Here is a 144,179-nt window from a genome sequence, read left to right as displayed (position 1 = left end):
AATACAAGAGATGGAAGAGAGAATCTCAGGTGCAGAAGACTCCATAGAGAATATCGGCACAACAATCAAGGAAAATGTAAAATGCAAAAAGATCCTAACTCAAAACATCCAAGAAATACAGGACATAATGAGAAGACCAAACCTACGGATAATAGGAGTGGATGAGAATGAAGATTTTCAACTCAAAGGACCAGCAAACATCTTCAACAAAATTATAGAAGAAAACTTCCCAAATCTAAAGAAAGAGATGCCCATGAACATACAAGAAGCCTATAGAACTCCAAATAGACTGGACCAGAAAAGAAATACCTCCCGACACATAATAATCAGAGCAACAAATGCTCTAAATAAAGATAGAATACTAAAAGCAGTAAGAGAAAAAGGCCAAGTAACATATAAAGGCAAGCCTATCAGAATTACACCAGACTTTTCACCAGAGACTATGAAAGCCAGAAGATCCTGGACGGATGTTATACAGACACTAAAAGAACACAAATTCCAGCCCAGGCTACTATACCCAGCCAAACTCTCAATTAACATAGATGGAGAAACCAAAGTATTCCACGACAAAACCAAATTCACACATTATCTCTCCACGAATCCAGCCCTTCAAAGGATAATAACAGAAAAAAACCAATACAAGGACAGGAACCACGCCCTAGAAACAACAAGAAGGTAATCCCTCAACAAACCTAAAAGAAGACAGCCACAAGAACAGAATGCCAACTTTAACATCAAAAATAACAGGAAACAACAATTACTTTTCCTTAATATCTCTTAATATCAATGGACTCAACTCCCCGATAAAAAGACATAGACTAACAAACTGGCTACACAAACAAGACCCAACATTTTGCTGCTTACAGGAAACTCATCTCAGAGAAAAGGATAGACACTACCTCAGAATGAAAGGCTGGAAAACAATTTTCCAAGCAAATGGCATGAAGAAACAAGCTGGAGTAGCCATTCTAATATCTGATAAGATTGACTTCCAACCCAAAGTCATTAAAAAAGACAGGGAGGGACACTTCATACTCATCAAAGGTAAAATCCTCCAAGAGGAACTATCAATCCTGAATATCTATGCTCCAAATACAAAGGCAGCCACATTCATTAAAGAAACTTTAGTAAAGCTCAAAGCACACATTGCACCTCATACAATAATAGTGGGAGACTTCAACACACCACTTTCACCAATGGACAGATCATGGAAACAGAAACTAAACAGGGACACAGTGAAACTAACAGAAATTATGAATCAAATGGATCTGGCCAATATCTACAGAACATTCTATCCTAAAACAAAAGGATATACCTTCTTCTCAGCACCTCATGGTACCTTCTCCAAAATTGACCACATAATTGGTCACAAAACAGGCCTCAACAGATATAAAAATATTGAAATTGTCCCATGCATCCTATCAGATCACCATGGACTAAGGCTGATCTTCAATAACAAAATAAATAATAGAAAGCCAACCTTCACGTGGAAACTGAACAACACTCTTCTCAATGATACCTTGGTCAAGGAAGGAATAAAGAAAGAAATTAAGGACTTTTTAGAGTTCAATGAAAATGAAGCCACAACATACCCAAACTTATGGGACGCAATGAAAGCATTTTTAAGAGGAAAACTCATAGCTCTGAGTGCCTCCAAAAGGAAACTAGAGAGAGCACACATTAGCAGCTTGACAACACACCTAAAAGCACTAGAACAAAAGGAAGCAAATTCACCCAAGAGGAGTAGACGGCAGGAAATAATCAAACTCAGGGGTGAAATCAACCAAGTGGAAACAAGAAAAACTATTCAAAGAATCAACCAATCAAGGAGCTGGTTCTTTGAGAAAATCAACAAGATAGATAAACCCTTAGCCAGACTCACTAGAGGGCACAGGGAAAGCATCCTAATTAACAAAATCAGAAATGAAAAAGGAGACATAACAACAGATCCTGAAGACATCCAAAACACCATCAGATCCTTCTACCAAAGGCTATACTCAACAAAACTGGAGAACCTGGATGAAATGGACAAGTTCCTAGACAGATACCAGGTACCAAAGCTGAATCAAGATCAGGTTAATGATCTAAACAGCCCTATATCCCCCAAAGAAATAGAAGCAGTCATTAATAGTCTCCCAACTAAAAAAAGCCCAGGACCGGATGGGTTTAGTGCAGAGTTCTATCAGACCTTCAAAGAAGATCTAATCCCAGTTCTTCACAAACTATTCCACAAAATAGAAACAGAAGGTACTCTACCCAACTCATTCTATGAAGCCACAATTACTCTGATACCTAAACCACAAAAAGACCCAACAAAGATAGAAAACTTCAGACCAATATCCCTTATGAATATTGATGCAAAAATCCTCAATAAAGTTCTTGCTAACCGAATCCAAGAACACATCAAAACAATCATCCATCCTGACCAAGTAGGTTTCATCCCAGGGATGCAGGGATGGTTCAATATACGGAAATCCATCAACGTAATCCAGTATATAAACAAACTCAAAGACAAAAACCACATGGTCATCTCGTTAGATGCGGAAAAAGCATTTGACAGGATCCAACACCCATTCATGATAAAAGTCTTGGAAAGATCAGGAATTCAAGGCCCATACCTAAACATGATAAAAGCAATCTACAGCAAACCAGTAGCCAACATCAAAGTAAATGGTGAGAAGCTTGAAGCAATCCCTCTAAAATCAGGGACTAGACAAGGCTGTCCACTTTCTCCATACCTATTCAACATTGTACTTGAAGTCCTAGCCAGAGCAATTCGACAACAAAAGGAGATCAAAGGGATACAAATTGGAAAAGATGAAGTCAAAATATCACTTTTTGCAGATGATATGATAGTATATATAAGTGACCCTAAAAATTCCACCAGAGAACTCCTAAGCCTGATAAACAGCTTCGGTGAAGTAGCTGGATATAAAATTAACTCAAACAAATCAATGGCCTTTCTCTACACAAAGAATAAACAGGCTGAGAAAGAAATTAGGGAAACAACACCCTTCTCAATAGTCACAAATAATATAAAATATCTTGGCGTGACTCTAACTAAGGAAGTGAAAGATCTGTATAATAAAAACTTCAAGTCTCTGAAGAAAGAAATTATAGAAGATCTCAGAAGATGGAAAGATCTCCCATGCTCATGGATTGGCAGGATCAACATTGTAAAAATGGCTATCTTGCCAAAAGCAATCTACAGATTCAATGCAATCCCCATCAAAATTCCAAATCAATTCTTCAACGAATTAGAAAGTGCAATCTGCAAATTCATCTGGAATAACAAAAAACCTAGGATAGCAAAAACTCTTCTCAAGGATAAAAGAACCTCTGGTGGAATCACCATGCCGGACCTAAAGCTCTACTACAGAGCAATTGTGATAAAAACTGCATGGTACTGGTATAGTGACAGACAAATAGACCAATGGAATAGAATTGAAGACCCAGAAATGAATCCACACACCTATGGTCACTTGATCTTCGACAAGGGAGCTAAAAACATCCAGTGGAAGAAAGACAGCATTTTCAACAAATGGTGCTGGCACAACTGGTTGTTAACATGTAGAAGAATGCGAATCGATCCATTCCTATCTCCTTGTACTAAGGTCAAGTCTAAGTGGATCAAGGAACTTCACATAAAACCAGAGACACTGAAACTTATAGAGGAGAAAGTGGGGAAAAGCCTTGAAGATATGGGCACAGGGGAAAAATTCCTGAATCGAACAGTAATGGCTTGTGCTGTAAGATCGAGAATTGACAAGTGGGACCTCATGAAACTACAAAGCTTCTGCAAGGCTAAAGACACCATCAATAAGACAAAAAAACCACCAACAGATTGGGAAAGGATCTTCACCTATCCTAAATCAGATAAGGGACTAATATCCAATATATATAAAGAACTCAAGAAGGTGGACTCCAGAAAGTCAAATAACCCCATTAAAAAATGGGGCTCAGAACTGAACAAAGAATTCTCACCTGAGGAATACCGAATGGCAGAGAAGCACCTGAAAAAATGTTCAACATCCTTAATCATCAGGGAAATGCAAATCAAAACAACCCTGAGATTCCACCTCACACCAGTCAGAATGGCTAAGATCAAAAATTCAGGTGACAGCAGATGCTGGCGAGGATGTGGAGAAAGTGGAACACTCCTCCATTGTTGGTGGGATTGCAAGCTTGTACAACCACTCTGGAAATCAGTCTGGCGGTTCCTCAGAAAATTGGACATAGTACTACCGGAGGATCCAGCAATACCTCTCCTGGGCATATATCCAGAAGATGTCCCAACCGGTAAAAAGGACACATGCTCCACTATGTTCATAGCAGCCCTATTTATAATAGCCAGAAGCTGGAAAGAACCCAGATGTCCCTCAACAGAGGAATGGATACAGAAATTATGGTACATTTACACAATGGAGTACTACTCAGCTATTAAAAAGAATGAATTTATGAAATTCCTAGCCAAATGGATGGACCTGGAGGGCATCATCTTGAGTGAAGTAACACAATCACAAAAGATCTCTCACAATATGTATTCATTGATAAGTGGATATTAGCCCAAAACTTAGGATACCCAAGATATAAGATACAATTTGATAAACGCATGAAACTCAAGAAGAATGAAGACCAAAGTGTGGACATTGTGCACCTTCTTAGAATTGGGAACAAAACACCCAGGGAAGGAGTTACAGAGACAAAGTTCGTAGCTGTGATGAAAGGATGGACCATTTAGAGACTGCTGTATCCAGGGATCCGTCCCATAATCAGCTTCTAAACGCTGACACCATTGCATACACTAGTAAGATCTTGCTGAAAGGACCCAAATATAGCTGTCTCTTGTGAGACGATGCCGGGGCCTAGCAAACACAGGAGTGGATGTTCACAGTCAGCTATTGGATGTATCACAGGGCTCCCAATGGAGAAGCTAGAGAAAGTAACCAAGGAGCTAAAGGGATCTGCAACCCTATTGTTGGAACAACATGATGTACTAACCAGAACCCTGGAGCTCTTGTCTCTAGCTGCATATGTATCGAAAGATGGCCTAGTCGGCCATCAATGGAAAGAGAGGCCCATTGGACTTGCAAACTTTATATGCCCCAATATAGGGGAATGCCAGGGCCAAAAGAATGGGAATGGGTGGGTAGGGAAGTGGGGGGCGCTATGGGGGACTTTTGGGATAGTATTGGAAATGTAATTGAGGAAAATATGTAATAAAAATATTAAAAAAAAAAAAAGAAAAAAGAAAAAAAAATATAAAAAAAAAATTAAAATACAGAGGAAAAGAAACAAGAGGGAATTTCCTAAAACAAACAAACAAAAAGTATATAAAAGGCAGGAAAGAAACACAGAGCTATGTAAGGGAATGCACATCTGAAATCTTATAACCTGGGATATAGAGGTGGGATGATCAGAAGTTTCAAAGTCATCCTTGGCTACACAGTGAATTTGAGATTAGCCTGGTCTGTAAGAGACCTGTTTCATCAACAAAATGAATGAATGAGTTAATTAATGAGGATAGAGAAAAGAGAAAGAAGACCAGGAAAAACATTTTAAACAGAACACATGACTATACACAGATTTGAGTTTATGCCTTATCTTTGTTTTAAGTGAGTCCATTGACATAACAAAAACATCCATTCTTTTTCTCTGGTACAGACAGCATAGAACCCCACATGGAAATTTAATTCATAGATATAAATTTCTTTTACACATAGATGAATTTTCAGAGCTACTCCTATGCATAATTTCTCAAAATAAATGATATGGCTAAGAAGGTACATTGAAGTACTCATATACTGGCCTCTTGTGGTTATACTTGGGATAGTGTGTAGTGAGTCTTATCACCACACACATAACCTAATGTGAACCCTCTGTCTGCTTTCAATTAGGACCTTCATGCTATCTTCAGAGGGAGCAGAGACCAGCAGTCAGGGATATAGCTACTACCTCTTGTGACCCTGAGCCAACCATATCTTATTTCTAGCCCAAACTGAACATTTCTTAAATGATAGGAAAGGGAATATCAAATGCTGGAATGACTCCTTGTGTAACACTTTGCCCATTTTATCCTGGGCAGTTGAATCAGAAAATTCTAGAATAGTTTCTGGTCCATATACAGTGATGAAAATTTGTTTTTGAGCCTGAGTGTCAAGGCCTTAATGAGTTATGGTGGAGACTGTAGTAGGAGAAATGTGGAGAAAAATTCAGAGTCTGTGAAGATACCAGCTAAACTAGAGTGAAAGATGTACAGGGAACAAAATCACTGGCCGGCACCAGCTTATAAGAATTATAAGAACAATTGAAAAAACAATTATTAAACAGCGTTTGAAGTTCTTTTTTCAAAAAAAATCAATAATTCATAATTTAATCAGTTTAATCTATAGAGTAACATACTATAGTCTCATTCCATGAGACTCTTTCAAACAAAATCCTCAGCTGCCAATTATTAAAGTCTAGCCACTGTAGTTAGGCAAAGAGAAAAAGAATACTGTTAAAAGTGCTACTGTTGGGCTGGAGAAATGGCTCAGCAGTTAAGAGCACTGATTGCTCTTCCAGAGGTCCTGAGTTCAATTCCCAGCAACCACATGGTGGCTCACAACCATCTATAATGGGATCTGATGCCCTCGTCTGGTGTGTCTGAAGACTGTGAAAGTATATGTATATATATACATACATATATATATATATATATATATATATATAACATTTTTTTTAAAAAGTGCTACCGTCCTGATGCTCACAGCCAACCATTGGATGGCTGGGTCCGGATGGAGGAGTTGAAGAAGAGACTTAAGATGCAGCCCCATAGAGGGAGCATCAGTGTCAACTGGCCAGACCCCCCCCCCCCCGAGAGCTACCGGGGACTGGACCACCAACCAAAGAATGCACATGGAGGAATCCATGGCTCCGGCTGTATATGTGGCAGAGGATGGCCTTGTTGGACATCAGTGGGAAGAGAGTTGGACATCTGAGGGTGTTCGATGACCCAGTGTAGGGGAATGCCAGGGAGAGAAGACTTGAGTGGGTGGTTGGGGGAGCACCCTCATAGAGGCAGGAGGAGGTGGGATGAGATAGAGGGTTTCTGAAGGGGAGACCTGGAAAGGGGAAAACATTTGAAATGTAACTAAAGAACCCCCCCCCCAAAAAAAAGCAAAAAAAAAAAAAAGTGTTGCCATCGCCAGGTAATTCTGGGTGTCCCTAAGCTGTGTCTCTCACACAGGAGTTTGAAAGCTTTGAGGATATGAGAATATACATCATTTTAAAACAAACCAGCCAACTGCTGAATAAACAAACCCCGGATAGAAGAGATAAATATCTCAGAATAGTTGCATATAGTTTCTGCATCCTTTTGCTTCTGATAAAAACTTAGATATTGGAGTGCAGAAGGACTGGAGGAAGCAAGCAAGATAAACTGCCCATAAGAATGACCAGAAAAAGGCCTCAAAGTAGCCATTCTAAATATGTTTACTGATAGGACACGAGTTGCTAGGACAACGAGTCAAGGCTAAGGCTCTGGAGAATTGAATTACAAAGTTGGCAGTTCCCCAGGACCCCAGCCCTGGTTGGCATAACTCTTTAGTGCCAACTTGGGGAAAAAGAAGACCAAAGTGGTTCCTCCAGGGAGTATACATGCAAGCTCTGATGGCAAGCACTTCACATTCGCAATACTCAACTTAGCTGGACACTCTCTCCTCCACATTCCTCCCCCCACCCCCACTGCCATCCTCTGCCAAATGGGTTGCCAGCTCATGCTCTCAGGTGCTACTAATTAGAGTACTATGGTATTGAATTAGCTCAGGGTACATAAAGTGGAGGCTAGAGAAGACCAGACAGATGGAGATAATTGAGTTGAAGACAGAGATAGCCAAGTTGAAGCCACTGCTGCCAAGAGATACGTGGAAGAGCTGCAGCAACACCAGAAGCAAGGATTGCAAGAGAATATTCCAGAATTCAAACATGTCCACAGTGACAAGTGTGGTCAGGTCTACCACCATAGAAAACAGTGTGAGACTCTGAAGTGGAATAGAAAGAAAATGCAAGGGAAGCTTATCATGCTTTTTGTAGATAGAGTGCCAAGTCTATACTAGGAAGGAAGAGCTACCCAGAATAAAGGCCTCAATGACATATCAATATATAGCAAGATACAAATGACTGGCCTCTGTTTCAGTGACATTTCTTCACATTGTATTAAGGTGTGTCTCTGTATTTTCAATTGTTAATTTTGTGTCTGCATAGAGCTAAATTCTGGCAGGATTTTGGTATTGTCGGTTCTATGGCCCATTATTATTATTATTGGGTTTTTCATTTGTAAATGCTTGTCCTTCCACACCTGCTCATAGAATGAAAGCCAGGCAGCCCTCATTGCCTAAACACAATCCTATGAGATGGATCAGGTGTTGTCTTACTGCTCATTTGTTATAATAAAGAGCAGAGGCAGGAGAATCAGAGAGAGAGAGAGGGAGGGGGAGAGGAGAGAGGGAGAGGAGAGAGGGAGAGGAGGAACTGGAAGAGGAGCTGGGAGATAAAGAGCTAGCCACTTGGCGGGGACATAGACCAGGAAGTCAGGTTAAGTTAGAAGCTAGCTGAGTCTGCCCCAGCATAAGGCCAAAAGCTTTATAAACTGTATAGAAGTCTCATGTCTTATTTAAACCACAAGCAGGGTCCATGAAAGTCTTGCACTAGGCTCCTGTGACCAAGGCCAACATATGCTAACTGGAGACCAAGAAAGCTGGTAATGAAGTCCAAAGACCCAGAGAAGTGTCCCTTCAGTGCTCAAACACTGGAGAAGATGAATATTCTGAGAGAATGAATTCACTCTTTCTCCTTTCAGATTGGTGCTGTGCATGTATTAAACAATTAATGTTCTTGGAACTGTAAATGTGAGTTTGAAATCATATGAGCATTTGGGAAACTTGCCCAAGTTTCCAGATCTTCAAAGGCTCAAACTGTTTTACCAGTTCTTTCAGCCCCAAAGCTGAAATGCAGTGGTTCTGAGTGACCTCATCTCCACTCAGTAGCTGCTTTTTTTAATGGTGCACTGTTCCTTTGAAACACTTTGGTAGTTAGAAAAAAAAAGAAAGAGAGAGAGAGAAAGGGAGAGAGAGAGAGAAAGAGAGAGAAAGAATGAAAGAAAAGAAAGAAAGAAAGAAAGGATGAAAGAAAGAAAGAGAGAGAGAGAGAAGAGGCCATGAGTTTGAAGATCAGGGAAGGGCATATAGGATGGTTTGGAGGGAGGAAAGGGAAGGGGGAACTGTAGTTAAACTTTAATCTCAAGCGCGCACACACACACACACACACTAAAGATGGTGCTGGAGAGATAGCTCAGTGGTTAAGAGCACTGACTGCTCTTCCGAAGGTCCTGAGTTCAAATGCCAGCAACCATGTGGTGGCTCGCAACCATCTGTAATGAAATCTGACTCCCTCTTCTGGTGTGTCTGAAGACAGCTACAGTGTACTTACATATAATTAATAAATAAATAAATCTTTTTTCTTTTTAAAAAGACAACACTTGGATGGCTTCCAGGTGGACAAGGTTGCTTTACATCTCAAATAGAATATGTGATTTAAAATTTAATAATGTTTCCAAAACTGGTAATTTTATATTAAACTAATTAGTCACTTATCCTATAAAATATAAATTTTTTCCAAGGTAGTTACTATTTTAGCCTCTTCATATAAAATCGAATGCATATGTAAGAGCCACAATTTCCACCAGTGAGTCCTTATAATTTCATATTGTTAAAAATCTTATATCTAGAAATTTTAATCTTCACTTTTATTCAGTAATTTGGTCCAGTGCTCAGTCATAACCAGTAAATAGCCTAATTATAGTGACAGTTCTCCTAGGTGCACAGAACTGTATCTGAGAAAATGGAGACAGGTTTAAAGATTCTTGTAAAGAACATTCTGACGTTTGTGTGTGTGTGTGTGTTGCCCTCTGTGAAGCTGAAGCGCATGATTACTTCCTGTGACCTTTCCTTGACATGGGAAAAATATCCCTCTGAATTCCACATATAACTTCTACAAGACTTCAGGCTGTGGATGCCTCAATTTTAAAAAGTGTTATAGTGATTATTTCTTTAAAATATTATTTAGTCCAATGTCAGGAATGGATGAGTTCAGTCTGAGCACCAGGCTTCCCGTAGAGCATAGTAAACCATGCTGCCTCGGAATGGGATCTGAAAACTCATAAAAGCAGACTTCCATTAAAAGTAACGTTGTCCCCATCATTCGTCTTCTAGAATATCTGCAAGAATCAGCATGATCTAGGATCTACAGTCAGAATCCACATGTAACATGCACCCTGCATTTATGAAGAAAAAGGTCTATTTCTATAAAATGTCTGAGACATCTTACAGCTTGAAAGTCATTACCAGTGATTTGCATTCAGTGCTGTCAAATATAATTTTGTTTGAAAATTGAATTTTATACTTACTTGCATCTGTAAAATTAACTGTCCTGTTACTTTCATGTTTTAAATCACAAAACTGAAATAAAAAAATCTTTAAATACATACATCAATTATAATACAATTCTGCAGAGCCAAGCATTGCATCCATTATAATATTTCAAATAGATAAATATAGACATGCCAATTTAAAAATGTAAAATAGTAGATTGTCATTTTAGATGCTGTTAGAGTATTTGGCTCATTTTTTTATGATTTTGCACCTTGAAGAGACTGAACAGAAATATAAGTTGTCTTATTAGATGTTGTAATCTTAATTATTTGGGACAGACACCCCTCAAAGATGGTTTACATTACAGGTAACTGATTAACCATGGACGTAGTTGTTACTGGGTGCTTGCCTAACATGGTCAGAGTACTGGGTTTGATCCCTGTACCACAAAACTATTGGATCATGCAGACTTTATTTTCTTCAATGGATTATCCCATTGATTAGTTCATAGCCTAAATGATTATTTTGTGGTAGAGCCTCATTAGACAGTCAGGGCTAAGGGTGGCATGATGTCACTTTGAAGATTATATTTTGTCCCTGATCCTTGGTCTTTGTTTCTCTGCTTCTGAGCTGCTGTGAAATATGCAGCTTTCCTGAACCATGTCCTGTGGCCTCCACACTGTGCCTCATCAAAGGCTTAAGAGTAATAACTAAAGCCTTTGAAGCTGAGTCCATAAACATCCACTTTCCAATTTGCTTTTCCTTTTTATTTAATTTAAAATAAGTGTGTGCAGGTGGGCTTTACCAAAGAATAAATACCTGTGAAAGTTAGAGGACAGCTTTCTCTCTTCAACTGTGGGATCAGATCTGGGGTCAAACTTAAGTCATCAGATTTGTATGAGGACAGCTTTAACCTACTGAGGGATCTTGCCAGCACAAGCTGTTTTCTTACTTTTTTAAATATACTTATTTGATTTTTAGTTGTATGTATGTAGGGGTAGGTAGGGGTCTTGTGTAAGCACGTGCATGTGATTGCAGGTGCCCCTAGAGACCAGCAGGAAGCAGTGGACCCCCTGGAGCTGGAGTTGCCAGTGGTTGTGAGCCCCTCAGTGTCCCTGCTAGGAATGAACTAAGGTTGTCTGCAAGAACAGTAAGCATTCTTAATTATGAGCCCATATTTCCACATCTCAAGCTTTTTTTCCTCAGATTTTTTTTTCTTCTTCACACTAATGGGAAGTTAACAACAAAATTGCAAATTCTGATTCAAGAAATCAGAAGAGTTAAAATTAAAATATTTTCAAGTGACAGATGATAAAAACGTGTGCCAAAGCTAGTGAAAGTTAATAAAGGTTAGGGAGAAATATGTATCTCTGTTAGCACAGAAAATGACTTTCTGAACATGATGCAGATTGTGCAGGTATGAAGACCAAAAATTGATAAATAGGACCTTATGAAGTTAAGAACCTTCTGTACAGCAAAGGATGACATCATTTGATCAAATAGATCCTGCAGAATGAAAAAAATCTTTAGTAATTATAATCTAACAAGGGGTTAGTATCTAGAATATATAAATATATATTTTTTAAAAACTGGCCAGACAAATCAATTAAAATGGTATATAAAACTAAACAGGAAATTCTGAAAATATGAAAGCAAATGGCTGAAAAACACATTAAAATGTTCGATATCCTTAATTATCATGGAAATGCAAATTAAAGCTACTTTAAGATTTCATCTTATCCAAGTTAGAATGACTAATATTATTAAAAACAAATAAGAACAAATACTAGCAATAATGTAGGGAAAGAAGAATACTGTACTGGCTGGTTTTGGGTGTCAACTTGACACAGACAGGAGTTATCACAGAGAAAGGAGCTTCAGTTGAGGAAATGCCTCCATTAGATCCAACTGTGAGGCATTTTCTCAATTAGTGATCAAGGGGGAAAGGCCCCTTGTGGGTGGGACCATCTCTGGGCTGGTAGTCTTGGGTTCAATAAGGGAGCAGGCTGAGCAAGCCAGTAAAGAACATCCCTCCATGGCTTCTGCATCAGCTCCTGCTTCTGACCTGCTTGAGTTCCAGTCCTGACTTTCTTTGGTGATGAACAGCAATGTGGAAGAGTAAGCTGAATAAACCCTTTTCTCCCCAACTTGCTTCTTGGTCATGATGTTTGTGCAGGAATAGAAACCCTGACTAAGACAAATGCTTATTCATCACTGGTGAAAGTGCAAATTAAACACTATGGAAATCAGTGTGGAGGGTCCTCACAAAGCTGATAATAGATCTACCACAAGATCTGCTATACCCAAATGACTCTACACCTTACTGCAGAGATATTTGCTCATCTGGTCCATTGCTGCTTTATTCATAATAGCCAGAAATTGCTAACATCCTAGATGTCCATCAACTAATGAGTAGGTAATAAAATTGTAGTGAAATTTCACAATGAAAGATTATAATAATGAAATGACACAATGAAATATTATTCAACTGTTAAGAGAAATTAAATTAGGGGCTGGTGAAATGGCTCAGCGGTTAAGAGAACCGACTGCTATTCCAAAGGTCCTGAGTTCAAATCCCAGCTAACCACATGGTAACTCACAACCATCCGTCACAAGATTTGATACTCTCTTCTGGGTAAAGATTATTCTTCTAATAAAGATTATTAGAGCTAAAGGATCAGGGAGTTTCATGTGAGATTGTGTCTCCTAGTAATAGCATAATCTCAGAAAGCTATACACATAAACTATCACCAACATGACCATCAAAATACAAGCTAAACAGGTCATCAATAGACATGCCAAAATGAAGGAGAAAAGTTCATGAGGTCTCAACCCTACATAAATGAGTGAATCTGGGAGTGGAAGAGGTGACCTCCCACATCATGGGAGAGCATACCAATTGATTATCTAGTGCCAAGGGATTATCCCTGGAAACATACATCCAAACAATATTATATGAACTCAACAAATATTTAGGAATATATATGTGTGTGTAAATAAATATATGCATGCAATAAGACTTGATAAAAAAAAAGACCATTAATTTGAAGAGAGTGGGGATGGGTATATGGGAGTGTTTAGCAGAGAGGAAAGGGAAGGGGGAATTGTTGAAATTAAAATATAATCTCAAAAAATCATTAGGGGGTATTTTGAAAATACATTTATTCATATGTAGAAGAAATGGACCAATTTCCAGAAACATACAACTTACCCAAATTGAGATAAGAAAAACCAAAGCATGTAAATAGATCAATAACTAAGGATAATATTGAAATATTAATAAAATTTTTAAAATATACCACAAAGAAAAGAGCCCAAGACCACACAGATTAGCAGGTAAATTCTACCAGAACATTAAAAGAATTAATACCAATGCTTTGCAGCCTATTCCATAAGAGAGAAAGGGAAGGAAAACTTCCAAGTTCTTTATACAAAACCAATACCACCCTGATAACAAAACTAAGTAAAAGACATTATAAACAGAAGCTACTATAAATACATTTCCTTGATAAGCATAGATGTCAAAATCCTAAATGAAAGTACTCGTACTTCACAATTTAACAATACATTTAAAGGCCATGATCAAATGGATTCATCCAGGAATGTAAAGATGGTTCTACATACACAAACTGACAATACATCATATAAACAGAATTGAGGGCAACATAATCAGCCCCAAAGAAGCACCATGTTTTGCCATAAGAGGAAATTAGATGTAATTTGAGATGTATCACATGGAACAATCCAGCTCCACAAATATCCCTGTTTTCTGTAATATTTGGTATCAATGGGCAAGGCAGGGGATTCATTAGAAATATAAAAGAGGTCAGGGATTAGCCAGCAGAGACTGTCTACAGAGTGAAGCACAGAGCCTGGGATTGATTAAAAATCTAGGCTTTCAGACCATTATGGTTCATTGAACCAGCTGGTAGGACAACACACCAAACAAAGCAGACTGAAGAACTCATGGAAGAGAGCAGTGCAATGACTGATGACATTATGAAACGTCTGTGGCTCAAGGATAATGAAAAACTTCCAAAACAATCATCCTCCGGGGAGATGCTCCCTAGCAAACCAGACCTCAATATTGTAGCCATGGGCTACAGTCCCAAGGACATTAGAGACTCTTTACATGAAAAAATAATAATATAATGTCAACTTACCAAATATTAAAACATCAACCATTCTTGGTCAACAGTATTTATCATCAAATTAAACCTGTACAATCAGGTGTTGCCATGACACTTTCATTTCTTCCAATGGCCCACTTCTCCCTGAAGAGCACAGGAGTGATCCTGCTCTTCTTACCCATACCTTTCTAGCAAAACACCAGTTTCACAACAATGACAAGACTGCAGTAAAGAAGAACAGAAATTCAGCATGCCTGACATCTTGTGGTATCAACACAATAGGACCTTCCCTCCTGAAGCAGCTCCTGAATGTGGTTCTGTAGCTGCTCATCTCATGAGAAGATGCTTTCAGAAGAGATGCATGCCCTTCATGGTTGTGTCCTTAGGCAGCATACCCTCAAAGAGTGTTTTTTTCTAAAAACCAGATATTCTAAATTACACCTCAGAGTGAAGAACATGAAGAACAGCTTACTCCCCTAGAACACACCATATATAATGAACTTTAAGGAGACAGGGTGCCCATCATGGGCACTCATCACAAGGAAAAGAGTTCTCTCCTTCAGGGGACATCTTAGCCAAGCTTCACCAGTGCCCAACCCCAGAGTGTGACCACAGCTTCTTCCTACACATAAGACAGGGATGGGAAAATGATGAATTCGTTCTGAAGACTATGTTGGTACCTGCTTCCCTAAAGGAGAAATCATACTTCCTAGAAGAAAGAGACTCCAATAGAAAGGGAGGAGAGTCGAGTCACATAAAACCAGATAGGTGGTGAACCAAAATACGCTTCTATTTTTAATCCATGCATTTTCTAAGGGTCTTTGCAACTTACTTAAAATAATTATACCCATTTATGTGATTTGGAACTTACACTCCAGAAGGACAAAGTGACAGCTTCCTTATTATCTGGAACCTGAGAAAGTTGACCTGGACAACAGAGAGTGGTCACCATTGGCTGCAGAGGTATTGGGGAAGGGTTGATTAAAAGAAGCAAAGGTCCAGAAGGGAGGAATCAGGTAGGGAGCTATGACACAGCAGGTTCAGAAGTTAACAATAAGTACTATATAGCCTAGTTTCCAAAAGAGTTCCTACATGTGTCTTCCTACTTTTAAGTGATGAGACTGCATCAGCACCAAGGCATGGAGTTGGAAATCTACCTGAGGTAGATTGACACAACCTCAGCATGAGCCAGACAAGAAATCCAGGTGGCAATGTGCCTGCATGCCCAGCACAGAGGTTCTGTCTTGCACAAGAGTAGGTAAACAAACACAGTTTTTCCACAGAAAATCCCAGTCACCAGGAAATCTGAATCAAAACTAGTCTTCCATTTTATCCTTCTCAGAGTATGAACATGAGTAAAAGGATGCCCAAACCTGCCTTCTAGCCCTGTCCTACTTACTTTCTACTGCTGTGCTAAGACAGCATTGTCAAGGCAACTTCTAGAAGAGTTTTTAGTGGGAGCTACAATTTCAGAAGACTAGAATCCATGATCATCATAGCAGGGAACATGGCAGCCGACAAGCAGGCACAGCTGTAGGGAGTTGGTTCTGATGCTAAGGTCCTGTTCTCCAATCGGTTCTTCATCGATCAATAAAGATGCCAGGGACCAATTGCTGGGTGGAAGGAAAGAGATGGAACTTCTGGGTTCCTGCAGGCAGACTAAGAGATGCAGGAGAAGAAGGGAGGTTGTTTTGTTTTGTTTTGTTTTGTTTTGTTTTGTTTTGTTTTGTTTTGTTTTGTTTTTTTGCCATGCTTCAGAGGGTGAAAAGGACCAGCCATGAGAGATTTCAGGCTGAGCAGCTATAGGCCCCAGGAGATTAGAAACAAAACTAAGTGGAGGGCAGTTTTGGGTTGCTGAACAAGAAGGTAATGGAGCAACTAAAGTTGAGGGCAGATTTATTAAGGAGCTGCATATTGGGATGGGCACACTAGCTGCAGAAGATCAATATCACCCAGTAATTGTGCCAATAAGGCAGGTTGAAAATTGAGAAGTGTGTCTGTCTGTCTGTATATGTCTATGTCTGTGTTTTTCATCCATGGATCTGAGGAAACCTGGGGGACTGGTAGCACAGTCTTCCTGGAGCATAAAACAGGGTAAAACTACAGCAAAAACTACATGCAACACGTGGCCCTGGAGCAGAAACTGAAAGGTTACATCTTGATCCACAAGCATGCAGTAAAAAGAGTTAACTGAGGCTGGAGTAGATTTTTGAAACCTCACAGCCCACCCTCGGTGACACAAGTCCTCCAACAAGGCTATACGATAGTTCTATCAACTGGGGACCAAGTTATAAAACATAAGAGCCTATGCGGGTCTTAGCCTCATCTTTAGGAGAGCATCAACTGTTTGATGGACACTGACTCTACTATATTTCCCTTCAGATTTCTGGGCCAGAGCTTGAGTGGGGGAAGGAGGTCCCACAGGAGAAAAGAGTTCTTCCACCAAAGACACTATCACAGCCTACCTACGTATCCCAGGGCAGGTTAATTAGATTGAGAACACAGTCCCCAAGTAGCCTATGCTCCAAGATGATGATGTTCAGTAAAGGAGTATACTACAACCACCAAGGCCAGGTCCACAGTGCCACAATAGCTCAGGTGAAGATAGTAACATGGGAAGGGCAGTATGAGCAACCTTTGTATGAGGTTCAGTGACCATCAACAGGCTCAAGCCAGGTTATAAAATGAAACACACAAGCCCCTCAAAACTGTGAGGATGTATGTGTTCTAGGCACATCCTTGTAGGAGCAGGCAGCATGAATCCACACTCTGTACCCTCAGATAGATACAGAGAGACAGGCTGCTGAAGGGCTCACACTGCTCACACACCAGGAGAGCAGACACAACAGAAGTTTTTAAATCAGCATCTGTGATTTTTATCCTTTCACCTTCAGTATCTGGCTACTGAATTCCAGCCAGAGAGATTAAAGGTGTACCAAGGCCGAGCAACACCACAACTAAAATCAGCTTCTTTTTCAATAAATAACACAATCTTGGTATTCACAGTGTGATCAAATATCCTGCAACAATCACTTAGGAGATAGACTAGCATTTATTAAACTATTTAACTCCTCCCACAGAGGCAAATAGCCTCACTACCCTTTTCTAAACATAAACTAACAGGCTTATATTGTTACATGGGAAATGTGAGGAGTCATGAGCCCTTTGGCCAGATCATCAGATCATCAGATGTATCAATAGTAGGCTCACGGTGCAGAGGATATATATGTGTGTGTGTGTGTGTGTACATATATATGCAGGAGATCATATATATATATATATATATATATATATATATATATACATACATATATATATGCACATATATATGAATTTTTATAAATAGCCGTATATTCTTAGTTTATGATTAGAAAAAGACAGTGAATATATTCACTCAGGGGATCATCTTGACCAGTGGTGAAGAGTAAAAGGTCAGATTCTTCCCAAGGATGACATCTGTGGAGCACAAATCTCTGCTTCACGGAACTAGCCTGGTTTGTCCTTAAAATGTTATCTGCAACATGCTTGGCACCTTGAGCTTCTCAGGATAGCAGGCTATATTTTCTTCCTACCAGAAAGCTTCTAAATAATCAGTGCCCACAGCCACACTAACCAATTCTCTATATCCTATTTCACTGTCCCAACAAGGCATACAAATAAGCTGAAGTCTCTGCGGCATGTTTTAAGTTAATGTTGGGAGCTCACAGTCCACCTACATTATGCAATGCACTCAGGATCGATGTGCCTTTCAGATGTATTGTACATCTCATTTTCAAATTGGGAGCTAAGGGTCAGTAAAGTTCAACACAAGGTCACAAAGCAAGGAAAAACCAGAGTTGGGTAGGAGTTGGCGATTCCTGTTACTGGTAAATCTTGCACAGTTCTGAAATCTACCCTCATTTCTAATCCCAGTCAGTCTTAAGATACTGCCCTCTGCTATATATACACATAGGTCCATAAATCAAATGAAACTCCAGGAAGCTGGAATCCATGTCAGAAGAGTTTGGGCCAGCTTCCTTAGCACATCAGTGCCCAGAACTTAAAGGAGAAAGATCTTGTAATAGGTGAGCTAGCCCATGCCCAGTATTAATTGTGAAAAGCATTTTTCTGGCCCATTGTTGATTATATCACTAAAAAAGTTACCCTTCCTATAAAGCCTGCTTAAATGCTTTAGGAACCAAAGAAAAATTTTTTTCCTGCAACTTAATTCCTACTGCCAGAACAGGATCTGAGAAAACCAGATGACTTGAGAATTCTACTTCCTTATGAAATTGTAGTTTGAGTGTCCTTCCCCTTTCTTGTACCATTTGCCCCTTGGTTAGGGTGGGTCATAAATGTTTTCATTATATTTATAATTAATTCACCACACATGACCAGATACAAAATATGCAGCTCTTGTATTATCTGTCATGTTTGAAACTATGAAGCATACTCCCTAACCCTTCATTTTGCTCCCAAAGTTTAGTAAAGGAGCTATCTAGAATTGACCTTTCTACTTCCTGAGTCTGTATATTTCCCAGTCTACTAGACTCTTCACCCTCTTCCTTTCACTGAATCTCCTCTGGGCAGGACCAAGTAGATTGGTGAATCTACTTAATCCTAACACACCATCTTGTTCTCATGGATTGGACCTATATGATGCATCTGGTATTTTCTTTGATATCCTTTGTCATTTAGCTTTCAAAAGGTGTCTTTCCAATTGTCATTGTCCATGGGCCTTGCTCTGCTCACTCTGTGAATGTGACATTTCCTTGCCATATTGAATCTTGGACTTGCAGGGCAGGTTTCTATTTGTGTGTGGTGAATATTAGTAAAGACCTGGGAAATGAGCAAAGCAGGTTTAACATTCCATCTGTTTCCACTCTTGTTTGAAGTATATATTTTCCTCACGAGCAGGAAAGAGCTGGACATTAAAAGCTGAGGATGTCTGAGAATCAAAACGTTTGTAGAACATTACCAGAGCCACAAGACCAAGCTTCATCCAGTTTAAGGAAGAAAGGTTGACATCTTCTATTAATGCTAGAGTCCAGGGTCATAATCTCAGTAACTACACAGGTCTGGGAACCTTCTCAAGCTAACTTCTTAGCACTTATAAAGAGGTCTCACTGAGGGCATATCCACAGGTAGTCAGGCACTGATTGTCCTCACATGGTAGGCTCAGTCGGAGCTTCCAGAGGTTGTGGTTACTTAACTCTGGTCAAAGAAATGGGTAAACGTGGTGGTTGTCGTGTTCATTAATACTCTTCAGAGTTTCGAAAAGTATTCTGGCTTAGAGCCCCACATGTTAGATATGGGCAATGTAGAGTCAGTGCTATGCTTGGGGAAAATGTAGTATGGTATGCAAGCATGAGTGGAGAAGAACATTCTGAATCTCTCTGGGTGCAGTAATAAGTATCTTTGTAATTGGAGAATAATTTTCACCCCCTTGGAATAACCTTTGTGAGCAAAAGATATGTCTGTGTTTCTCTACTTCCATTGGCTCCACTGAAAGCATGTGTTACAGTAGGTCACAAAATATTAAGTGAATATTTTTGTACATTATCCATGAAAAGTGGCATATAGAGTATGAGCATTTTTATTGCTCTGTAAGAACTTAGGTGACTTTTGGGCTTTTTTATTCTATACAGATTTGGGGATCCTTTGTCAAGCACATTGAGATAATTTGTTGTTTTTTATGGTTTATTCATTAATGTTCTTAGAATTTTGCTTAGGTTGATTGTTCTCTTGTGTAACATGTTAAATCTTTATAAGTATTAAGGTCTTGATTCGTGTTCTTCAACTGTTAAATTCCTTATCATATGTTTTGAATTCTTTTACTTTAATTCTAAGGGTTTTGTCTATAGTCATCTTTCAGTTCATAATGAGGTTGATATCTTAGTGTCTGAATCTGTCTCTTGATGCTTAATGAAAACTATGAAAGCAGATACCAAGGTGATTCACTCCATACTTCATTTAAAATGATTATATTCAGAATTCTCACATTGTAAGACTAAGATGTAAACATCAACCATCATTTTGAACATTTAAAAGAGCAGAAGCAAACATGTTTATTAAAAGTTCACTTTGTACCCAGCAATACATTATGAGTTTATAATGTAGCATCTGCCAAAAATATTTAAGGGTTTTTTTTTATACTCTTAATTTTTAAGAGGTAAATAAATTCAGAGACATTAACTAACTGTCTTAGTCAGGGTTTTGATTCCTGCACAAACATCATAACCAAGAAGCAAGTTGGGGAGGAAAGGGTTTATTCAGCTTACACTTCTATACTGCTGTTCATCACCAAGGAAGTCAGGACTGGGGCTCAGGAAGGTCAGGAAGCAGGAGCTGATGCAGAGGCCATGGAGGGATGTTCCTTACTGGCCTGCTTCCCCTGGCTTGCTTAGCCTGCTCTCTTATAGAACCCAAGACTCCCAGCCCAGAGATTGTCCCACCCACAAGGGGCCTTTCCCCCTTGATCACTAATTGAGAAAATGCCTTACAGCTGGATCTCATGGAGGCATTTCCTCAACTGAAACTCCTTTCTCTGTGATAACTCCAGCTGTGTCAAGTTGACACAAAACTAGCCAGTACACTAACTTTAAAGGTGCCATCTAACTGTGGAGTCAGAATTCAAACTCAGGACTGTTCTACTGATTCTAAGTTTTATTAAACTCTGCTTTATATGAATTTTTTTTGGTTTTTGTTTTTTGTTTGTTTGTTTGTTTGTTTGTTTTTGGAGACAGGGTTTCTCTGTATAGCCCTGGCTGTTCTGGAACTGACTTTGTAGACCAGGCTGGCCTCGAACTCAGAAATCTGCCTGCCTCTGCCTCTGCCTCTGCCTCTGCCTCTGCCTCTGCCTCTGCCTCTGCCTCTGCCTCTGCCTCTGCCTCTGCCTCTGCCTCTGCCTCTGCCTCTGCCTCTGCCTCTGCCTCTGCCTCTGCCTCTGCCTCTGCCTCTGCCTCTGCCTCTGCCTCTGCCTCTGCCTCTGCCTCCCAAGTGCTGGGATTAAAGGCGTGCACCACATGAGCTAAGAAAGCATGGAATTCTTTAAACTTGTAAATAGAGATAGTCATTTTAATCTCATCAAATAACTCTAGAGAGCTATACAAGTGTTGCTGGCAGGTCATTGTTACCGTGTGTTTAACAAGTATTATTAAATAATTTTTTGCATTAACATCAGCAAAGGCTGGGGCCTCGAATGGGAAGACAGAGTTGAGACTCCCCAATATCACAGAACCAGTGTGCAGTCTATGTATGATGCACCTATATCCAATCAGATACTATTACTACTAATTCTACTCCTACTACTAATAGCAATAATTTATTATTCTTTCTTACTGGGATCTATTTGGAAAAATTTTTGTCATCTTTATCTTGATTAAAATAGTATATTTCATTTTAGATTACAATTATATTATATTTAGATTATAATTTCTTTTAGATTACAATATTTACTATCCCAAATTCTGCTACAGCCTCAAATCTGTAGGCTAGTTTAAGACATTCACCCTCCTACAAAAAAAAAAAAAAAACCTGAAAACAAGAAAATTGACTTACTCAGAAAGAGAAATGAAACAAAAGAAAACCAAGAGGTAGGCTTTAGTGGATGTAGACACAATGCCAATAAGCAGAGCCTTATTAACTGGTTCTTATATCAAGACTTGATTCATGGCCCAATATTTACTCAAATCACTCAAAAAGAAGTTAAGCAGCATGAAATGGGGGCTGGCCTAATGCTTTGATTGAAGACAGCATATTCTTTGAGGTGTTGTCTATGACTGAAAATCTTCTTCTAGTTTCCATAACAGTAGCTTGACAGTTTCCCTACAGCAGATATCCTTCATTGCATGGAACTATTTGCCTTGATATACAGTCTGGGAGACTTGCTCCAGTGTGTTTATTTGAGAATATATTTTGAATATTGGTGGTTTTACATCTATACTTCTATCTATGTTACAGTTTCCCCAAGTTAAAAAAGAAAATGCCAAGTGTCCAATTTTAAGACATTACAAATCTTGTCATTAAAGAATGTTAGTAACAGAAAAGAAATAGACATATGGTCCCAACCAACACAAAAATACTGTAATGGGGGCTAGAGAGATCACTCAGTAGGTTAAAATGCTTACCACATGAGCATGCCTAGCTGAGTTCAAATCCCAGCATCCACATATAAAGCTTCAACCTAACACTGTAACTGATAGAGAAAGGAAGATAATTTGGAGCTAAGTGCCATCCTAGATCAAGGTTCAATGAGAAATCATAACTCAAAGGAATAAGAGTGGCAGAGCAAGATTCCCAACATCAATGCATGTATACACACACACACACACACACACACACACACACACAGAGGCAGACGCGGAGCCTCACTCCACCAAATATTGCCAAAGGTCTTTTAAAATTGTTGTGGAATACAAGGAATTTTAAATTTACCATTCAGCTCTAAGTTCACAGTTCCATACTAGGTATATTCCCATTGTAGTACATTGAGCTCCAAAACTTTATCATCCTACAAAACAAACTATGTTCCAGTAAACAGTTGGTCCCATTTCTTCCCTCCCAACCCTTGGCAACATGAATTGAGTTTTCAATCTTTGAGTTTTAATACAGGAATGATACAATATTTGTAGCTTTGAAACTGGTTTACTTTGTGTAATTTAATACCCTCAAGGTTTATCAAGGTTAAAACATGAGTCAGAATATTCTTAGGAGAGGGTAAGGGAATAGAAAGTCCTGAGGAGAGGGAAGAAAAGTCATTATTCACTCAGGCCAAGGGCCCGTTCCAGAGCCAAGGCCACTGGAAGAGCCCTTCTTCACACTGCCATGTCCTTAGCCAAGTGTTCAATGGCAGGAAGTGATGTATCCAAATGAAGCACATCATTAGTTTTTTTTTTTTTTTTTTTTTTTTTTTTTTTTTTTTGGTAAGATTTATTTATGTATTATATGTAAGTACACTGTAGCTGTCTTCAGACAGTCCAGAAGAGGGCGCCAGATCTCATTACAGATGGTTGTGAGCCACCATGTAGTTGCTGGGACTTGAACTTAGGACCTTTGGAAGAGCAGTCAGTGCTCTTAACCACTGAGCCATCTCTCCAGCCCCCATCATTAGGTTTTATGTCATCTCTGTAGCCAAAGCTTAACCATAATTCCCTTCCAGAGAAGCTAAGTAAATAACAAAGAGCTTTAAATCTCCACTAAAGATTTTTCTTGAGTTCAGAGATTATCCTATGAAAGTTCTCATGGTACAAGATGGAAGAGGCCAATGCATGGCATGAAACTGGCAGGAATTTCAAGCAACAAGTTTCTGATTGGTAGCCTGAGGCACAAGTAAGAAGATCCTGGAGACAGCAAAACCAAGATAAAGAGGGAGAATAGATAGATAGATAGATAGATAGATAGATAGATAGATAGATAGATAGACAGAGATACATTGTCTCTTGTCTGAAAAATTAATTTGAGATGGGATACAGTGACCATTATCATGATGTTACACAAAGATGCCCGAAGTTAGTAATATTCTTGAGTTCTAAGACTATCACAAGGCCACTGTGGCAATCTTGGTAGTAGGGGGTGGTTCTGTGGACTATGGGAAAACTGCTGGCCAAAAGGTGTTTGCAGAAATAAATGAAGGACATCCAGGGCCAAGTCTCTGATGTACCTTCTATCTCCAATACAGAGAACTCAACAATATGTCATCCAAAGATAACCATCTTGACCATTAGAAACTAATGACTGAGGGGTGCACCACCGAGGAACTAAGTATAAAGTGAAAAGAGAAGCATTGCACCATGAATGTGTACCTGTTGTTTGGTGGACCCGATTCTGGAGAAGAATATGCTTCCAGGTGACATCACCTTACTCAGGTACGTGGACTCTGCTATTGTTCCTTCCTCATGATCCTGTTCCCCTCATCCATTGTGATATTTTGATCACAAAATTACATAGCAGCTTGCTTTGAACCTACCTAGGAAATGGATGTCCATGGTCCAGGTTTAAATTTGTGTTATATTAGAACATTCAAATTCTAAGGCTATTAGTTGGGGAAACTAAGTACATAGCAAGACCAATACCTTGAGACCTTCCCTAGAACTACAGGTGAGGGTAAAGCAGAGATGAGTAGATCAGGGTGGGCATTGCCTATGAGCATGTTTAAATCACTTGAGAAATTAACAGGATGTTAGTAACAATCTCATTTTCATAATCATAAACTAGTCCCTTTATTTTTTTTTTTTTTAGAAATGCCCTTTCTTTTATTATTTGTTTCTAGCAGAATTAACCTGAAAATGAAATGTTTGGGGGCATCTAACTAATATTTTTTGGATTGCCTAAAAAAAGAATAAAAGGATAAACTTCTTCTATCAAAATCTATGCTGAGCTGAAATACTTCAATAACAAAAGGAACACTATTGGAAAGACAGAAGTAGGATAAGAAATTATCCTCAAAAACTGCCATGAGAGCAGGGAATGGTGGCACAGCACACCTGTGAGGATCAGGAGTTCAAGTTCATTCTTAGCTACAGAGTGGGTTTAGGGACATCCTTTGTCACATGAGTCCCTACCAATCAGCTAACCAACCAAAACCAAAAGTAAACATCTGCTGAGGACTTGAGTGTGGTGGTGTATATCTATAACTCCAGCCCTTGAAAAGCTGAGACAAAAGAATTGCTTAAAAGGTCAAGGACAGCCTGTGCTATATGGTGAGACCTAGATTAGCTTGGACTATAAAGTGAGACTGTGTTAAACAAAACACAAATGCCACTTGATGTGCACAAAGCTAAGGGTTAGAGACAGGCAGCAGATACAGATGTATACATACCACTATTTCCAGGTCGGAAAAAAGCTATCTGGAAATTTGGTGGAGGATGGATGTTCAGAGTTCAAAGGATGGTTGGTGAGAAGAGAAAAAAAATTGAAGGTGGACTCCAGAAAATCAAATAACCCCATTAAAAAATGGGGCTCAGAACTGAACAAAGAATTCTCACCTGAGGAATACCAAATGGCTGAGAAGCACCTGAAAAAATGTTCAACATCCTTAATCATCAGGGAAATGCAACTCAAAACAACCCTGAGATTCCACCTCACACCAGTCAGAATGGCTAAGATCAAAAATTCAGGTGACAGCAGATGCTGGTGAGGATGTAGAGAAAGAGGAACACTCCTCCATTGTTGGTGGGATTGCAAGCTTGTACAACCTCTCTGGAAATCAGTCTGGCGGTTCCTTAAAAAATTGGACATAGCACTACCAGAGGATCCAGCAATACCTCTCCTGGGCATATATCCAGAAGATGTCTCAACTGGTAAGAAGGACACATGCTCCACTATGTTCATAGCAGCCTTATTTATAATAGCCAGAAGCTGGAAAGAACCCAGATGCCCCTCAACAGAGGAATGGATACAGAAATTATGGTACATTTACACAATGGAGTACTACTCAGCTATTAAAAAGAATGAATTTATGAAATTCCTAGGCAAATGGATGGACCTGGAGGGCATCATCCTGAGTGAGGTAACCCAATCACAAAGGAACTCACACAATATGTACTCACTGATAAGTGGATATTAGCCCAAAACTTAGGGTACCCAAGATATAAGATACAATTTGCTAAACACATGAAACTCAAGAAGAATGAAGACCAAAGTGTGGACACTGTGCCTCTTCTTAGAATTGGGAACAAAACACCCATGGAAGGAGTCACAGAGACAAAGTTTGGAGCTGTGACGAAAGGATGGACCATCTAGAGACTGCCATATCCAGGGATCCATCCCATAATCAGCTTCCAAACACTGACACCATTGCATACACTAGCAAGATTTTGCTGAAAGGACCCAGATAGAGCTGTCTCTTGTGAGACTATGCCGGGGCCTAGCAAACACAGAAGTGGATGCTCACAGTCAGCTATTGGATGGATCACAGGGCCCCCAATGGAAGAGCTAGAGAAAGTACCCAAGGAGCTAAAGGGTTCTGCAACCCTATAGGTGGAACAACATTATGAACTAACCAGTACCCCGGAGCTCTTGACTCTAGCTGCATATGTATCAAAAGATGGCCTAGTCAGCCATCACTGAAAAGAGAGGCCCATTGGACTTTCAAACTTTATATGCCCCAGTACAGGGGAACGCCAGGGCCAAAAAAAATGGGAATGGGTGGGTAGGGAAGGGGGGGGAGGGTATGGGGGACTTTTGGGATAGCATTGGAAATGTAATTGAGGAAAATACGTAATAAAAAATTGAAAAGAAGTGTAGTTGTCTGTGAAATCTTGGTCTACCTAAAGCTTCAATCACTCCAGAAAAGTAAATGGAATATCCCACTAACCCAAGAGGTTTGAAGTTGTAAGTTTGTTTTGATTTGCATTTCCCTGATGATTAAGGATGTTGAACATTTTTTCAGGTGCTGCTCTGCCATTTGGTATTCTTCAGGTGAGAATTCTTTGTTCAATTCTGAGCCCCATTTTTTAATGGGGTTATTTGACTTTCTGGAGTCCACCTTCTTGAGTTCCTTATATATATTGGATATTAGACCCTTATCTGATTTAGGATAGGTAAAGATCCTTTCCCAATCTGTTGGTGGTTTTTTTTGTCTTATTGATGGTGTCTTTTGCCTTGCAGAAGCTTTGCAGTTTCATGAGGTCCCACTTGTCAATTCTCGATCTTACAGCACAAGCTATTGCTGTTCTATTCAAGAATTTTTCCCCTGTGCCCATATCTTCAAGGCTTTTCCCCACTTTCTCCTCTATAAGTTTCAGTGTCTCTGGTTTTATGTGAAGTTCCTTGATCCACTTAGACTTGACCTTAGTACAAGGAGATAGGAATGGATCAATTGGCATTCTTCTACATGATAACAACCAGTTGTGCCAGCACCATTTGTTGAAAATGCTGTCTTTCTTCCACTGGATGGTTTTAGCTCCCTTGTCGAAGATCAAGTGACCGTAGGTGTGTGGGTTCATTTCTGGGTCTTCAATTCTATTCCATTGGTCTATTTGTCTGTCACTATACCAGTACCATGCAGTTTTTATCACAATTGCTCTGTAGTAAAGCTTTAGGTCTGGCATGGTGATTCCACCAGAGGTTCTATATCCTGAGATTCCACCTCACACCAGTCAAAATGGCTAAGATCAAAAATTCAGGTGACAGCAGATGCTGGCGAGGATGTGGAGAAAGAGGAACACTCCTCCATTGTTGGTGGGATTGCAAGCTTGTACAACCACTCTGGAAATCAGTCTGGCGGTTCCTCAGAAAATTGGACATAGTACTACCGGAGGATCCAGCAATACCTCTTCTGGGCATATATCCAGAAGATGTCCCAACCGGTAAGAAGGACACATGCTCCACTATGTTCATAGCAGCCCTATTTATAATAGCCAGAAGCTGGAAAGAACCCAGATGTCCCTCAACAGAGGAATGGATACAGAAATTATGGTACATTTACACAATGGAGTACTACTCAGCTATTAAAAAGAATGAATTTATGAAATTCCTAGCCAAATGGATGGACCTGGAGGGCATCATCTTGAGTGAGGTAACACAATCACAAAGGAACTCACACAATATGTATTCACTGATAAGTGGATATTAGCCCAAAACTTAGGATACCCAAGATATAAGATACAATTTGCTAAACGCATGAAACTCAAGAAGAATGAAGACCAAAATGTGGACACTGTGCCCCTTCTTAGAATTGGGAACAAAACACCCATGGAAGGAGTTACAGAGACAAAGTTTGGAGCTGTGATGAAAGGATGGACCATCTAGAGACTGCAGTATCCAGGGATCCATCCCATAATCAGCTTCTAAACGCTGACACCATTGCATACACTAGCAAGATTTTGCTGAAAGGACCCAAAGATAGCTGTCTCTTGTGAGACTATGCAGGGGCCTAGCAAACACAGGAGTGGATGTTCACAGTCAGCTATTGGATGTATCACAGGGCTCCCAATGGAGAAGCTAGAGAAAGTACCCAAGGAGCTAAAGGGATCTGCAACCCTATAGTTGGAACTACATGATGAACTAACCAGTACCCCGGAGCTCTTGTCTCTAGCTGCATATGTATCGAAAGATGGCCTAGTCGGCCATCACTGGAAAGAGAGGCCCATTGGACTTGCAAACTTTATATGCCCCAATATAGGGGAATGCCAGGGCCAAAAGAATGGGAATGGGAGGGTAGGGAAGTGGGGGGCGGTATGGGGGACTTTTGGGATAGCATTGGAAATGTAATTGAGGAAAATATGTAATAAAAAAAAAGAAGTTGTAAGTTTGTATACACATGTTTTAGTTATGTTAGTTTTGTAATTCAGCCTGTCCTTCTGACTGAAGCAAAGTTTGCTATGGTATATTTACAAAAGTAAATGTATGAGGAAATACTTTTGTTGTATAGCTGGATTAGGAAAAAGAGCCATTCTGTAGAGAAGAAATATATCTGAGCAGTGGTTCTCAACCTTCCTAATGCTGTTACCCTTTGATACAGTTCTTGTGGTGACTCCCAACCATAAGATTATTTCATTTCTATTTCTATAACTGTACTTTTGCTACTGTTATTAATCACAATATAATTATCTGAGATGCAGAATATCTTGATATGTGACCCCTGTGAAAGGGCAATTTGATATCCAAGGGGGTCACAATCCACAACTTTGAGCCTGCTGTGTTAGAGGGAGGACATTTGTGCTGCTGAGACTATATATCTGGCCCAAAGCTAAACTTCAAGGCATCCTTTTGGACACTCTAGTCTGGAGAATTGAATGACTCCAATTCAAGAGCTGCAAACACTAAAGGGGAGTGGGTTGGCATCCAGATTACAGAGGTAACAAGAAAGTTCCCTGAGGAACATAACGTGAAATAAGGAGGGAGGGGTGGAAACAGAGCATCAGTCTCAAGCAGAAGTCAGTGAAGGAGCTTGGAGGAGGGGGAGGGAGGATCTGAGGGCTCACCCTTCTCTCTGTCCTCACAAACCCTTTATGACTCTCCCTTGCTCTGTGATGCAGACCTAGGCCTACAGTGAGGCCCATGCAACCTCAGAACTCAGATACCTCAGGCATCCATGAGACTCAGTGTATGGAGAACATCCTCTCTTTTCTAAATAGATCATGGTTGGGCTTTGGATCAGCATTCTTGGATATTGGCTCCAATTACATCTTTCTGAGTGGAGTTTGGTCTATTCTTCTATACCTGTGGTATTTGATATTGAAACCATTCTTCCCACCACCTTGGAAAAGTCAGGACATCAAAAAGGTGAGGATGTATGATGAACCCCTAAGAGATATTTTTTATTGATGTACTACAGAACTCAACGAGTACTGGATTTTGTACTGGATGCGTTTGTCTGTCTCAGAAACATGACTGATATGGGACACTGGGGAGAGAAAAGAACATTGCTGTCCTATGGCATGGGAGGAATACAGAGAGGACTAAAGTTTTCACTTAAATATTATTCAAAGGAGAATAGCTTCTCCTGATGAACACCTGAATGAGAATCCCAGGCTTAATTCTCACCCTGCATGTTGATTTACCCAACAATCAGCCAGGTTAAGCTGGTCAGAAAAGCAGTGCTGACTTCTTGGAGGCTCTGAGAAGAACCTGAAACCCAAGCTTTGTCCCACTGGACAATGCTGTCTCCAGAAAAGCACAGATGTTGCTGCTGGCCTCAACTTTCTGACTGATAACTCCAAGTATGGCTCTTACAGACAAAATCCTCCTTTGATTTCCCAAAGAAGGAAAAAGAAAACATCAGGTCACCTCCAAAAGTTAATTTAAGAAAGAACTAAATTTCATTAACTGAACAAATGTCATAATAATCTTGGTTTATGAAATCTGGGTTTCTTCAGAAGATAAACATGAGGAAAAATTCTAACACCTTGTTCATTTCTCTATGTCCACAGTACCAGGGCTCAGCTAACAAAGGAAGGAGGAAATCACTTAAAGGTAGGTATCTATCTGCTGGATCTCCTCTTCCCAGTTTACCATCCTGTCATTTCCATAAGGTCTTAGGTCTATGATCTGAGGATGTAAAGTTGACAGATAATCAACTGACAAGAAATAGTTCTCAAAGGAAAGACTCACAGGAAGGCAATGTGATAAACATACCAGAATCAGTTCCCTCTCTGCACTCCTGTGTACATGAAGCTGACATGCACTATCAGGAGCACTGGATAAGTCCAGGGAGCACTATGTGCTTGTTTGTTTGTTTGGTTGGTTGGTTGGTTGGTTGGTTGGCTGGCTGGTTGTTTTAGAGTCACACATTCCTGCCTCCTGGTATAATACACATGCTTAACATGTAGGTGCCCATACACCTCTGAGGAAACTAAGGCCTGTTTGCTTTATATGATATTTTAAGTATCATTACATGGGACAATGTAGATAAAGATTTTTTTATAGAAAGACACATAACATGGGAGCCATATTAATGACAATTTGACCTTGTCTATTTACTTTAATAGCCTAAGTATTTTCCTTAAAATGACTCCTGTTTGATATTTCCACCTTTCTTACCCACAACTAATACTTCTGCTTTCCCAGGTTGTAGAATGACCCAGAGAAAAACACAGGAACAGAGAAAGCTGCTGTCTATTGCGCAAAGGTGACTATTCTCCTTTTTCCTGGGCCTCATTTTCTTATGATCAAAGCATCACAGAGACTCAGCACAGCTTGCTCTTGTCATGGGAAGGGTATCCAAAGAGACAAGTACACAGATGAAAAGCGAGGTTATAGCCTCTCTGGAAGCCATGGGTGTCATAAAATGAATATATATATATATATATATATATATATATATATATATATATACTCACACACACACACACACACAATGGGTGTCATAAAATGAATACACATACACACACACACACAGGCTTTGGGTATCTCCATCACAGCAAGGCAGGCAGGCCCTTTTCAATTCTGGTCTTTACAACAGAATTGAAATTTCTATCTCCTGCAGCCCCCTAGGCGAAGAGTATGATGCTTCCAACTTTCGGCAACTACTGTGTCCAGATCCCTTCTGTGGTGTGTGTAATGGAGCAACTGCTAAGATCAGTCATCTGCTTTCTCAGGCCACTCACCAAGATGGTGCTGTCACTATGTCCAGTATGGACTCCACAGTTTCTATGACGGAGACATCACTGACTTTGTCCCTTCCTCTCCCAGAAAATACTATAGAATATCCAATTTCAGACACTACATATGAGCCTTCTCTACAGTCTTCCTCCATTATTTCATCTCACCAGAATGAGTACCTAGAAGACACATTCTCTCTCTCACCACTGGGTGGCTCTCTACTATCAGAGTCTATTCCTCCTGTAAATGCTAAATCCCCATTGGACCATAATTCTCTCCATCCACTTGCCTCTTTACCTCTTCCACAACAATATGCCACTCAGGAAACAGAACTGCTTCTCCAACCAACAACTGTTCTCTCTCTGGTGGACAGCCCTATGGAGCTTTTCACTAATGTCCCAATAAACAACGGCATTTGCAGTTCAAGTCATGCAGTGTCGGAATTTATCCAGCAGCAGACTGATACAGGCAACTCTTCCCAGTTAGAGTCAGCACATCCAGTTAACCAAGAGCTTCTTGACCCCTATTCTTCTGAATCCTACTTATGGGGAAACACCTCAACCTACCTCACATTGCCTGGAAACCTTCACTTTTCCAGCCTTGGTGCCGTGGCATTACTTGAGACACAAGATGGAAGGAGGGCTGACTCACTTGAAACTTGGGAGAAAACCTCGGAGTTTGATCATCAGAACTTGGCAGTTTCCCATTCTTTGGGGAGCAGTAAAGAGAGACTTCACACACCCCAGCATTTGTCTTATTCCAAGACCTCTGAAGATCAGTTAGAGGATAAACATACCCAGTCCTTCTGGGGACTCCCTTCTCTACACAGTGAGTCCATGAACTCTATTGCTACTGTGTTGACTGACAGTTCCCCGATCTCTGGGTGCTTCAACAGATTCTCAGATTCCCCAATGCTTACCCACCGCACAACTCTGCCCTTGTCTGAAAGTCAACTACATAACTTGTCCCAAAGTCTGTCCCAATCTCAGTCCCAACCTGTCCCTCAAGCCAACCTCCAGGCCCAGCTGCAACCCCCAAATCCAGTGCTGTCACCTCCTTCCCAACTTAGGATCTGTGGGGTGTATTTTCACAGCCCCCAGAATGAGGCAGAACCTCTTGAGCCATCTGCAATCCACTGCCTGGAATACAACATATTGAAAAAGGAACAGGAAAGAGTATGGGGTTTACCCACTGTGGTCAAAAATTCCCAGCAAGAATTTTGTCCCCCACCTCCTAATCCCTCATTGGTCAGTCAGCTCTCCAAGACCCATGTTCCAAAGTCCATCTCTATTGAAAACTGCCTTATCACCAGTGAGCTCCAGAAGAAATTTGAGCACCACCTTCGAAAGAGGCTCATCCTACAACACTGGGGCCTGCCCAAGAGGATCCGTGAGTCTCTGTTATGGATAAATCCTCAGGCAGAATTTCCAGAGTCACATTCATCCAAAAGCAACTATGGGCTTTCATGGATCCCCTTCTTTAAGCAACAGAGAAAGAAAGACCTACGCAACACTATTTTGAACCAACCTGGAAGCTTCCCAGCAAAGCAATTAGAGGAGAAACTGTTGAAACTGTGTTCTAAGCAAGGCCTAGAAATGGTTCAAAAACAGCAGACATGGAGTAACACTAAGAGCACTCTAGATAGTGGCCTGCAATCTGACTGTGAGACAAACCTACAATGCCACTCAGATAGTCTTTCATGCAAACCTTTAGGGACCTCAGAGGTGAGCCAATGTCAGAAAAAACTTGAAACTTCTCTAAAAGAACATTTGACCACACGTCTCAATGAAACCATTGAGGGTCAGATCACTAGCACTATGTCCAGGTCAAGATATGGTCCTTTCACTTTTACCTCTTGTGTGAACAAGAAAGAACACAAGGCCCAGAAGCCTTCTGATATCAAGGATGGGCATGTAAAGAACATATCTCCAGCGAAAAAGTCTGTCAAGCAACAGACATCCTTTGACTTAGACAACACCAGCCTGGAAGATTCAAAGGGCAATAGACACAGCTCAGATGTGCCCAAAATGTTGGCTGAGGTCTTGGATAAGAGACTAACTTCTGGCAAAACAGTCCAGCGCCCTCAAGCAACAAAGATAATTGACAAAAATGTATTTATACCCAATAAGGTTGGTAAGGGAGGGCAGCTCAGCGGCCTTCAACCATGATCTACCAAGATCTTGAATATCAGCCAGTGTAAGAGTGCTCAAGGAGCAGATGGGAAAACAAGAAAAGCACAAAATACACTGTTAGCTGGAAGGGCCTGAAGGGAAGATCAGGTCCCCAGGAGTGTCAGACATCTGACTTTAACAGTCAGGTGTCCAGGGAAGAGAAATTTAAATCAGAAAGCAGTCAGCCCATACAAGCTCTAAGGTCCCAAAATGACATGCTTCCTGTCTCAGATAAATTCACTTGCAAACCGTTATTCATTCGTGACCAGAGACCTTCCATCAGGTTCACTTGTCCACAGCAGAGTTTAATGTTGAACAGCAACAGGAGCCCTGGATGCCTCCATATATCTTAGACAATTGCCAGAACAAAAAACTTCCCTCCATCTGCCCAGAAGGCATACCCTCTAGCCTGCAAAACAGAAGAGCTTGGTGCAAGTGATGTTTTTATTGGTCCAAAAAAAAAAAAAAAAAACAATGGATAGGAGACAGTGGCAGACAGATCTGTACAGTTCCAGAAATGTGTGGCTTTACAGAAGAAGCTACTGTGTCAGAGGCAGTGCCCATCCATGCCCGCCCAGTAGCCAGAAATTCACCAAAATCTCATCTGTAGGTGTCATTTTGACCAGGCACCTTCAGTTGCTACCCTGAGTTGTACACTCTGTGTCAGAAAGTCCATCTCAATTTTACAACAGAAAATGCTTTTCCTGAATTTCTCCCAGAAAAAAATCACTCCCGTCCTCAGTATTCCATCCTTTATTGACAATACTGATTGTCCCCAATAAAGGTTCAGATAAAGTGGTTGTGCGTGTGTGTGTGTGTGTGTGTGTGTGTGTGTGCTTTTTCCATGTGACATGGCTTTCAGGTAACACGGGGCTTGTGCTCAGGAAAAAAGACAAGTCAGTTTGCTCTCACTTATTTCCTCTTTGGGCTTCTGAAAGGAACCCCAGAGGGCTGACTTGATTTTCTGAGTCTCTTTTTGAAGAATGGGTCTGATTTGTCCCTAAAAGAACTTTCACTCTCTGGTGATTTGTGGAGGCGCTCTGCTTCACACCTCTTAGCCTTACTGCCAATATAGAGCAGCTTGTATCTTCTTCCTCATTGACTTTTATACCCTTGAGAGCAAGGTCTTCTTACTAGGTTGTGTCACCTACAAAGGACAAGTACATTTGTGAGATTTTTAGGGTGATTTTGTCTTTTTTAATGTTTAGAATTTCATACCATGTACTTTGATCATTTTCACCCCGACTCCTCTTCCTAACTCCTCCCATATATCTTGTGCAGCTTTGAGGGGGAGAAGCTGTGAGGCCATAACTCAGAAAAACTTCTTAATTCTGACCCAGAAGGAGACAGCTAAAGGGGAGAGTGGCCTTATTTCTCCAGGCTTAGACATGATCTTTTTAAAACTACCAGCATCTTAAAGGGGCAAGCCTGTTAACAGCTTTTAGAATATCTGCCCTATGAACCAACAAAAAGCCCAGTAATAAGTACTGAGTATTTTTGCTTATTGCCCTACTTAGGTTGTTTATATAGCTTAACTCTTATAAATTCTTTTGTTATAGCCAAAAGCTGAAAACCACATTCAATGAAATTGTATAAAATATCATGAGTATCTTTTTTCTTCCTTATTTTCTTTTTTTTAATTTCATTTTTAATTTATTTTTTTTATTTTTATTACATATTTTCCTCAATTACATTTCCAATGCTATCCCAAAAGTCCCCCATAGCGCCCCCCACTTCCCTACCCACCCATTCCCATTCTTTTGGCCCTGGCATTCCCCTATATTGGGGCATATAAAGTTTGCAAGTCCAATGGGCCTCTCTTTCCAGTGATGGCCGACTAGGCCATCTTTCGATACATATGCAGCTAGAGACAAGAGCTCCGGGGTTCTGGTTAGTACATCATGTTGTTCCAACAATAGGGTTGCAGATCCCTTTAGCTCCTTGGGTACTTTCTCTAGCTTCTCCATTGGGAGCCCTGTGATACATCCAATAGCTGACTGTGAACATCCACTCCTGTGTTTGCTAGGCCCCGGCATCGTCTCACAAGAGACAGCTATATTTGGGTCCTTTCAGCAAAATCTTGCTAGTGTATGCAATGGTGTCAGCGTTTAGAAGCTGATTATGGGATGGATCCCTGGATACGGCAGTCTCTAAATGGTCCATCCTTTCATCACAGCTATGAACTTTGTCTCTGTAACTCCTTCCCTGGGTGTTTTGTTCCCAATTCTAAGAAGGTGCACAGTGTCCACACTTTGGTCTTCATTCTTCTTGAGTTTCATGCGTTTATCAAATTGTATCTTATATCTTGGGTATCCTAAGTTTTGGGCTAATATCCACTTATCAGTGAATACATATTGTGTGAGTTCTTTTGTGATTGTGTTATTTCACTCAAGATGATGCCCTCCAGGTCCATCCATTTGGCTAGGAATTTCATAAATTCATTCTTTTTAAAAGCTGAGTAGTACTCCATTGTGTAAATGTACCATAATTTCTGTATCCATTCCTCTGTTGAGGGACATCTGGGTTCTTTCCAGCTTCAGGCTATTATAAATAGGGCTGCTATGAACATAGTGGAGCATGTGTCCTTTTTACCGGTTGGGACATCTTCTGGATATATGCCCAGGAGAGGTATTGCTGGATCCTCCGGTAGTACTATGTCCAATTTTCTGAGGAACCGCCAGACTGATTTCCAGAGTGTTTGTACAAGCTTGCAATCCCACCAACAATGGAGGAGTGTTCCTCTTTCTCCACATCCTCGCCAGCATCTGCTGTCACCTGAATTTTTGATCTTAGCCATTGTGACTGGTGTGAGGTGGAATCTCAGGGTTGTTTTGATTTGCATTTCCCTGATGATTAAGGATGTTGAACATTTTTTCAGGTGTTTCTCTGCCATTCGGTATTCCTCAGGTGAGAATTCTTTGTTCAGTTCTGAGCCCCATTTTCTAATGGGGTTATTTGACTTTCTGGAGTCCACCTTCTTGAGTTCTTTATATATATTGGATATTAGTCCCTTATCTGATTTAGGATAGGTGAAGATCCTTTCCCAATCTGTTGGTGGTTTTTTTGTCTTATTGATGGTGTCTTTAGCCTTGCAGAAGCTTTGTAGTTTCATGAGGTCCCACTTGTCAATTCTCGATCTTACAGCACAAGCCATTACTGTTCTATTCAGGAATTTTTCTCCTGTGCCCATATCTTCAAGGCTTTTCCCCACTTTCTCCTCTATAAGTTTCAGTGTCTCTGGTTTTATGTGAAGTTCCTTGATCCACTTAGACTTGACCTTAGTACAAGGAGATAGGAATGGATCGATTCGCATTCTTCTACATGTTAACAACCAGTTGTGCCAGCACCATTTGTTGAAGATGCTGTCTTTCTTCCACTGGATGTTTTTAGCTCCCTTGTCGAAGATCAAGTGACCATAGGTGTGTGGGTTCATTTCTGGGTCTTCAATTCTATTCCATTGGTCTATTTGTCTGTCACTATACCAGTACCATGCAGTTTTTATCACAATTGCTCTGTAGTAGAGCTTTAGGTCCGGCATGGTGATTCCACCAGAGGTTCTTTTATCCTTGAGAAGAGTTTTTGCTATCCTAGGTTTTTTGTTATTCCAGATGAATTTGCAGATTGCACTTTCTAATTCGTTGAAGAATTGATTTGGAATTTTGATGGGGATTGCATTGAATCTGTAGATTGCTTTTGGCAAGATAGCCATTTTTAAAATGTTGATCCTGCCAATCCATGAGCATAGGAGATCTTTCCATCTTCTGAGATCTTCTAGAATTTCTTTCTTCAGAGACTTGAAGTTTTTATTATACAGATCTTTCACTTCCTTAGTTAGAGTCACGCCAAGATATTTTATATTATTTGTGACTATTGAGAAGGGTGTTGTTTCCCTAATTTCTTTCTCAGCCTGTTTATTCTTTGTGTAGAGAAAGGCCATTGATTTGTTTGAGTTAATTTTATGTCCAGCTACTTCACCGAAGCTGTTTATCAGGCTTAGGAGTTCTCTGGTGGAATTTTTAGGGTCACTTATATATACTATCATATCATCTGCAAAAAGTGATATTTTTACTTCATCTTTTCCAATTTGTATCCCTTTGATCTCCTTTTGTTGTCGAATTGCTCTGGCTAGGACTTCAAGTACAATGTTGAATAGGTATGGAGAAAGTGGACAGCCTTGTCTAGTCCCTGATTTTAGAGGGATTGCTTCAAGCTTCTGACCATTTACTTTGATGTTGGCTACTGGTTTGCTGTAGATTGCTTTTATCATGTTTAGGTATGGGCCTTGAATTCCTGATCTTTCCAAGACTTTTATCATGAATGGGTGTTGGATCTTGTCAAATACTTTTTCCGCATCTAACGAGATGACCATGTGGTTTTTGTCTTTGAGTTTGTTTATATACTGGATTACGTTGATGGATTTCCGTATATTGAACCATCCCTGCATCCCTGGGATGAAACCTACTTGGTCAGGATGGATGATTGTTTTGATGTGTTCTTGGATTCTGTTAGCAAGAACTTTATTGAGGATTTTTGCATCAATATTCATAAGGGATATTGGTCTGAAGTTTTCTATCTTTGTTGGGTCTTTTTGTGGTTTAGGTATCAGAGTAATTGTGGCTTCATAGAATGAGTTGGGTAGAGTACCTTCTGTTTCTCTTTTGTGGAATAGTTTGTGAAGAACTGGGATTAGATCTTCTTTGAAGGTCTGATAGAACTCTGCACTAAACCCATCTGGTCCTGGGCTTTTTTTAGTTGGGAGACTATTAATGACTGCTTCTATTTCTTTGGGGGATATAGGGCTGTTTAGATCATTAACCTGATCTTGATTCAACTTTGGTACCTGGTATCTGTCTAGGAACTTCTCCATTTCATCCAGGTTCTCCAGTTTTGTTGAGTATAGCCTTTGGTAGAAGGATCTGATGGTGTTTTGGATGTCTTCAGGATCTGTTGTTATGTCTCCTTTTTCATTTCTGATTATGTTAATTAGGATGCTTTCCCTGTGCCCTCTAGTGAGTCTGGCTAAGGGTTTATCTATCTTGTTGATTTTCTCAAAGAACCAGCTCCTTGATTGGTTGATTCTTTGAATAGTTCTTCTTGTTTCCACTTGGTTGATTTCGCCCCTGAGTTTGATTATTTCCTGCCGTCTACTCCTCTTGGGTGAATTTGCTTCCTTTTGTTCTAGTGCTTTTAGGTGTGTTGTCAAGCTGCTAATGTGTGCTCTCTCTAGTTTCCTTTTGGAGGCACTCAGAGCTATGAGTTTTCCTCTTAGAAATGCCTTCATTGCGTCCCATAAGTTTGGGTATGTTGTGGCTTCATTTTCATTGAACTCTAAAATGTCCTTAATTTCTTTCTTTATTCCTTCCTTGACCAAGGTATCATTGAGAAGAGTGTTGTTCAGTTTCCACGTGAAGGTTGGCTTTCTATTATTTATTTTGTTATTGAAGATCAGCCTTAGTCCATGGTGATCTGATAGGATGCATGGGACAATTTCAATATTTTTGTATCTGTTGAGGCCTGTTTTGTGACCAATTATGTGGTCAATTTTGGAGAAGGTACCATGAGGTGCTGAGAAGAAGGTATATCCTTTTGTTTTAGAATAGAATGTTCTGTAGATATCTGCCAGATCCATTTGATTCATAATTTCTCTTAGTTTCTCTGTGTCCCTGTTTAGTTTCTGTTTCCATGATCTGTCCATTGGTGAAAGTGGTGTGTTGGAGTCTCCCACTATTATTGTATGAGGTGCAATGTGTGCTTTGAGATTTACTAAAGTTTCTTTAATGAATGTGGCTGCCTTTGTATTTGGAGCATAGATATTCAGGATTGATAGTTCCTCTTGGAGGATTTTACCTTTGATGAGTATGAAGTTTCCCTCCCTGTCTTTTTTAATGACTTTGGGTTGGAAGTCAATCTTATCAGTTATTAGAATGGCTACTCCAGCTTGTTTCTTCATGCCATTTGCTTGGAAAATTGTTTTCCAGCCTTTCATTCTGAGGTAGTGTCTATCCTTTTCTCTGAGATGAGTTTCCTGTAAGCAGCAAAATGTTGGGTCTTGTTTGTGTAGCCAGTTTGTTAGTCTATGTCTTTTTATCGGGGAGTTGAGTCCATTGATATTAAGAGATATTAAGGAAAAGTAATTGTTGTTTCCTGTTATTTTTGTTGTTAAAGTTGGCATTTTGTTCTTGTGGCTGTCTTCTTTAGGTTTGTTGAGGGATTACCTTCTTGTTGTTTCTAGGGCGTGGTTCCTGTCCTTGTATTGGTTTTTTTTCTGTTATTATCCTTTGAAGGGCTGGATTCGTGGAGAGATAATGTGTGAAATTGGTTTTGTCGTGGAATACTTTGGTTTCTCCATCTATGTTAATTGAGAGTTTGGCTGGGTATAGTAGCCTGGGCTGGAATTTGTGTTCTTTTAGTGTCTGTATAACATCCGTCCAGGATCTTCTGGCTTTCATAGTCTCTGGTGAAAAATCTGGTGTAATTCTGATAGGCTTGCCTTTATATGTTACTTGGCCTTTTTCTCTTACTGCTTTTAGTATTCTATCTTTATTTAGAGCATTTGTTGTTCTGATTATTATGTGTCGGGAGGTATTTCTTTTCTGGTCCAGTCTATTTGGAGTTCTGTAGGCTTCTTGTATGTTCATGGGCATCTCTTTCTTTAGATTTGGGAAGTTTTCTTCTATAATTTTGTTGAAGATGTTTGCTGGTCCTTTGAGTTGAAAATCTTCATTCTCATCCACTCCTATTATCCGTAGGTTTGGTCTTCTCATTGTGTCCTGTATTTCTTGGATGTTTTGAGTTAGGATCTTTTTGCATTTTACATTTTCCTTGATTGTTGTGCCGATGTTCTCTATGGAATCTTCTGCACCTGAGATTCTCTCTTCCATCTCTTGTATTCTGTTGCTGATGCTCGTATCTATGGTTCCAGATTTCTTTCCTAGGGTTTCTATCTCCAGTGTTGCCTCCTTTTGGGTTTTCTTTATTGTGTCTACTTCCCTTTTTAGGTCTAGTATGGTTTTGTTCATTTCCATCATCTGTTTGGATGTGTTTTCCTGTTTTTCTGTAAGGACTTCTACCTGTTTGATTATGTTATCCTGTTTTTCTTTAAGGATTTGTAACTCTTTAGCAGTGTTCTCCTGCAATTCTTTAAGGGATTTTTGTGCTTCCTCTTTAGTGTCTTCTGCCTGTTTAGCATTGTTCTCCTGTATTTCTTTAAGTGTGTTATTAAAGTCCTTCTTGAAGTCCTCTACCATCATCAGGAGATATGCTTTTAGATCTGTGTCTAGCTTTTCTGGTGTGTTGGGGTGCCCTGGACTGGGCGAAGTGGGGGTGCTGGTTTCTGATGATGGTGAGTGGTCTTGGTTTCTGTTAGTAAGATTATTACCTTTACCTTTCGCCATCTGGTAATCTCTGGGGTTAGTTGTTATCGTTGTCACTGTTTAAAGATTGAAGCAGAAGCTGTGTTCCACTCACCAGCAGTCTCAAAATCCTGCGGCGGGGGTCGTGGGTAGCTGACGGTACCCCGGTGCTGGTCCAGCCGGAAGAGGCCTGTGGCCCTACTCAGGCCGGTTTCTGCTTCCCTAACTAATGCAGTCTCAGGTCCCGCGCGCAATTGGATTGGAGCAGAAGCTGTGTTCCACTCTCCAGAAGTCTTAAGATCCTGTGGCGGGTGTTGTGGGTAGCTGGCGAGTGTCAGCCGACCCTGCGCCCCAGCTGCCCCGGTGCTTTTCTGACTGGAAGAGGCTTGTGGCCCTATGTAGGCCGGATTTCTCTCTCCCCAACCAGAGCAGTCTCAGGTCCCCCGTGATTGGACTGGAGCAGAAGCTGTGTTCCACTCACCAGCAGTCCCAAAATCCTGCTGCGGGGGTCGTGGGTAGCTGGCGGGTGTCAGGCAACCCTGCGCTCCAGCTACCCTGGCGCTGCTCCGGCTGGATGAGGCCTGTGGCCCTACTCAGGCCGGTTTCTGCTTCCCTAACTAATGCAGTCTCAGGTCCCGCGTGCAATTGGATTGGAGCAGAAGCTGTGCTCCACTCACCAGCTCTTCCTTATTTTCTATCTGATCTGTTTGCTTAATTGTTTTGACCCTGATTCATAGGAACATTATATCTTTTTTTTTTTTTTTTCGAGACAGGGTTTCTCTGTGTAGCTCTGGCTGTCCTGGAACTCACTCTGTAGACCAGGCTGGCCTTGAACTCAGAAATCCGCCTGCCTCTGCCTCCCAAATGCTGGGATTACAGGCGTGCGCCACCACGCCCAGCTGGGACATTATATCTTTTAGGCTATAAATAACTTTGCTTATTTTGTTCATGATTTGTGCTATATTTAAATGCCTTAATATTTTAAGGAAACAAATATGTGTCTATTTCTTCAAGCTCTAGTGTCAAACTGCCCTGGCATAATCCTAAGGCCTGTCTTGACCTGAATCTCAAGAGTTTCATTTCTCTGACTAGAAAGGTAAAGCACATAATCTTTCTGTAAATCTATGTCATCTATCCCTGTGATTGTTTGTATGTGCTTGGCCCAGGGAGGTATAACCTTGTTGGAGTAGGTATGTCACTGTGGGTATGGGCCTTAATCCCCTTGTCCTAGCTGCCTGGAAGTCAGTCTTCTGCTAGCTGGCTTCAGAACAAGAGGTGGAACTCTCAGCTCCTCCAGCCCCACATCAGCCTGCATGCTGCCATGCTCCTGCCTTGATGATAATGGATTGCACCTCTGAACCTGTAAGTCAGCCCCAATTAAATGTCATCCTTATAAGAGTTTCCTTGGTCATGGTTTCTGTGATCCCACAAATGTCTCAGGCAGGAACTTATAAGTGACTAAGCCTTATAAGTTATAACTTACAAGTGACTAAGGTGGACATTCTTGAGAGTAGACTTATATGAATGCTGCTTCAAAATACTTTTCTTTTCAACTAAACATTTATGGTGCAAACTGAACATATTCAGAATCATTTCGGTTTACCACTTTAATCATGTATGCATTCTGAGACTTTGAACTAAATGCCCTCAAAATGAGTCTACAGTAGCTTAAGATCAGCATGCTTAAGAACTGGCCTATCCACATTTGAGTGCAAATGGCCTCCCACAGTAAAATTCCATGCTTCCTCTGTTTAAGGGGAAAACATCGTTTTGGAAACCATTCCCATTCTCTACTCACCTCACTTGCTGCAGACAATTTTGCTCTATTTTTTTTTTTTTTATATCATGGCTGTGCCTGTTTTGGCTTTGTATTCACCACGTTTTGAATTCACCAAGTCAATTGCATTTGGTTACATTCCCAGCACCATCCCTCACTGAAGTCAGCTCATTTCTTTTCACTCCAAAGTATGACCAAACTTTACTTTGGCCATATGAATAGGAACCATTGCATCATCATGGAGGGCAGGGCTAATTGTAGATCTTTCTAGTCTTCCTCTCTGGTGACACCCCCAGTATCTAGCAAGCCTAAACCCAGCCTCACTAGCACTATACTATAATATCTACCAGATATTATAGTATATCTAATGCTCATTCCAAGGATATGTCAGATTAAGCCTTTACTAGAAATATGAGGCTTGGGCAACAGGCCTGTAGGCACATCCTGTGACAAGAAAAGGTGCTCAAGCCTTCTTAAGAGGTCTCTGAGGTTGATTCCTGCTCTAATACTTACTACTAATACTCTCTCTCGTAGTTATTCAGTACTAACAGACCTCAATTTACCTTCACATGAATATGAAGAGTGAGTACTTCGTATGGTATAAAGTTAGAGATGAATCAGGCTAAGCTAGAACTGAGTTTTGTTATATTCTTTTGGGGTTACTTACATATAGGTTCAGATCCACAGTTTAGACTAAAGAAACACGGTGGTGGTTTGAATAAGAATGGCCCTGTATTTATTTTAGACAGGACAAGCTTAGGGTCAAAATATTTGTGGGTTGGCTAGTGTCCTCATCCTTCAACTGGGGGTCCTGCCTGAGTATAGGAGGTGGTCTCTTTAGGTTCCATGACCCCACTGTTAGGCATATTGGCTAAGGTCACCTCCATTGACTTCTGGGTGCCTCCTCTATCTCAAGTCTCTGGGACTTCCTAAAGATCCCTCTTCCACCAGCAACTGCAGATTTCCGTTCATTCTCCTGGCTTTCTGGGTGTCTCTTCTGTCTCTCCCCATACCTGTAACTAATTCCCATGCCCCTCCCCTCTCCCAACCACTTCCCCCTGTCCCTTTGCCTCCTATGACTACTTTGTTCCCCCTTCTAAGTGTAACTCAAGCATCCTTGCTTGAGCCTTCCTTCTTGTTTAACTTCTTTGGGTTTGTAAGGTGTATCATGGCTATTCTGTACTTTATGACTAATATCCACTTTTCAGTGAGTACATGGAGCAAAGACTGAAGGAATGGTGAACCAATAACTGGCCCCAACTTGAGACCATCCTATGGGCAAGGACCAATCTTCGACATTATTAACAACACTCTGTTATGTTTTCAGACAGGAGCCTAGCACAACTGTCCTCTGAGAGGTTTTATCCAGCTACTGGTTGAAACAGATGCAGTTACCTTACTCACAACCAAACATTGGATAGAGGTCATGGACTCTTATGGAAGAGTTTGGTGAAGGGTTGAAGGCCCTAAAAGGGGATCTGAACCCCACAGGAGGACCAACAGAGTCAACTAACCTGGGCTGGAGCTCTCAGATACGGAGCTACCAACCAAAGAAGACACATGGACTGGAATGAGGTCCCTCATACATATGTAGCAGATGTTCTGCTCAATCTCAATGTCCACCCCCCAACAACTGGAGCAGAGGCGCTCCCTAAAACTGTAACCCCCTATAGCATCTGTTCCTCAACAGGACTACCTTGTCTGGCTTAAGTGGGAGAGGATGTGCCTAATCTGGTAGAGACTTGACATGCTAGGGTTGGGGGATATAAAGGGTGGGGCACCCTTTCAGAAGAGAAGGGTAGGGAGTATGGGGAAGGGTCTCTGAGAAGGTAACTGGGTGGAGGGCAGCGTTTGGGCTATAATAAATAAATAATAAGAATGGCCCCCATAGGCTCATATATTAGCATGCTTAATCGCCTGGGAATAGAACTTTTTGAAAGGATTAGAAGGATTAGGAGGTGTGGTCTTCTTGGAGGAAGTATATCACTGGAGTTTGGCTTTAAGCATTCAAAACCCCATGCCAGGCCCAATGACACCCAGGTTTCTAGAATGTGAATAGTCTGAGGGGCTGTCATGGTAACTGTAGGACCAGTGAAGCAACTCATAATTCATATTGAGCCACCTGAGCTTCCTTGACTGAAGAATAGGTATGGAGCATACCACTGTCAGCCTGACTCCTCCCCAGACTTTAGAGCCCTCAATAAAGAGAAGAAACTACTAACTGGCATCGCAGAGTCCTAATGAATTTTGCTGCAAGACCCCATGACCAAGCTTGTCTCAGGTGAATTGTTTTGAGTTCTTAATTCCATAGATCTTGGAGCAGCAAGGTCCAATACTAATATAGTTGTACTAGTTGCTGTAGAAGTAGAGTTGAGGCCAGATGCAGGGTCTGCCACAAAAGTCTCTAGCAAAAATGAACTAAGAAGACGTGTGAGTGAGGATGCCCCCACCTCCTACCCCTACCCCACCAGACCTCTAAACTCCCTGGGGCTTCTTGAGGGTTAGGTGAATCTTCTCTGACTAAACCCAGACCCATCAGTCCTCTACTGTATATGTGTTGGGGGACTCATATCAGCTGGTGTATGCTGCCTGGCTGGTGTTCCAGTATCTGAGAGATCTCCGGGGTTCAGGTTAATTGAGACTGCTGGTCCAAGTGAGATAACTCAGACCCAAAACGACATGCATGGTATGTACTCACTAATAAGTAGCCAAAAAAAGCGCCAAATACCCAAGATACAGTCCACAGAACTCAAAAAGGTCAACAAGCAGAAGGGCCCAAGTGAAGATGCCTCAGTCCTACTTGGGAGGGAAAAGAAAGCAACCACGGTGTGTGTGTGGTACCTGGGAGGGAAAGGGGATAGGGGGCAGAGAGAGGAACATGATTGGGTATTGGGGCGGGGGGGAAGGACTGAAGCCCTGGGGGCCAGAAGAATGAAAAAGTGCAACCTTGGGGAGGGGGGGTAGGAGGTTGAGGGGACTCTCCAGAATGTACCAGAGACCTGGGAGGTGAGAGAATCTCAGGTCTTGAACTTCTAATCCTTCTGTTGCTACTTCCAAAGTCCAGGAATTTCAGGTGTTCATCATCATACCTTGTTTATGCATTTCTGGGGATCAAACTTGGGCTTTTTCATGCTAGACATGCACTTTATAGACCATCTCTTAGGGAGTATACTTTCTTGAGTGTCCACAAGATACTTTTGTGATAAAGTCCTGTTGTACAAGCATCAAAAGATTGCTGCTACTGAACACAAGTACATCTGTACTAGCAGTGAGAATCCAGGAAGTTTAGAAAACACCAGGACTAGGAAGGATTTGCACTGAACCTCATGAGTGCTGTCTGGCTCCTGTGGACCTGGGGTAAATGGGAGTTGTTCTCTTTATTGAGAATTCTAAAGGCTGGAGTGGGCAGCATTTGAGAGGCTTCTTAACTCCTGCTGGCCACATAAATACTTTGTGCTGGGTACACTTGCAGAAATAATGGACTCAGAACATCATTTGTTTGTTTGTTTGTCTGTTATTTTGTTTTAAATCTTCCTAGATTACTTAGTCCTGGTCAACTAAACAAAGGTTACATTAAGTTCTAACCATTGAAGTATGGATAGAGAAAGGAATGGCTTGTGCTTCACACATCAGGGACCAGGCTCATGGGGAGAACTGGGCCTCTAAGAGTAGGTGAGGGTGATGCTGAATATTCACTCAGAAGTAGAGATTTGAGCACTGTTGGCTTAATGCTTAGTTTTCATCCAGGCACTAGAGCCACTTCTATCTGGTTTTGATGAATGGTCTAGTTCCCCACATCATCACAGGTCATTCTATCCCTTATCCTAAAACCCTAGCCCCACAAAATCATTTAAAATAGTCCCCCAGCTTCCCTGTGCATTGGCTCTTCTTCCTTAAAATTCCAGAAGTGTTGCTGCCTTACCCCCAGAAAGAGGCCCTTGCTTCCTTGACCTTGAAGGCCAGATGTAAAGTTTTACTTTCCCTGAAGGATTTGGCATTCCCCAAGGCAGGATAGTCTACAAGGCCATCCCTATAAACTTCACTCTCTTCTCAGGATGCACCCTTACTCCCCAGTATCCCTATAGTGCATACCCCCATTTTCCTGCCTTTTCCTCAAGGAGTTTCCTTGAGATGCCCCATCTTCTCCCTTTTGAGGGCTGATTGTAACTCCATGATAAGTGTGGTCACTGAGGAATATAGGAACCCTACAAGGGCAGTACAATCAGAGCTGAAAAAAGATAAGCTTTATTGGTAGGTTTTTCTATGCTTTTGGGGGTAGTAACCGTGAATGGCCAGATATGCTGAGGAAAAGGTGCAGATGGTAAACTAAGGAGTGGAGGCTGTATCTCAGAAAAAGAAAAAAAAAAAAACCCTGAGTAAATAATGCTTAAAGGCCTGGTGCTCACTCTGGGGTCCACTTTGGAGCTTCAAGGATAAATAACATCAGGAACCAGATTTGTGCAGCCATAAGGATGTTGCAGGGTTGTGGGGAGCCAGCAGCCTTCAGAGGTGTGGGTTGAAGTTCTGTGTGAAGAGACACAGATACAGGTTCTGGAAGTGGAGTGAGTCTCTTGACTTGGCTGATCCAGTCAGTGAAGTAGGCGACCCTGGTGAAGACGCTGGGGTAAACGGGATGCCGGCAATCCAGGCCCCAGCTGGCCAGTCCTACCAGGACCCATGTACTGTTGTGGTAGCAGATGAGAGGGCCCCCAGAATCACCCTGAGGAGAGAGAGTCATTAGTGTGAGATATGTTTAGGATCAGAAATATCAATTGCCTGTCAGGACCTTGCACACCCCCATTAGGTAAAATCCAGGTGAGGGACATTAGGGTTGAACAGTAAGACACTTCTAAGTCAGTTTACCAGGTAGATGAGGATATATATCAGGATATAAACTTATGGACCTTCCCCAGCACTCCCTTTGCTTGCCATGCCTGATTCTAAAAAGCAAAATTTAGGGACTTGAAAACAAGCTATCACCTATGTGTAGCTCCTAGCTCTGTAAACCTTGATCTGCGACAACATATCCAGTTAGCTCCTCTGCTTTTGGTCACCTTAGCCTGAAATATTTCCTCAACCTATGAACTAGGAGTCTTAAAATATGTCTATCTCCTAACTTCGTGAAGACAACTCATATCACCAGGCAATAGGCAGGAGTCTTCAGAAAACTGCTAGGAGTTATTGGAGTTGTGAAATGCCTTTAGGAAAACCCCACGGGGAAAGCAGTCTATAGTGGAGACTGTGTCATCTCAGGAGGCTGAAGCCTTCAGAGGTGGAGATGGAATTGGAGTCCAAACATCTAGGCCCTGGCTGCGCCAATTCACTTCAGACTAGCCATTTTCCCTCTCTGGGATAGTTTCCAAGACAACCTTTCATGTCCAAATGTGATCTTTCATCTATACCATATAAAGAGCTGAGAAGGGCTGGTGAGATGGCTCAGTGGGTAAGAGCACCCGACTGCTCTTCCGAAGGTCCAGAGTTCAAATCCCAGCAACCACATGGTGGCTCACAACCATCTGCAACGAGATCTGGTGCCCTCTTTTGGAGTGTCTGAAGACAGCTACAGTGTACTCATGTATAATAAATAAATAAATCTTTAAAAAAAAAATAAAGAGCTGAGAAACTGACAACCCACCAACAAAATGAGAAACTTACGATTTCATAGCAGATAACAACATACAACTATGCACAGACAAAATACTTACAAAATACTTAGTAGAAAGAAAGGGAGATGGGTACCAGGAACATGCTTAGTCAGTACTAGAAACTTTACCAAACCATTTACTTACAAATTACATATATATATATATATATATATATATATGCCTCAATAAAAGGTATAGAATATTGATGTTAGGATCTTCTAAAGGGACAAGTACCCTCAAGGAGACTATTGAGGCATGAACCCAAGAAAAACAAATAGAGATAATGAAACAGGAAGGGTCTCCACAGAGGCTAGAGGTCAATAGAGCCACCCTTGGAGGAACTGAGATAAAACAGACATGGGGAGAACACACTACTGCCTTACTCACCTTACAGATGGACTTTCCTGTGGAGAGCCCCCCTGCACACAGCATTTCCTCATATACAGAGTTCCTGCTTTGGCCTGGTGTTTGCCCGTACAAGGCATTACAGAACTCATTGTCAATGATGCCCACCTCACCCTCCTGGAGTGAGAATGGTGGTAACAGTTTTGCTGTGAAAATAAGGAGGAGGTCAGTGATGGACACTGTGGTTTAGTTGGGAAAGTCCAGGCTACTCTGACTCTGTTCACCAGAGGACAGCTGAGCATTAGAATGTGTCCATCTTCTATCTAGTCCCCATGAACTTCTCTCCTTTTTCTCAGAAACTCCCACTTACCACCTTCACCTCTCTCATGGCAACAGATCACATTACTAATGTAGAAAAAGGCAAAATCCACTAACACACAATGTGTCCAATATTTTTCATCAACCTTTCACTGACAGTTTCACTTTCATGAACAGTACTATCCATTCTCTATGATCCATCTCTAACCTTTATTCTATGTCTTCATCCACCCATTAACCCACACACCTACTCATTTTTCATTCCCTTCATCAGTCTAGCCATTTACCACATGTATCCTTCCATCCATCCATTCTTTCATTAGTATCTCCATTCATCCTTCCTCTTCGTACCTACTAACATTTCTATCCACAACACCCAGGCACCCATCTTCCTTCCTCCCTCCCTTCCTTCCTTCCTTCCTTCCTTCCTTCCTTCCTTCCTTCCTTCCTTCCTTCCTTCCTCTCCCCCACTCACTAGACTCCATCTCACTCACCCATTCACTGACTATATCACCAGTCTACTTATCACTTATCTTTATGATAGGTAAAATGATACAAAGGAACATTTTTAGTAGGGAAAATCAGAGAAAATAAATTTGCCCATTAGCGTTAAAGAAATAATACAGGGAAAGGTGATCATACAGATTATTTAGCTCACAAAATTAAGTAAATTTTAAATAGGAGACTATGAAAAAAAGTAATAGATTGTGCCAAGACTAGAGGGGAGAGAAAATGATATAGAAAAGTATAGCAAGGGTCCTGCATGTAAATGACTTCAACATATTCAAGGAGTAGCAAGGAAGCTGGGTTTGGGTGTATGAGGGGAGTAACGGGGGAAGCAGAGATGGATCTGGGTGCTCTCCTCACATAAGGCCTTACACCATGACAGACTTTTAGTTTTGATTAAGAGCTCAAATGAGAAGGTAGGGGAGGGTCCTGAAAAGAGAAATGGTACGGCTATGTTTTAATATGATGATGATAGCTAACATGGAAACTCATATAGAAGCACACAAGAATAGAAGTAGGAGACCATTTTAGAGACTACAGTAAAAAATAAATTAGAATTACATATGCCAGGGTAAAGAGCAGCAGCACAGTGAAGTACCCACCAGGTACTAGACTGGTATTGTAAAACAAATGTGGGCTCTGCCTTCAGGATGTGTGTGTGTGCATGTGTGTGTGTGTGTGTGTGTGTGTGTGTGTGTGTGTGTGTGTGTGTGTGTGTGAAAGTGGAGAGAGAAAGAGAGATAGAGATAGATAGATAGATAGATAGATAGATAGATAGATAGATAGATAGATGAATTTCTTGGACAAGGACAAGGATGCTAAAACTAAGCAAAGCTCCTTAGGAAGACATGTATTTTCCCCCCTGAACACCCAAAGTCTGTTTGAGGAGAAATATGCCAAACTATGAACCTATAAAGATTTAAAAATCTACATTATTTTTTCATTTACATTATTCCATAAGTAAATTTCTCATCATTGTCCTTTAATAACTACTTCTCGGTGTGACTCTACATAGTCTCCACTTTCATTATAAAATAATAAAAACAGGTGTTTTTAGTGTTTCACTGGTAGAGCCTTTTTAAAGAATGTATAAAATACTGGGACAAATCCCCAATACCAGAAACAAACAAGCAAACAAAACAAAACAAAACAAAATTCCCCATTATGTAATTCACCTGGCAAGACTGTAAAGCTGGATGAGAACCAGCTAAGGTTAAGTGAGATGAAACACTCTGGAGCTACAATAGTTCTCAAGCATGCATTTTCAGTGTTCCCACACCACATGTGACTTTCCACTTTACCCAAGTACTTACCAAGATACATGGTAATGTCATGTATTATACTTTGGATAGAGTGTTGAGACCAATGTATTTTAGGCTTTGCCCTCAGCCTGTGACATTATTGGTCATAAAGTATTCTATTGGCAACAGGTAGACCATAGTGGAAGCAAGTTAGGCATTGGGCATGCTTATCTGTTAACAAGGTATGAGTGAATTGGCCTCTCCTCTTCCTCTTTTTGTTTCCTGACCACCATATGGTATGCATCATTGTTCTAACATACATTTCCTCGACACAATGTGCTGCATCACCACTGGCAAACCAACATGGCCAAATGATCATACATTTGAAGCTCCGAAACTATGAGCTAAAATAAACCTTTCTTTTAAAACAGATTACCTCGGGTATTTTGTTAGTGCTGGAAACCTGACTAACATGGATTGGGTTGGCTGCCACACATGACCTTTGAATTTAATCAAGTTTCCTCAGATCCATGACTGAGTAAAATCTTGGAATAAAAAGATCATTACTATTCAAGGGGCCCAGATTCTAGATGGCAAATGTCAACAGTTTCCCAACCTTTAGAACCTGAGCTTCAGGGGGGTTTGTGGCTGTGGACTCTCACACTTTCAGAGCTAGAAGGACCTTATAATGGTCTTTTCATGTCAGGCCATAGAGGTGAGGTACAGAAGGCAATATTCAGTGACTTCAAAAACCAGCCTGGATCTCTTGCCAGCTGAGTCACTCTTTCCTTCCTCCTCATCTACCTTTTGTCTTCTTCCTCTCCCTACCCTCACTCCCTCTCCAACTTCCCTTTCCCTTACTGTCTTCAGAAAGCATTCCCCAACCAGTTATCCAACAGGATGTGTGGTTGGAGAGCTGTGTGTCTTTGGATGGGAGACAGGCAGGTACAACATAGGATGTGAAGTTTATGGGCAGACGCAGCTGCAGCATTGCAATGTCACTTCCAAAAGAATGAAACTTCTCAAAGTCTGGATGACTGACGATATGGTTCACAGAAATCTTCTGAGTGTGCTTCGTTTCCTGGTACAGCTGATTATTCCCCAACAGAACCTCATAGTCCTCTGGGGCCTGGGATTTGCTGGAAGATAAAGAATTTCATCATTACCATAATCCTTGAGTGGGTGGATACCCCTGTCTTCCTGCATCCTCATGTATCACTGGTCATTCTGCCCTGATTCCATTCAGCTCGGTCTCCGCATTTCTGACAGTCAAGTGATATGGTAGTTACAATGAGGATGGCCCCCATAGGCTCATATATTTGAATGTTCCTTATTTGGTGGAACTGTTTGGGAAGGATTAGGAGGTGTGGCCTTGATGGAGGAAGTGTGTCTCAGAAGTGGTGGTAAGCTTTGAGGTTTCAAAAGCCTAAGCCATTCCCACTTACCTCTCTCTCTCTCTCTCTCTCTCTCTCTCTCTCTCTCTCTCTCTCTCTCTCTCTCTCCTTCTCTCTCTCTCTCCCTCTCCCTTCTTTGTGTCTGTGGATGAGGATGTAAGCTATCAGCTACTGCTTCAGCTGCCATGCTCCCTGTTTTAATTGTCATAGACTCTAGCCCTCTGATACTGTAAATATTTTATTTTATGCTTCCTTGGTTATAGTATTTCATCATGGCAATAGGAAAGTAACAAAGATAGGGGCCTTCTTTCTGCAGGCTGATGGATATTCCCCTCAAACCTCATGACAAAATATTCTCCCATTACATCTTAGAATTGAAGGAACAAAGAATTCCAGCACTGGAAGGGTCCTTGATAGGGCCATCAAATTACACCTTTCTTTTTTAACTTAAGAAAAACTACGACGAATCTTAGTTTTATAATTTAAATTTTAAATGTCTCCTAGGTCAATAACTAAAGGCATACTCATCAGCCTGCGGTACTACCCAGAAAGGGTGGAACATTTAGGAAGTGAGACTTAATGAAAGAAGCTATGTCATTAGAGTGTCCTTGCAAGCCTATTTCTTTTCATTATCTTTATTTCCTAGCTACCATGAGGTCAGCAGGCCCTATCCACCATCTGTTCTTGATATAATGAACTGTGTTACCATAGCTTCAAAAGAAACAGGCTAACTTTGGACTGAAACCATAAACCAAAAGAATCCTCCTTCCTTTTGTTCATTTTCTAAGTTATTTGGTCATGGAGACAGAAATCTAGCATCTTTTCCTGACCCCTTTGCAATGGACTGCTTCTCCACTTGGTAATAAGCATTCATTTGGATTTGGTAAATGCACACGAGAGCATACAAGGGAAGCTCCCCTTGTTGGTGACTAGGACTGTGTAAACAGCCTATGTTTGCAGCTTTGTTTCCACAGCTCCCACACCAGGAGACCCTTCACTTACTCCACATTCTCAGTCCCTCCTTTTGGTAGCCTTTGCAACTCCTTTGCTCTCCTCCCTTTCTGCAGCATCTTTATAGACCTATGTTCTTTGGGGTTGCCTTCTTCACACACTGTGGCATGACTTACCTGCATCATACTAATTGAAGCATGTTCCTTCTAAAGAAAAAGAAATCTTGACCTGGGATCTATTACATTTTGTTACCTAAAGGGTCTCAGGTGAAATCAGCACAGAATAGGTGCCAACAGGATTAAACTAGAATCTCAAAATCAATACGCAAAATTTCAGTGCCCTGACTTAGATTGTACAGTACCCATTCTCTCTGGGTCCCTCCATATCTTATTAGAAGCTAGACCCTCAGTCAGGTTCCAGAGACTCTTGACTGCCCATATCATTTGTTCAGGTCTAGGGGCCTGCATTTCCCTTCCATACAGCTTGATAATAGCATAAGAATGACCACAGTTTTTCTCAGGACTGAATTTTACAAAATTGGTAAGAAATCACCTGGCTGCTACTCATATGTGGTCTTTGCCTAGAACCTGGCTCACAGGAGAGTAAGGGACTGGAAATAAGCTGAGGTCTACCAGTAGAGATCAAAGCATGGCCAATCCTCTTGGAAAACGTCTGTGTTAGTGGCCACAGAAAGGGAATATAAGGATTTCTACAGGAACTGAGAATGAAAGATAATGAAGACCTGGGCAGATGAAGGAAATTCTGATTGCATATGGGTAATAATACAGGTGGAGTGGTTTGTGGGTCAAGGAAGGATCAATGTGTCTTTGGTAGAAGTAAACTACCCCAGAGAAAAGCCCAGAGGAGAATGGCATATTATCTCTAACCCTCCTCCTCACAGCCTACATCTTTCTTAACACTCAATCCCTCTCTGGGGGCTCCTGATAAAGCAAACTCACTTTCGAAAACAGTGGGCTGTAGAAGCCAGCCAGTGGGTGTCAATGAGGACAGCTCCACAGAGATGCACTCCCCGGTACAGCAGGCTGGCCTGCCATGGCCACTGGCCAGCCAATGTGTCCTGGCCACCGAATACTTTCCCAACCATCTTCGGCTTCCCACACACTGTGGAGACAATCCCATGCAGTCTGTTAGAGACACAATCCCTGAGGGGCAGAATAATACCACAAGGAGGTTGTTCGTCCACTTAGCATGGCAAAAGACAAGTGACGTGTGTAAGTGACTTCAGGCGACTCTGGTCTCTGCTTTCACTGACATGAAAAGTTCAGCTAATGGTCCTGTGGAAGCAAGAGCCCAGGAGTCCGGGAAGATGAGAGAGGGTAAATAAAAGGGTGATCACAAGAGCCCATCTTTAAGCAGTCCTGGCAAGGGCAGATGGATAGCGGGAGGCCCTGGGACTTCATTCCCTCAACAACAGAGCTCTGCACTTATTTTCAGATCAAAGAACTGGAAATCTTATGGGTTACTGGTGTTAGATGCTCAATGTCATGGCTTAATTTCCCAGATCTTGGCAGGCTGTATTCAACTGTTCCCAGGAATTGGCAGTCTAGGCTTCGGGGAGCTTTGTTCTCTTTGTCCTTACTCTTAGGAATCCCATGTTCTCTACCAGCACCACCGTGACAGCCCTGGACGCCGTTTTGGTCCCATGGGCACCACACCAGGCTCTAGGATGTAAAGTCAGTCCCTAAGTGGGAACCTAAAGTCCCTTGATTGATATTTTCTTTGGGACCGCCTGGTTCTGAGGGGAAGGCAAAAAGTGAACCACTTCCGGTGCCTTACCTGGACTTTATGGCCTCCACCCGTTCATTGCCCGCCCACTGCCTTTCAAACAGACCTGGTCTGTTCACAGGATACTGGTTCCTGCTGGCCGACGGTTCCCAGCCTTGCTGTGGCAGTGGTCTTCCCGGTGCTATCCCAGAAACCTTTGAAGCGTTGGGGATGCTAGGCTTTATGGGCAGCAGTAACAGCAGGGGCCAGAATAGGGGGCCGGGCCCACAGGGCATCCTTGCCGCCCTTGTGCCCATCCCAGATGCTAGGGCCTGTGGGGAAGTTGGTCCTGACCTGGGCCTGACCCCTGCCCTGACCCGGGCCTGACCCCTGATGAGACAGTTCTGGAGACAGGCCCCCAAGTTCTATTTGGATTCGGCCTTCCTACCTGCTTTTATGCTATCAGGACGCTTCCAAGACCACAATGACCCTGGTTCTAATTTCTGTCATTCTCAGCCTCTAACACACGTTTTAGTGTAGCCAGCAATAGTGCAGTGGTAGTAATAGTCAGCTCAGTAGTAGTAGTAGCAGTAGCAGTAGCAGTAGCAGTAGCAGTAGCAGTAGCAGTAGCAGTAGCAGCAGCAGTAGCAGTAGCAGTAGCAGTAGCAGTAGCAGTAGCAGTAGCAGTAACAGTAGTAGTAGCAGTAGCAGTAGTAGTAGAACTCAGGGATCTATCTACCTCTGCTCCTTAGTGATGGATTTAAAGGCAAGCACCACCACTACCCAGCAAGTGATAGCTTTTCTTAATCACATTATTTAAAGCAGGAAGGCACACCCTAAATTTGAGTCCATCTTCTGGTGGCAGTCCCTATAAAAGGATGTGGAAGAAGGAATCTTTGCTTTTTACCCATTTAGCCTCATTCTTTCTGGCAAGTTCATGTATCCTTTTATTGTAGTCAGAAGTATTCCAACACAGACTTAAGACCAGCAGCAGCTCTTGAAGAGTACCCCAGGACTTTAGCACCAGATTTGGACTGCTGAGATAACCAGACTTAAGGATTGAACAACTACCAGATTTTTGGCCTCTCCACCGCAGAACAGCCATTGTTGGAGCACTCAGACCACCTCTTGTAGCCAGTTTAATAAATCCCCTTCTAAGTATGTGTTCACACACACAGTAATACAGAGTCCAGTCAGGAAGGGTCAGTGCTCTGCTCAGTCGTTAGAGAAGCTTCCTCCTGCAGCAGATAGGAACAAATACAAAGACCCACAGCCAGAGAGTGGGACACCTTGGAACACTCTGCTCTAAATACAAGGTCTTCATTAAATTTCTGTCCTCAGAGATCATGGAAATCTGAAGAGGAGTAAAGACTGTAAGAGCCAGAGAGGGTGGACAACACCAAGAAGACAAGGACCTCTATATAAGCATGATTGAGCGAGCATGCAAAGGGCCTGATGGATCTGCACTAGTTGGGGTCTTAGGGCTGAAAGAAGTGATGCACAACCCCACCCTCTAACCCAGAAGCTATTTCCCATTGATGATCATTTGCAAATGAAAATTCTGTTTCCTCCAAGGGTGTCTCACTGGGAAAATCAACGACTCTTAAAGGTAGGTTGCATATCCAGCAGTAGATGGCTAGCAGAAAATGAACTCAATCCCAAGTCAACACCCCACACGTTACTGTGCATGGTGCTCTTCTGGACATCCTTTCCTTCCCTGGTGCTCCACATATACTGCTATGTATCAGTTATAGCCGATATCTTGGTATCAGGGTGTGTTGAGCATTTTTATGTCAACTTGACACAAACTAAAGTCAACAAAGAGGGTATCTCAACTGAGAAAATGCCTTCATAAGATTGGGCTGTAGGCAAACCTGTACTACATTTTTTAAATTAGTGTTGAAAGGGGAGGGCCAATACCACAGGGGGTGGTGTGGGGGTGGGCTAGCAGTCCTGAGTTCTATGCAAAGCAGGCTGAGCAAACCAGTAAGTAGCACCCTTCCATAGCCTCTGCATCCTTTTCTGCCTCCAAGACCCTGACCTGTTTAAGTTCCTGTCCTGACTCCCTTCACTGATGAACAGTGATGTGGTGCTGTAAGGCAAATAAACCCTTTCTATCAGAAGATATGTAGAAAAAATTATGGCAAGCAAGTGAGTTTTCTGGAGATGGCCCACCGTTTTGCATGACTGCAATGGATGCACTCAGAGATGCAGGGTCCTCAGAGACTTTATCCCAGGATTGCTTCTCGATGCTGATAAACCTTTCCTCACACTATTACATAGATTAATAAATTTTCTGGGCATTTGCCCACCCTACTGGATAGATATTCTGCAGAATCAACATGAAGTTATACTTTCAGGTAGTAATGCTATGTAGAGAAATTGATAATTTCAAAATCCCTGATGATTTTATAGAATACCTAAATTGATACAAGTGATTTCAAATCCCCTGTATAATAAGAGCTGCAGATAGAGCTCTGGAAAGCTTCATATGTCACAGGCTAATTGCACTAGGAAAAGAAAACAGCCTTGGAACAAATTTACAATCTAGGAAAAATCCTTCTGAATTAGGAAGGAGGCCACTATCTGGTAACTAAGGTCATAAACTGGGAATGGGCAATTTATTGTAGCTACAAGAACAGAAAATAAATTATGGACTAGTTTACTCTATACAAGACTTCAAAATAATAAGACAAAACGCAGATTATGTGTCTTTTGACAAAATCATGCTAACTACTGCTTTAAACTTACAATGAACTTATGAAGCTAGAAAATAGATGAGGAATGTTTAGTCAGGTACTAGTCTCAATGGAAAGACATGTAAACAATTCTGCTGTAACTCCTTAAGCCTTATCGACCTATGACATGAACTATTTATTTCCTTAAACTGACTATGAACTTATGGAATGTAAAAATGCTTTAAAGCCACGTGATTATCCTGAGAAGTAAAAACTAATAACAACAATAAAGTGGTGGTGTAGTTCTCGGAGTCATCTAAGAGGAACTAAAAACTAGCTTCCTGAGATGGTTTCACTGTGGACTGTAAACCCATAATGAATGAGCCCTTCTAGGTAAGGCAGAAGGAAGTATTGTATTAGTCAGGGTTCTCTAGAGTCACTTATGGGATGTCTCTCTATAGTGAGAGAATTTATTATGATGACTAATAGTCTGTAGTCCAACTAACCCAACAATGGTCCGCTGGGAATGGGAAGTCCATGTATCTAGTAGTTGTTCAGTCCCACGAGGCTAGTTGTTTCAGCTGGTCTTCTGTAGAAGTAGGTTCCAACAGATGTGCTGGCAAGTTAAGTGAAAGCAGGTGAAGAAGTGTGAATTTTCCTTCTTCCAATGCCCTTATGTAGACCTCCAACGGGTGTGGCTGAGATTAAAGGTGTGCACCACCATGCCTGGATCTGGGACTTGCTTTGTTCCAGGCTGACCTGGAACCCAGAGATCTCTTTGCCTCAGTCTCTTGGGATTAAAGGTGTGCACTACCTTGCCTGGGCCTAAGCTTTTCATAGGCACTATGTCTCAAGATCTCCATACCAAGATCCAGGTCAGAAACTTGTGTCTTCCAGCCTCAAGATCTGGATCACAGGTGAGCCCTCCAATTCTGGATTGTAGTTCATTCCAGATATAGTTAAGTTGACAACCAGGAATAGCCATTAAAAGTACATTTTAGGAAAAAATTCTTGCTATTAATAGGCATTCCAGTTATTATTATATATTATGCAATAATCACTAGGTATTAGCCCACCCTTGTGAGCAGATTTCTCTAGATCAATGAAGATGTACTGTCTTGTAGTGATGCTATATAGACATATAGATGATTTCTTAGTTCTTAACGATGATCCTAATTATTAGTCCCTTTATAATAAGACTGCTATTAAAGTTCTGATATGAAAACTGCAATGAGAACTGTCACGAGTTAATTGCTTCTGAAAAAGGCAGGCATTTATAACTTAGAACACATTTCAAGAGGTTGTAAGACAATTAACCACAGGTCATAAAAGGGAACTAACGATTCATTATAGGTGCAAAGAGAGAAGATAAAATATTGACGGGGTTTATCTATATAAAACTTCAGGATCAACTTAGATACAAAAATTATAGTTTGTTTGTTTGTTTTGGGTTTGGTTTTTTTGAGACAGGGTTTCTCTTTATAGCCCTGGCTGTCCTGGAACTCATTTTGTAGAACAGGCTGGCCTCGAACTCAGAACTTCGCCTGCCTCTGACTCCCGAGTGCTGGGATTAAAGACGTGCGCCACCATGCCCAGCAAAAATTATAGTTTTTAACTTTCCATGAACTTGTGGAGTCAGCAACAATTAATGTTTAGCCAGATAATTATTCTTAATGAAAATACATGTAAACGTCTCTGTTGTAAACTTCTGTTACTACTGTATATAAACTTCTAAGTAGAAGGCCCTACTGGGTACCCTACACTCAGGGCAATATGTATACTGCTAGATATTAGGATATTTTAGATACTCATCTACCATTACTGAGATCCCACATACACGGATTTCTAGCAGTGATTGTGTGGTACCTGGCAGGATCTGATATCTAACAGTATATGTGATGTAGCATTATAAAAGTATCCAGCATGGACTGAAAAATAGCAGTATACACTGGGCAGCAATGGAGAACATGTCTATTGGAGCTTCATAATTAATGCCTTAAGGAAAGGGGGAAGAATCCAGTACAATCTAATTTCTAGAAGTGTATGGGGGTGCTGGTCAGTTCTTCAGTGGGGTCTGTATATTGGATCAAGAGGAAGTGTTGACCAGCAGATCCTGATACTTTTCAGTTAGTGTTGGGTAGAGAGTAGAAATTCAGCAGGACTGTCTTGGGTGGTACCAGGGACCCCAGTGTTTAGGACAGCCACAGAATGGCAGTGTTACCTAGAAGTATTGAGAGTGAGGATAGAGAAGACAGTCTAGCCAAATCTGCAATCTGCCCCAGTATATAGTACTGTGAGTATCCAGAATGCTTTGAAATCCAGGAGTCTATGAAGGACAGTGGTGATAGTGTGTGTGTGTGTGTGTGTGTGTGTGTGTGTGTGTGTGTTCCAGTAAAGCCTGTTACTATGGCATGGAGAAGGGTCCAGTTTGGACCTGATATTTAAATGTAATTAGGGCTGAAGGGTAGTGCCCAACAAGATATGGATTCCTACAGATTTTTTTGGTGGGGGAGGGGAATCAAGGTAGGATGTGATAGTGCAGGACCTTGTACCTTTTATTGTATATGGGTATATATGGGTATGAAGGTATTCAGCAGGGACTGATAATATTGAGCAGCAGCAAGGGTTGTAGTTAGCATGTTCTGTTTAGAACTTTATACAGGATGGGAGCAGGGTCTCCGTTTGGTCCTGATACATAGTGCTTTATATGTTGCTGTAGCGAGAAGTGATCATATCCAGCAGAATATACCTATAAATTTATAATAAGTTGGCATCTGTGTGTTATTTAGTAGAACTTGATAAATACAGTATATGTGAGATAGGTTGCAAATGGGACTGTCCAGCAAGATCTGGTATGTAGCATTATATGTTGATTGGCAGTATTGGAGATGATGTCTAACAAATGCATATGCCTAGAAGTTTATTTGGGGCCATAAAGGGAGTACATTCAGTAAGATCTAATACATTAAAATGTAGAGGTTGGGTGACAGTTGTGCTGCCATCCAGGCCTGATAAGAAGCAATGAGTAAGACCTGTTACCTTGCAAGATTTTTGAGAGCATTGGTGGGTGGGGATGTGCAATGTTTAGCCTGATTCCTAACAATGTATGTGAGTTGGCAGCAGGGTTGGGGAAACAGGTTAGCAAAGTCTGATATAGCTATGTATATACAGGACTGACCTAAGGCTATGGTCCAGTTAGACCTGATACCTAGGATTCATATTTGGGGCAACTAGGGGTGGTGTGCATCATGGCCTGAAATCTATGTCAGGCTGTGATAGGGATGGAAGTGCATAACCAAAGCAGCCTGATACTAGCACTGTATTTGGAGATAGGGAAAGTTTTAGCAATATATATAGGGCAAGGGGTATTAAGTAGGGCCTGATAACTAGCACTACTGTGTGTGGGCATCAGCGCAGAGGGATGTCTAACAGGGTCTGAAATCTAGTTCATGTGGGGTGGAGGGATAGTAGGACATAATAGTAGTGTTTGGGGGAAGTAACAGGGACGGTGTCCAGAAGAGCCTGATTCTTCACAATAGGGCAAGTGTTGTCATGATTTGCTATCTAGAATTTTATATGGAATGGATGTTCAAAGGACCCTAATAGTTGGCAGTGCATGAACTATCTGATATTTATACTCTTATATGTGACAACAATGGGGGGGATGTTCAGTGAGGCTTGATAAATTGCAGTGTATCTCGGATGCTTTGTGTGCACTCTCACTGCACACAAAATGTGAGATGAAGTGGAGGTATCTAGGTGGAGCTGATATGCACTAGTGTGTGTGTAACAAAAGAGAATGGAGCTTGGTAACTATCACTGCAGAAGAGTTGGTTGTAGAGGTAGAATACCCAGTAAGTTCTGATAGCTATTGTGTGGGGGATAACAGCCTAGGAGGCTGGATAGAAGGCCAGATACCTAGAAGCAGAAGAGTAACAGGAGCATGTCCAACATGTCCCTATAACTAGAAGTGTATGTGGAATGGTATAGCAGGGGAGAAGGAAACTTGTGTCCAGCAGAGCCAGATTCTTAGCACTTTATGTGGAGAAAGGGGAGGGGTCTAACACAATGATTCTCAACCTTCCTAATGAGATACTTTAATACAGTTTCTCTAGGAGTGTAAGTTGGGTGGTTGTAGTCTGAGGCCTTAAGTGTATAGCTGGAAGATGTGGTTCAAAGTCCAGCAAGGCTGGATTTCTAGAAGTGTGTGTGTGTGTGTGTGGTGTATGTGGCATGCAGGGAGTGGGGGTCTGCAGAGAGCAGAGGAGGAGGACAGGTCCCCTGGAGCTGGCTGATATTGGGTGCTGGGAATTGAATTGGGTCAGATACAATCACACACACACACACAATGGATGGTCAGATACAATCAGGGCCTAATCCCTAACAGTATGTGTGATTCTAACTGGAAGTCTAGCAAGGCTTGATACCTAAGAGAATAGAGAGGCTGCTGTATGGTAGGAAGTTACATGGCCTAATCCCTAGGAGTGTGACTTGGGTGGTGGTAACCCACCCACATGCTCTTCCCCCCCCCCCCCCCAACCTTGAGCGGGCTGAATCAGACCTGTTTCTGCCACAGTTAGCTAGCCCACTCAGGGTAGAATCTTCTGACTTAGGCAAAGTCTATTGTGTGCCACATCTGCAGCTTCTTGCAAGAAGCTACCTGCTGAGCAGCTGAGCTTGCTTTCCTCATGAGATCCTGACAAAGCAAAGAGATCCTGGCAAAGTGGGGGATGGGTCCCCCCCTTTAATTCAAGACCCTACAATTAAAGATTGAGCCTTGATCAGAGAACTTTGTCTTGGCTCGTTATTTCTCTCGCCATTCTTCCCATCCATCCCCAGCTTTCCTGTCAGGAACCCAGTAACCCATGGCCGATGGTGGCTACACACCCACATACGGTGTTAGGTATTAGGCCAAGCTAGACACTTCCTCCTGCCACCAAGATAACCTGTCACTTTCACATATAAGCTTCTACATTATTAAGCCCTCATTGGACATCCCAACTCTCTTGCCATCTCACATACACCATTTTCTATTAGGACTTGCTTGAAGCCCACTTCATCCCCCCTGCATAGCCTGCCCCTTAGTAGTATAGTGAAGCAGTGCCTGTCGGTTGGCATACAGCAAGGTCTGGTATGTAGCATTGCACGTGAGTTACTACAATGTAGTTATTATCTAGTTGGGCTTGACACCCAAACACTTATGAGATGGTGACAGGAAGGTTTCTGGCATGGACTTTAAATTATCAGTGTATATTGGTCAGCAACAGGTGAAGTATGACTATCATGACCCAATACTTAACACTTTATGTGGACAGATGGAGTACATTCAGCTGATACTCAGGAATATGTGAAGTGATGGCAGGGTTGAGGGCACCCAGCTGGACCTTATACAAAGCTTTCTTTGTGGGATTTTGGTGTAGAGGAGTGGCATCTTGCAGTGCAGGCAGTGAGCTGTGGAGAATGTTCCACAGTCTGATGAATAGCAGAGTCTGCTTGGCAGCAATGGGAGGGAGGCTGTCCAGGCCTGATACTTAGCACTTTATGTGGGACAGTATGTATTGGGAGGGGGTCCTTTTGGACTTGAAACAGTACTTGTAAATGGGGCTTCAGAGATTTACTGGGTATCCAGCAAAGCCTGATTTCTAGCAGTATATTTGAGCTGTAATGGTAGAGTGGTGGCCAAGAGGACCTTATAGTGTATGTGATGTGGCAGGTAGGTTCAGAAGGGTCTGAACCTAGTGTATGTGGCTTTGCTAAAGGACAGTGTTCAGCAAGAACCTGAAAACTAGCAGTATATTTCAGTTGGAGTATGTGTGTGTAAGGTTGTCTAATAGGGTCGGATATCCAAAGTGTATGTGGTGCAGCTACAGTGGTGAGTTGCTCAGTTAAGGCTTAATACTTACACATTTATATGGGATGTCAAATTTATAGGGGATTCCACACAGAATGAAAATCAGCAGCGTATATGAAGCAGTGATAGTAGGTGTTCCCAGAACATACAACTTTTAGGTATCAGCCCTTGCAGGACACTCCCACTCTACATATACTTGAGGTATCAACTTCTGTTGGACACCATCCTTTTTGGGACAGAAAAATTTCTAGGTATCAGGTTCTGGTGCCCTCTAGCGCATAACCCATATATATTGCTAGCTAAAAGGCTCTGATGGACTCCTGCTGCCCGGATACAGCAAAAAATCCCATTATCTTGAAGATAGTAGTCTCATGAGATGACCACCAAAAATAGCAGTAGCAGAGAAGTGGAGCTAACTAGCGCTTAGAAGACAAGCTGCATGTGCTGCAGAGGTGAAGTGACTCAAGCCCCTTAGAGAAGCCCAAAAGACCATAGATGAATCCCAAACATTGTGTTACTTATGTATTTGGAGTTTGGTTTTGGTTTGATTGTGACTGTGCCCTGGTTCTTCCCTCTTGAAGTATCTACTTTTGATTTTACAGAAGCCCACAGTTGAGAGTTTTCGAGTTTTAAAAGACTGGATTTTAAGAAATTGGGTGTTTTAGAGACTGAACTTTTAATGTGTTTAAATTTGTAAAGTTTTAAAGTTATATTCTTAATGTGAGATCTTGAGGACGGATGAGAAAGGAAAGGTGGTTTAATGGTAAATAGCAATGTATTTTTATGTAGTTTGACAAGAGGCCAATTGTGTTAGTGGTTTTTTTGTCAACCTGACACAGGCTAGTCATCTGAGAGGAGGGAACCTCAACTGAGAAACTGCCTCCATAAGATGGAGCTATAGGCAAGCTTTCTCTTAATTAGTGATTGATAGGGGAAGGCCAAACCCATTGTAGTTGGTGCCATTCCTGGGCTGTAGGAAAGCAAGCTGAGCAAGCCATGAGAAGCCAGTAAGCAGCACCCCTCCATGGCTTTTGCATCAAATCCTACCTCTAGGTTCCTGCCCTGTTGGAATTGCTGTCCTGACTTCCTTTAATAAAAATCAGTGATGTAGAACTGTAAGCCAAATAAACCCTTTCCTCCCCAACTAGCATTTTGGTCATGGTGTTTCATTGCAGCAACAGAAATCCTGACTATGTATCCAGCAGGGTGTGGCATGTAGCAGTGTATCTGTTATAATGACCTTGGGTAGAAGTCTTCAGAAGGCCTTAACATATAGAAGTTTATATAGGGCTGGAGGGTGTCTAGCAGGCCATAATAAATGGAGATAGTCCAACAGTAGGAGTGTCTGAGTGTAGATTTGTGCAAATAAGCACAGCCAGATGGTATCACATTTCCTGAAGCTGGAGTTGCAGCAGTTGTGATCCTTCCAATGTGAATGCTGGATATTGAATTCTTTCCTCACCAAGAGCAGCAAGAATTTTTTCCAGATTCTGGCTTTCATTTTGTTTTTTTGTACCATCTAGCTATTAGGAACAAGAAGAGATATTTCTACACCCATAGCAGCATTGTTTAAGTTTCTATAAATATGGCTTATGTTTAAAGGGTGATTTTCAAGAAACTTAAAATCATTTTTTAAAACCATTTTTTAATTAGTTGAAAGATTACTAACTCAGTTATGTGGATAGTCACCCAACCCCCAAAAAGAACCCAAAAGAGCAATGACAGAAATTGTTTTTAAGCCATATAAGTATCCATTGAAAATTTATTATGCATTAGGAAGCTTAACCTAAAAACCAACAGCATAGTAAAAAGATATGTTATATCTGTTCATGGCAGAACAGGCTTCAAAATATATTTTCCTTTAAATGTATTCAGTCAATACATGATCCCTTATAAAAGTTGTATATATTTTCTGTCAATACCTTCATTATTTATAAATACAAGATTTACACAGCACCCCCATCAAAAAAATTAAAATCCTTACAAATATCTACATGTTTTCATACCTATAAAACTTTCAAAGGAGTACTTTGTTGAAGATAGACCCAAGTTAATAGTCCATTTACTATGCAGCAAAATATAAAATCTGTAGTTTTCTTTGTCCATAAAACACCTCAAAAATTAGCAAGACACTTATCATGAAACTGAGCTCCACTAACCCTCATATTTTAGAAAGGAATTTGATGTGCGCATTCCTAAGGGATTCGGAAAAACATACCAAGATTCAGATTAGTTGAAAACAAACACATTCTACATTAACAGTTAAGGCAGGAATATGGTACGGGAAACAGAAGTAGGACAAAGAGACACGGGGAAGAGCATACAGTAACATATGAGTATGAACTTAGAAATAAACACTACTATCTGTTACTCTCTCCCCTTTTAGGAATATTTAAAATTTTAAAACAAAATAATAAACAAAAAGCTTTTCTTGAAGTATACTCTGATTTCCTTGTTGCCACTAAAAAGCTTCATGATTGGTTGTTTTGCCTTGGGATAGGCTCTTAGTATGTTGCCAAGGCTAACCTCAATCAGGACACAAAGTCTAAGAATCTGAGCTGCTTGTTCAACATATCTTGAATTTTCTAAGAAAGATTTCCTTTATCTGATAAATGTGAGCATGGATCAATATTAATAATGTTCATTTTTGAGAAGCTTAAGAAGTAGAGAAAATAAAGGGAAAGCAAAACTAGGTTTTCATCCAACCTCTGGAGAAATTCAGTAGATCCCTGATACCATGTGATTCTTAATCAACTCATCAACATTTATAGACTAAGAGGGAATGATTCACAGAAAGACAATGAAAGGAGGCAGTTAACACTATTGTCCTAATCTTCTACCAAAAAAGACAGAAAAATATCTGTCACTCTTATTCTAGTTACTCAAGGGAAAGACCACCTTTCCTACCACAGACATGATTTTTCTATTAAAGTTTTAAAGTCTAGATTCTAAATAACCTTGAAGAATTTTCAATCTTTCCTAGAATATATATAAAGAAAGAAAAACAATAATGGGAATAAAAGAACAGACAGAGACAGAAGAGTGAAGGGCAGAGGTATAGGAAGAGTAACTTATTAAACGTGGCCCAAAGGATGCTGCTAGCATCGCCCCTCCAGCACCATGAAGTCTCCACGCGGTGCAGCTTCCTCTATGGCTCTCAGAGATGGTGTCTGCAGAATCTCCATTACTACTGGGTTATAGCTCAGTGCACTGATTTCCAGGCTCTTCAAAGGAAAGCTCCCAGATGTTGCTGTCTTGCAGTAATGGCTCAATGTCCTCATCACTGCCCCGTTCAGGGGGTGTGCTTAGGCTGCCACTGATGCTGTTGTTATGTTTTTGAACTCCACTGGTTTTACGGTATTCAGGGATGAATAAGGCAACCAAAAAAGACATAAGAACTATACATGCTCCAAATAAAAATGGTGGGCCTGGGATGAAAGCTCCCTGATGGATAAAAAAACAAAAAACAAATGAAGACAAAGTTTAGTTAAGGTTTTTTGTTTTGATTTAAGACAGAGTCTTGAGCTATTTAGAGTGGCCTTAACATCACAACCCTTCTGCCAATATCCCCCCAAATGCTAGGATTAGAAGCATGCATTCCCATACCCTTCATGGTTAGGATCTTTTCTTAAACTCTAAACTAGTTTTGAATGATTTTTTTTAAAAAGCACTATATAGTTAATGGTTTTCTCATAAGCCTGTATATTTCATTAACCAAGGCAAATTCTAATACAGTTTAGTGTTTGGAAAATAATACCGGGTAACTTATCATTGCTTTTTATGCCATTTCTAGTTAATAGAACCTAACCAATAATGTCGAAAACCAGCAATTTTCTTTTTGTAATCTCATCTTACGACCTCAGATCATGCATTTCTAAATAGAACATTAATAATTTCACACTTATAAAGAACTATATTAAATGTTTCTATGTTTCTCTTTTTAAAAATGGAAGTACATTATCTCACTTTTGGTAAGTTTTGTTTGTTTGTTTGTTTGTTTGTTTGTAAGACAGGCTCTCTTGTATCCCAGGCAGGCCTCATACTTATGTAACTAAGAATAACCAACTGTGAACTTAAAATCTCTGGCCTTTACCTTCTGAGTGCCAGAATTATAAGCTTGCACCATCACACTTTTGAGTTTTGTACATTTTAGGCACACACCTACCAACTGAGCTACATTTCAAGTCCCTTTAGTTACATTTTTAGGTAATTTCTTTTTAGATTGAATCTAGCCAGATAATAGCATACTGTTCATAGTGACTATATAGGTGAAAAAAGAATATAAAGTACAGATACATATTTTCCATATAAGACAACAAATCCCTGTTATGAACTCTTTCTGACTCCAAGTAATGAAAACAGACTTTGCTACTGTCAAATACAATTTGATAATAAACAAATAGAGATTTAAAGCTACAAGATTATGCAATAATCAAACACAACCATTATTATACAGACCACCAAGTTACCTGTAAGGGATCATCATCAGAATTCAATTTTGGGCCCAACTCACTCAGTTCAACATGGAACATGTAGAATATGAAGCCATATAGTGCTGGCCCTAGGCCATTGCACAGCCCTCGTATTCCAGTTACGATCCCCTGGGCAACCCCTAAACCACAACAGTGAGAGGGAAGTCAGTCTTCTTAGAAAAGTGCTTCAACCTACAGAGCTTCTCTAGCACTCTCTATCATACTATGACACACATATGACTGGACCGAGTCATCATAGCTTAGGCTAATTATCTTATAGCACCTATTACAGCCATTAGGTTTCATCATGATATTTTCATTCATTATACAAATGTTCTTTTTTGGATATACTATATCTATTGAATAGGTTTACAAGGAGAAAAAATAAACTCAGTTTCTGATCCTTTTGGACTCAATCTACCATTTAATGGAAAATAATAAAATACAAAATTATCATTTCCTTTATGAAATAATTTCATTTTTCTATGGATTAAGACTTCCTTGTCCCATTTAATTGTTCATGTACAATAATAAGTATGTCCTCTCCTCAGACAGTTTAGAATATAAACAGGCTCCTCCTGCCCATGGGTTATCATCTGCAACCTTCCATCTCATGCAGACTTCCACTCAAAAATTCTGGAAACACCAATTTCTAGATATCTCTACTTTCTAATATGATAAGCAAAACATTAATATGAATATGAAATGGATACTTCTGTAAGTCACAAACAGTCAAGTTTAATAGTATTCATACCCAGATGAGCTAATGGTGACACACAAAGGGTGTCACTTAAAGTCCATAAATCTAAGAATGGATACATATAAGAGCAAATTCATTATGTGAAAAAACAGATGTAATATAATGAATAAACTATCTCTTAAATTTTAATTTTTGTTGAAAAATTTAAAAGTCCTAAGAGTTTAAAAAATTTCCTTTTAGGGACAGAGGTGTAGCCTAGTATATTCTAGGCACTGAGTTTGATACTGGCATGAAACAAAATCAAACCACTATGTTTATATGTGTTATTTTATACATATACATATATGCATGCACACACACACATATAACATTTTATAAGTCCTCTAAAATTCTCTATTTTCCTGTAACACAAATAAATATTACAATGAATATTTACAATAAAATAAAATATGAAATAAAATCTCCTACTTCCTGATTACAGTAAGGCTGGTCATTAGAAGATGGAGAAAAGGTGGTTAATTTTTGGCATCAGAATTTGCTAAAAAAGGAAACAGGTAGAGGAAGAAGAAATAAAGTCTATTTTCCACACAGCAGCTCTAACTTATTTCATCTCTCCTTATATCCAATTACTAACAACCAAACAATTTTTTCTTCATCCTTTCAAAGATCCATTTCTTAAATTAAGCTTCTAAGACTCTGGATTATTTCAACTTAACTTTAGTGGCTATTCCATTACCAATTTGCTATTCACAGAAATCTGCTGAAATACAATTGTAAACTGGTTAATCCTGATGGCAATATAAAATCAGAACTGAGATTAGAAATTGATATTTGCTCTTTCTAACTCTTACTAATATAATAACCTGACTGCTGAGTCTGGATTGCTTAAGTGTGAGCAAGGAGGAAATCAGAACTTCTATACTGACAAAATAAGCAGGTATACTCCTGTGACAGGGGCCACTGTTGTCAATTGCTATTGCTGTGGAGAGTGCAGAATTTCAAACTTCAGGACAGAGAGGTTCCAGATGAAGGCAACAAATTCAAGGAGTACAAATCTCACCTTGCTGATCTGACTCTGCATTCCGAGAGATGAGGGCACTGACTGCTGGGAATGTAATGCTGGACATGGCAGCCACAGTTCCTGCTGCCCACATCATCCTGAAAGGATTAAGGGAAGCTTCAGTCAGGCTTTAAGATGCTTTTAGTCAATATGGTAATAGGTCAAATGCTTTGTAGTTTCTTCATTTCCATTATATTTATTTTTCCCTATTTAAAGATGGATTTCCTGGGCAAAGCATGGCTTTTTCAGTAATCCTAGTAATCTCAAATCTAAAAGGTTCAGGTAGAAGTAGCCTGAATTCAAGGCCAGTGTAGGCTACAAAGTAAGTCTCTGTGTGAAAGAATCCATACTATGAAAACTGATCACAGGTTACCCTACTGCCATTTTCAAGTATAGACTCAATAAAGTTCTTAAAAGGATGCCGGTCTTCTTTATTTGTTTTAAATAAACACCACATCTCTATCCACCTCCCTCACATACACACACCCACTGACTTCCTGTCTTTCACAACTACCCCTGGGCTATGTGGTCTGTCAGCCTCAATACCACTGTCTGCTACCAAATGAATGAAGTCTGTTTACTTCAGCTCTTAGTGCTTTCCTCAGTTGAAGGAAAATGTTTATGTGAGTCATAACAATATGAGAATTAAGATTCAAGGCTCTTATGCCCCACTGAGCTATATACTTCCTTGGGATAGTCTTTGCTGAAAATGAAACATCTCATTATCATAAAGTCTTTTTAACACTTAAAGTGTTTTGACTATCTAGATAACTGAACTAGAGATCACAGGTCACACACACACACACACCCACACACACACACACACCACATTTTAAAAAAAGAGGAGGAGGAGGAAGAGGAAGAAGAGGAGGAGAAGGACCAGCCAAGTCAATCTTAGGCAAAATATAATACAGAATAAATGGTTCAAATGAAATCAGCATTTCATATATCTTCTTCCCAGCTAATCTCTATTGATAAAAACATTTCTAATAGTTCCACTTGTGAATGCAAAGAACCAATTCATGTCTAATATGGAGACTAAGACTCTGCAGTATCTAGCAATCAGGTGCATAAGGACACTTGCCATACCAAAAAAAAAGGAACTTTTTTTGTTCTTTTTAATTAATAGGCCTTAATTTGATCATTCTTTCCATTTACAGGAAGCTAAAATATGAATACTTAAAACTAACTTAGGATACTCACATGACTTTGGAGAAGGCATTCATGTTAATCACTGCTTTATTTTATGATATTACTAAGTTAAGTATGCCAGCAAAGCATCTATAGGCAGCTGTTATTCAATGTCTTTTTGTTTTGATGTCATATCCTGAGACTGTATGACTATGTTTAAAAAGGAGAAGTACAGAGGATAAGGCTTCAGAGCTCACTTTGACACCAGACATTTAGATCATGCCTCCTTCCTACAAGGCTTGGGGATCATCCGAAAAGAGAGGTTAAAATCTGAAAACATTTAAAGAGTTAGAGGTAGTGCAGTAAAACGGTATTTACAAGACATGACAGCACTGTTGCACATGTGAACTCACGGCAAGACCTGCACAAGATTTGGCCAGCCAAAATACTAGCATGGATGGAGGAGCTCATGAAGTCTCATCCTAATCAGAAGAGCTAACTGACAACTGATAGCTTCTGGGGAAAGGGGTGGGGAATGTCCATTTTCTTTAAAGATGCAGACCCTGAGAAGTTACTCATGTTCCATTAGATGTCCTATACGTCTACACACAGTACCAAGTACCAAGTGGACATAGTGAGTTTAAAAGCAAAAGATCACATGAAGTAAGGGAAAAGTTAGAATGGAGGGAATAGAGAATACATCTAATCAAAACATATACGATATTCTCAAACAGTTAAAAGAGAAAGTGGGCACAAAGCCATCTGGTGGCTCATACCTATAATACCAGCATTCAGGAGACCTAGGCAGAATTACTACAGGTTTGAGACCAGCCTGAGCTACAATACATGACTGTTTCAAAAACCAAACACAAACCCACTTACCACTTACTCCCAAAGAGAGAAAAGGAGAAAGAGAGGGGAGGGGGGAGGGGAGGGAAGGGGAGGGGAGATCATGAGCTCATGAGAACTTTATTACAGGGCTGGTAGATGACAACACACATTCAATTAAGCAATGACTCCAGATTTAGTAAAAATCTTTACAGGTCATATTAAATCATCTAGTTCCACTCTTGCCCATGGGTAAAATGTTGAATACATCAAACTAATGAAATAGCCCTTCTTTAAACATAGTTAAATGGTTTACATCTGTTAATTCGGTCTTTTTGTTTGTTTTGATAATACGTGAATTAGAAGAGGCTTACCAGGCCTGAGATCCAAAACCATACCAGGCAAGCTGGAGCATCTGAAAACCCAAGCCAAGGAGGACAGTGTTCTTATTCCCTAGTGATCTCATCAATTTGCTAAGGAAGACTGTCTGCAAAGGAAAGAAGACAGCTCTGAGATGCCACATGAGCACACAAGAATTTGATCACAAACTCAAATTCAGAGCATAAGCTCTTTTAGTAAAGTCCACTCACTGGACCTCTAAAGGGACACTGACAGTCTATGATCCCTAAGGCGAGGCAGTAGTGATAACTCTGTGGAAACAGAGTTTCAGGAGCTCCAGTGCTGGCCAGGATTTAAAGCTTTCGATCTTCTTCCAGAGAAGCCATCTAGCTGGTTCTCTACTGGTACCTCTCCCACGGTTGACACAGCTGCACTCCAGTTATCATGACCAGAAAGACTACACCTTAGTCTTCCTTGGAGAATGTCAACAAGCACTTATTGTTCAGCAGTTAACAATTTCACAAAATTACCAATGATATGAGCTTTAATAAATATATATTCTGTTAAATACAACTGGTAGAGACAGTATGAAAATGAAGATAAAGGCACCCAAGGACAAACAGCTAAGGTTAATGTAAAAAAAATAAACAACAACAAAAATCACAATAAACTTGGATGTTTAGCATAATCTGAATTTGTTGATACAGCCAAAACAAAAACAGCATGGAACAGCCTTTGCTCGCATGCATTCCCAAGAGCCTTGTCATTCTTTCATTTGGTTGGACAAGTTAGTTTCCCAGACTGCTCATTTCCTCTGCAGAGAGTTAATCACAGAAGAACATGAAGCTTGGCCTAGATACCATTTCAAGGGAACAAGCCTCTAGGCAATCCACAAAAGCTGCACTGAATGCTCCTGAAAGACAACAGGACATATACCCTTGCCTTTCTGGACTGACAACTGTAATAGGTTGGAAAGTGTTTACTACATATGTTGTAATGTATTGATTCTTATCTGTTTAGTCCTGGAGATAGCAGGATCTATAAAACATTTCTTTCTACCTAATTTTTTGCCATTAAGGAAACACTGAAACGCATTCCTCTGGTTAATTTTATAGTATCTGGTTATTTTTCCTTTAAAATAGTTTTATACCTATTTGTTCCATATTTGTATATATGTCCCAGCAAGTACATGAAGATCAGAGGACAATCTTCAAGAAACAGGTTTCTTCTTCTACCATGTAGATTCTGGAGACTGAACCCAGGTCATTGCTTGGTGACAAGCATGTCTTGCTGAATCATTTCACCACCCCCTTAAACTAGTTGTTCTGGAAGTGTGTAAGTATGTGTGAAGGTCTACTGAATCCCGAGGACCTGAATAGTCTGTGAATGACCCAGTTTTTTGAGCTGTGTCCCTGCCAGCTACCTGAATTCAGTGAGGTTCTCTACATGAGCAAGACACATCACAGCTGAGGCAACAGTTTGGAGGAACTCTTAGAAACTTGTACCCTTGACTTACTATAGATCTGAGGCTATCAGGATTGAAGGGGAAAAAAACAAAACAAAAACTATGTCACTTTAACCCACGTGTAAAGAAACACTCACCTGAGCCACAATGGACAGAATTCCTACCATAGCTATGAATGCTACAATTTTCACAGATCCAAAACCTATAACCTGTAAAAACAAAAGCAAAATAAAACAAAAAAAATACTTTTGTAATACAGGTGTTAGAGATATAATTAGTAAGAAATGGTAGGAAAAATAATTGAGGAAAGTTCACAAGAACAGTAGAAATTAGGACAGAGACAGAAGCTGAAAAAACCCCTATAATTTATATTTAAATATGACATAAAATAGTTGTAATTAGTAGGCATGAATTGTGAATTTTTAAAAAAATGTTATTATGTCTCATGTTTATTTAGTATTTCCTCTCTTAATCAGTCTATGTCAGTGGAGACAATGAAAGCATACAAAAAAGTATAAAAGAAAGTAATTCAACTTAATGTTGCCAAAGCAGAACTGGACTACCAGTCAAGTCAGTGGCTCTTGAGTCTGGGTGTATTTTAAATTTATGTGGACAACAGAATAAAGAACAGAAGGGAAGGAAAGGGAGAAATGCAATAAGATGCCAGAACACACTGAAGACCAATTCCATCCAACTCTAAGGGATGTCCTAAGATGGTTGTGCTTTAACAATCTCCCATACACTTCTAAGTAAGCAGCTGAGTCTGACTGGCAATTGACTTCTAAACCTCCAACTATAACAGTAACCATGAAATAATTAATACTTTTAAAAAATATTACTTTGTCTTCTACTAAAATTCTATAAAATATAGGAACATACATTAAAAATAACCTTATACAGTTTTACTTCATAAATAAGTATCTTCCTCCCAATCACAACTGGACAACAAAAATTCTAGAGCTAGAACTTCTGGCTTTTCTATTACTATCTCATCATATTCAATTACAAAATCTTAACTGGTGGGGTAGTTCATGCCTATAATTTCAGTGCTTAAGAGAAGTAGAGGCAGCCTATTATTATCAGCTTTATTCACTAAAACATGGAAGCAAAAGCAACAGTGAACTTATCACAAACTATAGACTGATCAGTGCTAATGCATAAAAGTACACAGGCTCATAAAAGGTACCAATGAACCACTTTGGTACCAATTGTGTACCTGTGGTGAAAAGATAATGACAGCTCTGTATATTTTCTTAATTTGGTTCAATCTAAACCCTATTTTAGAATAGGGTCTCAGAGCTAGATTTGATAGTGGATGACTTTAATCCCAGCATTTGGAAGGCAAAGATAGGTAGACTGCTCTGAGAACACCCCTGCCTCAGCAAGAAGCTATGCACGCCTGTAGTTCCAGTCACTTATGAGGGAGGCCATCACTGAAATCACTGGATTATACAAGGTCCCTGCTTATAAAGTCTCTAGAAACAATGGTTTCCTCAATTTATCTTAGACAAATCCCAATCTTTGATATTCTACATGTTGAAAGGCTTTTAGAAACCTACTACTCACCTGCCTGAGATAGAGAAAAAAGCTTGAATATTGCCCAGCTTCAGGAAGATATGAGAGAAACACTGTGATGCAGATCAGTAAGACAGTAGAATCTTTTCCAACTTTCTTTAATGACTGGGAATAAACAAAGGGCAAAAAACACTCGTCAGTGTTCTTTTGATAGTGACTCACTATTTTCATGTAACTTCTCTAAGACATCCTGAACATCTTATAAACAGACCATTAAAAAAAATTCTACACAACTCTCTAAGAAAAACTGATTTTCTCTGATTTGTAAAGTAACTTCTTCTAAATAATTTTAACTACAAGGTTTTCTTTCTTTTTCTGATCCAGGGTCTCATGGAGCCAAGGCTGGCCTCAAACTCAATATGCAGCTGAGAATGACCTTGACATTCTGACCTTCCTTTCTGCCTCTTCCACAGTTTTCATTATACATAAATTCACTCTAGTCTTCATAAACTGTTGATATTCAAGTTGCCAGTAACCAGGAATACAATTACCGCAAAAGGGTCCGCTTGTTTCCAAGAAATCTGAGCTCCCCAGGAATCAGGTCTAATTTTCTCTGATAGAGATTCCGGAACTGCTACCAAAATGAAGCAGATGTCTAGGAGAGCCACCACTGTGGCTACTAGCACAACAAGACTGTCTCCATAGTTTGCAGAGAGGTATGTCCCAATGGCTGGGCTGCTAACCAGACTAGCTGCAAAGGTGGCTGAGACCTATGGGGAAAAGTACAATCATTTAGGATCCTAATAGAAACATCAGTGGAGAGAGCATGCTCTTTCCGGAGTCCCACACACTGAAGATACACAGCTGCATAGCTGCAGCTAACCTCTCGGTTTTTGTTTTATTATTATTATTTTAAAGATTTATTTTATAAGTGACTATGTGAGCACCACGTACATGCCCGTTACCCATAGAGGTCAGAAGAAGAACTGAAATTATGCTTGGTTATGAGCTGCCATGTGGGCGCTGGGAATCAAACCTGAATCCTCTATAAGAACAACTAACTGCTCTTAACTGCTAAGCCATCTCTCCAGTCCCCTCTCTTAGTTTCAGCAAGACAAATATGTTCCATATAAATTTTAAGAATTAAAAAGAAGAAAAGCAATTTTGCTTAAAAATGTATTCACACACTGTTAACTAAGTGAAGATATGCTGGGGAGCAATGATTAACATATGATATAAATTAACACTGTAGAAACTCTCCTCATAGAACATTCACTGTTGTTTGTTTAATTGGAAAACAGACATGTGCAAAGAAGAGTATGAAAACAATTCCTGCAACACAGCACTTGCCTAGCATGTGATAGTAGTTTATTCCTATAATCTGAGTTCAAGGCTAGTTCTAGGGCTAGAGAGTGAGACTATCTCAAAAAACAAAATCACTGAAGAGCTGATGATGAAATCTACAAATTTCTAAGAAACACCAATAACTGGTTCATTCAAAAACACTATACATTCCCACACACCCATTTGTGACTTTATGGCTATTTCATTACCACAGTGGGGGTAGGGGTAGGGGATAAGCTGGTGTTCTTAAGAGAAATGGCTGCGACTGAAAGAAGGAAAAGGGAGGGAGGGAGGGAATATATAGCTAAGTAGTAGACTGACTAGCATACTCAGGATCCTGGGTGTGATCATTAATTAGCATCCCCATTCCAAAACCCATACAAAAGACAGTACAAAAGATTTTTGGAAAGGTTGAAGCCTTCTGGTTAGAGGCCATGGCCTTATTACACTGTACCCCTATGTTCTCCATTTATAAATATAATGTGAATTCATTCTCTAAATTATATACACATTAGAGTATCAAAAGCATACTGATAAGTTATTAAAACTAGAAGAGTCTATTTAAATAAAAGAAGTCACATAAGAACCCAGTGAGTTAAGAAAAAAATAATAAAGAGGACATAAATTGTAAGACATGATGGATTTGGGGGGAGTATGGGATGGATATAATCAAAGTACATTAAATACATGTATGGAATTTTAAGAGAATAGGTAACAGTGTTATTTAAAAGGAAACAACAGAAATCACTGTATCTGACCATGACTCCTGATAAATCAATGGCATTCTTATATCATCTATTATTCCACAAGTGAATACAAAAATACAACACATATAAAGGTATTCTATGCTAAAAAGTTTTAAAGGCTGTATTTTGGAATGAGGAATAAAGATGTGGAGAACTTTCATTTGGGAAACTAATTCCAGAAACTCAATATTTATCAAGTATCGGATGATGACAGAGATCCTAGTTTATTTGAAAAAAATCCAGGCAGGCACATAAATGCACCACAAATTGCAAAGACATGCAAATAGTTGTGGGAGCAGTACTATACTCTCTTAAGATGTTGAGTGAGCATGGGGTAGCATCCTCAAATGTTATGGGAACAATATTACTTAGGTTTTCATGAAGCCAAAGATCTCATAGCACCTGATGATACTGTCAAGTAGGCTACTTTATGTTTTTGTTTAAAATTACCTAAACCCATATTGTCCATCTCTCCTCTCATGGTGCCTTTCATGGTGTAGATTAGGGGTTAACCCCCACCCCCAGTATTTGTCAAAGCCAAATAAAATAACCATAGTCTGAGTCTCATTTAGTTCTAAGATAGTCAAGGATAAGCTTAAATTGGCTACACTACAGTTTCAGAAAGGAAAACATATTTTCACAGCTCTGATAGCTAACACAGCCCACCTTGAATGTGATCTTCTGCGCTTCTGACCAAATAAATAAATAAATAAATAAATAAATAAATAAATAAATAAAATGCTTCTGCTTACATTTTCTAATAGTTGTTCCCTTTTGTAACTATAATATCATTATAGTTGAGAGAATGAGATTGTCTAATATCAACTTAGAGAATGAGACTGTATACTATCAAATTATCACAAAGTCTCCTATAACTTTTGATATTCAACAACTATATGCTAAATGAATAGCCTCTTCCCCACTATAGTGTTATGTCTCAAACGAGTGCCTGAGACACAGTGCTGAGATCCTCACATTTCTCAAATCTATTTCTGGTGTTATTTTAAACCTCAATTTCCAGTCAAGTTTTAGTAAAATGGCAATTATTGCTCTAGTGTTAGGAAGTCTCCAAGCTGGGCATCATGGCAAACGCCTGCCGTCCTGGCACCCTGAAAGCAGAGGGGGGAGGAGCTGAAGTGCACGACATTTACTGAATCTGAGGCAGGCCTCAAAGTAACAAAAAATTCTAAGACAGGAAAATTACTAAAAACCCACAATACCAGCCCTAAGAGGAAGACTCTACGTTTGAAGTCAACTTGGCCTATCTCAGTTTTTGTTTCAAAACAAACAAACAAAAAGCTTACTATCTTACCCAGCCATAAGCAGTACTTCTTTCGTGCTCTTGAGTGAAGTCAGCTACATAGGCAAAAATTACAGAGAAAGTGACTGAGAAGACTCCAGATACAGAAATCATGCCAAAATACCACCTATAAAAGATTGTTTTAGAAAGAATATGATTAATGATATCATCTTCTACCAACTGAAAGACTATTTAAATTATTCAAGAGAGCTTTACAATCAAAGTAAAAGATAACCATGTAAATATTATACCCTAATGAAAATAAACGCAGGTATCTGTATATATACTTAAAGGCAAATATAAAATTAACTGGAATTTTGACAATATTGAAAGGCATACATGTTAGCAAAAAAGAAAAAAGAAAAACACAAAAGAAAAAAGAATGAAGGAAGAATAAAAGTTTTAAATAAAAAGGAAAGAATAAGAAAAGAAAAAATAGCTTGAGGTCTAATGAAGAAAAATTGCAAGTCTTTACAAAAAGAAAAACAACCCATAATCATCATTTTATTTTTTAGCTAATAAAGTTTTAAAAAGCAGTGAATACATACATAAAACTAGAAGGAAGAGGTAAAATTACTTTCAGATGACATTAATACACCTAGACAAAAGACTAGTAACATGAGTAGAATAATTTAGGCTAGCAAACGGGATTTGTTTTTTAAAATTTCTCACTAGAAAAGTATGACGTGTTAATATTTTGCAAAACTTAATTATGTGGTAGAAAATAAAATTATTATGGTAGCCAACAAATTTATAAATATTAACAAGAATTCCTGATAACCATATCAATGTATTTTCTCATAGGTAGAACATTTCAGCACCAGGAATTCTTGCCAGAGACCAGCCCTGGCACTCAGGTACTGAGGTAGGACATAGCTAGGATGATAACTTCTGGTCATGTTTTAACTTTCTTACTGTTCTGGTGGCCAGAAGCTGACAGCTTCTGGCAATTTAACTCTTACTGTTCTGGGACTAGAAATGACTTTTGGCATTTTCAGAGAGAAAGAAAAATAAAGAACAAAAGTCAGGCATGCACGTGCACACACGCGCACACACACACACTGGCTGGGCCTGACCATCTGTTTCATCAATTTCACAAGTGTACATGCATACTTATATACATACACATATACCTACATATGCATGTATTCACACACATATAGATACATACATATAGACATACTGTACACACATATAAACAGACAGACATATATGCATTTGGTGAATGGAGCAGAGTCCCAAATGCCACACATACATACATTTGTTAGATGGAGCAGAGCCCCAATAGCTACACTATATTTCTTCTCTCTGGCCTTTTTATACTTTCTTAGACAAAAGTTCTTTATTAAATTACATCGTGGATAGAATGTTATATAACGCAGTAATTACAGAAGGATGTTGACAATGAGTTCAAAGTAGTACTTAATTCTATAAGCTCTTTGTAAGTTCAAAGCAACGGTTTCACATGGCCTTGCTTTTTATCACATCTGTGGTTTCATCCTTGGATTTGATCTAGAATGAATGTTTTTACTTGATCACAAATCTGACCCAAGACTATTTTTCTTCTTGGTGCAATTTATGAAAGCTCATTGTATTCCTTACTGTGCAGGTTGTACTTACCATTCCATGAGGGAACATATTTGATTCTTGATTCTAACTATATCTTTCAGACCAAACAACTAAAACCATCTCCTTAAACTTTCTTCTTGGAAAGGCCATTAAGAGACTGTCCCACCTGGGGATCCATCCCATATAAAGACACCAAACCCAGACACTATTGCTGATGCCAACAATTGCTTGCTGACAGGAGCCTGATATAGCTGTATCCTGAGAGACTCTGCCAGAGCCTGATGATTAGAGGCTCACAGCCAACCACTGGACTGAGCTCGAGGTCCCCAGCTTTCTCTAGCTTTCCCAGCTAGAGAAAGAAGGAGCTAAAGGGGTTTGCAATCCCATAGGAAGAACAACAATATCAACCAACCAGACCCCCTAGAGCTCCCAGGGACTAAACCACCAACCAAAGAGTACATATGGAGCAACCCATGGCTCCGGCCTCATATGTAGCAGAGGATGGCCTTGTCAGATCAATGGGAAGAGAGGCCCTTGGTCCTGTGAAGGCTCTATGTCCCAGTGTAGGGGGATGCCAGGGCAGGGAGGTGAGAGTGGGCCAGTGGGTGGGGGGAACACCCTCACAGAAGCAGGGGGAGGGGGAATGGGGTAGGGATTTCTGGGGCGGTGGGGGGGTAGGACCGGGAAAGGGGATAACATTTGAAATGTAAATAAAGAAAATATCCAATAAAAGAAAAGAAAAATATTTCTTCTTAAAATTATTTGAATCAAATCAGGAATTTGATAAAGTCATTAATTCATCCAAACAGCATTAATTCATCTAAGTTCATCTTTGTGTTGATCTGAAGGAAATTTGCCCAAAAGGGTAGCTAATGCCCAGGAATCACTAGGCTATGACAGTGGCAGGAAAGGCATGTCACCAGTTTAGAAGCAATCCTGGAATGAATTCTCTGCTGTGCCTCTCCAGAGCGCACCCACTGCAGCCATGGAAAACAGTGGGCCATCTCAAGGAAACTCACTTGCTTGCCATAGCCTTTCCTAGATGGCTTCTTTCAAATACTGGCTAAGATACTATTCCATTGTCTAAGAAAATTAAAATTAAAACAAGGGGAAAAAAGACACTTGAGAAAAATCCTAACTCCTTTAAGATAATTAAATTATCTGGATTCATTATACTGAAGGAGAAAAGGTGATTAAATTCGTATCATGCTTTAGAATAAGCTAATGGTCTTCATGTAGTGTACAAGTGAAATAATGCTCATTAGTGCCACAATGCAATGAGACAACAAAAACAGTACATTCACAAAGTCAACCAAGCCACAGTGGTCAGGGCAGGAACTGTTACCACACTTTCAGCACTGACCCCCTACAACTGATAGCATGACATACCAGCTACTCTTAAAGACATTTTAAATTTCTTCAAGTAAAGTAGTTTATTTTGAAATGGTTAAAGAGTATTCTGCAGATTAAGGTAAAGGTTGAGTTCATAAATGATTCGAATTCTTTTGATTTTTGGATTTTTTTCTCCTTTTGGAATTATGCATGTATATGATAAGCTATCCTAAGTATAGGACCCAGATATAAAATAGAAATTATTCATATTCTATATATCCCTTATACACATAGTCTAAGTCATTTTATACAATTTTTTTAAATACTTTTTCATTTCTTTAAATACTTGTTCATTATGATGAGGGAAAGTTTATATACACTTGACCCATTCATAATTGTGTTACATCAGTGCTCAAAAACATTGGGATCATTTTACATTTTGAATATTTGGATTAGGAGCAGTGGCCAAAATAATTTTATTTACATAGGACCACACCAGTATGATAGTGACGGGCTCAGCAACTTACCATGGGTTAATCCTCATTAGTGGGATAGGGAAGCAGGTAAAGAAGACCGTGCCAAGGAGAAAAGGCTTCCTGCCCCAAACATCAGAGAGAGCGCCTATGAGCGGAGCACTCAGAAAAGAGAGCAGGCCCTGGAGAATAAACAGAAGCAAAAGGTTAGATTTAAAATGTGAGCCCTCTATTACTTATAATTCTTTCTTTCTTTCTTTCTTTCTTTCTTTCTTTCTTTCTTTCTTTCTTTCTACACTGAATGAGGAAGGAAAAGAATCCAACTTTAGAGAATCCCACCACCTCTCCTCCTACCTTCATCTGCTGGTCCAGAAGCATACAGGATAGATTCCCTTCCTGCACCCATCTTCCTTGCCTCCAGAATCTTCTGGGGCACACCCCCCCCCAGCTTTCCTGAGCCATGTGCTATCCTCGCTGAACCCCCATTCTCCCACTACCTCTCAGACCACCTGACCATGACCTGACCTGATCTGGAACCATACAGCCCAAGGATACCCATCAGAGGCTTGCCACACCAGGATCATCAAGGTTAGGTGGCTTCCCAATACCTACTACAACCAGAACATCCAGGGACTAAAGCCATCAAAATGGCAAAAGACCCTCAAAAGAATACAATCAACAAAAGCCAGGACAATATGATAACCCTACTACAGTAGGCCCTAGATATCCAAACACAACCAAAGCACAAGAAAATGACCTTCAATCCAATCTTGTAAAGATGATAGAGGCCTTTAAAGATAAAATCAATAAATCTCTTAAAGAAATACAGGAAAATACAATCAAATGGGTAGAGGACTTTAAAGAGGAAATAAATCACCTAAAGAAATACAGGAAAATACAACTACACAGGTAAAGGCGATAAATAAAACTGTTTAAAGCCCGGAAATGGAAATAGAAGCAATAAAGGAAATACAAACTGAGGGAATCCTGGAGATGGGAAACTTAAGGAAGGGAACAGTAACAACAGATGCAAGCATCATCAACAACATACAGGAGATAGAAGAGAGACTCTCAGGCATACAAGATACAACAAAAGAAATTGATATCTGTCAAAGAAAATGTTAAAGCTAAAAAATTCCCTACACAAACATGACATCCTTGAAAAGACCTAACCTAATAATAGGAATAGAACAAGGTGAAGAGCCCCAGATCCAAGGCCCAGAAAATATTCTTGACAAAATCATAGAAGAAAACTTTCCCAATCTAAAGAGATGCCTATAAACATACAAGGAGCTTAGACAACACAAATTATACTAGACCAGAAAAGAAAATCCTCCCACCTCATAGTAATCAAAACACAAAATCTAAGAAACAAAGAAAGAATATTAATAGCAGCAAAGGGAAATACAAAGGCAGACCTATTGGAATTGCACATGACTTTTCAACAGAAACTCTAAAAGCTAGAAGAGTCTGACAGATATCTTGCAACCTCTAAAAAAGCACAGATGCCAACCTAAACTCAATCACCATAGATGGAGAAAAAAAGGTATTTCAAGACAAATTGAAATTAAACAATATCTATCCACAAATCAAGCCCTACAGAAAATACTAGAAGGAAAACCCTAACACAAGAGGATAACTACATCTAAGAAAACATAGAAAATATGTAATTCCATACCAGCAAAAACAAGGAAAGCACACACACACACACACACAAACTAACACCATCAACACCAAAACATCAAAATAACAATTAACAATCACTGGTCATTAATATCTCTCAACATCAATGGACTCATATCCCCAATAAAAACACACAGGCTAACAGAATGGATGCAAAAACAGGATCCATCATTATGCTGCATACAAGAAACACACCTCAGCAATAAAGATAGGCATTACCTCAGAGTAAAGGGCTGGAAAAAAGTTTTCCAAGCAAACAGACCCAAGAAGCAGGATTGAATAGCCATTCTAATACCTAATAAAATAGACTTTCAACCAAAATTAATCAAAAGATTCGGAGAAGGACATTCCATACTCAAAGGAAAAAAATCTACCAAGATGATATCTCAATTCTGAACATTTATGCCCCAAATACAAGGGTATCCACATTTGTAAAAGAAACACTGCTAAAGCTTAAATCACACACTGAACCCCATACCTTAATAATGAGAGACTTCAACACCCAACTCTCACCAATGGACAGGTCATCCAGACAAAAACTAAACCAAGAAATAATGAAACTAACAACACACATTATGAATCAAATGGACCTAACAGACATCTATAGACTATTCCACCCAAACACAAAAGAATATACGTTCTTCTCAGCACCTCAGATCCTTCTCCAAAACTGACCACATAGCCAGTCGTAAGACAAGCCTCAACAGATACGAGAAAACTGGATAACTCCTCTTATCTTATCAGAACACCATGGATTAAAGCTGGTATCCAACAACAACAGACACACCAGAAAGCTTATGCACTTATGGTGTGGCAAGAAGAGAGAGGAGTAGAGAGAGAGATTTATAACAGAATTATTTCTTGTTACTATGATGTAATTCCTAATACCTCCTTTTCAAACCATCTTCATTCATTCATTTTATTAAGTGATAAAAACAACCATGTCCTTAATGGTAACCTGGGTATTTATTTTGTCTTTTATGATTTGCATGGCTTAACTGCTAAGTCTATATATTTCTCTGTTAAAATCATGGAAAGAGAACTTCAGACCAATTTTGCTTATGAATATCAATGCAATAATACTCAATAAAATGCTCATAAACTGAATCTAGGAACACACCAAAAACATTTTCCATCAAATCAAGTAGGCTTCATCCCAGTGACACAGGGATGGTTCTATATATAAAAATCAATCAATGAAATCCACCATATAAACAAACTGAAAGAAAAAAAAAAAACACATGATCACCTCATCAGATAATGAAAAAGCCTTTGACAAAATTCAACATACCTTCATATTAAAAGTACTAGAGATAGCAGGATACAAGGCACATACCTAAACATAATAGAAGCAAAATAAAACAAGGCAATAGCCAACATCAAATTAAATAGAGAGAAACTTGAAGAAATTTCACTAAAATCAGGGACAAGACAAGGCTGTCCACTCTCTCCCTATCTACTCAATATAGTGTTTGATGTTCTAGCCAGAGCAATAAGACAACTACAGGAGATCAAAGGGATGCAAATTGGAAAGGAAGGAGTCAAAGTACCGTTATTTTCAGATGATATGATAGTATACATGAGCAATCCCAAAAATTCTACTAGAGAAGAACTACAGCTAATAAACACCTTCAGCAAAGTGGCTGTATACAAAATTAACTCAAAGAAATCAGGACCCCTCGTATATACAAGTGATAAATGGGCTGAGAAAGAAATTAGGGAAACAACAACCTTTACAATAGCCACACATAATATAAAATATCTTGGTGTAATTACGTCTAACCAAGCAAGTATAAAACTTATATATAACAAGAATTTCAAGTTGCTGAAGAAAGAAACCGAGGAGGATATCAGAAGATAGAAAGATCTCTCATGCTCATGGGTTGATAAGATTAACATAGTGAAAATGACCATCTCACCAAAAGCAATGTACAGATTCAATGTAATTCCCATCAAAATTCCAACGCAACTTTTATAGATAGTGAAAGAACAATTTTTCAACTTCATATGGAAAAATAAAAAATCCAGAGTACCAAAAAAATCCTGAACAATAAAAGAACATTTGTAGGTATTACCACCCCAGAGTTCAAGCTATATACTACAGAGCAATAGTAATAAAAACTCCATGGTATTGGTATAGGAACAAACAGAGTGATCAATAGAATCGAATTGAAGATCCTGAAATAAACCCACACATCTGTGGATACTTGATTTTTGATAAAGAATGCAAAAACCATACAATGGAAAAAAGAAAGCATCTTCCAACAGATGGTGTTGGTCTAACTGGATGTCTCTATATAAAAGAATTCAAAGAGTTCCATATCTATCACCCTGTAAAAAACAAGTCAAAGTGGATCAAAGAACTCAATTTAAAACTGGATACATTAAATCTAATAGAACCGAAAGTGACAATAGCCTTGAATTTATTGGTATAGGTCACAACTTCCTGAACAGAACACCCATGGCTCAGGCTCTATAATCAACAATAGATCAATAGCACCTCATGAAACTGAAAAGCTTCAGTAAGGTAAAAACACTCATTAGGGCAAAACTGCAGCCTACAGATTGGGAAGGAATCTTCACCCACCCTACATCTAATATCCAAAATTTATAAATAACTCAAGAAGTTAAACACCAACAACCCAAATAATCCAATTACAAAATGGAGTATAGAGCTAAACAGAGAATTCTCAACAGAGGAATCTTGAATGGGCAAGAAACAGTTAAAGAAATGTTGAAAGTCCTTAGTCATCAGGGAAATGGAAATCAAAAAGACTGAGATTCCATCTTACAGAATGGCTAAGATCAAAACCTCAAGTGAGAGTTCATGCTTGAGACTATGAGGAGAAAGGGGAACACTCCTCCATTGCTTGTGGGAGTGCAAATTTATACCATCTCTTTGAAAATCAATCTGGTGATTTCTCAGAAAACTGGGAATAGTTCTACCTAAAGACCCAGCTGCACCACTCCTGGCTATATACCCAAAAGTTGTCCCATTATACCACAGGGACACCTGTTCAACTATGTTCACAACAACTTTATTCATAATACTCAGAAACTTGAAACAACGTAGATGTCTTTCAACTGAAGAATGATTGAAGGAAATTTGATACGGCTATACAATAGAATACTAAACAGCTATTAAAAACAAAGACATCAAGAATTTTTCAGGCAAATAGTAATTAAGAATATCATCCTGGGTAAGTTAACCCAGTCCCCAAAGGACATGCATGGTATGTACTCACTTTTAAGTGGATAGTGGCCATAAAATTAAGAATACTCACACTACACGCCACAAATCCAAAGAAGGAAGGCCCTAGTGAGGATGCTTGAATTTCACTTAGAAGGGGGAATAAAATAGTGGTAGGAGGCAGATGGAGAGAGAGAACTGAGTGGGAGAAGGGACAGGTAGGGAATGGGGGGAAGATTAAGGATCAGTTGTGGGGAGAGACAGGCCAGATGGTCAGATGGCCATAAGAATGAGTGGAAAACTAGGAAGGGGTGGCAGTGTGGGGAATATCTAATAGGTGAGGCTCCCAAGAATCAACGTGAGTGACCATAGCTGAGATTCACAGCAGTGGGGATATGAAACCTGAAGAGGCCACCTCCTGTAGCTAGGCAGGAACCCCAGTGGAGTAACATGGTCAACAACCAACCCACCCACAAAACCTTCAACCCAAAATTTTATGTCGCCTACAAGAAGTGCAGGGATGGAGGATGGAGCAGAGACTGAATGTCAACCAATAACAGGACCAACTTGAGACCCATCCCATGGACAAGCAACAATTCCTGACACTATTAATTATAAATTAGCACAATTGTTCTTACCTTTACGCCTTGAATGAGCCCATTCATGAGGAATGTGTGTTGAGGAAATGTTTCATGTAAAACCTATAAAAGCAAACAAACATTAAGACATATTCAAATACAAATTAAAGGTGAAGATTTTATACTTTATTATTGGAAGGCTAAACAAATAAGATCAACTGTAAAGTCAAATATTAGCTGTAAATGTCTTATAAAAGACAAACAAATGAGCAAATTCCAGGGCTACGGAGTAAAACCTTGTCTCAAAAATAAAATAAACATCTTGAAGACATGAAAAGGCAGTAACATAATAAAACACTATGCAAGAACCAAACAAGGTAAGCCTCAGCACTCATAGGTGCTTTTGTCATAAATTATAGCTAAAGGAGTAGCCAATAAATATTTTTTTTTCTACAACATAAGTGTTTATTCCCAAAGGATGATATAAAACTCAAGGTTGAACTCATGTTCATCACTTGAGGGTAATCCAGAAGAAAAAAAAAATCAAGCTTTAAATACGCATTACAACAATCCTAATCTAGCTTGGAGAAAACTCAAAAATAGCTTTTAAGGAAACATTTTTGCCCAAATACAATGATCAGCACCTAATCAAAGATAACTATATAGTTCCCATATATATATATATATATATATATATATATATATATATATATATATATATATATATATATATATGAAAAGAAGATACTATAAGTAATAAACACCAAAAAGTCAATTTAAGGGAAAAAATTCCAGTGACTTGTGAGATAGCTCAGCAGTTAAGAGTACCTGATGCTCAGCTATTTGATGGAACACACGGCCCCCAATGGAGGAGCTAGAGAAAGTACCCAAGGAGCTAAAGGGGTCTGCAACCCTATAGGTGGAAAAACAATATGAACTAACCCCCCGAAGCTCGTGTCTCTGCATATGTATCAGAAGATGGCCTAGTCGGCCATCAGTGGAAAGAGAGGCCCATTGGTCTTGCAAACTTTATATGCCTAAGTACAGGGGAACGCCAGGGCCAAGGAGTGGGAGTGAGGGTGGGGGAGGAGAGTGGCGGGGAGGGCATGGGGGACTTTTGGGATAGCATTGGAAATGTAAATGAAGAAAATACCTGATTAAAAATAAAGAAAGAAAGAACAGATGGGAAACCAAGAGTCCAAAAATGAAACATTAAAAACAAACAAACAAACAAACAAAAAAAAACGAGTACCTGATGCTCTTTCAGAAGATCCAAGGCTAGTTCCCAGTAGCCAAATGGAATAATTTACAACTGACTATAGCTCTGCTTCAGGGGCTACGACACCCTTTAAGGTCTCTGTGGGCAGCTACACTCTCATGCACTTGCTACACTGACACATATTCACAAATTATCTTTTTTAAAAAACCCTCACTCTGCACACCTTCCGAACCAGAGAAGAGTCAGCCTCCAGGGAGGACTCTGACCCCAGGATTCAGGCGAGACCGCCATCTTGTATCCTGGGTCTCTCTGAGGCTGGTCCACACAAGAGAATACACGGGCTGCAGAAGCAACAGAGCTTCTTGAACGGGGTCTCTTAAGGCCTTCATCTTCAGCCAGGAGGTGGAGCTGGGCTCCACATCTCTGTGCACCTTCCCTGCCAGAGGTGAGCTTGCCTGCAAAGAGTGTTCTGGGACTCAGGTGAGAGTTGGACTCCCAGGAGTGCTGACAGAGGCTAACAGAATCACATGTGGAACAAGCTCCAGCCAGAGACAGCTTGAAATTAACACCAGAGATTACCAGATGGCAAAATGCAGAAAGGCATCATCAGAACCCAGTACTTCCACCACAGCGAGTCCTGGATACCCCAACATACCGGAAAAGCAAGATTCGGATTTAAAATCATATCGCATGATGCTGGTAGAGGATTTTAAGAAAGGCATTAATAACTCACTTAAAGAAATACAGGAGAACACTGCTAAACAGGTAGAAGTCCTTAAAGAGGAAACACAAAAATCCCTTAAAGAATTACAGGAAAACACAACCAAACAGGTGATGGAATTGAACAAAAACATCCAAGATCTAAAAATGGAAGTAGAAACAATAAAGGAAACCCAAAGTGAGACAACTCTGGAGATAGAAATCCTAGGAAAGAAATCAGGAAACATAGATGAGAGCATCAGCAACAGAATACAAGAGATGGAAGAGAGAATCTCAGGTGCATAAGATTCCATAGAGAACATCGGCACAACAATCAAAGAAAATGCAAAATGCAAAAAGATCCTAACTCAAAACATCCAGGAAATCCAAGACACAATGAGAAGACCAAACCTCAGGAAAATAGGAGTAGGTGAGAATGAAGATTTTCAACTTAAAGGGCCAGCAAATATCTTCAACAAAATTATAGAAGAAAACTTCCCAAACCTAAAGAAAGAGATGCCCATGAACATACAAGAGCCTACAGAACTCCAAATAGGCTGGACAAGAAAAGAAATTCCTCCCGAACACATAATAATCAGAACAACAAATGCACTAAATAAAGGCAGAATATTAAAAGCAGTAAGGGGAAAAGGTCAAGTAACATATAAAGGTAGACCTAGTAGAATTACACCAGACTTCTCACCAGAGACTATGAAAGCCAGAAGATTCTGGACAGATGTTATACAGACCCTAAGAGAACACAAATGCCAGCTCAGACTACTATACCCAGCAAAACTCTCAATTACCATAGATGGAGAAACCAAAGTATTGCAGGACAAGACCAAAAACCACACACGAATGCAGCCCTTCAGAGGATAATAAAGGGGAAACTCCAACACAAGGAAGGAAATTACGCCCCAGAAAAAGCAAGAAAGTAATCCTTCAACAAACCTAAAAGAAGATAGCCGCAAGAACAGAATCCCAAATCTAACAACAAAACTAACAGGAAGAAAAATGTCAAAACAACAAAAAAGAAATTTTTAAAAAGTACAAACACGCATGTGTGCGCCCGCACCCACACACACCCTACAAAGTCTGTTTTGTGTTGACTAAATATTCCTGAACATGGAGCGTGCCTTAAAGTGTAGTTGACCTACTCAGTGTCACTCCATTGGAGAGAACTGACTTTCTCTCTCTAAGCAAATATTCATTGGAAATAGCTTCTTGGTTAGGAATAGAACTTTGTACCCATTTCCCTTTCTCTGAGCTTGGATTTGTGTCTGGCTCAAGTTTGTTTAGATATTGTGTATGCTACCCTCTTCCTCTAAGGCTTAGGGATCTATGCAGAAAGTAAGACAGAAAGATTGTAAGAGCCAGAGATGATGGATGACTCCAAGTAAACTGAGTCTTCCAGACACAATAGGGCTAATGCACATATGAACTCACAAAGACTGTGACAGTATATTTTATTAATACCAAAAAAGCAAATGCTTGCTATGTGCAATGTATTGATAGTCTGATTAAACCAGGTCACCAGGAACATGTTGATGGACATCTCAGTCTGACAATCATAAAATCTGTAGACATGTTGTGAAAACTACAAGTATTCATGATCAGAGTACTAATAGGTATTCTGAAGTACCAACAACACTCTCTGGTTACTTAACCAAGAATGCGAGATTTCAACTCTATTGATCCTCTGATTTATAAATGAACTCTGCTGGAACTTTAGGATCCTATGGTTTTTTGACAGAAAAAGTAGAAAAAGGAAATGAAGCTTTCGATTTTCTTAAAACAAGAATATCAACGTGGTCGTTAAAATCAATTACAATAGCATGGCACTGTTACAATATTTTAATAAAGCACTTACAGTAAAAAACAAAACAAAACCCTATCCTCATCAATGTTGATAGTTAAATAAATGTATGAAAAAGTAAAATATGTCATTTAAAACAGTATACCAAATCAGGTTACCTACAAGACATTAGTAAGACAATCTATTGGATCTATTAGCCAAGATAAAAAAAAAATTGATGACACAAAATACAAACAAGGTTAGGAGCAACAGAAACTCTCATGCACTATGAGTGGAAATACAAAATAATAGAGTTACTTTATAGTTTATTATAAAGCTAAACATACATTTAGCATATGATCCATCTATCATGTTCCTTGGCATTTGTACAGAGGATTTGAAAGTGAAACTACACAAAAACCTTTCCACAGATTTCTGGTATATTACTAGTGCTGAAAGACAATGAGTTATTAATTAAAGGTAAAAAAACCAAGCCGAACCAAAACAAAACCTATAAATGCATACTCCCAAATAAAAGAAACCAATCTGAAAAGGCTGTATTCTATAACACAATGTTCTAAAAAAGAAACATCATAGAGAATAGTAAAAAGATTACTGTTTTTCATTGTCATGTGAACTGCCACTATAGTAGCTGATTTTGATAAAGGTGCTTTACAAGGGTCATGGCTGTAGAATACAGAAAATCTTTCTACCTTCCTCTCTTTTTTTTTATGAAATTAAAACTTTTAATAATGAAATTAAAATATATTCACATTGTATTTCCAATCTTGGTATCTAAGCTCTACTTTTTTCTATTGAAAATGATGGTGAATCAAAGTTATTAGAAAATTCTTTCAATAGCAAATTTCATTTTTTGAAGGATGTATAACTCTTTAAAAAAAAATAGAGGGGGGCCAACCAACAAAGAGAGAGCTTGACCTACCAGGAGTTCTGATAGCACCAGGCTCACAGGAGGTCTGCCATAGCCAGGCTCACAGATCAGGTGCTCCAGACCACCTCCCACATCCAGAGACAGCCTGACCCAAGGAGGTGCATCATAACCAGGCTCACAGGAGGGGGCAGACTCCAGTCAGAGATAGTAAGGCTAGTTAACATCAGAAAAAAACAGATGGCATGAGACAAGCTCAAGAACCAATGCCATTTGGCACCATCAGAACCCAGTTTTCCCACCACAGCAAACCCTGGGTATCCTAACACACCTGAAAAGCAAGAATCTGACCTAAAATCCCATCTCATAAAGATGATAGGGGACCTTAAGAAGAACATAAAATAACTCCCATAAAGAAATACAGGAAAACACAAACAGATGAAGGAATTGAACGACATTTTCCAGGATCTAAAAATGGAAATAGATTCAATAAAGAAATCACAAAGGGAGGCTACCCTGGAGATGGAAAACCAAGCAAAGAAATCAGGAGTTACAGATGCAAGCATCACCAAAAGAATACAAGAAAAATAGAAAGAATCTCAGGCATAGAAGATACGCACAGAAAATACTGACACAACAGACAAAGAAAATACAAAGTAGAAAAAAGTTCTTAACCCAATACATCCAGGGAAATCAAGACATAATGAAAAGACCAAACCTAAGAATAATAGGTATAAAATAGAGTGAAGATTCCAAATTCAAATGGCCAGGAAACATCTTTAACAAAGTCATGGAAGGAAACTTCCCTAACCTAAAGAAAGACATGCCCATAGGGCTGGAGAGATGGCTCAGTGGTTAAGAGCACTGACTGCTCTTCCAGAGGTTCTAAGTTCAATTCCCAGCAACCACATCGTGGCTCACAACCACCTGTAATGGGATCTGATGCACTCTTCTGTGTGTCTGAAGGCAGCTACAGTGTACTCATATAAATAAAAATAAATAAATCCTTAAAAAAAAAAAAAAAGACATGCCCATAAATGTACAAGAAGTCTATAGAAGGCCAAATATCTAGGACTAGAAAAGAAATTTCTCCTGTCACATAATAATCAAAACACCAAATGCTCAGATCAAAAGCTGTAAGGGGGGAAGGCCAAATAACATATAAAGGCAGACCTATTAGAATTACACCAGACTTCTTACAGAGGCTCTAAAAGCCAGAAGATCTTAGACAGAATCATGCAGACCCTAAAAGAACAATACAATAAAAGAGTGTGAGAAACCACAGAAACTATACAAATGCTTGGAGATGAAACAAAGATCATTGAAAAAAAAAAAACTCATAAAACAAAAGCAAAGAAGAAAAGACTTGCTAGACACAAATAAAAATGATAACTTTTCTGGGATATGCCTAAGTGGGCTCTAAGAGAAATGTTTCATAGTTTGTAAGAGCAAATATTAAAAGTTTAGATGATAGGAGTCCTCTGGAGGAAGCCAAGATGCCCTTCCTGAGCAGCCTGCTATCCAGTGGGACCTCCATTCTCCCTGCACCTCTCCTTCCACCTTCATCAGACCTGTGAATTCTGAACCATATAGGTAAGCTTCCTGTCTTAGTCAGGGTCTTACTGCTGTGAACAGACACCATGACCAAGGCAGGTCTTATAAAAAACAACATTTAATTGGGGCTGGCTTACAGGTTCAGAGGTTCAGTCCATTATCATCAAGGTGGGAGCATGGCAGTATCCAGGCTGTCATGGCACAGGAGGAGCTGAGAGTTCTATGTCTTCATCCAAAGGCTGCTAGTGGAAGACTGACTTCCAGGCAACTAGGGTGAGGGTCTTAAGCCCACACCCACAGTGACACACCTACTCCAACCAGGTCACACCTATTCCAACAAGGCCACACCTACAAATGGTGCCACTCCCTGGTCCAAGAATATACAAACCATGACACTTCCCTTCTCCCACTCATCTTCCCTGCTTGGTGAGTTATCTGGGCATGCCAAGCTGCCCTAAGCAGTCTGCTAGCCCAGGTGAACATCCATTCTCCTGCCACCTTCTACACATTTTTGTTAGACCTGTGCCTCCTGAACTATACAGTCCTATGGATCCTGAACCATAAAGATGTGCAGATCCAGAACCATACAGCTAAAGGATACCCATCAGAGGCCTGATAAATCGGGACTATTAAGGTTACCCCTAACTCACCCAATATCTACTACTACAGGAAAATTCAGGGACCAAAGCCATCAAGATGGCTAAAGGCCCTTGGAACAGCACAATCAGCAAAAGCCAGGACAATATGACACCTTCAGAACAGTTACCCTACAGAACACAGCATGCCCTGGATATCCTAACACAACCTAAGCACAAGAAAATGACCTTAAAGCCAATCTTATAAAGATGATAGAGGCCTTTAAAAAGGAAACAAATAGATAACTTAAAGACACAAAGGAAAATGCAATCAAATAGGTAAAGGAAATAAATAAAACTGTTCAAAACCTGAAAACGGAAATAGAAGCAATAAAGAAAACACAAACTGAAGGAATTCTAGGAGATGGGAAACCTAGAGGTGTAAACAGGAACAACAGATGCAAGCATCACCAACAGAATATAGAGGATAAAAGAGAAGCTCAGGTGTAAAAGATACAATAGAAGAAATTGTTACATCAGTTGAAGAAAATGTTAACTCTCAAAAATTCCTAACAAAAAACATCCAGAAAGTCTGCCATACCATGAAAAGTCCTAACCTAAGAATAATACAAATAGAAGAATGTGAAGAGCTTCAAGGCCCAGAAAATATTTTCAACAAAATCACAGAAGACTTTCCTAATCTACAGAAAGAGATGCCGCCAGGCGTGGTGGCACACACTTTTAATCCTAGCACTTGGGAGGCAGAGGCAGGCGGATTTTTGAGTTCGAGGCCAGCCTGGTCTACAGAGTGAGTTCCAGGACAGCCAGGGCTATACAGAGAAACCCTGTCTTGAAAGAAAGAAAGAAAGAAAGAAAGAAAGAAAGAAAGAAAGAGAGAGAGAGAGAGAGAGAGAGAGAGAGAGAGAGAGAGAGAGAGAGAGAGAGAGAGAAAGAAAGAGAAAGAAAGAGATGCCTAGCAACAGACAAAAAGCTTATAGAACACAAATTAGACTGGACCAGAAAAGAAAATCCTCCTGCCACATATAATCAAAACACAAAATCTACAGAACAAAGAAAATATTAAAAGTGACAAGGGGAAAAGGTCAGATAACATATGAAGGCAGACCTATTAGAATTACACCAGACTTCTCAACAGAGACTATAAAAGCTAGAAGGGCCTGGAAAGATATCTTCAACCTCAAAAATAAACACAGATGCTAACCAAAACCTAATCACCAAGATGGGGAAAAACATATTCAAGACAAATCCAAATTTAAACAATATCTATCCACAAAATCTAGCACTGCAGAAAACTAGAAGGAAAAGTCAAACCAATGAAGATAACTACATCTAGGAGAACAGAGGAAATAAGTAATTCCATACCAGGAAAAACAAGGGTCTCTGTCTCTCTCTCTCTCTCTCTCTCTCTCTCTCTCTCTCACACACACACACACACACACACACACACACACACACACACCACCAACATCAAAATAATAAGAATACCTCTCAACATTGATGGACTCAATTCCTCAATAAAAAGACACAGTCTAACAGGATCTATCATTCTTCTGCATACAAGAAACATACCTCAGCAATAAAGGCAAACATTACCTCAGAGTAAAGGGCTAGAAAAAAGTTTTCCAAGCAAACAGACCCTAGAAACAAGCTGGAGTAACCATTCCCCAGGTGGGTATACTCAGGGAAGCCACCACCCAATGCAAGGAGAATGGGAGGGAGGATAGGGTGAAGGACTTTGGAAAGGGGTGACTAGGAGGCAGGTACTGATCAGGATATAAGGTGAGTAATTAAAAAAAAATTTAGATCACAACCTAATGACATACCTCAGGAAGACCAACAGAGTCAATTATTAACCTGGACCCTTGGGGCTCTCAGAGACTGAACCACTAACCAAAGAACATACACTGACTGGACCTGGGCCTCCCTAAACATATGTAGCAGATGTGCAGCTTGACCTTCATGTGGATCCTGAACTGGAACAGAGCTATCCCAAAAGCTGTTGCCTATAAGCAGGATATGTTCTACTAGTTGGGCTGCCTTGTTTGGCCTCAGTGGGAGAGGAAGCACTTAACAGAAACTTGAAGTGCCAGGGATGGGGGATACCCAGGGAGGTCCCCATCTGCTCAGAGAAGCAGGGAGATGTGGCAAGGATTGTGGGAGTGGGTAAATGGGAGGGGGCAGTGAGTAAGAGGTAAAGTAAAAAAAAATTTTTTTTTAATTAAAAAATAAGGCAAACTAATTGACTCTAGCTGCATATGTATCAAAAGATGGCCTAGTAGGCCATCACTGGAAAGAGAGGCCCATTGGACACGCAAACTTTATATGCCCCAGTACAGGGGAACGCCAGGGCCAAAAAGTGGGAATGGGTGGGTAGGGGAGTGGGGGGGGGGGGGGAGGGTATGGGGGACTTTTGGGATAGCATTGGAAATGTAATTGAGGAAAATACATAATTTAAAAAAATGCACTATTTTGGACATCATTTTCAATATATTTCTTTCTAACTTTTCTATTTTTTCTGTCTTTTTGGAAATAAAGAGATACAAGAAAATGTCTCATTAGTAAAATAAAATGAGGCATATAAAAATAGATAATAAAATAATAATTTACCTTCCAAAAAAAATAAGGCAAACTAAAATGCAGTAGACAGCAAGAAACAACAAAGATAGGAACTAATAAAGACTATCTATATGTATGTATGTATGTATGTGTGTGTATGTGTGTATACATATAACTTAATAAAAGAGTAGTTCTTTGAAAAGAGATATAATACTGGCAAATTCTAGTTAAATGAATGAAAAGAAAGAATAGACAAAAATTACTAAGAATAGAGATGAAAAGGCATGTTGCAATAGGCTATAATGAACTGTAAGGGGTTTTCAGGAACTTTAAAAAATTACATTTCAATTAGCTGAAACAAATCTAGAAAAAAAAATGTGGATAAATTCCTAAACACATGTAATCTCCCAAAATTAATTCATGTGTATGGGGAGATACAGGCCATGAAAACAAAAGGGGACCATGAGGGGGAAAGAGTTTTTAAAGGAGATCAAAGACCAAAGGGCTAGTGAAGGAAAAAGATTAATAGCAACGAGATATATATGGAAAACATTACTTTTATACTGGCTAGTTTTATCTCAACTTAACACAAGCTAGAATCATCAGAAAGGAGGGAGCCTTAACTGAGAAAATGCCTCCATTAAGATCAGGATGTAGGTAAGTCTGTAAGGCATTTCCTTAACTAATGATTTTTCAGGGAGAGCCCAACACATTATGGGTGATGCTACCCCTGGGCTGGTTATCCTGGATTCTATAAGAAAGCAGGTTGAGCAAACTATGAGGTACAAGCCAGGACTTTGTATGCTGATTTGAAATAGTTGAATGAAAAACTAAGTCACAACAAAATAAAAATAGGGCCCTGTTAAAAGGTCAGAACGTCCCAAAGACGTTAACTACTTGGAGGATTTTGAAGTTTATAAATTTGGAATTTTGGTATTCTTTCTTCAGTTTTTCATTCTTCACTGTTCTCTGGTCTACACAAACACATACATGTATGCATGCACACAAACAAAATAGTAATAATGAAATATTCTCTAAAAATTCATGCCAAAGTCTTCTCTAAGACTAACCGGCTAATGTCTACCCTTTAAACTTGTGTATATTCAAGACTTAACTATGAGACAAAAATTGAATTCATGAAAAAGACCTTTCTGCTATGGCAAAATAATGACTACGAAGAGAGCACTATTAGTGCTTTTGTTTGTTTTGTTTATATTTTGAGAGACAGGATTTCTTTGTACAGCCCTGGCTGTCCTGGAACTCTGTTGATCAGGCTAGCCTTAAACTCAGAGTCTATCTGTCTCTGTGTCCCCAGTAGCATATACCATTACATCTGGCCTATTAGTTATTTTTTAAAATAACTAAAGACAACTGAAACTTAATTTCAAAGACATTTAAAACTTATCCTAGGTGTTATTAAATAATTCTTAAAATCCGTACCATTCCACATCCCACCCCTGATCCCTGCATCTCTTCTTTGGTACTTGTTTGATGATATATGCGTACATCAAACATCTTAGTTCTTGTCAAATATATATGTGGCTAGAGAGATAGCTCAGCAGTTAGGAACACTGCTGCACTTCCAAAGAGCCCAGGTTCAATTCTGAGTACCTACACTGTAACTCACAACCACCTGTAACACCAGTTTCAGAGGATGTGATGTGTCTCTCACACTAGGCAAGTCTCCAGAAGTAGGCATGCAAGAGGTACATAGATATACATGCAAACAAAAGTCATATACATAAAAATTTTTAAAAGAAACAAGTTTTTAAAAGGACATTCAATATTTGATTTAAAGAAATGGCTGTAGAGGGGCTAGAGAGATGGCTCAGCGGTTAAGAGCACTGACTGGCTCTTCCGAAGGTCCTGAGTTCAAATCCCAGCAACCACATGGTGGCTCACAACCATCCATAATGAGATCTGATGCCCTCTTCTGGGGTGTCTGAAGACAGCTACAGTGTACTTACATATACTAATAAATAAATAAATCTTAAAAAAAAAAGAAATAGCTGTAGAGAAGTTATCAAAACCAGGCATATGTTCATTTTTACATTCATCATTATAAAGTACTGACCAATTTTCTATTTATTAGGTCCTTAAATCAAAACCCATTAACATCCAAATAAAGAAACACTTTCAACAATGTCTTGTATTTCATATACACCATGTCTAAAGGTACAGTAGTACTTACAGTCAACATTGGAGTTGTTAACAGGCCCCACGCAAAGAATTCCAAGAAGATGACAATAGCAGCATGGTAAACACTTGGGTGGCCAAAACCTTGTAGCTGAAAAGGAAAGAAAGCTGTTAAAAAAACATAATAAACATAAGAAAGTATCATCAAAGGCATGAAGAAATATACAAACTTTGAACCACCTCTATTACTTAAAATAAAACCACACTGGGAACCAAGATACGCTATGCATTGGTTATTTTTCATCATTGTGATAAAAGTCATGACCAAAAGCAACTTAAGAAAGAGTTTACTTTAGCTTACAGTTGCAGAAAGAGTCTATAATGGCAGAAGGTGAGGGGTAGGGAGGGAAGCATGAAGAAGGCAGCTGAAGCAGATGGCTGAGAGATTACTGCAAAGAGACTACCAAGACAATTCTCATCTGTGGTGGTTTGAATTCACTTGGCCCATGGGAAGTGGCACTATTAGGAGGTGTGGCCTTGCTGGAGGAACTGCATCACTGTTGCAGCAGGCTCTTAGTGCTCAAGCTCAGCTGGGTGTGGAGGAGAGAGCCTCTTCCTGGCCGCCTACAAAAAACAGTCTTCTCCTGGCTACCTTCATAATAAGATGTAGAATTCTCAGCTCCTCCAGCATCATGTCTACCTGCATGCTGCCATGCTTCTCACAATGATGATAATGAACCTCTGAAACTGTAAGCCAACCGTAATCAAATGTTTCCCTTTATAGGAGTTGCCTTGGTCATGATGTCTTTTCACAACAATTGAAACCTCAAGACATCACTCAAAACACCACTATTCCACTCTCTGGCAGTCCCACAGGATCACAGCCATTATCATAATGCTAAATACACTTAGTCCAACTACAAAAGTCCAGTATTCTTTAACAGTTTCAACACCATTTAAAGTCCAAAGTCAAAGCCAGGAGTGGTGGCACACCTTTAATCCCACCACTGGGGAGACAGAAGCAGGCAGATCTCTGGGGTTACTGTTAGGCCAACCTGGTCTACAAAGAAAGTTCCAGGGCAGCCAGAACTACAGAGAGAAACCCTGTCTTGAAAAACAAGCAAGCATAGCCCGGCGTGGTGGCGCATGCCTTTAATCCCAGCACTCAGGAGGCAGAGGCAGGCGGTTTCTGAGTTCGAGGCCAGCCTGGTCTACAGAGTAAGTTCCAGGACAGCCAGGGCTATACAGAGAAACCCTGTCTCGAAATAAATAAATAAATAAATAAATAAATAAATAAATAAAAACAAGCATAACAAAAATTCAAAGTCTCCTTTGATACTAAAGGTAATTTCTTAACTGACTCCTTATAAAATAGAAAGGCAAATTACACACTTCTAACAATGGCATAGAACATACAGTTCAATCCTTCCAACAGAGAGGAACAAAGCAAGATGCAAACTCACCAAACCAAACACAACCACATCCTGTAGCTCCATGTCCATTAACACAAACTTTAGTTTCAAGGAGTTTGGCTTAGCCCCTCTAGTTTTGCTGCCTGAAATCTCTACAACTGGTCTTAAGGCTCCATCATCTCCAATAGCTCAGTGTCTGCAGTGTAACTCAGGCTTCTTGCACAGCTTCACTCAATGGCCTCTCTGGGCATCCTGGCCTCTTACAGACTTCCTACAGCAACTCCAATATTACTACATATTGCCTGGCCTCAGCAGTTCTCTGTAGTCATGGAGGAAGAACCCAAAATGACCTCACTCTGGTATCTTTCATACTTCCAAAGCCAGTACAGTGTGGCTTATACTGCTATATTCCTGCTAATTCTACACTGGTTTAGAATGAACCCTTCTTTCCCTTTGACTAAATTAGCTACAAGTTTTGTTAAGTCAAAACAATTGCTTTCCAGGAGCAAAACAAAACAAAGCAAAAACCCTAGGGCAATGGTTCTAAACTTGTAGGTCACAACCCTTTAGGGACTGAAGGACCCTTTCATAGGAGTCACCTAAGACAATGGGAAAACACAGATGTTTATATTATGATTCATAGTAATAACAAAATTACGGTTATGGAGTAGGAATGAAAATAATTTTATATGGGCTGGAGAGATGGCTCAGTGGTTAAGAACACTGACTGTTCTTCCAAAGGTCCTGAGTTCAAATCCCAGCAACCACATACCATCCATAATGAGATCTGATGTCCTCTTCTGGTGTGTCTGAAGACAGCTACAGTGTACTTAGATATAATAATAAATAAATCTTTTTTTAAAAAAGAAAAGAAGAGAAAAGAAAAGAAAAGAAAAGAAAAGAAAAGAATTTTATGGTTGGAGATCACCACAACATGAGGAACTGTTTTAAGGGGTTGCAGCTTTAAGGATGAGAACCGCTGCTTCCTTTCAGGAATTGGAAGCTTACTGAGAAGTAGGTGTGGGGTGGGGGTGGGGTGTATTGCCCTCAGGGTACCCTTCTCAATGTTCCAAGGAGAGCAGAAGGCCTCTCCTTAATGGTACTAATCTCCTAAATTTTACTCCATCACAAACCTTTGTTATAAAGTTAGGCTTCCTGGTGCTCCTTTTCAACTTACTATCCCTAGTTCCTCTTTACACAATTATTTTCTGAAGGATTTCTAATAAATTTATGACTTTTTTCAATTTATCATCTAGCTCCCTGGAATGGAAGTACCCTCAAAAAGTTAAATGGTCTGCTTGTTATCTTCACTGATCCATCCCAAGCAGTTATTCTGTAAAGGTCAGTAGTATAAACTGAAGACATGTCCACTTCATAATAAGGCTTAGGGGAAGGTGGTGTGAGCTAAAGAACAGCTATGAAGTTCAATCCTAATAGGAGATAAATCTTAGTAGAACTATCAATATATGCATGCACTGGCTGTAACCACCTGGTACCACCTGGTCTCTTAGATAACTTAAGCACACAGACAAGAATTTGTTCAAGAATAAAAAATCTGTTTCTTCTATAAGACATTGACCAGCAAAGTGTCCTGAGGACTTACGTTTGTATCTCTAGTTTGTTGTGTTTCTAAGTGGAATAGTAGGCCTTTTCTATGGAATAGAGAGACAAAGCAGCTTTAGAAGTAGCATTCAATAAAGGACCAGTATTGTCAGCCACATAGATGCTTGGTCATCATGCAAGTGATATTAATTGTGCAGTTGCTTCTTTTAACTCTAGGTTTACAGATGAACACCATTATAGCAACTCACTTATAAATTTGTCTAGATATAATAATGTGAACAATTTGATACTTCCTATAGTATATTACCTTAAACCTGTCACACCACTGGGGATTACAGAGACCTGACCAAGATGCTCACTAATAACTGTTCTGTCCAGTGCCACAGAGATCACTGAACTTCTGAGACAGCTAATGTTTGTCTTAAAGATTATTCCTTCAGAGCTAGAGAAAGGACCCAAGGAGCTGAAGGGATTTGCAGCCCCATAGGAGGAACAACAATATGAACCAACCAGTACACCCAGAGCTCCTTGGGACTAAACCACCAATCAAAGAAAAAACATGGTGGGACTTGTGGCTCTGAGGTGCATATGTAGCATCAATAGATCATCAATGAGAGGAGAGGCCCTAGGTCCTGTGAAGGTTCTGTGCCCCAGTATAGGAGAATGCCAGGGCCAGGGATGGGAGTGGGTGAATTGGGGGGGGGGGGAGATAGGGGATTTTTGGAGGGGAAACAGGGAAAGGGGATAACATTTGAAATGTAAATAAGGAAAATAATTTAAAAAAAAAAGAGCGTTCCTTCAAAGGGCCCTCAGCAAGAAGCTTGGGGGAGGAGAGGGGGTTAAGGGGGACAGGAAACTACATTGTCTTATCCAGCTATCACATGCATCTTCAAGTGTTTTGTTTCTTCTCTCAACCTGAGATTCTGCTTTATGAAGTTCATTAAAATGCAGACATGTGGCTGCAATGCTGATTGAATATAAAAACAGACACACTGTAGTGGTTCATACCTGTAATTCTAGCACTTGGGAAGCTGAGACAGTAGAATTGTAAGTTTGAGGCCAGCTTAGACCACCATGCTATTTCTTTTTTGTTGTTATGTTTTGTTTTTGTTTTTGGTTTTTTTGGTTTTTTTCAAGACAGGGTTTCTCTGTGTACCCTGGCTGTTCTGGAACTCACTTTGTAGACCAGGCTGGCCTCAAACTCAGAAATTCGCTTGCCTCTGCCTCCCTAGTGCTGGGATTAAAGGTGTTCGCCACCACGCCCGGCTTCACCATGCTATTTCTAACATTTCTAACACTTTGAAAAACAAAGCAAAACCTACTTTATTGTTTATTACCATTGTACACTTATATATTATCAATTAGAAATTATTTATGTTAAAAATATCTCTCCTAAAATGTAACCATGTATTTTGTATTTTTAATATAATATGTACCATTTTTTTTTTAGAATTTCATACATGTTTACAATGTATTTTGAGATTTGCCTCTTAACTCTTTCCAGATCCACCCCAAGTCCTGTATTGTTTCCAACTCTGTGTCCTTTATTTTAATTTTTGTTTGTTTGGGGGTGGGGTATTCAGCTTGTGCTTTCGCATCACAGTTCATCATTAAAGGAAATCAGTAAGGAACTCAAACAGGGCAGGAAACTAGAGGCAGGGGCCAATGCAATGGGCCTGGAGGTATGCTGCTTACTGGCTTGCTCCTCACAGCTTGCTCAGCCTGCTTTCTTATAGAACCCAGGACCAACAGCTAAAGGATGGTTTCAGCCACAATGCACTGGACCTCCCCTCCCCCAATCAATCACTAACTAGGAATGCTCTATAGACTTTCCCACAGCTGAATTTTAAGGAGGCATTTTCTCTTTTGAGGCTCCCTCCTCTGTGATGACTCAAAACTAGCAAATATGATTGATCCCTTGTCAATTTGGCACACAAACACATCACTTTTCAATTAGAACCTTTCCTTTCTTATTTATCCCTATATGGCACATTAATGTTAATATTTATGAAACATAAATAACTTTAAACTTACACAGTCCTTACAAATTCAAACACATTAAAAGTTCAGTCTTTTTAAAATATCCAATCTCTTTAAACATACAAAAAGTTTTAAAAGTTAAAAGTATTTCAATTGTAGGTTCCTAAAAAAAAGTCAAAATTAAGTTAAAAATACTTTCTTAAAGAAAGAAGAATCAGGACATGATCACAATCTGAATTAAGCACATAGTCTAACAATGTAGATCTGATGCATCCAATTATCTGGGATTCACTCACAATCCACTGGGCTCCTCCAAGAGTCTTGGGTCATTTCTCCAGCTCTCTGCAGCACGCAATTTGTCTTTTAGGCCCTGGCTGGCTCCATTCCGCTGCTGATGCTGTTCTCAAGGTAATTCCAGTGTACTGACATCTCCAAAACTGAAGGGCAGGGGGCTCTTGCAGCAACTGAACTGCAATTTTACAAGTAGCCTCTCCTAGGCTATCTTCAAAGACTCCAGCCCTGCCACACAGTGCCAACCCTCAGCTGCTCTTTAAGACACCTTCATACCTTCAAAACAAGCTTCACCTAAGTAACTACCAAGTTTGGCTGCCAACACAAGGTACAGCCTTGGCCATATCATGTCTGGAATAAAGCTCTCAGAAACACTTCCCATAAGATTTCACATCAATGACACTCTTCCTCCTCCTCTTCCTCCTCTTTTTTGCTTTGTTGACCAAGCTGGCCTCAAACTCACGGGGATTCACCTACTTCTCCCTTTGGGGTGCTGGAATTAAAAGCATGTACCACCATAGTCCAGCTGCTGCTCTCTTTTCTTTTTTTCCAACTTAATTTTTTATTGATTATTTGGGTATTTTATATAATGTACCCCCATCAAATTTGCTTCCCATTCCTCCCTTGTGACGTTGGCCAATAAAACAGAAAAGCAAAACAAACCCCAAGTCCTATTTGCATTGCCTATATACTCAACAAAGCATGATCAACCCCCCAGTGGCCAGCCACTTAAAGATAACTGAGTCCCACACACCACTACCACCTCAAGCCATCAATTGTGAAGAGCTACATTTCATCACTTTTATCACAATTTTTAAGGACTCACTTCAATGGTTTCCTGTCTAGACTGTTTATTGCGGGGGGGATGAGTTTGCCACAGAAGCCTTCAATGTTTCTCATTCTCAATTATGAGTTTGCAGTCATTGACACTACTGCAAAAGAAGCTTTCCTGGCCATAACAGCCAGTGGCCGCATAGATCATGAAGTTCCACATGGTTTGCGGAGGCAGCACAGACATGGACCTTAACATGACATTGTGCAGCAGCATGACCACAAACAGCAACACAGCTCATGGCTGAAGTGGGCCACAGACACCAACAGAGCACTCTGCAGAATCATGAACCACAGACATCAACATGCCTTCTACAGCAACAGGAATCACAAACACCAACATGAACCCCAGCAGCAACATGGACCACCAGACTACCGACACCAGGATGACCATGAACATCAAGGAGCCCCAATTCTAAAAATTAATCATTCTCCATCTTGGATATCGTACATTTGCTCAGAGCTAGGGTAATTGTGCACTGAGCAGTGTGTTAGGGGGCAGAGCCTGCACTAGCTCCAAGCTGCTGAACACTACCCAACAACAATGTGCAGCCATACTCCCACACCTGTTGCCTCCTAGCCATGGATCTAGTTTCCACCTCTCTCCCTCTGCTCCATTCCACCTTATCCACCTCTCCATTGCACTTCAATTTATCAAAGTGGCATTGCAAAATGCTGTGTGTGACACAGTATATTTTTTTTGCCCCAACAACTTTACATGCAAATACTATTGATTTGGTTCAAAATTTCTGGTTTCTGAAGCACTCCTCTTAGATATCCTGATGTTGTCCAGAGTCAGGGTAGGGCATCCTGTAGCTAGGCAGGGCGTGTGGGAGCAAGATCGACAGAGTTCCCAAATCAGTTGGCACAACTCTCTGTGCTTGTAAGAAACAAGCAGCACCACAGCCCAGAGCTCTCCTCCCCAAAGCAGGGCGAGCAGTGGGGACTGCAGCAGCAGCAACAGCAGCTACCCAACAGCTACCCAGTACCCAGCAGCTACCGGTCCTAGCCTGAACCTACTCAGAAACAATATTCTCCTTTTTGTAAGGTTTTTTTTTTTTTAAGTACTGCAAATATGATTACAAGTGTGGAACCAACCACTGGAGTGTGGTCAACCTACCAGATGAAACACTCAAAAGAAAATAAGACTCTCCATTTCACCTGAAACCAATTAACCAATCATATCAATTGAACCTGACCTGGGGCAGCATCTCTGGTTCAGTTGCCTCCTCTTACTACTTTTCCTTGTGCCCTCAAATCTTTGTTAACCTTCCACTCACTGATCTTTCTACATTTACCCAATACAGCACTGAAAAGCTTAAAAATAACTTAAAAATCACTGCCATCTGTGGACCTTTTCACAATATAACACTGTGGCTGACTTCTAAGGCTGAAAATGTATGCAGCTCTGTGGCAGAGCAAATGTTTAGTCTGCAGCGAGGCCTTTGCTTGAATCACCAGCACAACTTAAAACAAAAAGTAAACTGTGGAAGTCTGTTATCGCTACTTCCTATTCTTCCTGTTGCTCAGCAACCTGTTCTGACCAACAGAAGTGAAGAGAAATAACAGACTTGTGAACTTAAACATTTTGAGTTCCCATGTGGGAAAATGTCTTGTATCCACAGGAAGGTAAGAACATAGAAGACTTTTTCCATTAAAGCTTACATCAGCAACCATCAAGCTGCCACACTTTGCAGATGATGAGCTAAGATGGCTTACTCCTATCAAACTTCCAGAAAATGTGGAAACACAAGGAACTCAAGCAAAAGGAGCAGAATCTCAGATTGATATCCCAAAGAACTGCCAACAAAAGAGGTTGATTTAAGCAGCTAAGTAATAGTACAGTTTGTGCAGCAATTATTAACTACTATATGAAACTTTTAAGACTTTTCATGAGACCTTACTTTTTTTAAAAAATTTATTTATTTATTTATTATATATTATTTATTTATTATATGTAAGTACACTGTAGCTGTCTTCAGACACTCCAGAAGGGGATGTCAGATCTTGTGACAGATGGTGTGAGCCACCATGTGGTTGCTGGGACTTGAACTCAGGACCTTCTGAAGAACAGTCAGTGCTCTTAACTGCTTAGCCATCTCTCCAGCTCTGAGGTCTCTTTTATAGCTGTTTAATTTCATCTCTTACAAATACAAAAAAAAAAAACAGCAGAGCAGGCACTCCAGACCCCCTCCCACACCCAGAGACAACTTGACTCCCAGGTGCTCCCACACAACCAGGCTCACAGGATGGAAACCTCTACCCCAATACTTGGCCTAACTGGACCCCCACAGGGCGCAGCAGAGGCAGGTCCCATTCACTCTGCCCTGCAGAGACACATCTTCCTTATAGCCCACACAACTCAGCTCTAAGCAGACCCCCTTCCATACCATGAGACACCTTGACTCCCAGAAGTTCCTTCACAACTAGGCTTACAGGCTCATAGGAGGTACATGATCCAATCATAGACAGCAAAAACAGGTAACACCTGACATAACCAGATGGCGAGAGACAAGCAACAGAAACCAATGTCACTTTGCACCATCAGAACCCAGTTCTCCCACTTTAGCAAGTCCTGGATACCCCAACACACCTGAAAAGTAAGACTCTGACCTAAAATCCCATCTCATGAAGATGACAGAGGACACAACTAACTCCCTTAAAGAAATAGAAGAGAACACAGGTAAGCAGGTAACACATAAATCCCTTAAAAAATATACAGGAAAACACAATGAGACAGGTGAAGGAATTGAACCAAACCTTCCAGGATCTAAAAATGGAAATTGAAACAATAAAGAAATCACAAAGGGAGGCAACCCAGGAGATGGAAAAGCTAGGAAAGTGATCAAGAGTTACAGATGCAAACATCACCAACAAAATACAGGAGAATAGAAGAGAGAACCTCAGGCAGAGAAGATACCATAGAAGATATTGACACAACGGTCAAAAAAAAAAAAAAAAAAAAAAAAAAAACAAGTGAAAAAAGCTCCTAACACAAAACACCTAGGAAATTCAATACAATGAAAAGACCAAACCTAAGAATACTAGGAATAGAAGAGATTCCTAATGCAAAGTGTCAATGAACATCTTCAACAAAGTCATAGAAGAAAACATCTCTAAGCTAAAGAAAGAAATGGTCATAAACATACAAGAAGCCTACAGAACACCAAATAGATTCAACCAGAAAATAAATTCCTCATGTCACATAATAATCAAAACACTAAATACACAGAACAACAACAACAAAAAATATTAAAAGCTGTAAGGGAAAAAGGCCAAGTAACATATAAAGGCAGACCTATCAGAATTGCACCAGACTTCTCAACAGAGACTCTAAAAGCCAGAAGATTTTGGACAGATGTCATACAGACCCTAAGAGAACACAAATGCCACCCTAGGCTACTATACCCAGCAAAACTCAATCACCATAATGGAAAAACCAAGATATTCCATGACAAAACCAAATTTAAACAATACCATTCCACTAACGCAGCCTTATAGAGGATAATATGAGGAAAACTCAAATAGCCACCAACAAATAGGGAAACTACACATCATCAACAACAAAAACAAACAAACAAACAAACAACGAGAAATTAATCATCTCACAACAAACCCCAAAGAAGAGAGCCACATAAACATAATGTCACTTCTAACAATAAAAATAACAAGAACCAACAATCATTGGTCTTTAATATCTCTCAACATCAATGGACTCAATTCCCCAATAAAAATACATAGGCTAACAGACTTAAACAGGACCCAGAATTTTGCTGGATACAGAGAACACACATCAGTGACAAAGACAGACACAACCTCAGATTAAAAGGCTGGAAAAATTTTTTTTCAAGCCAATGGTCACAAGAAACAAGCTGGAGTAGCCATTCTAATATCCAATAAAATAGATTTTCAACCAAAATCTATTGAAAGAGCTGGCAAAGGACACTTCATACTCTAAGGAAGAAAAGGTTGCTACTATATGCTAAGAAATAGTTGTTTAAAGGACAGTTTCTGTTTTTTGAGACGTAAAAAGTTCTTAAGATTGATTGCACAATATGAAAATCTGCAATGCTATTTTAAGTTATGAGAGTAAATCTTGTTATATGTACTTTAACACACAGAGAGAGAACAAGACAGAGACAGAGGGAGACAGAGAGAGACAGAGACAAAGAGAGAGAGAGAGAGAGAGATTATATTAGCATGTCAGCTAATATAAATGAGTCCTGATTAGAAGTAAAAATAAACAGCAGTCCTGAAAAAAACTAAGTTTGAACTCCTCATGTACAAAATGTAAGATTACCAACTAATTCATAGTTGGGGAAATTAAAAAGTCTGTGGCCTATGAACCTCAGAGAAGCAGCAAGAGATTTCTGGCCTAGGGAATCTACATAATGTAGATGATAACAGTGGTAAGCTCATGGATCATTTAATCTTGGCATCTTTATCTTTATCTTTATGAATTCTAAAATCCTAGGAGTCTTTCATTTTCTTTGCAAGAAATCCATTTCTACATTTCTAATAAAAAAGAAAGGGAGGGAGAGTAGTGAGAAAACTAGGGGCTTTGGCTATCCATAGTACTATCCATAGTATTCCCTTTATAAATTAAGAGGCAGTGGTATTCCCTCCTGCTTCTGGTGATATCAGACAGGAATTCCCTCAGGGTGGTAGGATCACCTCATTCTTAGGGAAATACTCACCAAATACTATTAATGTGAGAGAGAATTAGCCAGTTCAGGGTTCTCCAAATATGACTATTCTATATATTTTAAAATGTAGAATGAAGAGGAGTATTACTGAGTGTGTAAGAGTTCTCAGCAGAATTGGGGAGCACCTGCAAGTTGTGGTGCAAACAACTTTAAAGAAAATTTAGTGACAATGAAAAAAGTAGAATGCAGAGAAGAATGAAGGTTTATAGAAGAAATGAGAGTGATTTCATTTGTACCTTCTTATTTCCATGCTGCTGGTGCTGAAATGCCCTGTTTGCAAAATCCCAGCCAACGTCATGATGATTATTGGTACAAATTCTCCAGATCTACAGAGGGGCAACATGAGAACAGGACACCGCAGAATCTGACCTGCTTTCCACCTACTTAAAGTTTGAGTAGGGGCTGGTGAGATGGCTCAGTGGGTAAGAGCACCCGACTGCTCTTCTGAAGGTCCAGAGTTCAAATCCCAGCAACCACATGGTGGCTTACAACCATCTGTAACGAAATCTGACTCCCTCTTCTGGTGTGTCTGAAGACAGCTACAGTGTACTTATATATAATAAATTAAAAAAAAAAAAAAAAAGGCATAACACTCATACACACCAAACAAAAATAAATAAATCTTTAAAAAAAAAGTTTGAGTAGAAGCAATTTTTTAGCTCAAAGCAAATTCACGTTAACATACCACTTGGAGGTGGGGTGGCTAAGCCAAGTACCATAATATGCTGTTTAGGTTTTGTTTTTGTAAACTTGACACAAACTAGGTTCATCTGGGAAGAGGGAACCTCAATTGAAAAATGCCTCTATAAAACTGGCCTGTAGGCAACTAAATCTATAGGGCATTTTCTTGATTGATGTGGGAGGTCACAGACTGTGATTGAGATGTGTAAGCTAAATAAATCTTTTTGTTCTTGAATGAGAATGACCCCACAGGCTCATATATTTGAACAACTGGTCCCAGTTGGTGGAATTGTTTGGGAAGAATTGGGAGGTATGCTCTTGTTGGAGGTGTGTCACGGGGGACAGACTTTGATGTTTCAAATTCTATGCCATTCCCAGTGTCTCTTGGCCTCCTACTTTTGGATGGCTTTCAGCAGTTCCTGTTACATGCCTTTGCTCTACTATCATGGACTCTAACCCTCTAAAACCATAAGCTCAATTAAATACTTTTTTATTGTTTTATAAAAATATAAACTTTAGAGAAGGAGGGTGGGAAAATTTTTTTAAAATATAAACTTTATTTTATAAGCTACTTTGGTCATGGCATTTTGTTAATGCAAAAGAAAACTAAGACACTTCCCAAGTTGTTTTTTGTCATAGTGTTTATCACAGCACTAGAATCTGTAACTGGAACACATAACAAAGTCATTCAACATGGAAGTTTCTCCCAGACCTGTTTTCTATAGATGCTCAAACTAGGCAAGTACTGTAACCAACCTGGAGGGAACAAATATATTCTAAGAGACAGTTTGCCCCCTCCCTTTGGCTGTTGAAACAATGGTCCCCAAGGGATCAGAATGCCTATACAAGTATCTCTGGGTGGCGGGGGGCGGGGGGGGGGGTGATAAAGTATATTCAGAGGAGGAACTTCTCACCCAGGAAGGGATTGCACACATTTATGACTGGTTAGACCATGAAGGAATACTGGAAATTAGACAATGATGGATCACTAAAAGGCAGGACTATACAGAGACTGCTTTGTTTATAGATAACTTTTGCCTTCTATTTAAACTTAAATGTCATGTCACAAGACCTCTTTATTGGCTCATCTTCCCAATGTAGCCACAATGTTCTAAGTTTTCTTTTGTTGTTCTGAGAGAAGGCTTCACATTAAGTACTAGTAGGCCTTAAGCTGGCCAAATATGAATTTAAAGTCCTGTTTCTCTAGCTTTACTTCTGGGCCTGAGTGTTTCTGTCTTCCTATTTTAGGATTGAACATAGATCCTCTGGTATGTTAGGCTGGCAATCTATAAATGAAGTCACATATATCCACAGCACACCAACCCACATCAAATGAATCTCCTATCTCTGTTCTGCGTTAATACTCATATAAATTGGGCTACTAAGGACCTATTTATTTATTTTATGTCTAACAATTCAACTAATGCATATGGTCTCTACAATACCTACATTTCAAGTGGATTAATTTTGAAAGACTGCTGACATTCCTTGGTTTTGTCCCAAATTGCAGCATTCTGTCAGCAAAGTCATTAAAATATTGAACTTCAGATTTCCAATTAAAAAGAAGAAAGGACATTTAGGAGGTCAGAAAAATTCCAGAACTGAGGTAAAGTACTGATACCGTGCTTCCAATATTAAATTCTAACAAAAAATAGTACTCGGAGTTAGAAGCAATTATCTACATTTTATAGATGAGAAAACTCAGCTATAAACAATAAATGAACTGGCATTTAATCAAAATGGTCACACATCCCCAGTGTGTGTTCCTATCCATTATAATATGCTGCTTTCCTTATACAAAGAGAATCAGCATATAAAAGTGGCAGGCAGCCTGCCGCCCAGAAATCTGAGCAAGAACTGACAGGAATCAACATTAGCCAGTTTCTCAAGTAGAGCAAAATTCAGATCTACACTTAGCATTCACTCTTGTTTCTACACTAAAAGGTTGGCTTGGCTGCTGTGTAGCTCCCAATGGTGCTTTTATCCCTTTCTCAATATACTGTTGGGGTACACTGTGTGAAATTGTGTTTCTGTCCTTCCTCACCTACCTAAGGCATTCTCTGGTTGGCTTTAATAAATATCTGATGGCCAATTAGCTGGGCAGTAAGTAGAAGGTGGAATTTCCTGGGAGGGAGAAAGGAACTCTGGGAAGAAGAGTTGGAAAGCCTTCTCACCAGGAGACATAGGAGACAGCCATGATCACAGGTCTGGAAAGTATAGCTACGAATGTGGCTGGATGGGGCTAGGTAGTTGAGTTAACTTAGATGAGCTAGTTGAGAAATCTGCCTAGCTAAGGCCTGAGGCTTTGAAATATTGAATTAACAGGTCTCTGTGAGGTTATTTGGGAAAATACTGGTTAAGGAATAATTGCTGCCATATTAATTTCCAGCATTAATTAATATATACAAAATTTTAATAAATCATTTAATCTACATAACCTGAAAAGTTCAGAGAACTAGGGCATTGACTTTTCTCAATCTGATGTGTCTGTTGAAAAAAGACTATTGTTCCAAACGTGATCCCTAACTTTAAGATCAAAGTACACAGTAAATACCAATCCCTGCCAGCATGGAAGACAAGAGAGATGCTGTTATCTAGCCTTGATCTTGATCTAAGGTGCAGTCACCAGCTATTTGTCCTCCATGCCTCGGTCCACTTTCTTTCTTTACAGGGTAGTCAACACTAAAGAACAGAAGGCACAGCCACTTCAATAAATGCATTTTATGAGATAAAAGGTTATTACTTTTTAAGGGCGTAGAGAGGATACAAATGTGTTACTAGTACCAAATAAAATGTTTCAGTCCCTTGAAGGAAGCTATATTAATTATTTAAGGGAAAAAAACTATCCTCAGAAATCTAAATTCAATTTGATTGCCAGTTTTGTAATATAAAATAAAAGTTAGCTATGGAAAATAAAATTCTATAAATCTGTTGTAAGCCAGTTACCTATAGCTAATATATTTATTATATAGCCAATCTTCTATAATTTGTAACTTCCACATCCATCAACAGACTCAACTAACTATAAATTGAAAATATTCAGAGTTAATTAGAAATTCAGAAACTGTTCTCATCATTATTCCCTAAGTAATAAGGTAACAGCAATGATTTATAGAGCATTTATATTGTATTGCATATTATAAGTTATCCAGAGATGGTGTATAGACACTTCTTGGCCTGACAAACTGTTAAACAATTATACAACAAAAAAGGGGGGAGGGGTATAAAAATCAAACAATTATTGACAATAAATCATAAATAAATTCATTTTAATATAATTATTTATATATATCACTATTAAAGATTAAAGAAATTTAGTACTAACAAGATGAATATGCTTTATATTTAAAGAATTAAATATTGTCTAAAGATCTCCATCACACACAGTTGGTTCCTATTTAGACTTTATAGTTGTCTAAACTGAGACTGACAAACTTTTTACTTGAGTGCTGAGAAATGTCAGGTCTACATGATGGGGCAGCAAGCAATTTTTCCTACTGAGTCATCTCAAGAGACATCAAATGTCACTAAAATAGTACTGATTGTATGAATCTCTTAATCAGTGCCCTTTACTGAAATCCAAATATTGGCTTCTTGGAGTCCATTCCATAAACAAATCTTGGAATATTACACTGAACAGTCTATTTTCTTTGCAATAAATCATTAACTGTCGCCGGGCGTGGTGGCGCACGCCTTTAATCCCAGCACTCGGGAGGCAGAGGCAGGTGGATTTCTGAGTTCGAGGCCAGCCTGGTCTACAAAGTGAGCTCCAGGACAGCCAGAGCTATAAAGAGAAACCCTGTCTCGAAAAACCAAAAAAAAAAAAAAAAAAAAAAATCATTAACTGTCATCAGATGCCCAAGAATAAATGGCTGCAAGACTAGAGAGATGGCTCAAGCTGTTAAGAGCACTTGCTGCTCTTCCAGAGGATCCTGTTCTGGTTCTAGTACCCACATGGTGGTGCACAACCATTCATCTCTCTAGTTCCAGGGAACCAAAGCTTTCCTCTACCTCTGCAGGCACCAAGCACATATGAGGTCTACATACATACATACATGCAAGCAATACACTCATAAGCATAAAATAAAATAATCAAAAAATTAAATGACTGTTAAACAACTTTACTTGGCTATAAAAACTATATATAACATAAAGTATATATTCAATAATTAAACTGGTTTTGATAAAACACCTGAAATTGTGTATTAATTCATAGCAAGGAAGAACAGCAAGAGTAAAATGTAAGCTAAACTAACAGACTCCCGTTTTAGACAAAGGATCTCGTGGAAAAAATGCCTGACTCCAGGAATGCTTAGGTCCCTCCTATTTATCAGATGGAGTCTTTCTGACCATGTTTTTCGAGTTCATATATCTTTTTGCTAATGAGGTAGAAAAAAAATTGTTGGTGAAATAAGAGTCCTGTGCCCAGGCAGTCCTCCCTATGATTAGTAGTAATATCAAAGAATCCAAAAGTACAAGTATTCCTGGGAATAACTCATTAGAATAAAATCAAATCATGGAAGTTACAGTATTTGAAAGTAATTCTGGAAAAAACTATGAAAATTTAAAAAATGTAAAACTTGGAAATTCTGGCATATGATATAAACACCAATGACTAAGGTATCTGTTGTTTTTACACTCTCCATCTAGCCCTGCACATGCTAGTTACCTCATTAACTATATGGAAAAAAAAAAGAAAAGAAAAAAGAAAAAAAAAACCAGCATTCTCATCAACCAAATATGACTGGACCTAGTACTCCCAAAGTTGAGGAAAGAATTCGAGTAATTTACCTTTGCCCAAAATTAGATGAGCATTAGGATCCAAAGAAAGGTAAGGGAATAAACAGAGTCTAGGTTTCTTTGAAGAAATAACACCACCAAGTTCCTGTTTCAAGCACATTGGTTTTAGACTGGGGTCTGGCTCCTTTCTAAATTAGAAAATGGGAAAGAACTGAATATTTTTTATCATGGTAAGGGCTCACAAGGAGAGTATGACCATTCATACTCCATACATGGGCTGAGGTGATAGTTCTGTAAATACCTGACGTACAAGCCAAAAGGATCTGAGTTCATATCTAATATATATATAAAAAGCTGGTGGACTCCAGAAAGTCAAATAACCCCATTAAAAAATGGGGCTCAGAACTGAACAAAGAATTCTCACCTGAGGAATACCGAATGGCAGAGAAGCACCTGAAAAAATGTTCAACATCCTTAATCATCAGGGAAATGCAAATCAAAACAACCCTGAGATTCCACCTCACACCAGTCAGAATGGCTAAGATCAAAAATTCAGGTGACAACAGATGCTGGCGAGGATGTGGAGAAAGAGGAACACTCCTCCATTGTTGGTGGGATTGCAAGCTTGTACAACCACTCTGGAAATCAGTCTGGCGGTTCCTCAGAAAACTGGACATAGTACTACCGGAGGATCCAGCAATACCTCTCCTGGGCATATATCCAGAAGATGTCCCAACCGGTAAGAAGGACACATGCTCCACTATGTTCATAGCAGCCCTATTTATAATAGCCAGAAGCTGGAAAGAACCCAGATGCCCCTCAACAGAGGAATGGATACAGAAATTATGGTACATTTACACAATGGAGTACTACTCAGCTATTAAAAAGAATGAATTTATGAAATTCATAGCCAAATGGATGGACCTGGAGGGCATCATCTTGAGTGAGGTAACCCAATCACAAAGGAACTCACACAATATGTATTCACTGATAAGTGGATATTAGCCCAAAACTTAGGATACCCAAGATATAAGATACAATTTGCTAAACGCATGAAACACAAGAAGAATGAAGACCAAAGTGTGGACAATATGCCCCTTCTTAGAATTGGGAACAAAACACCCATGGAAGGAGTTACAGAGACAAAGTTTGGAGCTGTGATGAAAGGATGGACCATCTAGAGACTGCCATATCCAGGGATCCATCCCATAATCAGCTTCCAAACGCTGACACCATTGCATACACTAGCAAGATTTTGCTGAAAGGACCCAAATATAGCTGTCTCTTGTGAGACTATGCCGGGGCCTAGCAAACACAGGAGTGGATGCTCACAGTCAGCTATTGGATGTATCACAGGGCTCCCAATGGAGAAGCTAGAGAAAGTACCCAAGGAGCTAAAGAGATCTGCAACCCTATAGTTGGAACAACATGATGAACTAACCAGTACCCCGGAGCTCTTGTCTCTAGCTGCATATGTATCGAAAGATGGCCTAGTCGGCCATCACTGGAAAGAGAGGCCCATTGGACTTGCAAACTTTATATGCCCCAATATAGGGGAATGCCAGGGCCAAAAGAATGGGAATGGGTGGGTAGGGAAGTGGGGGGGGGGGGTATGGGGGACTTTTGGGATAGCATTGGAAATGTAATTGAGGAAAATATGTAATAAAAATATTAAAAAAAAAAAGAAAAAGAAAAAAAAAGCTGGGCAAGGTGAATGTGCTGGTAACCCAAGTACTAGGATTAGCAGGAAGGGATGGGATGAGAAGGGATGGGATGTAGCCAGGCGTGGTGGTGCACGCCTTTGATCCCAGCACTTGTGAGGCTGAGGCAGGCAGATTTCTGAGTTCGAAGCCAGCCTGGTCCACAAACTGAGTTCCAGGACAGCCAGGGCTATACAGAGAAGGGATTGGATGAGTTTACAAAGCAGAGATAGGAGGATCCTTGAGACTCACTAACCAGCCAGTCTAGAAAAGCTGTGAGCTCCAAGTTGAAGGAGCTTTTGTTTCAAAACATAAGGTTTCAAAACTGTACCCGCACTCAGTATACATAAACAGTAAATATATAAAATAAATTTAAAAGAGTCAGGTAGAAAGAAATAGAGAAAAAAATACCCTACACTGACTTCTAGCTGGCACATTCCTTGGGCTTGGCTTGGCTTGTCCACTCATTAGTACTGTCCATCCACTAGTGGAAGCCAAGAAAGTGAACTGGTAATTTAGTTTCATTTAAAGAAGTGTAACCTATTTAATGAGAAAAACCAATTTTACAGAACTTACCCCACAAGGTAAGCTTTCTACATTAGAAAAACCTTAGCTTTGAAAAAAAAAAATGACCCCCTATGCTTCTTCACTACATGACCATTTAACAGATCAGGCACTGAGTGGTAAAACTCTGGTAGAATCAGGACTAAAAGCCAGCTCTACTCTAGGTCTAAAACATCAAGGAAATGAGCCACCAGAATGCAGACAGAACAAGACTTTAAGGTCTGTACTTGGCAGACTTCTGAGAGTTGCAGCAATTTTGTACCTAGTAAGCCCTTACTAAAATACTATGTGGTTCTGTTTTACCTCAAAATATTTGCATGTTTGAATTTTGACTTAAGATTTCATTCTGCATACTACTAATTCTCTACCCTCCCAACTGTACCAAAGGTGAATTCACACAGTCAAGTGTGCACTTGTAACCACTTAGTATTCTTTAACAGAAATTAAATATGCAAGCTTAAAAACTGGAAAAACACATGACCACACATATCATATTTAAATAAATTCCTATTTCTCACTGAACAAACTTTCCCATAGTTTCAAGTTTGTACTCAATTCACTGCCAAACTTTAAGTTTTAAGTCCTAAGTAGATCCTTCCCCAAAAATCCTTTTTATACTTATGACTGAAGAAATGACAGTAGTCCCTGTGTTTAGTTTCCAACCATTAAAAGAAGAAGAAGAAAACGTGGCAAGGGTAAGAACTGTACTGTGAATCCAGGTCAAGGAAAATAAGCCTTCCCTAGCTGTCAAACTCATCTCAACTTTACATGTCACTAAAGGAGATCAGGCTGAACTTTCACCTTCGGTACAGAGATCTTCAGCTTCCTCTTACTACACTAAGGCCACTTCTGAAACCCAGAGGAGGAGGAAGTATCAGGCGCCTCCCACTTTGACCTCCAGCATCCCTGTAGGCAATTCCGGAGACTGCGAAAAATGACGGCTTTAAGACAGACACACACACACACACACACACACTGTATAAGTTGCTTTGGACAAAATCTGTGCCCAGAAGATTTCTGTCAATTGACACTGAATTATATCCAAATTATATTACTGCCCCGTGTCTGGTGGCTTTTGAATCAATAACCAAATTTCCTAGAGGTTCGTCTGGGGAGGAGTTGATAGGAAAGCTAGCTTCTCCAAGAACCTGGCTCTCCTAGAACAGCCACAATCCCAGAGTCCCTGTCCGAACCCAGTCAAAACTTACCCAGCTGCCGCTCGCGGCCTGAGCGCTCCCGCGCTTCTCCGGCATGGCTGACGCCTTGGGTGAGGCCACCGCCTTCCACCTCGGCTCCTCCGGCGACTCCCCGTCCGTGCTCATGCCGCCGTCATGCCAGGGCAGGTTCGGATCGCTCCAAGACACCGGCGACGCCGCCACTGCGGCGGCGGGGCCCGAGCCTTCATGGGCTCCGCGGTCCGCAGCGGCCTGCCGCTCGGGCGGCGGCGCCAGTGGCGACACCGGCTGCTGAGGGGACGCCGAGGCTGGATCCGTGCAGGAAGCGAACAGGTCCCTCAGCTATTCAATGGTGGTCGTGAACACAGGACCCCCGACACTGGCAGTGAGTAGTTTTCAGTAGCGCCCGAACAGTCGGGAGACGGTGTCCCGCCCGGAGAACTCAGCAGAGGCAGCTCCCGCCTAGAACGCCCACCCCTCTCCAGAAGCTCGGGCAAGCTCCGCCCAGACTGCGTCGCGCATCAAAACTGCGTCATCTTCTAGGGACTCCAGGCCTATAGCTTTTAACGGAGACTGGAAGGACCCAAAGCGTTCCCGATTGGGTTAGACTGCCCAGGAGTCCTAGGGCCTGTTTCCTCCTACCCCGGGGTAGAATTCCAACTGCACGTCATCCCACCTTCCCTTTTTTCGTGGGTTTTAGGGATCTGACTTGGGTCCTTAGGTAGCATAGGTACTGAGTTCTTTCCAGCCCCTACCCCAAGTAAATGATTTTTTTTTATTAGATATTTTCTTTATTTACATTTCACATGTTATCCCCTTTCCTAGTTATAGATGATAGTTATAAAAAGAACAAACTGGAGCCGGGCGTGGTGGCGCACGCCTTTAATCCCAGCACTCGGGAGGCAGAGGCAGGCGGATTTCTGAGTTCGAGGCCAGCCTGGGCTACAGAGTGAGTTCCAGGACAGCCACGACTACACAGAGAAACCCTGTCTCAAAAAACCAAAAAAAAAAAAAAAAAAAAAGAACAAACTGACACACAGCCCCTGGGCCTGTAATCCTGCAATGGGGAAGTGGTCTTCAATTGTCAGGATTTCAGAAGCCTCCAACCATGCACTGATTAACAGAAAATTACACAGAATATACTGCTCAGTGGTAGAGCACTTCCCTGGTATTCCAATAGGCTCTAGCTATGCTCACTCCCCAGAGGCAAGCACACACACTCACACTTACAAACCTAGAACTTTCTTATCCACAATCTCAGGCAGATTGTCCTCAACCCTTCTTCGTATATGACCCAGGCTGGCCTTAAATACATGATGATGATCTTGCCTCAGTCTTTCCATGTGCTGGGTGTCGGTTTAAGCCACCACACTGGACATTGTTCTTAATTGTTAAATATAACCAAAGACAGTATGTTTAAACAAGTCAAGCACATTTACAGATTTCTGTCATTTTTGTAAATTATATTGTTAATCTCACAGATGTGATTCGAAAGACCACCAACCCAAATTATGGCCAGTTTAAAGCAAGATTTATTGTGTACAAACCAGAGACAAATCATCAGCTGTCTCTCCCTAAAATGGGGTTCACAATACCAGCCCCAAGCCAACTTCTCAAGCCCTTTATATAGGGCAAAACCATGGGGTGGGGGATTTTGCATGTAATAGTAGTTATAGAAGTGAAACCAGGTGGTCAAGGTTAAAGTGGGTGATGGAACAATGGGTATAGGTATAGAACATTCTCAAAAACAGGTAGCTGGGGCAGGAGGTATTACAGTACATTGTATGGTTACTGGGCTAGGGTGCAGCCCAGCTCTGAGAAATATATAAACTTCAAGTTTTATAGTAAACAGAAACTTAACTTGGCTATAGACTCGAATTGAGATGGGCTGGCTTCTCAATATCCTTTAATGAGCCTAAGTTGTCCTTCTGTTTCAACCATGTTTTGTTGATTCTGAGCCTGCCCTGCATACTACCTACACAAAAACATCTAATACCATTTGGTTAAAATGCCAGCCTGGACCTCGTGTCTTTCAGATATTCTTTGATTAAATTCCAGTTTGTGAAAACTCAAATTGAACTGCAATGATTTAAATGTAACCTAGAGGACTGGAGGGATGACTCAAAACTAAAAGCACTTGCTGTCCTTGCAGAGGACAGAAGTTCTGTTCCCAGCACCAGCACCAGTGTGGCATCACACAACTGTAACTCAAGATTTGGGGGTCTGACACACTCTCTGGGCTCAGCATATACATGGTACACACACACATACACACATGCAGGGAAAACATGTACACATGCAAGTACATATAACCATGTTTGATGCCTTGATGTGGAGAGTTGGGACATGAAACTCATCAAGTGCACCACCTTTAAGTCATTTTTTTTATTTATATACATAAGTCTAACTGTTATATGGATGTATGGTACACATGGGTAATCATGGATGCCTTTAAAAAGTGGCCGATTCCCTGGAGGTAGGGCTACTGGAAGTTGTGATCCACCCTGCATAGGAACTGAGAACTGATTCCCATCTTGGGAATTGTACTGGCTATTTTTGTGTCAACTTGACACAGCTGGAGTTATCACAGAGAAAGGAGCTTCAGTTGAGGAAATGCCTCCATGAGATCCAACTGTAAGGCATTTTCTCAATTAGTGATCAAGGGGGAAAGGCCCCTTGTGGGTGGGACCATCCCTGGGCTGGTAGTCTTGGGTTCTATAAGAGAGTAGGCTGAGCAAGCCAGGGGAGGTAAGCCAGTAAAGAACATCCCTCCATGGCCTCTGCATCGGCTCCTGCTTTCTGACCTGCTTGAGTTCCAGTCCTGACTTCCTTTGGTGATGAACAGCAGTATGGAAGTGTAAGCCGAATAAACCCTTTCCTCCCCAACTTGCTTCTTGGTCATGATGTTTGTGCAGGAATAGAAACCCTGACTAAGACAGGAATCAAACTCAAGTCTTCTGAAAGAGCAGTATGGGCTCATAGTCATTAAGCAATCTGTACAGATTTGTTTCGTTTTGTTTGTTTATCTTTGGAGATGGGGTTAACTAAGTAGCCCTAGCTATCCTGGAAATACCTAAGTAGATTAGGCTGGCCTTGAATTCACAGAAGTCTACCTACCACTTCCTCCTGAGTGGGTGAATAAAGGTCTATACTACCAGGCCTCACCACTTCTTTTAAAAAATAATAATAAATAAATAATAATAATAATGAAATTAATTTTATTGCTGGGTATGTTTGTTTTATGTATCTATGTGAGTACAGCTCTTGTGTGAAGGTTAGAGAAGAACTTTTAGGGGTTTCTTTACTTCTTTCACCACATGAGTCCCTAGCATTAAACTCAGGCATTCAGGCTTGGAATAAATTTCCTTTTCCTCTAAACCATCTCTCTAGCCCTTTATGAAATATTTTTTGAGATTGTTTATTGTATGACATTTAAGTCATGGAAATTGATTAATTATGTTCTAATTCAAGTGAATACCATGTATTCCACATAATTTGGCATCACAGAATTAGAAAAATAATGATTCTCACTAACCAATATTACCATTTTTGGTCCAGGAGTACTTTGTATTGACTCATTACTTAGATTCATATTAATAAAAAGATACACAAGAGGAAACATCTGTCTCAGGGTAGAAAATAACTTTGGGTTAAAAAACAAAATGAAAATTATTTCTTCTCATTAGATTTCCACTGAGATAGATAGATAGATAGATAGAGATAGATAGAGATAGATAGAGATATACATGATATAGGTATAGATATAGACACTACTCTTATTCTCAGAACATGAAATAATATCTTAAAATTTCAACATAAGCCGGGTGTGGTGGCGCACGCCTTTAATCCCAGCACTCGGGAGGCAGAGGTAGGCGGATTTCTGAGTTCGAGGCCAGCCTGGTCTACAAAGTGAGTTCCAGGGCTATACAGAGAAACCCTGTCTTGAAAAACCAAAAAAAAAAAAAAAAAAAAAAATTTTTTTTTTCAACATAAAAACTATGGGGAGAGCCGAGCGTGGTGGCGCACGCCTTTAATCCCAGCACTCGGGAGGTAGAGGCAGGCGGATTTCTGAGTTCGAGGCCAGCCTGGTCTACAAAGTGAGTTCCAGGACAGCCAGGGCTATACAGAGAAACCCTGTCTCGAAAAACCAAAAAAAAAAAAAAAAAAAAAAAAAAAAAAAAAACTATGGGGAGAGGGCTGGCGAGATGGCTCAGTGTTTAAGAGCACTAACTGCGCTTCCAGAGGTCTTCAATTCCTAGCAACCACATGGTGGCTACAACCATTTGTAATGGGATCTGATACCTTTCCTCTGGTGTGTTTGAAGACAGCTAAAGTGTATTCATATAAATAAAATAAATCTTTAAAAAAAGTTTGGGGAGACTCCCATAGTGAGTGAACTAGCATTTGATAAGAAAAGATAGGTTGAGTATGATGGTACATGGCTTTAATTTCTAGTACTCTGTAGGCAGAGGCAAGGCAAGGCCATCCTGGTCAACTTAGAAAGTACCAAGACTACCAGGGCTACATACTGAGACCCTGTCTGGAAAAAAAAAAAGCAAAGATAGATGTTCAAGTTGCCCGGGTAGACAAAGAGTTAGTTCTCTAACGTGTGTAAACTATGTAAAAAATTAGGACCTGCTTGCTATTATCCCCGTTTCTCATCTTCAAGATATATGCAGCTGCTAATTGCTGTCTCTGCATTATTTACAATATGAGCAGTACTATCTCTACACCCAAAGTAGAAACTAGTATTAATGTAGGTCACTCCTTCCTTATCTCAGCCACTCCTTGTGATCATTAATCAAATGTTCTATCTCTCTCACTCACCTCCTACCCTTCTTTTCCCACTCCTACTTACATCCAAGTAACCACTGTGCCCTATTTATTACAAATCATTCTGTGCCTGCTCTTCACTACATCATTGCCTTAATTCATAGCCTTCTTTTTACTTACCTGTATAGTATCTTTATCTTTTAGGTTCATTTTCAGATAAGCATCCATTCTGCAGACAAAATAAGTCTTTCTAAAACACAAAAGTATCTTATTATATCACATCTGTGCTTTCATACGGGATTAGACTGCTCGTTATCATGACCTGGGCAGCTCAGGCTCTGACTTCTTCCTGTGTCTCAGCCTCATTTGACACCATCTATTACCTATGTCATATTGTTCCTTTGCCTCCTAATGCTTCTTCACTTCAAATCCTCCTTTTCTCTTTGCTCTCCAGCATGGCAACAGCTCCTGTTACATCAACACTTGACTCAGGTATCTTCTCACCAGCTGTTGGCCATAGTGGCTCTTGGTATCACCTTCTCTTTGCTTGTAACTTCTGTGCATTTTGTGTAAGCTTTTTCTTTAACATTTACAGGATTATGACTTGGTAGAAAAATTATGCAAAAAAATGTGTCTACACTAAATTTATCTCATTAACCAAAGAACCCAAGTCAGATGTATTGGCTCACGCCTTTAATCCTAGAACTCCAGAGGCAGACAGGTCTCTGTGAGTGCAAAGCCAGTTAGGTCTACATAGGTCTACATAGTGAGTTCCAGGAAAGTTGGAGCTACATAGTGTCACCCTGTCTCAACAAAAGCAAAAAAAATAAACAAAACAAAACAAAACAAAAAAAAACAAAGGAACCCATAAAATTAAAAAGAGAATTTGAAAATCTAAGATTTCAAAGGTAGTGCAAACAAGATAGAATAGCATATTGAAGAACTAATTTGAGTTGAGTTGAATTGAATTGAATCTGTGGTGCTGTTGACTGAACACACAGGTACTTGCATGTAAGGTATGTACTCTGCCATTGAGCAGCACCTCCAGTCCAAGATCTGAATTCTAAGAAGTGGCTGCTGTATTAGATGCAGTCCTGGTTAAACTGTAGAATTTATCAGCTAAGTTTTACCCCAGAAAAGGCAATCAACTCATCAGTTTTGGCTAATTTCAAACTTTTGTGAGTGTTAAATATCCAGGCCTAATAAATAATATAATGTCAAAGAGAAATAGTCATAGCAAGTTTCTAAAGATATTTAGATAGGTTGTTGGAAAGTTATCTTCTGATGTGACACTGATCGAAATGACATCTTTCTTTTATTCCTAAATTTGTAATTTATCTCAGCACTGTGCTTTCTTCTTTTGCTCCTTTCTTTCTTTCTTTCTTTCTTTCTTTCTTTCTTTCTTTCTTTCTTTCTCCCTATCTTTTGTTCTTTCTTTTTTTTTCTCTTTCTTTTTTAAATAGACTTCACAATGTGTCACAGGCTGACCTGGAACTCATGGTCGTACTATTGCTTCATCCTCCCAAGTGTTGGATTTACAGGTATGTGTCACAACAGCCAGTAGTACTTTTAACTCATTCATTCCTGGCCCACACTATGAACTCTGGAAACCTACAGCTTTGGTGTTCAGTCTATAGTATATATTTTCCAGGTGATATGTAGATAGTTTCTCAGAGTTCATATGACCCAAAATAGCTTGCAAATAGCCAAGTACTAAGCCTTTGTCCTAGAGCAATGGTTCTCAACCTTTCTAATGCTGTAAGCCTTTTATACAGTTATTCATGTTGTGGTGACATCTAACCCTAAAATCATTTTGTTACTACTTCATAACTGTAATTTTGGTACTGTTATGACTTGTAATCTGATATGCAGGGTATTTGATATGTGGCCCTCAAAGAATGCTGCCCTAGAGTGTACTCTTTCCTATAGTCAACCTGGCGCCCAAAAGGTGTCCTTGTTCTAAAAGTTCTTCTTTTCCACCTTTCAGTGACTCTTCTGACATATCACCAATGCCTCCTACCATTTCTTATGGTAGTCATAGAGTCCACACTGGTATCACACCATCTCAAGTGCCAGGCAAGAACAACAATGAAGAATAAACCAAAGAGAGAACAGTGCCCTAATAGCTTCTTTTTATCTAACTTAAAACTGACCCTTGTCGGCCCCAATGAAGGAGCCAGAGAAATCCCAGGGAGATGAAGGGGACTGAAGCCCCATAGAAGGAACATCAATATGAACTAACCAGTTCAGAGCTTCTTGGAACTATACCACCAATCAAAGAAAACACATGGTGGAACTTGTGGCTCTAGCTATATTTGTAGCAGAGGGTGGCCTAGTTGGTCATCAGTGGGAGGATAGGCCCTTGGTCCTGTGAAGGCTCTACGCCCCAATATAGGGGAATGCCAGGACCAGGAATGGGAGTGGGTGGGTTGGGAAGCAGGGGGAGGTGGGAAGTGTTAGGGAATTTTTAGAGGGGAAACTAGGAAAGGGGATAACATTTGAAATGTAAATAAAAGAAAATATCTAATAAAAAATTACTTTAAAAAAAACCTGACCCTTGTCAAATTACCTATCAGAATCTCTGAATACGACATTTATTTTAATTACATATAAAATAAGAACTTTTACAGGGTGTGGCAATAAAAATTTGTCTATTTATCAACATTAGGAGGTAGAGACATGAGGATCAAGAGTTCAAGACCAATCTGGGCTACATGGGACCGACCCTGACACATATACATACACACACACACACACACACACTTATAGCTTGTGATAAGATAGCCATAGCAGAGATCATTGTTTTCAAGTGCAAAGGTTTTTTTTTTTTTTTTGCATTACTGTGCATTGATCACTACCATCCATTTTCATAATCTTTTAAGCTTCTACGCTTAAACTCAGAATCTACAAAAGACTGACCTACTACTTCCTATTCCCTTCTGTCCTTGAAAAATAACATTCTGCCGATTCTTCAATTTTGATTATTTTAGATACCTCAAATAAATGAAATTATTTCAAATGTACCCTTTTGTGTCACTGAGGTTCATACTTTGTCCTTTTAAAGCTGATCAAATTAAATGCATATGCTGCATTCAATTTTGCATTTTCAATGGGCATATTTCTACCTTTGACTATTATGCATAGTGCTTACACTACATTAATTAATATGCAAGCTTTTGTTTGGACACAGTGTTCATTTTTGGAATTCTACTCCTCCTGCCTAAGGAGTAGAATTTTTGGCTACTTAATTCTTGTTTAGCTTTTTAAGGAGCCACCAAACATTTTACCCCTAGCTGTCCTAGTTTACATTTTGCCACCATTGTGGAGGGGGGAGTTCACTCTTCACATTCAAACCAACACATATTATTTTCAGGTGGACATATATATCTGGGTAGAGGACTTACCAGATTCGCATGGACCTGGATTCATTCTTCAGCATCAGAAAAATAAAGCTATAAAAGTAGTACAGTGGCTGGAGAGGTGGCTCATCAGTTAAGAGCACTAGATGTTCTTCAAGATGACCAACGTTCAATTCCTAGCACCCACACTACAGCACACAATGGTCTGTAACTCAAATTTCAGGAGATTTGCAGACATCTACCATACAAATAGTACACAGATGTACATGCAGGCAAAACAAAAAAATTAAACAAAGCCGGGTGTGGTGGCACACACCTTTAATCCCAGCACTTAGGAGGCAGAGGCAAGCGGATTTCTGAGTTCAAGGCCAGCCTGGTCTACAAAGTGAGCTCCAGGTCAGCCAGGGCTATACAGAGAAACCCTGTCTCGAAAAAACAAACAAACAAACAAACAAAAAATTAAACAAAACAATTTTAAAAGTTTTTAATTTTCAAAAATTTAGTTATAGCGCCATTACCTTTTTGTGGGTTTTATTAGTAGTATGCTGTGACAATTCCATAAGTGTATAAGATGCATTCTGGACATACTTATCTCTCCACTTTTACTTAACCTTTCCCCACCCTGATCCCTTTCCCTACCTAGTCATCATTCCACTTTCATGTTTTTGTCTTGTGATTCACTGAGTTTAACCAGGGCATGACATACATGGGCATGTGTGTGAAGGATCGACTAAAGCATGAGTAGCTCACCAATGGCTATTATCAGTGAAGACGATGACTTATTCCCCAATAGCCTTTGGCTGTCATTACCTTCCCTGAGCTCCAAAAACTCCTGCCCATCTACAACTGAATGATTAAAGGCTTGGCCTTGCTTAGGTCCTACGTAGGCAACCTGGGAGCTGAGAGACTCTCAGGAATCAAAGGGAAGGACCTAGGATGAATTGTTCTACAGTGGGGAGATGGAACTTGTAGAGTCTACCTCTAGTGGAGGGACAGGACATCAAGAGGAAGGATGGGGTTGCCATTGCACAGTTAAAAGCTCTGACCCAGAATTGTTCCTGTCTGAAGGAACTGCAGGGACAAAAATGGAGAGGAACATGAGAGAAAGGAGGTCCAGTGCCCAAATTGGAATCCAGCTCAAGGCAAGGCCCGAGGCCCTGACACTGTGACTGATGCTATGGTGTGCTTGCAGACAGGAGCCTAGCATGGCTGCCCTCTGAGATGCCCAACAAGCAGCTGAAAGAGTCAGATGCAGATAACAGCACCCAACCAATGGACAGAAGCTGGGGATCCCTGTGGTTGAATTGGGGAAAAGCTGGAAGAAGTTCAGGAGGAGAGAGGCCCCACGGGAAAACCAGCAGTCTCAACTTACCTGGACCTCCAAGATCTGTCAGATACTGAACCACCAGTCAGGAAGCATACACCAGCTGATATGAGGCCTCTGACACATATACAGCAGAAGACTGCCTGGGCTGGCCTCAATGAGAGAAGATGCCCCCAACCCTCAAGAGACTTGAGGCCCCAGGGAGTGAGGAGGCCTCATGGGTTGGGAGGAGGTATAGGATGGGGAGCACTGGAGGGGGCAGACCGGGAGGCAGATGAAGTCCGGCCTGTAAAAAGGGATTAAAGAATACAAATAAATAAATTGGAAAAAGGTTTTGGCAAGATTCGACCAAAAAGAAATTGATGTCACTGTTATAGGATACAAAATGTATTTTAAAATCATTTTATAAACATGAATATCTTGAGTGTCTCAATCATGCTTGAATGTGAAACTTGTATAATGTTTACTGCCATTTTTTTTGCACAAACAGGTCATTATTTGTAAGGGATATTACAGTAACTTATAACACTCAAAAAAAGAGAGAGAAAACTATGAAAACAGAATCTCAACAAGCAATTTAAAAAGTCAAAATCAAAATGGATTGAATGCAGCAGACGTGAGAACCTTAAGCCCTCTATTAATGCAGATACTTTGTTAGGGTAGTTTATTTTTTAACCCTGAGTTGTAAGAATTCTTTACATATTTCAGACAGCAGTCCCAGGATCTCCTTTTTAAAGATATCTTGTAGCATGTGATCTTCCAAAAATCTTTAAATCGGCTTAAAATATATATATAAGAAGAATCTCAGGTGCAAATGAGATGGGGTGAAGAATTCTTGGAGGGGGAAACCAGAAGTGGGACAACATTTGGAATGTAAATAAATAAAATGATTTTTAAAAAAACACTAAAGACCAAGAAAATTTTCTGTTTTAGGGTACTATGAATAAAAGAAAAGTGGGGTTTTGTTGTGTTGTGTTTTGTTTTGTTTTGTTTTGTTTACCATCTAAAGCCTGATTGCCTTAGCTGATTGCAAGAGATTAGCTCAGAAGGAAGTCAGTTTAACAGCTCACCAATATTAGGTAGGTAGTGTGTTTCCAACTTGTGCAGTTTACTGCTCACTCACCTGGAAAACAGTAAATTCAAAATACAAGTTGGTCCAGATCAAACTGTCCTCTGTAACAGCCTTTATTATCTGACATACCAGTTAACAAAAAGGACCTGGGCCCCAGGGTGTTGCCATCTGCCCCACCCTCTGAGTTTCTCATCTGAACAGGAAATGCTTGCTTTTTGAGGCTGCAATCACTTGTGGTCACAATTTCTGACTTTTGCAGTTGTGTATAGATTACAAAAGACATTCTTAATCTGCTTGCCAATTTCAGTAAATTCTGAAAAATATTTTTTTTTCTGAGTGAGGTTTTAAGCAACTTCTAAGAACACTGCTGTTCATATAACATTGCACTAAGACCTGAAGTGGGCGTAGAAACACCTTTCCTAACAATGTGATCCATTCCTTAAAATAAATTTTGAATAGTTGAAAATCAGGATGGAAATATTAGAATATTTTTGAGACAAAGTCTCATCATGTATCTCTGGTTGGCTTGGAACTTACTTTATAGTAACTTACTGTGTGTGTGTCTGTCTGTCTGTCTGTCTCTGTGTGTGTGTGTGTGTATGTGTGTGTGTGTATCAGATGATACATGGCACAAAAACATCAAACCTGGATGGCTGGTTTTTGCGGTGCATACCTTCAGTCCTAGACATCAACACAACTGTGAACAGGAACCACTATGGTGGTGGGACAAGGCATACTTCATTGCAGCCAAAACGGCTCCAATAGGCAGAGATCAGAACAGACCGCGCAGTCTTCAGCCACAGGGCCTGACATTGAGGTTCATTTGTTGGTGTTGCTGTAGGATCTCTAATTCTTCCCACAGAATTTTTGGCAAAATTGTCTTTTCTTTTCTGTGAATTCTTTTTATATCTTTATCAAAAATCAATTTGCAGTTGGGCTTTATATAAATAACCATAACTTCTGTACTAAGGATGTAGAAACGATAGGATCACAAGTTTGAAGTTAACTTGGGCTATAGAAGGATACCATATCTCAGAAAAAAAACTCATCTGTCATCACAAATTACCATTAACATTACTACTGTTATGAACATTTAAAGAATTTTGGTAAGAATGTGGTGAAAGTGGAATCATTTTTGCATTATGGTCAGGAATTTGAAATTATGTAAACACTAAAAAATTCAGATTCCTTTAAAACCTGAAAACTGAATAATCCGGAGACATACCGGTTATACTTCTGATCTATTCCTAAAATAATTGATGGTAGACAACTGAAGTTAAGTGTGTAAGCTTATCTTCATAACAGGACTATTCACAGTAGCCAAAAGGGGAGCAAACCAAGTGTCCACAAGTGAAAAAATACATAAACAAAATATTATACATATTTTATTTTGTATATATTATAGACTATTATTTTGCTTCACAAAGAAAATTCTGACACCTGCTTCAACTTTGATAATCCTTCAAAATATTAAAATACACAAAATAAGCCTGTTTCAAAGTCGCAAATACTATACAATTCTTCTGTGTGAAACTCCTAGGAAGGCAAAATGCTCGAGGCCAGAGGATGGAGGAGGAAAAATGAAAGCTGTTATTTACAGAAAAAAAGTTTGTGTTTTCTTTTCTCTCTTTTTTTTTTTTTTTTTGGTTTTTTGAGACAGGGTTTCTCTGTGTAGCCCTGGCTGTCCTGGAACTCACTTTGTAGACCAGGCTGGCCTTGAACTCAGAAATCCACCTGCCTCTGCCTCCCAAGTGCTGGGATTAAAGGCGTGAGCCACCACCGCCCGGCTAAAGTTTGGGTTTTTCAAAGGTTTGCTTTTATCATTTTATTATGTGTGTATAGAGTGTGAATGTATATACTATGTGTGACTTAGCAGGTTGCTGTGTCCTTCCCAATATACCATCTCATACCACAGATTTACCACAGATAGTTGACTTACTCACTAATTGCAAAATATTTTCAAGATAAAAATCTTACTAAATATAAAACAGTGAAAGCATTAACTGACAATAAAGTGAAAAATCACATATGCCTTAGAGGAAGAAAGCAGTATTTATGGCTCAAGATTCTAGGAAGACAAGTGTCAAAACTATGGACATCTTTTACAGATAAAGTTCATGCTTGCTTCTGTTGTTTTCAGAGTTGTGTGGGGTCGATGCAATGCGCAATGTGCAAAGTCAATGAGGCAATTACGTTACAAATCAAGCTATCAGAAGAAACAGTATCTATATTTCTATCTTGAAAAATATAGTTTATTAAGACATTCGGCATTATGAGATATTTCTCAGATGTTTTGCATATAACTAAGGTAAATTCTATGGTAATGTGAAATACTTGTGGTATCAGAACTATAAAGGACATAAGAAAATGATCCCAGTAGGCATTTTATTTTATTTTAATTAAGTTAGGATAATATAAAGATTTGCTGAGCTAACCGTATTGTTCTTTTCGCTATGTTCTCACTCCTCTCAAGTCTAGTTGGAAGAGATGCTACTTTGTCATTGGCTCAGTCCCGCAATGCAGGGATCTTACATTTTGATGTGTAGATAATCACTCCCTTGGTGAACAGTGATTGGTATAGAAGTGACTATGAGGAGCTCCAAGCCATCCATGCCAACTCTGAGCCTAGATTCTGAGAGACAAAGGGATTGTGGCTCGTGAAAGGGAGTGGTAGGTGTTTGGGGTGTAAAACAGAGTAGAATGTCAGGGTGATGGCAAGAATAAATAAAGAGAAACATTGAGACAATTCATAAACATATTAAATCTTTGTGTGAATTATGCTAAGGGCAGGATTTGTTCAAACTGGTTCTGTCTTAGATAGTGCTTTAATTCATGTCAACTGATAGTATGTACCAATAAGGTACAACTTTATAGAATAGAATTTATGTATTTGTAAAATTGAACTGTAAGAAACAGTGAAGCTATTCATTAGCAAATTGTCACATTATTGAAAGTGTTACTGTTATTAAATTTGATATGTCTTGTACGGAGTCATATTTTGGTTGCTTGTTCCCTGCCTGACTGGTTGAATTTTTATTTTAGAAGGCAGTGAGGGATTTTTAGATTCTTACTGTGATGTATACTATGAACTGTAAAACAAATATTTTCCCCTAAATTGCTTTTGTCCAAATATTTTATTACAGCAACAAGAAAAGAAACTAAAAATGTCTAAAATATCATAACAACTTAATAGCTTACCCATAACCTGTAACTATATTTTGTCCTTTTTTTTTTTTTTTCAAAGTTGTCATCTTATATGGGAAGTTTTCAGTGATCTGGAGGCATATAAGTTCTTGTTCTCTGTTGGACTTTCTTTTTATTTATTTATTTATTTATTTATGTAACTATATTTTGGATTTTTTTGCTACAAACTTGTAATAAGAGTTGTTTTTGAGTTGGGCGGTGGTGGTGCACGCCTTTAATCCCAGCACTTGGGAGGCAGAGGCAGGTGGATTTCATAGTTCAAGGCCAGCCTGGTCTACACAGTGAGTTCCAGGACAGCCAAGGCTATACAGAGAAACCCTGTCTCAAAAAAAAAAAAAAAAGATTCTCTGGAGTCCCGCGACCTGCAGTCCCCTACCCGGACTGACGAGTTGGCCCGGCTGTCCAGAGCACCATGTCAGGTTCTTCTAGCGTTGCCACCATGAAGAAGGTGTCCAGCAGCTCCAGCAGGAGGCCGGGCTCAACCGCGTGAAGGTTTCCTAGGCAGCTGCAGACTTGAAACAGTTCTGTCTGCAGAATGCTCAACATGACCCTCTGCTGACTGGAGTGTCTTCAAGTACAAATCCCTTCAGACACCAGAAAGTCTGCTCCTTTTTGTAGTCACCTATCTTGAGGTTTCTCAAACCACTTTTCATGAACCAGTGAATATTCAAGAGAGCTAAGTTTGAAGTCTGTACAAAAGCTTCTCTTTAACACGTGCCACAATACACTATCCTCTACTTGTCAGTCCTTAACGTCTACCTCTCTGAACTTCATGGATTTCTGTCTCACGAGGTTTAACTATTTTATACACACTGGCTGTAGCATACAATAAAGCAGCATACAAACCTTTAAAAAGAAAGAGTTGTTTTCAGTGATCTGGAGGCATATAGGGTCTTGTTCTCTGTTGGGCTACCTATCTCTCTGTCTATCTCTCTCTATCTCTCTCTCTCTCATGATCTCTCTCTCTCTTTCTTTCTTTCTTTCTTTCTTTCTTTCTTTCTTTCTTTCTTTCTTTCTTTCTTCCTTCCTTCCTTCCTTCCTTCCTTCCTTCCTTCTTTCTTTCTTTCTTTCTTTCTTTCTTTCTTTCTTTCTTTCTTTCTTTCTTTCTTTCTTTCTTTCTTTCTTCCTTCCTTCCTTCCTTCCTTCCTTCCTTCTTTCTTTCTTTCTTTCTTTCTTTCTTTCTTTCTTTCTTTCTTTCTTTCTTTCTAACTCCAGATTTTATTTCCTTCCTGGTCCACCCTCCAACTGTTCCACATCCCCTACCTTCTTCCCACCCCCTCTCTCCATGAGGATAATCCCAGCCCCCACCCCCTGTCTCCATGAGGATGTCCCCACCCCCACCCCCACTCCACCTGACCTCTAAACTCCCTAGGGCCTCCATTCTCTTGAGCATTAGGTACATCTTCTCTGACTAAACTCAGACCCAGCAGTCCTCAACTGTATATGTGTTGAGGGCCTCATATCAGCTGGTGTATGCTGTCTGGTTGTTGGCTCAGTATCTGAGAGATCTCGGGATCCAGGTTAATTGAGACTTCTTTTCTTCCTACAAGGTCACCCTCGTCCTCAGCTTCTTCCAGCTTTCCCCTAATTTAACCACAGGGGTCAGCTGCTTCTGTCCATTGGTTGGGTGCAAATATCTGCCTCTGACTCTTTCAGCTGCTTGTGGGGTCTTTCTGAGGGCAGTCGTGACAGGTCCCTTTTTGTGAGAGCTCCATAGCCTTCGTAATAGTGTCAAGTCTTGAGATGGATCCCACAAGAGAGGAATGTAGGATGTACTTATTTACTCAGAGTTAAAATAAAGCTAGTAATACATGGTGATGTGGGATATACAGAGCATTATAACTCTTGATGCAACCCTCTGGCACTTCCTGCTATGACTAATCCTCCTCCAGATTCTGTACCTGGCTCCTAGCCAGAAGGACACTCAACTTGAGGAGACACAGCATCAAGGAGCTAGACTCAGAAACCATGAGGTAAGTGTGAAGGAGGCAGAAGGCTTTAGAGGTCAGCTGGTGGCCACTCTGAAGTTCCTAACACAAAACAACCTTGTGTGTCACTAACTCCTAGAATGAAGAAAACTATACCATACTATACTATTGGATAAACACAAATATGAGCCAACCTACCCAGATCTAAGGTTATCTTTAGCCAACAAAGATGAAAGCATTTCTTTTAAACATAATCAATAAGAAATATGGCTCCCGGGGCCTGGTGAGATGGCTCAGTGTTTCAGAGCACTGGTCACTCTTCCAGAGGTCCTGAGTTCAATTCCCAGCAACCACATGGTGGCTCACAACATCTATAAAGAGATCCGTTGCCCTCTTCTGGCCTGCAGGTGTACATGCAGACAAAGCACAACAGTATCTTTTTTTTTTTTTTTAATTAGATATTTTCTTTATTTGCATTTCAAATGTTATCCCTTTTCCTAGTTTCCCCTCTAAAAATCCTCTATCCTCTTTCCTCTCCCACTGTTCCCCAACCCACCCACTCCTACTACCTGGCACTGGCATTCCCCTATACTGGGGCATAGAACCTTCACAGGACCAAGGGCCACTCCTTCCATTGATGACTAACTAGGCCATCCTCAGCTACAAATGCAGCTAGAGCCACAAGTCCTTCCGTGTTTTATTTTTATTGGTGGTATAGTCTCAAGGAGCTCTGGAGGCACTGGTTAGTTCATATTGTTGTTCCTCCTATGGGGCTGCAAACCCCATCAGATCCTTGGATACTTTCTCTAGCTCCTTCATTGAGGATCCTGTGCTCCCTCTAATGGACAACTCTGAGCATCCACTTCTGTATTATTCAGGCTCTGCCAGAGCCTTTCAGGAGACAGTTATATCAGGCTCTTGCCAGGAAGTTCTTGTTGGCATCTGCAATATTGTCTGGGTTTGGTGGTTGTTGATGGGATGGATCCCCAGGTGGGGCACTTTCTGGATGGTCATTCCTTCAGTCTCTGCTCTGAATTTTGTCTCTGTAACTCCTTCCATGAGTATTTTGTTCCCCCTTCCAAGAAGGATCAAAGTATGCAGATTTTGGTCTTCCTTCTTACTGAGTTTCAAGTGTTTTGCAAATTGTATCTCAGGTATTCTGAGGTCTGGACTAATATCCCCTTATCAGTGAGTGCATATCATGTGTGCTCTTTGGTGATTGGGTTACCTCACTTACAGTGATATCCTCCAGATCCATCCATTTGTCTAAGAATTTCATGAATTCATTGTTTTTAATAGTTGTGTAGTACTCCATTGTATAAATGTACCACATTTTCTGTATCCATTCCTCTGTAGAGTGACATCTGGGTTCTTTCCAGCTTCTGGCTATTGTAATTAAGGCTGGTATAAACATATTGGATCATGTGTCCTTATTACAAGTTGGAGCATCTTCTGGGTATATGCCCAGAATCTTCCAGTAGGATTATGTTCAATTTTCTGAGGAACCGCCAAACTGATTTCCACAGTGGTTGTACCAGTTTGCAATTCCACCAGCAATGGAGGAGTGTTCCTCTTTCTCCACATCCTCGGCAGCATCTGCTGTCACCTGAGTTTTTGATCTTAGCCATTCTGACTGGTGTGAGATGGAATCTCAGGGTTGTTTTGATTTGCATTTTCCTGATGATTAAGGATGTTGAACATTTTTTTAGGTGCTTGTTAGCCATTCACTATTCTTCAGTTTAGAATTCTTTGTTTAGCTCTCTACCCCATTTTTTAAATGGGGTTATTTGGTTTTCTGAAGTACAACTTCTTGAGTTCTTTATATATAGTGGATATTAGCCGTCTATCGGATTTAGGATTGGTAAAGATCTTTTCCCAATCTGTTGGTGGCCTTTTTGTCTTATTGACAGTGTCCTTTGGCTTTGCAATTTTATGAGGTCCCATTTGTCAATTCTTGAACTTACAGTACAAGCCATTGCTGTTCTATTCAGGAATTTTTCCCCTGTGCCCATATCTTTGAGGCTTTTCCCCACTTTCTCCTCTATAAGATTTAGTGTCTCTGATTTTATGTGGAGGTCCTTGATCCACTTTGACTTGAGCTTTGTACAAGGAGATAAGAATGGATCAATTCCCATTCTTCTACATGCTAACCATCAATTGAGCCAGCATCATTTGTTGAAAATGCTGACTTCTTTCCACTGGATGGTTTTAGCTCCTTTGTCAAAGATCAAGTGACCATAGGTGTGTGGGTTTATTTCTGGGTCTTCAATTCTATTCTATTGATCTACCTGTCTGTGACTGTACCCGTACCAAGTATTTTTTATCACAATTTCTCTGTAGTACAGCTTGAGGTCGGGGATTGTGATTTCACCAGAGGTTCTTTTATTGTTGAGAATAGGTTTTTTTTTCTTTTTTTTTCTCTTGTTATATTTATTTTAAAGAATATTTGCTTCAAAAATACGTACATCTATATGAACATGCCATATTTTCTGCAGATGTTCCATTACTATTTGGTTATTTTCAGTGAGGAGCATGTAGGACATGTAGATGACTCTGCACCAATCAAGAGTGGTTTCTTCATACATATAAATAATACTATAATGCACTTTCTTTAGGAAATCTTCAAGTTACTATGAAATTGGGGAGCTCAATAGATACAGATGACAAATTTTCCCATTTAAAATAATGCTTCTATGAGTTAAAACAATCAAAACATTTAATTTGCTGTGTGAGCCTAGATATGTATGTTTTCTTTCCTTATAGCATTTGCACATCGCACATTTCTTATTATTTTGTTTCCTTTGTAATCTTTTGTTATTAAGATTGCCTCTTTTTGAAATTATGTTTGTTACTTGACCTTTTTTCCTTACTGCTTTTAATATTCTATTCTTATTTAGTGCATTTGTTGTTCTGATTATTATGTGTTAGGAGGAATTTCTTTTCTGGTCCAGTCTATTTGGAGTTCTGTAGGCTTCTTGTATGTTCATGGGCATCTCTTTCTTTAGGCTTGGGAAGTTTTCTTCTATAATTTTGTTGAAAATATTTGCTGGCCCTTTAAGTTGAAAATCTTCATTCTCATCTACTCCTATTATCCTTAGGTTTGGTCTTCTCATTGTTTCCTGGATTTCCTGAATGTTTTGAGTTAGGATCTTTTTACATTTTGCATTTTCTTTGATTGTTGTGTCCATGTTGTCTATGGAATCTTCTGCACCTGACATCCTCTCTTCCATCTCTTGTATTCTGCTGCTGATGGTTCCTGATTTCTTTCCTAGGATTTCTATCTCCAGAGTTGTCTTCCTTTGGATTTTCTTTATTGTTTCTACTTCCATTATTAGATCTTAAATGGTTTTGTGCAATTCCATCACCTGTTTGGTTGTGTTTTCCTGTAATTGTTTAAGGGATTTTTGTGCTTCCTCTTTAAGGACTTCTTCCTATTTAGCAGTGTTCTCCTGTATTTCTTTAAGTGAGTTATTGATGTCCTTCTTTTAATCCCCTACCAGCATCTTGAGATATGATTTTAAACCCGAATCTTGGTTTTCAGGTGTGTTGAGGTATCCAGGACTCGCTGTGGTGGGAGTACTGGGTTCTGATGATGCCAAGTGGTCTTGGTTTCTGTTAGTAAGATTCTTACATTTACCTTTCAACATCTGGTAATCTCTGGTGTTAGATGTTTTAGCTGTCTCTGGCTGGAGCTTGTTCCTCCTGTGATTCTATTAGCCTATGTCAGCATCCCTGGGAGTCCAACTCTCTCCTGAGTCCCAGTGGTCAGAGCACTCTTTGCAGGCAAGCTCTCCTCTGGCAGGGAAGGTGCACAGAGGTATGGAGCTCAGCTCTGCATCCTGGCTGAAGATGAAGGCCTGAAGGGACCCTGTCCAAGAAGCTCTGTTGCTTCTGTGGCCTGCATGCTCTCCTGCTCAGACTGGTCTCTGAGAGACCTGGGATAAAAGATTGAGAATAGTTTTTGCTATCCTAGGGTTTTTGTTATTCCAGATGAATTTGCAAATTGCACTATCTAACTCTGTGAAGAATTGATTTGGAATTTTGATAGGGATTGCATTGAATCTGTAGATTGCTTTTGGCAAGATAGCAATTTTGACTATATTAATCCTGCCAATCCACGAGCATGGGAGATCTTTCCATCTTCTGAGATCTTCTTTGATTTCTTTCTTCAGAGACTTGAAGTTCTTATCATACAGATCTTTCACTTCCTTAGTTGGAGTCACACCAACGTATTTTATATTATTTGTGACTATTGAGAAGGGTGTTGTTTCACTAATTTCTTTCTCAGCCTGTTTATCCTTTGTGTAGAGAAAGGCCATTGACTTGCTTGAGTTAATTTTATATCCAGCTACTTCACTGAAGCTGTTTATCAGGTTTAGGAGTTCTCTGGTGGAGTTTTTGGGATCACTTATATATACTATCATATCATCTACAAAAAGTGATATTTTGACTTCTTCATTTCCAGTTTGTATTCCTTTGATCTCCTTTTATTGTCTAATTGCTCTGGATACGACTTCAAGTACTATATTGAATAGGTAGGAAGAGAGTGGGCAGCTTTGTCTAGTCCCTGATTTTAGTGGGATTGCTTCAAGTTTCCCTCCATTTAGTTTGATGGCACAACAGTATCATTAATAGTATCAGGGATTGGTTCTAGCTCATGGGATGGGTCTCATGTTAGGCTATTCATTGATTGGCAATTTCCTCAGTCTCTGCTCCATCTTTGTCCCTGCACTTTGTATAAGCAGGACACATTTTGGGTCGAAGATTTTGTGGGTGGTATCTTAGGGTTTCCATTGCTGTGAAGAGACATCATGACCAAAGCAACTCTTATAAGGGACACCATTTAATTTGGACTATCTTACAGGTTCAGGGGGTCAATTCATTATGATCAAGGCAGGAAGCTCTGCAGTATCCAGGCAGACATATTAGAGGAGAAGGCTCTGAGAGTTCTACATCTTAACCGGAAGGCAGCTAGGAAGAGACAATTCTCAGGCATCTAGGAGGAAGGTCTCAAAGTCCACCCCAACAGAGACATACTTCCACCAATAAGGTCATACCTACTTCAACAAGGCCACACCTCCTAATAGTGCCAGTCCCTGGGCCAAGTATAAACAAACCATCACATTCCACTCCCTGGCCTCTATAGGCATATTCAAACACATGAGTCTATGGGGGCCATATTTAGCCATAGCATAATGCAAAACATATTTAGTCCAACTTCAAAAGTCCCATAGTATATAACAGTCTCAACAATGTTAAAAGTCCAAAGTTCAAAGTCTCTTCTGAGAATCATCCAATCACTTAACTGTAATCCCCTAATAAATGATATAAAAAACAAACAAGCAAGCAAAACAAAAAGGCAGATCACATACCTCCAACATCACAGGACATACATTACCATTCTAAAACTTCACAGCATGAAAATTCTGGGCAGAAGCAAGACCAAAAACTAGCTGGGAAAATTCCAAATTCAGCATATCCATGTCTGATGTCAAAGTTCTCTTCATATCTCCAACTCTTTCCATGTTTATTGACTGCTGTTGGGAGATCCGGAATTCAGTCACAACAAACTTAATTCTCTTGAGCTCGTTCCACTCCTGTTAGCAGGTTTTCTCAACATGTATCCCACAGATCTGACATCTCTTAACATCTTGGAGCATCCAAGACAACTTCAACTTTACAGCTTCTTGTTCCAGTGTCTTGGATCCACATGTGATCTTCTGGGCTCCCCCAATGGGCTTGTGTCACTTCTCCAGCTTTTCCCTCTGTAGCATTTTGACCCTGGTTGACTCCACTCTACTGCTGCTGCTGTTCTTGGTGGTTATCACATAGTACTGACATCTCTAATACACTGGGTCTTCTCCTGCAACTAGAATTCACCAATAGCCTCTCATAAGCTCTCTTCATGGTGCCAAGCCTCAACTTCTTTGCAGGACCCCTTCAGTCCTGGGCCATCAACTGCAAATGAGGATGAGGCTGCACTTTTACCAATGGCCTTCCCTGGCCTCTCACCATTACAAGGCTCAGCTGCTCTCCATGCCTTCAAATCCAGTACCACCTGGATGACTCTTACACATTATCAAGTTCAGGGACCAGCAAGAGGTCTATCTTTGGAACACAGCTCTCAGAAAACACCCCAGAAGATTTCACCTCAGTGATACTGGTCTCTTCTTAATCACCACTAATTTCTTAGCTCCAGCTAAGCAGAATCAATTGTTCAAATAGTCCCTTCTATTCTTGGCTTTAAAGCCAGAGCCACATGGCCAAAACTGCCAAGTTCTGCTGCTTGCTGGAGGTAGAACATGGCTCCTTTGTTCTATTACATTATCACCAGCTTTACATTATCACTGTTCTCCAACTCTTCACTGCATAGACAGAACAGTTCTTTTTTTTTTTTTTCTTTGCATTTTTTTAATTAGGTATTTTCTTCATTTACATTTCCAATGCTATCCCAAAAGTCTCCCATACCCTCCCCTGCCCACTCCTCTACCCTCCCACTCCCACTTCTTGGCCCTGGCATTCCTCTGTACTGGGGCATATAAAGTTTGCAAGACCAATGGGCCTCTCTTTCCACTGATGGCCGACTAGGCCATCTTCTGATACATATGCAGCTAGAGACACAAGCTCCGGTGGCTACCGGTTCATATTGTTTTTCCACCTATAGGGTTGCAGACCCCTTTAGCTCCTTGGGTACTTACTCTAGCTCCTCCATTTGGGGCCCTGTAATCCATCCAATCGCTGACTGTGAGCATCCACTTCTGTGTTTGCTAGGTCCTGGCATAGCCTCACAAGAGACAGCTATATCTGAGTCCTTTCAGCAAAATCTTGCTAGTGTATGCAATGGTGTCAGTGTTTGGAGGCTGATTATGGGATGGATCTCCGGGTATGGCAGTCTCTAGATGGTCCATCCTTTCGTCTCATCTCCAAACTTTGTCAACAGAACAGTTCTAACTGATTAGTCTTTTGTCCTAAGTGAAGCTAGTATAGCTAGTCATTTAACTTCCATTCTTAGAGTCTCTTCTCCATTTTTATCCCTGTAGTTTTTGTAGACTGGAACAATTCTGGGTCAGAAGTTTTGAGTGTGGATTAGTAACCAAGCCCCTTCCCTTGAGGCCCTGTCTATCTACTGAAGGTAGACTCTTTGAGTTCACTCTCCCCAGTGTTGGGCGTTTTGGCTAAGGTCACCCCCATTGAGTCCTGAGAGTCTCTCACCTCCCAGGTCCTACTTTCTAGAGGTGTTGCCTGTGCCCTAGACAGCTCTCCACCCAACCCTACCTGACATGGGCAGTTGGGGGTGAGTTGGTGCACAATCAACCACACAGACTCTGGGAGCAGGGGAGAAACACTGCAACAAGCTCATCTGAGCATTGCTGCAAGCTCCTTTAATACTCTCCACCCACAGCCCCATTGGTCCCAAGAAAGCATCTCTTCTAAACAGCAGTTCCTGATTGACTGGCATTGTTTACATTAGCAATTCTTGGTCTCTCCTGCAGACCTCAATTAGGTCCTGCTACAGGAATGCTGGTGTCACAGGCAGTCCTCAATGAGGTCCTCCTGCAGGAGATGCTTTTGCAGCTGCAAGACCCCCAGCATTTACATAGACATTCATCCCCTCCATCATTCCTGCTACATAGAGAGTCTCCCCACCTCCCACCCCCTGAGGATGCATTTTTCCATTGATTCTCCTGGCCCTCTGGGCTTCTCTCCTCCTCACCCCTCCCCCACCCCATACCTGATCCTGTTCCCTTTCTCACCCCAACCCTGCCTCTCCTCACTTCCACCCAGGTTCCTCCCTCCCTCTGCTTCCTATGATTATTTGATTTCCCTTACTAAGTGAAATTGAAGCATCCTCAGTTGGGCTTTCCTTCTTATTAAAATTAATATGGTCTGTGGGTTGTATCCTAGGTATCCTAGTATTCTGTACTTTTTGGCTAATATCCACTTCTCAGTGAGTACACACCATGCATGTCCTTTTGGGTCTGGGTTACCTCACTCAAGATGATATTTTCTAGTTCCATCCATTTGTCTGCAAAATTCATGACACCCTCACTTTTAATAGCTGAATAGTATTCCATTGTGTAAATGAACCACATTTTCTGTATCCATTCTTCAGTTGGAATTTCTGTATCCATTCTTCAGTTTCCAGCTTCTGGCTATTACAAATAAGGCTGCTATGAACATGATGGAGTATGTGTCCTTGTGGTATGGTGGGCCATCTTTTGAGTGTGTGCCCAGGAGTGGTATAGCTGGGTCTTCAGGTAGAATTATTTCCAATTTTCTAAAGAACCACCAGATTGATTTCCAGAGTGGATGTACCAGTTGGCAATCCCATCAGCAATGAAGGAGTGTGCTGTCACTTGAGTTTTTGATCTTAGCCATTCTGATTGATGTGATGTAGAATCTCAGAGTCATTTTGATTTGCATTTCTGATGACTAAGAACTTTGAACATTTGAATTGCTTCTTGGCCATTCAAGATTCTTGTTTTGTGAACTGTTTGTTTAGCTCTGTACCCCATTTTTAATTGCGTTAACTGGTTTTTTGGGGGGAGGTTAACTTCTTGAGTTCTTTATATATCTTGGATATTAGCCCTTTATAAGATATAGTGTTAGTGAAGATTATTTCCCAATCTGTAGGTTGCTGATTTGTCCTATTGATGGTGACTTCTGCCTTACCAAGTAAGTGAAAGATCTGTACAACAAAAACTTTAAATCCCTGGAAAAAGAAATCAAAGAAGACATCAGAAGATGGAAAGATTTCCCATGCTTATGGATTGGTAGGACAGAAGCTTTCCAGTTTATGAGATCCCATTTATCAATTCTTGATCTTAGAGCCTGAGCCACTGGAGTTCTATTCAGGAAATTTCACCCTGTGCCAATGAATTCAAGGCTCTTTCCCACTTATGCTTCTGTTAAATTCATTATATCTGGCTTTACATTGAGGTCCTTGATCTACTAGGGTGGTTTGTTTTGTTTTAAGATTTGTTTGTTTGTTTGTTTGTTTGTTTAATGTATGTGAGTACACTATCGCTGTCTTCAGAGACACCAGAAGAGCGCATCGGATCCCCATTACAGATGGTTATGAGCCACCATGTGGTTGCTGGGAATTGAACTCAGGACCTGTGGAAGAGCTGTCAGTGCTCTTAACTGCTGAGCCATCTCTCCAGCCCCCTTTATCCTCTTGGGCTTGAGATTTGTGCAAGGTGATAAATACTGATCTATTTTCATTGTTCTATATGCAGACCATCATTTAGACCAGCACCATTTATGAAAGATGCTTTCTTTTTTTTCCACTCTCAGTTTTTTGTCAAAGATCAAGTATCTATAGGTGTGTGGGTTTACCTCTGGGTCTTCGATTCCATTCCATTGATCAACCTGTCTGTCTCTGTACCAATACCATGTGGGTGTTTTGTTTTGTTTTGTTTTGTTTTGTTTTTTTCTGTTCTGTTTTGTTTTATCACTATTGCTTTGTAGTACAGTTTGAGGTCAGGGATGATGATTCCCCCAGAAGATTTTATTGTTGACAATTGTATTGGCTATCCTGTTTTTTTTTTGTTTTGTTTTGTTTTTGTTTTTCCATGTGAAGTTGAGAATTGCTCTTTCCATGTCTGTGAAGAATTGTGTTGGAATTTTGATGGGGACTGCATTGAATATGTAGATTGCTTTTGGTAACATGGTCATTTTCACTATGTTTATCCTACCAATCCATAAGCATGGGAAATCTTTCCAATTTCTGATGTCTTCTTTGATTTCTTTTTCCAATGATTTAAAGTTTTTGTTGTACAGATCTTTCACTTGTTGGTAAGAGTTACACCAGAATATTTTACACTATTTGTGGCTATTGTGAAGGTTGTTGTTTCCTAAATTCTTTCTCAGCATGTTTATCATTTGTATAAAGGAAAGCTACTCTTTGTTTGAGTTAATTTTTACCCTGCCATTTTGCTGGAGTTTTTTGTTTTTGTTTTTGTTTTTGTTTTTGTTTTGTTTTGTTGTTGTTATTGTTTGTTTTGTTTTTTATCAGCTATAGGAATTCTCTGGTGGAATTTGGGGGGTTGGTTATGCATATTATCATGTCATCTGCAAATAGTGATACTTTGACTTTTTCCTTTCTAATTTGTATCCCCTTAATCTCCTTTTGTTGTCTAATTGCTCCAGCTAAAACTTCACACACTATATTGAATAAGTAGAGAG

General features: G+C 40.0%; 3 protein-coding genes and 1 pseudogene across 3 annotated transcripts; 2 read left to right on the top strand and 2 right to left on the bottom strand.

Annotated features, from left to right (window-relative positions):
• The first annotated feature begins 29,559 nt into the window (after positions 1-29,559).
• On the top strand, positions 29,560-34,471 carry LOC110308066 (spermatogenesis-associated protein 31D4-like). The gene is made up of 4 exons (XM_021180402.1): positions 29,560-29,746; positions 30,394-30,436; positions 31,031-31,091; positions 31,449-34,471. The coding sequence occupies exons 1-4, from the start codon at positions 29,570-29,572 to the stop codon at positions 33,730-33,732; spliced, it is 2,565 nt and encodes an 854-aa protein (XP_021036061.1). The 5' UTR covers positions 29,560-29,569; the 3' UTR covers positions 33,733-34,471.
• Positions 34,472-47,125: 12,654 nt separating this feature from the next.
• Positions 47,126-55,339, bottom strand: LOC110308450 (putative serine protease 47). The gene is made up of 5 exons (XM_021180918.1): positions 55,118-55,339; positions 54,225-54,387; positions 51,782-52,059; positions 48,897-49,060; positions 47,126-47,584 (listed from the first exon to the last, which is right to left on the bottom strand). Exons 1-5 carry the CDS (start codon positions 55,305-55,307, stop codon positions 47,267-47,269), a joined length of 1,113 nt encoding a protein of 370 aa, XP_021036577.1. The 5' UTR covers positions 55,308-55,339; the 3' UTR covers positions 47,126-47,266.
• A 9,924-nt stretch (positions 55,340-65,263) lies between these two features.
• Positions 65,264-118,839, bottom strand: Slc71a2 (solute carrier family 71 member 2). Its single transcript, XM_021180063.3, has 12 exons — positions 118,365-118,839; positions 98,744-98,839; positions 87,305-87,367; positions 81,848-81,975; positions 78,432-78,546; positions 75,581-75,799; positions 75,081-75,194; positions 73,652-73,723; positions 72,085-72,197; positions 69,752-69,849; positions 67,989-68,131; positions 65,264-66,963 (listed from the first exon to the last, which is right to left on the bottom strand). The coding sequence occupies exons 1-12, from the start codon at positions 118,476-118,478 to the stop codon at positions 66,715-66,717; spliced, it is 1,524 nt and encodes a 507-aa protein (XP_021035722.2). The 5' UTR covers positions 118,479-118,839; the 3' UTR covers positions 65,264-66,714.
• A 13,636-nt stretch (positions 118,840-132,475) lies between these two features.
• Positions 132,476-132,724, top strand: LOC147000921 (guanine nucleotide-binding protein G(I)/G(S)/G(O) subunit gamma-5 pseudogene; annotated as a pseudogene).
• Positions 132,725-144,179: the final 11,455 nt, after the last annotated feature.

Source organism: Mus caroli, unplaced genomic scaffold, assembly GCF_978045245.1.
Source record: "Mus caroli unplaced genomic scaffold, Mus_caroli_1 scaffold_15, whole genome shotgun sequence".
Lineage (NCBI taxonomy): Eukaryota > Metazoa > Chordata > Mammalia > Rodentia > Muridae > Mus > Mus caroli.
This window is presented reverse-complemented; position numbering and strand designations above follow the sequence as displayed.

Bases quoted from the DNA above. Each gene is read 5' to 3' on its own strand.
- LOC110308066 (XM_021180402.1), top strand. From the start codon at position 29,570: ATGGAGAACATCCTCTCTTTTCTAAATAGATCATGGTTGGGCTTTGGA. The intron at 29,747-30,393 runs GTGAGGATGTAT...CTATGTCCACAG, and splicing joins AAAGTCAGGACATCAAAAAG to TACCAGGGCTCAGCTAACAA. The intron at 30,437-31,030 runs GTAGGTATCTAT...CTGCTTTCCCAG, and splicing joins AAGGAGGAAATCACTTAAAG to GTTGTAGAATGACCCAGAGA.
- LOC110308450 (XM_021180918.1), bottom strand. From the start codon at position 55,307: ATGGGCACAAGGGCGGCAAGGATGCCCTGTGGGCCCGGCCCCCTATTC. The intron at 54,388-55,117 runs GTCTGTTTGAAA...TTGTCTCCACAG, and splicing joins GTATCCTGTGAACAGACCAG to TGTGTGGGAAGCCGAAGATG. The intron at 49,061-51,781 runs GTAAGGGAAAGG...TTATTTTCACAG, and splicing joins GGGAATGCTTTCTGAAGACA to CAAAACTGTTACCACCATTC.
- Slc71a2 (XM_021180063.3), bottom strand. From the start codon at position 118,478: ATGAGCACGGACGGGGAGTCGCCGGAGGAGCCGAGGTGGAAGGCGGTG. The intron at 87,368-98,743 runs GTAAGTACTACT...TTGCTTTTATAG, and splicing joins TAACAACTCCAATGTTGACT to GTTTTACATGAAACATTTCC. The intron at 81,976-87,304 runs GTAAGAACAATT...TTTATTCTCCAG, and splicing joins GGCTCATTCAAGGCGTAAAG to GGCCTGCTCTCTTTTCTGAG.